This window comes from Quercus robur, chromosome 2 (assembly GCF_932294415.1).
Source record: "Quercus robur chromosome 2, dhQueRobu3.1, whole genome shotgun sequence".
Classification (NCBI taxonomy): domain Eukaryota; kingdom Viridiplantae; phylum Streptophyta; class Magnoliopsida; order Fagales; family Fagaceae; genus Quercus; species Quercus robur.
In genome coordinates this window covers 15690433-15832860 of record NC_065535.1, presented here as the reverse complement: position 1 = coordinate 15832860, position 142428 = coordinate 15690433, and the positions used below count along the sequence as shown (strand labels likewise).

At 36.0% G+C, this 142428-nt stretch overlaps 12 protein-coding genes and 1 non-coding gene across 27 annotated transcripts in view; 5 read left to right on the top strand and 8 right to left on the bottom strand.

The window, feature by feature from the left end:
* The window catches only part of LOC126712603 (glucan endo-1,3-beta-glucosidase 12-like), a 2046-nt gene extending 1658 nt beyond the window's left edge, over positions 1 to 388 (top strand). The window contains exon 2 of the mRNA XM_050411998.1: positions 184 to 388. Coding sequence (XP_050267955.1) covers positions 184 to 215 — 32 coding nt within the window. The 3' untranslated portion in view covers positions 216 to 388. The remainder of the gene's footprint in view (positions 1 to 183) is intronic.
* A 3355-nt stretch (positions 389 to 3743) lies between these two features.
* Positions 3744 to 10236, bottom strand: LOC126712602 (glutamate receptor 3.3). Of its 7 annotated transcripts, none has more exons than XM_050411991.1 (7): positions 10083 to 10236; positions 7971 to 8359; positions 6494 to 7836; positions 6123 to 6400; positions 5222 to 5253; positions 4713 to 5116; positions 3744 to 4442 (listed from the first exon to the last, which is right to left on the bottom strand). In XM_050411991.1, the coding sequence occupies exons 2-7, from the start codon at positions 8230 to 8232 to the stop codon at positions 3969 to 3971; spliced, it is 2793 nt and encodes a 930-aa protein (XP_050267948.1). In that variant the 5' UTR covers positions 8233 to 8359; positions 10083 to 10236; the 3' UTR covers positions 3744 to 3968. The 7 variants fall into 7 exon arrangements, with proteins under 7 accessions (XP_050267948.1, XP_050267950.1, XP_050267949.1 ...); XM_050411993.1 differs by having other exon boundaries at positions 10028 to 10184; XM_050411992.1 differs by lacking the exon at positions 10083 to 10236 and adding an exon at positions 8998 to 9146.
* Positions 10237 to 26929: 16693 nt separating this feature from the next.
* LOC126712601 (probable protein phosphatase 2C 27) lies at positions 26930 to 30774 on the top strand. Of its 2 annotated transcripts, none has more exons than XM_050411990.1 (4): positions 26930 to 27086; positions 28640 to 28834; positions 29222 to 29427; positions 29903 to 30774. In XM_050411990.1, the coding sequence occupies exons 2-4, from the start codon at positions 28748 to 28750 to the stop codon at positions 30504 to 30506; spliced, it is 897 nt and encodes a 298-aa protein (XP_050267947.1). In that variant the 5' UTR covers positions 26930 to 27086; positions 28640 to 28747; the 3' UTR covers positions 30507 to 30774. The 2 variants fall into 2 exon arrangements, with proteins under 2 accessions (XP_050267947.1, XP_050267946.1); XM_050411989.1 differs by having other exon boundaries at positions 26945 to 28072.
* Positions 30775 to 38770: 7996 nt separating this feature from the next.
* On the top strand, positions 38771 to 44521 carry LOC126712600 (G-box-binding factor 3-like). 3 transcript variants are annotated; one of them, XM_050411988.1, is made up of 13 exons: positions 38771 to 38938; positions 39583 to 39700; positions 39902 to 39964; positions 40101 to 40196; positions 40329 to 40409; positions 40887 to 40928; positions 41146 to 41303; positions 41482 to 41530; positions 41672 to 41720; positions 43090 to 43268; positions 43452 to 43529; positions 43652 to 43777; positions 43898 to 44521. In XM_050411988.1, the coding sequence occupies exons 2-13, from the start codon at positions 39638 to 39640 to the stop codon at positions 44153 to 44155; spliced, it is 1242 nt and encodes a 413-aa protein (XP_050267945.1). In that variant the 5' UTR covers positions 38771 to 38938; positions 39583 to 39637; the 3' UTR covers positions 44156 to 44521. The 3 variants fall into 3 exon arrangements, with proteins under 3 accessions (XP_050267945.1, XP_050267943.1, XP_050267944.1); XM_050411986.1 differs by having other exon boundaries at positions 41143 to 41303; XM_050411987.1 differs by having other exon boundaries at positions 38774 to 38938; positions 39578 to 39700; positions 41143 to 41303.
* A 1682-nt stretch (positions 44522 to 46203) lies between these two features.
* TRNAM-CAU (transfer RNA methionine (anticodon CAU)) lies at positions 46204 to 46275 on the bottom strand. Its single transcript has one exon. It is a non-coding gene; the product is annotated as a tRNA-Met (tRNA).
* A 3159-nt stretch (positions 46276 to 49434) lies between these two features.
* LOC126712599 (uncharacterized) lies at positions 49435 to 53231 on the bottom strand. The gene is made up of 9 exons (XM_050411985.1): positions 53035 to 53231; positions 52906 to 52932; positions 52729 to 52808; positions 52235 to 52307; positions 51768 to 51825; positions 51068 to 51119; positions 50640 to 50664; positions 50437 to 50528; positions 49435 to 49839 (listed from the first exon to the last, which is right to left on the bottom strand). The coding sequence occupies exons 1-9, from the start codon at positions 53131 to 53133 to the stop codon at positions 49788 to 49790; spliced, it is 558 nt and encodes a 185-aa protein (XP_050267942.1). The 5' UTR covers positions 53134 to 53231; the 3' UTR covers positions 49435 to 49787.
* An 11125-nt stretch (positions 53232 to 64356) lies between these two features.
* On the top strand, positions 64357 to 67724 carry LOC126712598 (F-box/kelch-repeat protein At5g42350-like). 2 transcript variants are annotated; one of them, XM_050411983.1, is made up of 2 exons: positions 64357 to 64687; positions 65492 to 67724. In XM_050411983.1, exon 2 carries the CDS (start codon positions 65592 to 65594, stop codon positions 67323 to 67325), a length of 1734 nt encoding a protein of 577 aa, XP_050267940.1. In that variant the 5' UTR covers positions 64357 to 64687; positions 65492 to 65591; the 3' UTR covers positions 67326 to 67724. The 2 variants fall into 2 exon arrangements, with proteins under 2 accessions (XP_050267940.1, XP_050267941.1); XM_050411984.1 differs by lacking the exon at positions 64357 to 64687 and adding an exon at positions 65171 to 65379.
* Positions 67725 to 70072: 2348 nt separating this feature from the next.
* On the bottom strand, positions 70073 to 76027 carry LOC126712597 (U-box domain-containing protein 44). Its single transcript, XM_050411982.1, has 4 exons — positions 75583 to 76027; positions 73899 to 74470; positions 73489 to 73798; positions 70073 to 71847 (listed from the first exon to the last, which is right to left on the bottom strand). The coding sequence occupies exons 2-4, from the start codon at positions 74451 to 74453 to the stop codon at positions 70271 to 70273; spliced, it is 2442 nt and encodes an 813-aa protein (XP_050267939.1). The 5' UTR covers positions 74454 to 74470; positions 75583 to 76027; the 3' UTR covers positions 70073 to 70270.
* Positions 76028 to 77583: 1556 nt separating this feature from the next.
* LOC126712596 (uncharacterized protein At5g43822) lies at positions 77584 to 80886 on the bottom strand. Of its 2 annotated transcripts, XM_050411980.1 has the most exons (7): positions 80836 to 80886; positions 80368 to 80501; positions 80066 to 80184; positions 79771 to 79950; positions 79347 to 79403; positions 78762 to 78826; positions 77584 to 78419 (listed from the first exon to the last, which is right to left on the bottom strand). In XM_050411980.1, exons 2-7 carry the CDS (start codon positions 80497 to 80499, stop codon positions 78376 to 78378), a joined length of 597 nt encoding a protein of 198 aa, XP_050267937.1. In that variant the 5' UTR covers positions 80500 to 80501; positions 80836 to 80886; the 3' UTR covers positions 77584 to 78375. The 2 variants fall into 2 exon arrangements, with proteins under 2 accessions (XP_050267937.1, XP_050267938.1); XM_050411981.1 differs by lacking the exons at positions 77584 to 78419; positions 80836 to 80886 and adding an exon at positions 78436 to 78666 and having other exon boundaries at positions 80368 to 80772.
* A 60-nt stretch (positions 80887 to 80946) lies between these two features.
* LOC126712595 (uncharacterized) lies at positions 80947 to 83999 on the top strand. Of its 2 annotated transcripts, XR_007651133.1 has the most exons (8): positions 80947 to 81237; positions 81566 to 81683; positions 82325 to 82477; positions 82629 to 82672; positions 82914 to 83001; positions 83209 to 83312; positions 83706 to 83786; positions 83823 to 83999. XR_007651133.1 is itself a non-coding variant. In XM_050411979.1 (7 exons), exons 1-6 carry the CDS (start codon positions 81085 to 81087, stop codon positions 83301 to 83303), a joined length of 651 nt encoding a protein of 216 aa, XP_050267936.1. In that variant the 5' UTR covers positions 80947 to 81084; the 3' UTR covers positions 83304 to 83312; positions 83706 to 83999. The 2 variants fall into 2 exon arrangements, 1 of the variants encoding a protein (XP_050267936.1); XM_050411979.1 differs by having other exon boundaries at positions 83706 to 83999.
* Positions 84000 to 86132: 2133 nt separating this feature from the next.
* On the bottom strand, positions 86133 to 100544 carry LOC126712593 (uncharacterized). 2 transcript variants are annotated; one of them, XM_050411976.1, is made up of 14 exons: positions 99979 to 100543; positions 97769 to 98867; positions 94566 to 94784; positions 94254 to 94471; positions 91726 to 91794; positions 90941 to 91012; positions 90755 to 90853; positions 90081 to 90152; positions 89884 to 89998; positions 88861 to 88929; positions 88357 to 88675; positions 88118 to 88202; positions 86917 to 87221; positions 86133 to 86880 (listed from the first exon to the last, which is right to left on the bottom strand). In XM_050411976.1, exons 1-14 carry the CDS (start codon positions 100114 to 100116, stop codon positions 86475 to 86477), a joined length of 3285 nt encoding a protein of 1094 aa, XP_050267933.1. In that variant the 5' UTR covers positions 100117 to 100543; the 3' UTR covers positions 86133 to 86474. The 2 variants fall into 2 exon arrangements, with proteins under 2 accessions (XP_050267933.1, XP_050267932.1); XM_050411975.1 differs by having other exon boundaries at positions 86133 to 87221; positions 99979 to 100544.
* A 399-nt stretch (positions 100545 to 100943) lies between these two features.
* On the bottom strand, positions 100944 to 106804 carry LOC126712594 (putative pentatricopeptide repeat-containing protein At5g43820). Of its 2 annotated transcripts, none has more exons than XM_050411977.1 (6): positions 104671 to 106804; positions 104210 to 104456; positions 102934 to 103018; positions 102064 to 102118; positions 101764 to 101902; positions 100944 to 101364 (listed from the first exon to the last, which is right to left on the bottom strand). In XM_050411977.1, exon 1 carries the CDS (start codon positions 106454 to 106456, stop codon positions 104771 to 104773), a length of 1686 nt encoding a protein of 561 aa, XP_050267934.1. In that variant the 5' UTR covers positions 106457 to 106804; the 3' UTR covers positions 100944 to 101364; positions 101764 to 101902; positions 102064 to 102118; positions 102934 to 103018; positions 104210 to 104456; positions 104671 to 104770. The 2 variants fall into 2 exon arrangements, with proteins under 2 accessions (XP_050267934.1, XP_050267935.1); XM_050411978.1 differs by having other exon boundaries at positions 106401 to 106782.
* A 9605-nt stretch (positions 106805 to 116409) lies between these two features.
* Positions 116410 to 117006, bottom strand: LOC126695439 (uncharacterized). Its single transcript, XM_050392200.1, has one exon. The coding sequence runs from the start codon at positions 117004 to 117006 to the stop codon at positions 116410 to 116412; it is 597 nt and encodes a 198-aa protein (XP_050248157.1).
* Between the last annotated feature and the right edge of the window lie 25422 nt (positions 117007 to 142428).

Here is a 142428-nt window from a genome sequence, read left to right as displayed (position 1 = left end):
TTAGTCAGTATATATGGTTCTTTCTGCTTCTATATGGTTTTGTTTTTCTTCTGTTATGCAACCATAGATGACTAGATGAGTGAAAAAGCATCTCCTTGAATTGAATTGAATTTTTTTCCCCAATATTTGCTTGTGGTTCTGAGTACTGACTGTGTTCCGGTTTGTTTTATTATGAATGATTAGGTTATGGAACATGCCGGTACCCTCAACAGTGATTCATGATCAAGAAATGCCAGAGGTCTTACTGTGGTTGACAGCTCTCTCGTGTTGTTTGTTAGTACTATCAGTTAAAAGTAAGATGTGAAATTTCGAATATGCTTATTACTAGGAACATTGGATTGATTGTGTCCCTACCATTTTATCAAAAGAAAGAAAAAATATTTGGTCACTACCATAAGTCAAAAAAATCTGATGCTACTGTGAGAGATTTTGAATATTTGGTTGCTTTGTCTGAGAAAAGATGGGCAAAAGGAGTCTTTTTCATTGGGAGAAGATAAAGATCGGTGCACATGGTTGAAGTAAAAAAAAATTCCGCGATCAAAGGCTTTTTGGTTGAAAAAAAAGTCACATTTTCTGGTCATGAATCATGATCTCTCTTTTCTTTCGAGGGGTAGCTAGTTTCCACTCTTTTTCCATTTTGACTCATCTGGGCCTGTTCTAAAACTAACAATGACGCATTAAGCCACACATCCACTAGCCATGGCTCAAATATTGTAGACCAATAGATTAGCATACTAATAGCATTTTTTTTTTTTTTTTGCTGGGTAAGTGTTTATGCAGGGGATAGAATCCCTGAGTTGTTAGGCCACTAGGAGACCGAGTATCAGCTGGGCCAGAAGGCCCAGTGGTGCATACTAATAGCATTTGCGTCCTATTATGAAAAATTCGTGTATATTTTAGTGTAAGAACGGACTTGTTCTATTTTACTTACTTTCTTTTTAAAAACTTTACGTCAGATTATTTATTTTTACACTAAGGCTGTGTTTGGTTCATGTAAAATATTTTTCGAAAAATAAATATTTTTCGGAAATGCTATTTTCGGGAAAGGAAAATATATTCAGGCTGTTTGACTGCCTCGGAATTTGTTTTACGGAAAATCAATTCCGGTGTTTAGTTCCTTCAAACATTTTACGAAAAATGCTTTTCGTTTTACAGAAAATCAAGCTTTGCAACCAAAATAGAAAAAACAAGAGAAGAGAAAATTTGATTAACCATTCCAATGCATCAAATGGGAAAGTAGAGTAATCCAATTCAACCCAATTCCACACTCACATTTTCCCACCAACCAAACAGACCCACAAAAGAAACAAAACCCAGAAAAACATTTTCCCACCAACCAAACAGACCCACAAAAGAAACAAAACCCAAAAAAAACATTCATCAAATCCGGTCAAATTGAGAGAAGAAGGAAGAGAGAGAGGCAACTGGGTTTGATCTAGAGGCGAGATCGCACGGCGGAGGCGAGATCGAGCGGCGTTGGAGTTGATTTTTGCTTGATCGACACGGTGCTGCGATCGACGAAACCGGTGGAGAAATCACACAAAAAATCAAAATCACACAGAGAGAGAGATCGGTTCGTGGGTTCGTGGCACGAAGGCTCTGGGTCGCCGGCGAAGTTGAAGGCTCGTGGGTCAAAGGCTCTGGGTCGAAGATCGGTTCGTGGGTTCGTAGATCGGCGAAGTCGAAGGCGTGATCTGGGCTCTCTCTCTTTCTTTGCGCGTGAGTCCGAAAATGTTTTGAAGTGAAAATTTTGACTAAAACCAATTTTCGGGTCAAAGCCATTAAAACATACAGTCAACTAAAAATATTTTCCGGAAAATTTATTTTCCATGTGCAACCAAACACCCGCATTTACGAAAAAATATTTCCGGAAGTGATTTGAAGCCAAAACAAACCCAGCCTAAATTTCAATAAAATATCAAATTTTTTTAGTTTTTTTATTATTTTTCTTTTTTCACTCACAACAATTATCATCAATTCTCTTTCTTCATCCTTGAGATACGTAAACAAAGAATAAAAAACTAAATACAAAATGAATAATGTCAATATGTATTTTTACATAACATTGCAAGACTTAACTTGAATGAATTTTGGGCTTGATTGGGTAAAATGTGATATATTTTCTATTATACAAGCATTGATGCGAGTGGTCTAATGCACTGTCTAGAAGCCACAAATAAAACATCTCCTAACTTAACTTAGGTGTACACCATGATTTCTAGTCAGGTTCTATGCTTATGCTCTCAAGGGCTCCAACTTATTCTCAAGTCCAAATATCATGAGAAGTTTAGTAGTTTCCAAATCTCATGGAACAGAAAACACAGAGTTATAAAGGTTCCTTGTTTTTAGACCAACAAATGAACTTTCGAGAAGATAATGCAACTCAAGAATTATGTTTTGAACATCACCCAGTAAGCGGCAACGGAACAAGTCGATCGTGTTTTACATATGATCTTCGGATGTTTAATTGAATTTTCAGTAGCAAGACTACCGAGGTTTTTAAGAAAGAAGAAAAATCAAATATGCCACCAAATACACACCATATGAATTTACAAATTGAGGATGAAAAATATACCCAAATAGCAAGCTCTAGTACTTCTAAAGTTTTCTTTGATACTAATTATCTCAACTAAATGCAATATTGTTTTCCATATTAACCTTCTAATCTATATATATATATATATATATATATATATATATAATCTCAAAAGGCTGAATATGCTGAGCAACGTCAGAGTAGTATTTTGGTCTACTTCAGTCTATTCGGTCCACTTTATCCATTTTGGTCGTATTCGGTCTAATTATGCCCACTTCAGTCCATTTGGTTCATTCTATCTAATCTGTACAATTAGGATCATTTTTGTCAATTTTGGACTAAATGGGCCATAAATTGATTTTTATTTTAGCTTATTGCTTTTTCAATTTTTGGCTCAAAATTTCTTTTCTTTTTTTCTTAATTTTTGGGTTGAAAAATATGAAATTTTATTTTATTTGGGTCAAACACTTTAGTTTTGGGTTAAAAAATACAAAAAAAATAGGCATTAGAAATTAAAATATGAGCCCTAAAAAAGTAATAAAAATGATAAATATTAAAAAAAAATTACATTAAAATTCAAGTTTCAATAATATAAGCATAATACTTTTTTTTTTAAATGCTACAATTATAAACTTATATAATAATTAAAATTTAATGTAACATGTGTTCCATGGAATATAGGTGTACTTTTTTCTTTTTTTAATATTCTTAGATATTCAAATTAGTCAACTGGGCATGGTTTATTTGAAAAGAAAAAAAAAATCTTTTGGTAACATCTTCTCTATATAAAACAATATTATAATTACATAATTTAAATCTTTTTATTAAATTACGTTTCAACCACACACACATGTGAAACGTAAATAATTACATTACATTTTTCCACTTATTGCATGGGTTTGTAAGTAGTTCTAGCTTCAGTTTGGGCCAGATTTTCAATTGTGGAAGGTAGAATTGATGCCAAACCCAATGATTAGGAGTTAGACCATACAGACGCAACACCTGAGAGGAAAGGCATAAATAAAGGAATTTGCAATGTCCTCAGCATTTGAACATTTACTGCAACATATACATGTATGCGTGATATATATATATATATATATATATACAAGTATAATGTTGGGAGATCTAAGACCAAATTGACAAAGTCAGTAAAATATGGTATATTTCAACATTAGCATTGTAGAAAAAAAGGAAGGCATTCAAATTTCAAATCCTTTGACATGTATAAAACAAGATCTTTGAAAGCAAAATGCTTCCATATACACATATTCCTATAATAAAGTACCTATTTTTTTCATGGGTTCCAGACAAAAATAAATTATACAAGCACATATGAACATTAATAATGATTTAGAGTAGGATTTAGATTCGATTTAGTTAATCACCAGCTTGTAATGATACAATTAGGACTGTAAAATGAATGAGTGAGTTAACTGCTCGAGTTAATGTTGCTCCCAACAGTAATCTCTGTTTGTTTCCCAGTAATACTCCCCAACTCACTCTCCTTAGAATTGTCAGATAATGATCTTTCCACTTTCCTTCTTTTACTTCCCTGATTTGAGAGGTCTTCCTTCTCATCTAGTAATGATATCAATCTCCGGACACCCACCGAAAGTGAGCCATTTGAACCCTCTGAAACAGAGTCAGGGGGGGTACGGCATAACCGTAGCATAATCTGCACGAAATATATGAAGAGAGCAGAGAAGCAAGCTACTCCACAAATAAGAAAGAGTCCCCAGAAGCTTTTAAGTTGAAGCTGATCTGATTCAATTTCAGTGGTGTCTGAACTGCAAGCACTATGCAACAGCCACTTATCATGAATCCGCTGGAGATCACCATTTTCAGACAGTTGTAGAATGGCAGTTGACAAGTCTACTGCTAAAGGGGAGTCCCGTGGAAAAGCCTATCATGCGAAAGACAAGAAAAAAAGGGGTCAAACACTTGCATTTCTCATTTACAATAGGCTAAAATCTAAATAGAAATCAGATAAAGTAGGTTAATTACTAAAGTACTTCCAACCTCAATGGAGTAATTAACATTACTGTATCAGTGACCATGCAAAGGAGAATTTCATTGTTCTTTCTTTTTTTTCAATAGATCCATTTATACCTAATAAAAATATGCATTTTATCTAAATTCTTGTTAAGAATGCTCCTGGAAAACAGATACTCACAAAACCCCAGCCACTTTTGGTGAACTCTTGACCTACAACCCTGTATTTGCACTGGCTTGAGAGGAAGAGTTCTACATATGGGAGTTCATCAACAATAGCTGCAACACCTCCTTTCTGAGGACCATCCTGGAGCGCCTTAGCATATGCTTCAGGTGATCCAAGTTCAACAAGCCTAGATTTGGATATGCCAAGTTCTTCTAAATAAGGTTCAGCAAAAGAACCCACTTGGTACCCAATTGGCTCGTTGCCTTCCTTCAAGCTTTCAATCCCTTTAATAGGAGAAGACAGCTGCTGCACTGTGAGAATTGATGTCAGGCTCGCAGTGTAGCTTGAGTTAATTATCAAAACCACAAAGAGCCATATGATTAGCACCATACGACCAAGGGTGCTCACAGTGTTCTCTCCTGCAAAAGAGAGAGAGAGAGAGATCAACTCAATAAAATTAAAAATGCTGCATTCAGCCCTGCCATTTGCATAATGTGTATGAAAAGGGCCTGAATTTTACTTACTATGGGCAAAAAACATGGTTGAGAGGCTAAACCTGCAAGGTTAGCAGACAGAAGATGGATCAGAAACCAATTATTTAGATACTTGGAAGATGATCTGCAGCCTTCGAAGGTGACTAATCTAAATAATCTATTAAAATATGCAACATGGTTTAGAGGCCGCATAATAGACTTCTGAATGATACTAAGAGATAAATGACTAGCAATTTAGCAGTACAGCAGAAGGCAGGGAAAAGAAAAGAAAAACCAGAAACCACCTTGATGATACTGGAACCTTTCTATGTATTGGACCCCTCCTCCTCCTTGTAATTTCTATGAAAAATAAAAATTATATATTAATTTTTACACATTGGCCCCTTACCTTACCCCCCCCCCCCCCCCCCCCCTCCAAAAAAAAAAAGAAAATAGTCTGGCTTCACCATTGATTGGACCCACTGTAACTTGAAAGTTTTCAATTTAATGAGCAATTCGGACTCCTGTTTGTCTATGTTTTCAGAAAACAGTATGCTGGATGATCTTAACTGAGGTTGCAGTGAGAAAATGTTTTCACAATAGAAACTTGAATGCATAGTCAAACAAGCTTTTAACATAGAGTAAGGTGAAAGCTCAGTAGGCATCTACATTCTACAAGAATGCGTCCACCCAGGATCATCCACCCAATTGACGTCTGTATCTTATTATATATTACTCACTACTCCCAAAAATTTTACTACTAAAAAAAATCTTATCCAGCAGATACATTACATATAGACTTCCTTATGCCCTATGCGCAACAGTCAAAATATTCTGCCACCATCAATCCCCTCTATACCACTATCAACAACCATAATTATCCTAATTTGTTGTAGCTTTCGTGTGCATGTGTGTGAGGACATTAAGTAAAAGTGGCAACTGAATAACTCACCATAAAATGGTTATAAGCTGTCGTTTAGGAGGGCCCCTGAATTCATCATTTATCCTGTGCTCCAGAATCCACACAACTATTCCAATAACAAGGAAGAAACAAGCAGTGATAGTCCACATACGTGCGCTAAATGGCCGCAGGAAAGCCCAAGCACCAGAGTTCAATTTTTTAAATGGAGCCACAACAACAAGTCCTGATGCAGCAAATGGTTGTGTAAAATCCACAATCTTTGTCCGATTTGTGACAATTGTAATATCACCAACAGCAGCATCAAATTGCTGTAACAAGGAAATGTGAGAATTAGCCAGAAGTAAAAAAATAACTTCATATAATTTTGAATTTGAAAATAAAATTTATAATGTAGTACTCACACCCGTTGTGATCGAATGCACAAGCTCTGTATAGCTTGGGTTTTTATGACCATCTCCAAAGGGTATGAATTGGTATGGAACAGCATAATGTAATAAGCTTACGGCAGCTGTGAATACATCTATGCAGAAACCCTTAAAATTCTCAGTCCCTTGTATTTTAGATACAAATTCCCGGTAACTGGCCCTGTTAGGAACACCAATTTTTAATAGTTTCCCATTGTTTGGGAAAACCCATCCACGGGGCTTTGTTAATGTCTCTCCTGGCCAGATTACACTGTATAGTTTCTGGTTTGTGCTTGACCGATTAGGTGGCCTTTCATACAGCGTTTCAGGAGGCACAACTGATAAACCAGAATAGTTTGACCAGTAACCAATCCGTCGAGACCCAGTTCCAATCACATTAATAATATCATATGCAGGAAGAATAAGAGACCTATCTGAGTTAAATTTAATAGGACCTGTCAAACCAACAAGGTTACTCTGCAAGATGTTCCGCAACAGGAGGTTTCCGTCATCAAAAATGCTCATTGCTTCAAGGTGAAGATTACTGCCTCCTGAAGAATGTAGCCTGGAATCATTGGAAAATGAAATAACCCCACCTTGTTCAAAAAATGCCTCAAGAGCATGAGCAAGTAGCCAAACAGAATCATAAGCATAAAGCCCATACGAATGCAACCCCAAAGAGCCACCAGTTAATTTTTTCCACCTAGAGAAAAAGGCTTTTTTTCTATCTGATTCTGGTGTATGTTGGCGCAAAACAAGAACTCCTTGCATTGGATCTGTGTCCTCTAAAGGAAGAGGGGCTTTAGAATCTAAAAAATATGAGAGCCAGTCTGTTGCTATCCACACATAGCCATTGCCCATCATTCCAAGATATTGTGCCACAGATAAAACCAAGAATCCAGAATCGGGATTTACATGCAGAACAATAATCCGAGATTCCATTAATGCAACCTTAATCAGAAGATCCATAATATCACCCCGATTAACTCCGGACCCTGGGCTAATTCCTGCCTTGTAGGAAATTCTACAGCGCCTCTCAGCAAGCTTATCCTCTAATGCTAACATGCCATTCCGCCCATAGTCATCGTCAATGAATATGGCAATCACAGCCTTCCAACCATAAAAATCAACAATATCAGCCACTGCTGTCATTTCGTACAAATCACTCTGTGTTGTTCTAACAAAAAAGGGAAACTGAAGGGAAGAAAGAGTGGGATCAGTCGCTCCAAATGATAATAGAGGGACTTTGAGTTCATTCGCAACATGGGATATAATATGGGCAACTACAGAAGATTGAGGGCCTATGATAGCAACTGTATCAGTCTCCATAAATTCCAAAGCTGTAATTCCACACAATAGTCAGTGCACCTGATTGGGGCTATTAGATTCTTTTTAAAACAGAATTCTTGCCTAATAATAAAAATAAGTAAATCAAGCTAGAAACTTAACACTAAATTGAGGAAAAATAAAGTACCTTCAACCATTCCAAAAAATCCACTGCAATTGGAATCTTGCATATTGAGATGAAGTTTTGTTCCAGGGAGAATGCTGGAATTGGAATTGACATCTTTCACAGCTTCCTCCATAGCTATCTTGGCAACTCTTCCAATGGTAGAGTTAAATGTAAAAATAGCTCCAATTCTCACAGTAGCAGGTCTTGAAACATTCTTACTAAAACCATATGGGAACACCCCCACATAGAGTAGTAGTGACAAAATAAACCAAGTATGATTCATTTTGAACAAGCAGAACAATTTCTTCCCCTGCCTCAAGATTAAACTGATCCAAGGTTTCCGCAATATAATTAGCTCAGAATTGAGAACAAAGACTTCCCCATCAGAGTTCAGGATAAAGAATTTTCATCTGGAAAAAAAAAAAAAAAAAAAAGTTGCTAAATCCATTTTCCAAAGAAAGAAAGACCTAAGGTCAGTCCTGACAAGAGATGGTAAAACAATCAGAACTAACGTAAAGCAAACTAAATTCAAACTAATATTAACTGATTTCTAAAAGGCATTAAAGAGAAAAAGAAGTTCGAATTAAAAAATAAAAATAAAAAGCAAACAATCAAAAATCAAAGTTTTTATCTCTAGGGACCCAACAAAAATACCTTAACACTTGGATTAAGGTTGCATAGGACAAAATGACCCGTATGCTTCAATCATTTCATTTATTTCCCTCAGTTTTATCATCAATACCTTTATAATTAACAACAAACAAAAAGTAACAATCGCTTAAAATAAGAGCTACCATGTTTGCATAGACCAGAATCAGATTCTATCTTCAAAATCAAAGCCCCCCTATTAAAAAATACATTTTTAATGCCACTCAATTAAATATTATAAAATGTCATCCATGATGGCTGGAGCTAAGTATTGTTCTATAAAACCCAGGTTGTCTTCTGATTCTATACACACTTACATGTCCTCAGAAAACAAATTTAGATCAAAACAAGTAGAGGTGGTGTAAATGAAAAAGTTGAAGAACCCAGATGAGAAACTTACCCTGAAAAGGCAAATTTTCTTTCTTTCTTTCTTTCTTTTCTTTATTAGTTTCTTGTTTTTGTGGAGTTGGTAGAGAGGACCAACCAACCACTAAAATAGAGAAATAAGGAATGTGGATTTTTACATTTAAATAACAACAACAAAAACAGGGGATTTTTCAGAAAATAACTACAAAACCCAAACAATATCATTAGTTAGGAAACGTTTGAAACTAATTTGGAATATAACAACTCGAGTTCAGTAGGGACGATTTCCTGGGTTTTTATTTTATTATTGCGAGAAATCGAGTTGAAAGAACTCGACTTCTAAGCCTGGAAAACGAGTACACTGTACTCGTTTTCCAGGCTTAGAAGTCGAGTTCTTTCAACTCGATTTCTTTGTATGCAAAACCAGTCCAATTCTCACTCCCATCCCACAGGCGAAGCAGAATGACGGCGACGGAGCTCATATAATGCATCCCCTTCTGAGAGTGAGAGAGAGAATGACGGCGACGGTGCCGGCGAAGGAGCGACAGGCTCACTCAGGCAGTCACTGGAATCGTCTCTCAATGCGGCGGCGTCATCTTCAACTCCTCGCCTCAGCCACTACCATGTCTTCTCGCCATCCCCTTCCAGTTTTGCTTCATTTTTCTCAAATTCCCTTTTTTGGTTGCAGTACCGTGGTTGCAGAACTTAGTTTTTTTTTTTTGTGTGTTTGGGTTCCTGCGATGGCTGTGGGTGCTTTTTTTGAAAACAAACCGAGTTCAATGAACTCGGTTTGCAAGAATGGAAACCGAGTTCATTGAACTCGTTTTCCAGTCATACAAAACGAGTTAATTGAACTCGTTTTCTAGTCTTACAAATCGCGGATTCTGAACTCGAGTTGTTATATTCCAAATTAGTTTCGAACGTTTCCTAACTAATGATATTGTTTGAATTTTATTGTTATTTTCTAAAAAAATCCCAAAAACAGTATGAAACACCTACTAAAGATTAAAAGGACTAGCAGATAAATGGAGAAGCATAAATGGACAAACAGAATTGAGGCTCACGTGGGAAAGAAGTTAAATGTGGGAATCTAGTTTTAGAGAAGACACAAGACGCTACCTTCGTTGACCGGACCAGAAAACTTTCAGGCCCGTCAAGAGTCTCAGACATACTGTTTAATGTTTGCAAAGACATTCCAGATTACACTAGAGTTCCGTGACTCTTTCAGTATTCTGCCCTGCACGTGCGAATTTAGGCTAGCTCGAATGCACCAAATTTTTTTTTTTAAGTATACTATAGAGGTATTTTTTTAGAAGAAAGACATCGAAATTTATTAGGACAAAACCACCAAATCAACTTGAATAACAGAGTGAACTTGTAGAGAAATATCTTTCATCCACACCACACCGTCAAGATAATTAACTGCTAATTTAGCCAATCTATTAGCTACTTTGTTAATAATTTTTTAGGTAAAGAGGTATTAGATTAAAAGAAAATTAATTCATATGACAACGTCTAGGTACATAATGCCCCAAGTGCTTTTTTTATATATATTTTTTTCGATAACAAACATTTTTTTTTTATAGATGATACATAATGCCCCAAGTACATTATTTTTATAGATATTATATTTTTCTAATAAAAAAAATACCAATTAAAGTGTACACAAGTTTTTGACAAAAATAAATAATTGAATACACAATAAGTCTACCGTCGGACACATTTTCACAACATAATTCATAACCATTGAAATGATAAGTTGTCAATGATAGATTTTTAAGTGATTTTTATTTATAGATCTATATGAGAATTAATAATAATTGGTAAATTTATAGTTGTGAAATTTACTATAAAAAATATTGTATATAACATTACTCATTTGTACATGGCAAAATGAATTAACAATTTTTTTTAAAAAGTATATATTACACCTTAATTATTTATTACTTCTTAAGTTATGTTCTTAAAACACTTGTTAATGTACCTTTATTTTCCATATCATCTAATGTATGTATATATATATTTATATTTATTGATAATGATGTGTATTATTCTCAGCAAAAAAAAAAAAAAGAAGAAAAAAGATAATGATATATATTATTATATGTTGTTATTTCAACGATCACATTATAATGTCTTAAATTTGGAGTCATGTTTTAAATTTTAAATCCTATTTTTTCCTTACCTTGACTCTTTCTAAAATACTATAGTATTTAGTTCCTTTGAGCATGCGAAGGATCACATGGACCCATCTATTATATCTAGATCTAGATCTAGATCTATACAATAACATCACATTAAAACTTTTGAAATTTGTTGACAACACTATTATATTGTTACACAAATTCCTAAAAATCCACATTTTTTTCATGTTATTATTTTATTATATATTTTTAAATGTAGTTTTTGGAAATGCCAATAATGCTAAATTATATTAGTATTGTACGGCACCGAGATCCCAAGACCCATATAGGCCCTTGGGTCCAGGTCCAACGGGAACAGCCCCATTGCTCTAAGCCCTTCTTGGATCTGCCTTAGCGTAAAAACTAATTTTGGGCCTTGAATTCTGATATGTGCTCAGCATAAGCTTTCCCGAACAAGCGTATTAACCGTGTCTGGGTAAATCATGATATGCTCGGTAAACTGCATTACCGAGCACTATCAACTAAGCTGGAACCAAGTTCCAAGGCCATAATTGTTGCACCCCACTCTCACCTAAAAATCCACTTAAATCAGATAAGACTGGACCTTCAATAGCACTAACAGAGGCTGAAATCGTAATCTCACCACTAACCTTGACTATAAATAGCAGAAGTTTGGGAGGAAGAAGGGGTTCAGAAAAAGAGAGAGAGAAAACAGTCAAGTGAGAAGAAGAAACTGAGTGTTGCTTTGAGTATCTCCGCCGAGAACGACCTAGAGTAGGAAATCCTCAAGCCCACTACAAATAAATTGTGAGCCCAAATGAGTTAAGGCCCAACAGCCTCATTCCTGGTTCCCACAAGTATAATTAATTAAAATTCATAATTGTTTTTGGTCAAACAATCCAACACTAAACAAATTCGAACAAAATTAGATTTAAGAGTAAAACTCTTTTTTTGTTTTTTTATTTTCTAGTGTTTGTTTACTTTGGAATGATAAAAATGAAAGCGAATAATAGAAAAAAATTTCCACAATCAAGACCAATAAAGTGGAAAATATTTTAAAGAACGTTGCGTATACTAAGTACTAACAAACCATCACAAATAAAACTTTACACTTTATACCCAAAAACTATCCAAATCTGATTGTGGGGGCCGGTCGGTCACTAAAATTATTAAAGTCAAGTTAATTGGGCCTGTGGCCCATCCGAGGATGCAAACTTGTCTGAGGAGGCCCATATCAGATTGAAGGGGTAACCGAACGAAAGGAAGAGTGAATATTACGAAAGGTGAGTTTAGTATTCGTCCGATGACAAAATCCTTCTAGGCAATATGAGTCCGAGGACGATCAAGGCGCCATCTTGTTATAAACATACTTCGGAGCTACGTTACCACTAAAGGTGGGATAAGGGGCCAAAAGTAAGAGAGAGAAGGCAAACAAATATCTATGGCAACAGCTGCCTCCGCATTAATTACCTCTCAACCAACTCTCTGGCCGTATTAATGTGGAAGTGATGCTTGAACAGTGATGAAGCAGCCTTACAGCTGCTAGAAGGAGGTTCCAGAAGGTATTAGATGGGACAGAAAGAGATCCCCTGAACCCAACCTACACGTGTGTGGTGAAGATGGTATGAAGAGGACGGTATATAACATGAAAGAAAAGCATGCAGAAGAAGATCGGAAGATAGAGAAAAACACAAAGAACACTCAGAAAAAAAAGCTTGCAAACCAAAGAACTATATTTGTTTCAAAGGAAAATAGATTGTCATATCGGTTCTAATTCATCTATAAACGTGAGGTTGAATCTTTTTACTTTTAAAGAAGCTAATCTAGTTCTTGAACACCCACGCTCTACAAATTTTATTGTTTGGACCTTTTAACGTACGAACCCAAGATCGGTTTGGGATCGTTACAAATTGAGTCCTTACGCTGATATCACAATAATACTATTTCATACCTTAAGGTGGACAAGTGAGTGGAACTTCTTAAGATGTTGACATCACTTTAGATAATGGGTTTTAATTTATTAATTAAAGTTTCACAATGTGGGACATAGGTTTTGTCGTGGGTCAAATGACTCTCTCTTTCTTTTTCTTTTTCTTTTTTCTTCTTTCTTTCTTTCCTCCTTTCTTTTTATGAGTCCGGTTAATGTATGTTTCATATTAATCATCAACTTTTAAAAATAATTTATGAAAAATTGAAAAAAATTGTCAAAGAATTAGTCACTTTTTTCTTTTCTTTTTTCATAAAAAGTTTCTTAAAATAGTTTAGTAATACATGTTCTAAGAACATACATTAGTAAAACATTTTTTATTATTATTATATTTTATTTTTATATCCTTAGGTCAACTAAAGTAAAGTCTTGAAATAGACTTCGGTATTAAAGTTTACCTTCAAAACTTTTATGTTTCTCTCCAAAAAAAAATAATAATAATAATAATTATATATAATAAAAATAAATTTTCCTAGCATCTCATGCTTAAGTTCTCACCTATATGATAGGGGTGGCTTGCCTATGGTCTCCTATATCGGAGGCAAGGCTTGAGCCAGCACCCCCAATTTTTATTCTTTGATTTTTTTTCTTCTCGTTTATTTATTTTTATATATCTCTTTTAAATGCAAGGCTTCATTGAAAAAAATAGAAAAAAAAATATCTTTTATACTCTATCAAAGTTTTTAAGGTTCAAAAGTTATAAAAGAAAAATAGAGCAACAATTTTATCAAAGAGAAAAAATTTTCCAAAAAAAATTCAAAAAAAAACCCATTACCTTTCAAAAGTGTTAAAAATTGAAATTCTTGATGTAATAATTTATTATATATATAATAATAATAAATATATAATTAATAAAATTTGGGAATAATTGTATAATAAACTCCATAATAATTTGATTTTCTAAAGGTTTAGATTCACAAATGGTTACTGTGGGGCCCGAGAATTTGTGGGCCCAGCCCACTTCATAATAGGGCCCAAGATCCAAGCCAAGGAGAATAATTTCCGAGGACGCAAAGTAAAAATCCGGACAAGGCCCAAATATATGGCCGTGGACGATCTTATGCTCGGCACCTCATAAAACACCTGAAGAAAAAGACAAACTCAGTACAGGGGCAGGACAAGGGAGAAAGCTGCCAACATCGTGGTACAGAATCCTGCATCTGACAGGCCCATGCTCCAAACCATGCTATTTAACTTTTCCAACCACCCCCAACCACTCTATGTATGGATTGATAGGACAGGTCTATACCCCAGAAAGTGAAACTTACACGTGGACACTGAAAGAGAAGTAAACACTAATATAAAAGGGAAAGAGAGCCAAGGGGAAGGGGGAGCCCCAGGAGGGAGAAATCCTACAAAAAGGGAGAAATGGAAGGATACTACGCTCCTCGGATGCGGTCCGAGGACTTAAACCCTACAAGCCGCATCGATGTAAGGCCTAGCTAGTCAAGCCAAGTCCATCCTCGTATAAGCTTCCATAAAAATCATGACTAGACCGCTGTCCGGTGACCAAGGTCAAGCCTTTCAATCCCACACTCTACAAATTATATTGTTCGGGCCCTTTACATACGAGCCCTACAATTGTGTCCCTACAATTGTAGCCGTCTGTGGGAAGGCTTGCGCGTTGGCACAGGTAGCGGTGGAGTCAAGCCTCTATCAAGCAAGGGTCGGTAAAAGCTCCTTCATTTCCAGCAGCACGTTGTTGTTGTTCCGACATAAATTTCCGCTAGGGGCTACGCCTCACAGTGTCAATGGCACGAGCAGCTCTAGGGGCTTCCAACATCAAGCTAACGCCCCCCACCTTGGCCGAGGGACTAATCTTCGAAAATAAGAAAAAATACAAGTTTTGGACAGAACCAAGGCCTTGTATGGTCCTCGGACTCAAGCCTATGGGAAAACCAACTACTTAACAGAAAAAATACAAGTTTTGGACAGAACCAAGGCCTTGTATGGTCCTCGGACTCAAGCCTATGGGGAAACCAACTACTTAACAGAAAAAATACAAGTTTTGGACAGAACCAAGGTCTTGTATGGTCCTCGGACTCAAGCCTATGGGGAAACCAACTACTTAAGAAAAAAAAAATACAAGTTTTGGACAGAACCAAGGCCTTGTATGGTCCTCGGACTCAAGCCTATGAGGAAACCAACTACTTAACAGAAAAAATACAAGTTTTGGATAGAACCAAGGCCTTGTATGGTCCTCGGACTCAAACTCAAGCCTATGGGGGAACCAACTACTTAACAAAAAAAATACAAGTTTTGGACAGAACCAAGGCCTTGTATGGTCCTCAGACTCAAGCCTATGGGGAAACCAACTACTTAAGAGAAAAAATACAAGTTTTAGACAGAACCAATGCCTTGTATGGTCCTCGGACTCAAGCCTATGGGAAAACCAACTACTTAAGAGAAAAAATACAAGTTTTGGACAGAACCAAGGCCTTGTATGGTCCTCGGACTCAAGCCTATGGGAAAACCAACTACTTAACAGAAAAAGTACAAGTTTTGGACAGAACCAAGGCCTTGTATGGTCCTCGGACTCAAGCCTATGGGGAAACCAACTACTTAACAGAAAAAATACAAGTTTTGGACAGAACCAAGGTCTTGTATGGTCCTCGGACTCAAGCCTATGGGGAAGCCAACTACTTAAGAAAAAAAAATACAAGTTTTGGACAGAACCAAGGCCTTGTATGGTCCTCGGACTCAAGCCTATGGGGAAACCAACTACTTAACAGAAAAAATACAAGTTTTGGACAGAACCAAGGTCTTGTATGGTCCTCGGACTCAAGCCTATGGGGAAGCCAACTACTTAAGAAAAAAAAATACAAGTTTTGGACAGAACCAAGGCCTTGTATGGTCCTCGGACTCAAGCCTATGGGGAAACCAACTACTTAATAGAAAAAATACAAGTTTTGGACAGAACCAAGGCCTTGTATGGTCCTCAGACTCAAGCCTATGGGGAAACCAACTACTTAACAGAAAAAATACAAGTTTTGGACAGAACCAAGGCCTTGTATGGTCCTCGGACTCAAGCCTATGGGGAAACCAACTACTTAAGAGAAAAAATACAAGTTTTAGACAGAACCAAGGCCTTGTATGGTCCTCGGATTCAAGCCGATGGGGAAACCAACTATTTAAGAGAAAAAAATACAAGTTTTGGACAGAACCAAGGCCTTGTATGATCCTCGGACTCAAGCCTATGGGGAAACTAACTACTTAAGAGAAAAAATACAAGTTTTGGACAGAACCAAGGCCTTGTATAGTCCTCGGACTCAAGCCTATGGAGAAACCAATTTCTTAACAGAAAAAATACAAGTTTTAGACAGAACCAAGACCTTGTATAGTCTTCGGACTCAAACCTATGGGGAAACCAACTACTTAAGAGAAAAATACAAGTTTTGGACACAACCTGGACGTTGTATGGCCCTCAGACTCTACCCCGGAGAGGGGTTACCCATTAATAGTTGAGTTAATCCCTAGACCGAATGAAATCCCCAATCTATCCTCGAATCCTCAATATAAAGGGAACTGATGCGATTGTGATAGGGCCAGGTGTTACCAAAAACATGGCCAAAGTCCCTCACTACTCGGCAACCCTCTCGAATGGTTTATTTTGAGTTTCTCATTCTCGGACGGCTGCCTTACACGCATTACGGAGCACTCAACTGTTATCTCGGTTAGTCTCATAAGTTTAATCTACTGTGGGTTAGCATTATTATATTTGATAATGTCAATAAGTTCAAATTAATAGCTTTTTGTTTCAAGGTTTCCTGCTCTAAGTATCATTAAAGGAAAATACACATGTAGTACACCCATTCACAAAGTAATTGCTGCAGAAAAGAAAAGTATTTAGAAGGAAACAGATTCATCTTTTATTAAGACAAAGAAATAGTACAACGTACAATGAAAGAGCTTGAATAAGCTTATACTAAAAACTAACTACGTAAGCAAAAAGAAAAGATACAAGGAAATGAGGAAAAAACAAAAGAAGAGGCGCAGAGAAGAGAGATGCAGCAGTTCCAGAACGTTGTCTACGGAAACCATTCCTCAATACTTTTACATGCCTATAACTCAGGCAGCAAAAGAGCCTAACATGGGGCTAGCACCTTTGAAGCAAAGGTGTAGGGAGCGGGGTGTTCGCCGATGGCCACACAGGAAGTTGATGAGCCTCCATGTTAGCCACGCTCGCGATAGAGCAGATGGCGCTAACGACGGAAAACCTTCTGTTGACGCACCAAGAATCTGATGCGACCAGTACCTGCTTCGGATTTTGACTGAAAGAGGTAGGGATATCATCCCCACCTGGTCAAAACGGAGGATTATCTTGAATCTGTGTCTCCCCTGTCCAGACCGCACCACCTTGAGTCTCGGAAGGATCCGGTGCCTCTGGGGCGGGTGTGGTTCCTTCACCCCCACCCGTGCCTCAAACATATTGCTCTAAGGGTGGATTGCACTGGATATGAAGACTGTGAGTATGGTTGAAGGATTACGAATTTGAAGGGGGCGAAGGGTTTATATGTAAGGGGAGTAACCTCCTATCCTACTTATATAAAGGACAAATTGGTGGCATTTAATTTATGCAAGTTTCCAAGGAATGCTACAGACAAGACGGTTTTGGCTCAATTTCCAACACCATCTGCAACCATAAGATTTGAATATCCTCGTGAAGGCGCGCCTCGAGCACTGAAACGTCGAGGACGCTGCGCGAGTGAATCTAGAGGGATGCCTCATAACTCGGCACACCTCCCATGCAAATGGAAAAACACCAACATCAATAAAGTACAGAATTTGAGCAAGCCATGGTTTGAGCCCGACATCACCAAAACCCCCCTCCCCAACCAGGAGGTTGGGCAGCAAGATTTTGAGGGGCTATTGTGGGGCCCGAGAATTTGTGGGCTCGGCCCACTTCATAATAGAGCCCAAGATCCAAGCCAAGGAGAATAATTTCCGAGGACGCAAAGTAAAAATCCAGACAAGGCCCAAATATATGGCCGAGGACGATCTTATGCTCGGCACCTCACAAAACGCCTGAAGAAAAGGACAAACTCAGTACAGGGGCAAGACAAGGGAGAAAGCTGCCAACATCGTGGTACAGAACCCTGCATCTGATAGGCCCATCCAAACCATGCTATTTAACTTTTCCAACCACCCCCAACCACTCTATGTATGGATTGATAGGACAGGTCTATACCCCAGAAAGTAAAACTTACACGTGGACATTGAAAGAGAAGTAAACACTAGTATAAAAGGGAAAGAGAGCCAAAGGGAAGGGAGAGCCCCAAGAGGGAGAAATCCTACAAAAAGGGAGAAAGGGAAGGATACTACGCTCCTCGGACGCGGTCCGAGGACTTAAACCCTACAAGCCGCATCGATGTAAGGCCCAGCTAGTCAAGCCAAGTCCATCCTCGTATAAGCTTCCATAAAAATCACGACTAGACCGCTGTCCGGTGACTAAGGTCAAGTCTTTCAAGCCCATACTCTACAAATTATATTGTTCGGGCCCTTTACATACGAGCCCAATGTCATTCTTGGGTTGTTAAAAATCGTGTCCCTACAGTTACTATATGGTTTTAAATTATTATAATTTAACCATTTTATGAGTTTAACAAGACTAGCATAAGTTATACTTAAAGTTTTTTTAATTACTAAAAAATCATTACATGAGAGTATGAGACCTATAAGTCAAATTAAAAAAAAAAATAGAATATGGATTATTCGTTTTATAAATGGAATTTTAAATATAACAAATATGTACAGTGTAATGGATGATTCATTTTCTTTAATGGGTTTTATAGCATTAAAACACTATCTAGTATTTACATGTGTTACATTTAATTGTCTAGATTGAGTTAAATGTGTGTATGTTTATATATAACTACATGAAAGTTGTAGATGCTTTTATTTCTAAGTATCTTTGCCTCCAAGTCGAATATTTTATTCCGGTTTGAGGTCTACCTTAATATGTAGGGTTAGGAATTGAACATCATTTTTTTTTTTTTTTTTTTTTTTGAGAAGAAAAGGAAAAGGAAGGAAAACATGAAGGGTAAAGGATCTAGATTTTAATATCAAATACATGTGGCCAGCTAGCTTTACGTTTTGCAATTGCATGCAGCAGCCATATATAGGCATAGGTAGGCAAAGAGTAAACCATATACAGTAAAATCCAGAACAAAGAGTAAACCATATCCATAAAAAAAAGGCTTCTCTTATGGCAAAGGAAAAAGGTTAAACGTGAATCAAGTTGGGAGGACGGAGAGATGAGGAGAATCAAAAATGACATTGTCACGTGAAAGAGATAAGAACCACATAGACGTAGCTAGGCGATTGCATGTTTAAAAGGGGCCACCGTGTTTATTGATTTATTGAAGGAAGGAATAAAGCGGACAATGTGTGACATTCACTTGATTTGTTTTTTATGTGACAAAACAGCCCAGCACAGCAAGCAGCCGCGCAAGTAATTATCATAACAAAAGCCTCTTTTCTTTCTTTTTCTTCTTTTTTATGGTAGGAAAAGAAAATTGAAAAACAGCCACAACTCATTCACAGTAAAATTTATAAATTTGCGAAGGGGTAATAAATTTTGAACATGGTTTTATTCTGTATGAGATAAAAATAAGTTAATCAAGTGGCTCATAGAACTCGTTCAATAAGAAAATGAATCAAATTTGAATATATAATCTTATTTAGTAATCTATATATATAATAATAGGTGAAGCAGAGAGAAAATCCAATTAGATTTCAATTGGATTCTCAATTTTGCGCCACTTGTCCTAACCAAAACTCAAAAAAAAAATTAATTAGATTATAAATTTGACTTTAATTTTGTGTCATGTATCTTATCTAAATTTTCTAATTTTTGTGCCCAAATAAATGATGCATTAACATTTAACACGGAAGCCAATAAAACCACAATTATAATGCTCATTGGCCTAAGCAAAAACATCTTACCTGCACACTTTCATGGAGATTATAAATTGGACTCCAATTTTGTGTCATGTATCTTATCTAAATTTTCTAATTTTTGTGCCCAAATCAATGATGCATTAACATTTAACACGGAAGCCAAGAAAACCACAATAATAATACTCATTGGCCTAAGCAAGAACATCTCACCTGCACACTTTTATGGGTGATCTCAATAGAGTCTGGAGCTCTTCTAATCCCACAACCAGAACTAAGGAGTCCAACGAGAAAGACTATAAAAGTAAAACATCATCTCCTCCTAATTCCATATCTTCATCCCATGTCTCCTCCTCTCTCAACCTCTACCAACTAGATCCACACACTGCCCTCTCCTCCTCCTTACGGATTTTTTAGAGCAAGGTCGGGTTCAAACACAATGTTCAATCCCACTCTTCCTTGCTTCACACTCTCATACATTAGAGCTTCATTGGCGCCTCCAAGAAGATTCCAAGCTCAATGATTAGTTCTTATTTTTTAATAGTTTTTAGTGTGTCTGGATTAAGATTTTGTTAATTTGTTAAAAGTGACAAAAATATAATCATATATATTATATTAAGTTGAAGTTCAATTTTAGAATTCAAATTGAATCAAATTAATTTCTAATTGTAGTTTAATTTTGTGCTATGTGTCCAATTTGATTTTTAAATGTTGGTGTTAAGTTACTTCCATTCATAATGCTCAATGTGGAAATTGAATCTACTAAGATAAACATCTTATCATCACAATTGTTAATATTTCTGTGCGTAAGCACGGACTACATGCTAGTGAGTTTAAATTCAACTCTGTTTTTAAAATAAAATTAAATGAACAACTATAAACTTTTTATACTCAACTCAGTATATAACCTTATAGGTAACTATAGACTCATATATGACCTAATTTGTATTAATGGAAACTCTGAGAGTGGGAGAATCTTTTTTTTATTTGGCCAACACTCTTTACTATGTTCCAATTCTTTTGCTTGAAAGGAATAAAGGAGTTTGATAGGTATTGAGAAAGTATGTGGACAACTTGATAACCATGACATATTAATGGGTCCATATAAAATAATGCACTACAAAATACATGGGTTATAGTTGCGGTTTTTTTAGACATGTTTACAAAAAATGCGGCTATAACTACTGTTGAAGTACAAATTTTCAGGCTCTAATTTCATTAACCCAAAGACTACAAAATACCCACACAAGCCCATCTAATTTCATTAACCCAAAGACTAAAAAATACCCACACAAGCCCATAAGCTATTTTGAGCCCACATAAATATTTCCTACATTATTACCCAACTTGGGCTCCCACAAACACTCTCTATAGTCTATACAAGTCCCATAAATTGCCTTGGACCCTCTTACAAATATTACCCATTATACCCAATTTGGATCTTCCACAAAAAATACTTACCACGTCACTACCAAAATTTGGCCACAAAATTACACCATCTCTACAAAAAAAAAAACCCAAAATCATTTAACTTGTGAGCAAAACCCGAAAAACCTATTGCTACACGACACCTCTAAAAGCTCGTTGCTACATGGCACCTCTAAAATCCGTTGCTACACGACACCTCTAAGGCTCGTTGCTACACGGAAATATTTTTACAAAGCCCAAATATTATTTTGGCACCTATTTTACAAAGCCCAAATATTATTGTGGCACATTTTACACAAAACCCAAATATTATTTTGGCACCTATTTTACAAAGCCCAAATGTTATTTTGGCACCTATTTCACAAAGCTCAAATATTATTTTGGCACCTATCTTACAAAGCCCTATATTATTTTGGCACTTATTTTACAAAAACTAAAGTCCCTAACTCATGGGAAATATAATTACTCATCCCTCAAAAAATACTTCACTTACAAAATTTATAAAAGCCCATGTATATCACCTATGGCAAAACTATTCATTTTTGTAGGAATGACCAAGCCCAAAGAAACTCAACTACAAAGCCCAGTTGAGCCAGCCCAGCTCACATACAAATCCCAGCAGCTAAAGCTCACGTGAGCTGTCCAGTCAAGTTTCAGTACAACCTGACAACTGGGGCCCATTGCCATCAATTCCAACTTGTCCAATCAGATCAGAAGAGGACATGTGCCCAACAGGAGTTAAACCCTTCCTTGCTAAGCTAAATTTCATCACTTCTCATGTGACATAAAGTTAGGATGACATGACATAAGACTGGGAAGCTTCAGCCAGCTGTTTTTCCTTTTTTCTCCAACCCATTTGGTCAAGGACTAAGAGCAGCCATAACCAGGCCGTGAGAGCTTCTGGAACAACTGGAAATCAATTCATTTTCATGCAAAAAACATGTACTCTCTGGTTTATGGACCAAGCACATGAATCCCAAATGGGGAAACTTAGGGAAATGTGGTTTGGAAGGCACCAAAGGAATCTCCAGGAGAGTTCCCAGCAAAAGGCTCCAAGATTGACACTTGGCTTGGAGTGATGCAATTTGCCCTAGGAATCTCTGATTTTAGCAGCAGCATAACCAAAATCATTAGCATAATGCATACTTTAATCCCATTAACTAAAGCCAATCAACATTCAATGCTAGGTCAAAACTCCAGCTGCCATTACCCAAAATAGCAAAGAATATCCTAAAGCTAAGCTTACTACTCTTGGCCAAATCCTAGGAATGATTCTCTAAGGATTTTATGAAAATTAAGGATGATTTAGCAGAGATTATTTGCTAATTACCCCATCAAACTCAACTATAAATGGAACTCTCCATTAACACTTCAAGACAGACAAAAAAAAAAAAAAAAAACACTAAGAGACACACTAATAGAAAAGTGTTCTTCCTTAACTTCTCTGTTTAGCATTCTTTAAGCTTTGGCAAAGTTCTGAGTCACTGAGTTCTTAGCTTCAAACTTAGAAACTAAGTTCTCCAGCTCCTAACTCATAAATACCCCTCATACCTCTACCTATAAACACTCATCTATCCCCAGCAGAATGCTCCAGCAGCTTTATTGAACACACTCTCTCTCTACTCATACTATCCACAAATGACCCTCACTACTCACTACATATACTATATCCATGAGCATGCCTGGCATCATAATGATCTTGCTGCACTAGCTAGAATCTCTCTCTCTCCCTTCATCTCACATTAAGTTTCCTCATTAGTTGCTATAATGGAACCTATGATATTTGTTTATTCATTTACTATTGAAGGTTATGACGTGACTGTTATGATAGAGTTTTTCCCTCATATTATTGTATTAGAAGACTCTTCTTCAGAGTCCATGAATGATGAGTTTAAAGATGTAAATACTTTCCTTAATCTGTGAATATCTAACGGCTGGAGGTTTATTCTGCTCTATTTCATTTTACCGTTGGAATACTTTACCGCTAGGATACTTTACTGTTGAAATATATTACTGTTGGGTTATTTCTTTATTGCAATTGGCTTTTTATTATGCTAATATGTTTGTTGTAGGAAGTGTTTTTGGGCCATTTCATACCCCTTGTCAATCCCATCCTAGGCCTAAGGTATAAAAAGAGGGCAAACTCTTCAAAAACTTCACCGATAGCCTTTGGGTCATGCTTCAAGCCCATCGTCGAGTTTCGGTTTAGGCCCCAACCCAACATAAATCTCATTTTTTTAGAAACGCAACTATAACTACTAATCTATAACTGCACATGTTATCAAGTTGTGGCAAATTTTGTGGTCCTAGATATTTTGTGACCTCTTGTATGATTCCCTTCTCAATTGCACTTGGCTTGATTTTTTTTTTTCCTTAATTTAATTTTCTGGAATCTCACCCCTTAGTGGATTAAACATTGAATCTCTAAGAAAAAAATTGAGGAAAAATTCCATTAGTTATAAAATAATTGATGACATTAACAAGTTTTTTTCTTTTCTTTTTTACATTGTCAAGTTAAATGACATGCACCTAACCTAATGACTTATTAAAGGGTAGGAGTTGGACTCTATTTAAAAATAAAAATAAAAGATTAGGAGTGGAACTTAAATGGTTAAAGCCAATGATTATTTGTTTTGAAGTCAAGACATCTATAAAAAGTATCATGTCAAATTTTGGATTTTAGCCGATTTGCTGGTCTTATCGACTTATCAACAATTACAGTTCGTGTAGAATGGAAGAATTTTAGGCTGTGTTTGGTTGCCGTAAAACGTTTTCCGGAAAATACATATTTTCCGGAAATGCTAATTTCTGGAAAAGGAAAATATTTCTGTGTGTTTGGTTGCATTTCAAAAAATTTTCCGGAAAATATTTTCTAGTGTTTGGAAAAGAAGAAAGGAAAACACAAATCAGAAAACACAACCCATAACACATCCAGAAAACCCGCCGGCGCGAAGGCGATCTCGCCGGCGCGATCGCGTTCGCGAGATCGCGATCTCGCCGGCATGAACGATCGCGAAGGCGAGATCAACGAACGATCGCGATCGTCGACGATCGCGATCGTCGACGATCGCGATCGACGAACGCGCTCGTCGATCGACGAGAGACGATCGCGCTCGTCGATCGACGAGAGACGAGCGCGCTCGTTGATCGACGAGAGACGATCGCGCTCGTCGATCGCGATCGTCGATCGCGCCGCTCGTCGGCGCGGTGCGATCGTCGGACGAGCGGCGCGATCGTCCCTCTCTCTCTCTGATCTGGGCTCTCTCTTCTCTCTCTCTCTCTCTCTCTCTCTTTTTCCGGAAGTGAAATGAAGTGAAAATGAAGGCAGAAATCATTTTCCGTGGTCAAACGGAAAATTCGTGGTCAACCGGAAATGATTTTCCGGAAAATAACGTTTTCCGTGACAGCCAAACACCAAATTTTCCGGAAAATCATTTCCGGAATTAGTTTGAAGTCAATTCAAACGCACCCTTAGTGAAAAACAGTAAAGTGTTTAGAGTTCAAAAAGTCATAAATTGATCAATAAAACGAGGAAAAATAAAAGGTAAAGAGAGAAAGAGTGAAGGGGCAAGCGTTTTGGATCTATTTTGGGCCTTGGGCATGTAGATTCTCTTGTTGGGTCTGGGCCGACTATGATCCAGTCTAACTATATCTGCTGTATGTCTGTGTCTTTGGTAGCTTGCTCTCATTTTTTATTTTTCCGCAAGCCCAAAGAACAATGATAATCCAAAGTACACACAATGACAACTTATTTTAGAACATGTAACATAAAAAATGAGGGCTTGAACTTTGATTCATTTTATAAAAGAAAACATGTAATGTCACTAAATTATAAGGTTATTGGCCAGAGGACACCAACTTTAATAAAAATAAAAATAAAGACTAAATATATATTGAGCTACTTGGCCTAAGGATGCTTTGTATTATGTTATGTGTAAATTTTATTATATTAAAATTAAAAATTATGATGGATGATCGAGATAATTAAAATAAAATTTTTGAAATGCAATTTTAGTTTTATTAGAGTTTTGAATTTCTTGAAATTCAATTAATAGAGTTATAGTTTGAGTAGAATTTTACTTAAAGAGAATTGTCCTAATTAATGAGAATTTATCTACTGATTTTATTGAGAAGATGGTCACTTGGCGCAATCACATCTCAACTTTTATTATATAGTATGGACATTCTCAAACTCTTTTTTATTAAACTTCTTTCTCATTCGCTTGTCCAGCCTGTAATTTGTAATGATTTTAGACAAATTTTTATTAAGGAATTAATGTAAAATTCAAGTTTATAGAAGTCAAATATAATTCGTTAAAACTGAAAAATTCTTTCGCATATGTGTGTTTTTGTTTGATGATAGGTTAACTACCACGGGTACAACAAAATCTCACTATATTTGTATACCACCCTTATTTCAAGTTGTAGTCAGTGAAAAATATGGATGTAAACTTTTAAGAAATATTACATCTACAACATTTTCACAGCAAATTTTAAGTGGTAAGTTGTTACTAATTCCAATTTAAAACCACCACCGAAATTACTTTTTTACCCACCATTAACAACTAATGACAACCAATAATTTACTACGTATAATTTGTTGCGCAATAGTGAAAATATTCTAAAAATGTTGTTGGTTTCTCAAAAAAAAAAAAAAAAACAACTAATGACAACCTGTTATTTATGATTTTTTGTGAAAATATTATAAACATAGCATTATTTTATTTTGATCTATAATAATAACTTTAAACCTCAGTTTGTTATGAAAATATTGTTGGATTTGTTACGTCCTTGCATTGGATGCCCTTGGCCAGTTTTTTCGTTTGATCTATTTTTTGTTAAAGGAGATATGTTACGTCTATAATATTTTTATAACAAATCATAAGTGACGAGTTGTTTTTTTTTTTTTTAAAAAGTGACGAGTTGTTACGAGATGTTATCAGTAAACAAAAAAGTAATTTTAGTTGTAAATTTAAATTAAATCCAATAATAATTTACTACATATAATTTGTTGCGCAATAGTGAAAATATTCTAAAAATGTTGTTTACGTGGTACTTTCCTTTTTCGTCAAAATCTAAATTAATCTTCATCCAACTTAACGGTATCTTAGGCGGATTCACGGAGCGCAAATGTAGTCATACACGCTCCCAATCATTTCCCAATTTCCAATCAGACGAGAAGTGGCGAACTGGTAAAGTGAAAAAAAGGCGGAGCGAAACGTCCCATCTTAGCCGAGAAAACAACTCGAATCCAATCAAAAACCGCCACGTATACCCTGAGAATCCGAGGCAAACTCGCTTTTAACGAACCTAACCTCTCAGACTCCCGAAAGGTCATCCCCTGACCGTCAATTATTACCGCCTTCGAAGATCCAACGGTTGGGACTGAATCCGGTCTGTCAGACCATCCTCCAACCAAATTTCGCCACGTGCCGGTTCCCAACCCCTTCCCAGACACCAAAGAGATCTACTTGATTACCTGTATTACCCGGTTGCCAACCTCATTCAAACTCTCTCTCTCTCTATATCGTCGCCCATTTTCTCTTACAAAAGGCTTCCGATTCTCTCTCTCTCTCTTCTGAGAGATATCTTCTTCTTTGGGTTTCTTGGATTATCAAAAAAGCGAAGAGAAAAGGCAAAGCATCATCGTCATCGTCATCGTCATATGTGAGAATTTTTTACTACTTTTCCTCGGATTCTGTGTTCAATTATTGTTCAAGATTTATATACTTTCTGTTTTTGTCCAACTAAGTTTTACTCTGAATTTTTCCAAGACAATCTTGGTAAATTATTGGGGTTAGTTTAGTTTAGTTCGTATACCTTGTGACCGTGAATTATTATTGCTTAAAAGGGCACTCTTTTTTTCTTTTCTTTTTTGGTTGATTTATTTGTTGGTGAAGTTTGTGACATTGATGATTGATCTGGGTGTTTCCGGAGTTTTTGATGTTTGATATTTATGAAGGTTGAGTTGCTTCGAAAGTGGTTAGTCTGATCTGCTCGTTGGTTTTGGGGTTCTGGGTGTGTTGGAGATTTGGGAATTTTAGTGGGACTTGAAGATTGAATTTTTATAATTTGATGGTTGCTTTTGTGGATTTGTTTTTTATTTATTTGATACCTTAAGGAGCTCTAAACTGATAAGGTAGAATTACCCATTTCGTGAAGCGAAGCCTTTGCTTTGCTTGCTAGGTTTGCGTCTTTAGACAGTTGATTGATACTTGGAAATTTTGGATTGTTTGTTAAGCTTCCATTTTGGATAGATTTAACTGATTTTAAGCTGATTGATTTGGAATTTGGATCCCGCAACAATTTTGAAGTATATTAGAGGATTCTTGAAAAGGGGTTGATCGATGGGGTTGTGTTGAGGTAATTTATTGTTAGAGGATTCTTGAAAGGGGATTGTTTGAGTTAAGGGAGTTGTGTTGAGGTAATTGATTTATGAATTGGAGGGGATTATGGCTGCGGGTATGGATTTATCGCCTCCATTTACCATCTTAGAAGGTGGTTATAATAAGGATAATGTCTCAACCACGGAAGATCAGAGCTCAGAGAATTTGAATAAGTTGAAGCAAATGACAAATGGGAAACCTCCACGGCACCTATCTATTGCCCGCCATAGCATTAGCTCTATGAGGCTGCTGGGCTCACCTGATTTGGTAAGTTTATTTCGACTTTTCATTTATGACCTTTCTTTAGGAAGGTGTATGCTAAAATCTTTACTTAATGATTTTTAGTCCTTGACTTAGCTTCACAAATCAATATGGTCCTGAAGCATATAAATGTCAAATTAAAGTTTAATACCAATTTAAACCTATCATTGATGTTAGTTTTCTTATAAATATAAAAATAGCTTTATATTTTGCTAGTGAATGAGTTTTGTTTTTGGGGTGAACTGTGAGATATCTATCAAGGCCCACTAATTTCACCTACTTCTTTAAGATCAGCTTAATCCAAGTTCAAAGTTGGAAACCTCATGTTATTTTTTGTTCTTCAACAGGAAGTCCTGGCTTTGATGAAATTGCTGTGATGTATCATTTTGCTGAAGATTGCAATGCTCATCTTATTTGCATTATTATATTGTATTGATTTTTGGCTATGTGTTGTTGAACCTAATGAGAGGAAAATCAAATTTGGATCTTTCATGCAACTGCAATATATATTTTCTTTGTCACAGCATTTGGCAAATACACTTTAATTAACTCTTCCTTTTTATGCTTCTCCAGGATTTGGACGTCAGTATTGTTGCCAGTAAATCACCTTCTGATGAAAAGTCAGATTTTTTACCTGTGTTTCGCTCAGGAAGCTGTGCAGAAAGAGGACCGAAACAGTACATGGAGGATGAACACATATGTTTAGATAATCTTATAGAACATCTAGGTGCCACAGCAGGCTTCCCTCATCCTGGGGCTTTCTATGGGGTAAGCATGTTGCATATCTACCTTACCTTGTTACACCTGTTCATTGATTAGAGGAATAGCTTATCAATGGATCTCCTCTTCCATGAAAGGCTAGCCAATGGGAGACGTGTTAACAATTGGGCATATATCTATGCAATTTCCTTAGACCGTATGGCAAAATTGTTAGTCGATATGCAAAAGCATGTGATCCACTTGATAGGCATTTCACTTTTATTATGCAGTTAAAAGTTAACATTTAGGACGATAATGGATTATTAAAATAAAGTGGCTGACTGAAGGGAGGTATATATTATATTTACACTGGGTTGGAACTTGGGAGCTTGTATATTACCACCTTAAAAGCTGGCCATGTTCAGTGAATTGATTGTTATTACTTTATGTGAACAGGTATTTGATGGCCATGGAGGTACAGATGCTGCATCATTCATTAGAAATAACATCCTTAGATTCATAGTTGAGGATTCCCATTTTCCAATTTGTGTGGAGAAGGCAATTACAAGTGCTTTTGTGAAAGCTGATTATGCATTTGCTGATGCTAGTTGTCTTGATATTTCCTCTGGCACCACAGCTCTAACTGCCCTGATATTTGGCAGGTAAGTGACCTCTAGAGCTGCTTCTATTTTAATTTTGCCTTGTGTTAGGTTTGAGCATTGCTCAATAGCATCATTAACCCAACCTATTTTTTGGGAAGAATACTAAAGCTACTACCAATTTTCTACAAAACGCTTAAAAATTGATGTGGTTGGTGTCACTTCAACAACATAATAAATGATTTTTTTTTTTTTTTTTTTTTTTTTTTTTTTTTTTTTTTTTGGGGAGGGTGATTCATAACACATCATTTTGTAAAGTTATTTTGTAATATCCTTAACATCACTCTCCCCCCCAAAGTTTGTGAGAAAAAAGTTTAGAGTTGCTTGAAAATTCCAATTTGCTATGAATTAGTTGGAGGTTTTATTGTGTTAAAAGGAAACAGAATATTTCATCTAAGTTTCCTAGTATCAAATTGTAAACATTATCAATGCTTGTGAGTCAGCAGCATTATCTCTGACAATGTTTTGATCTTCATAGGACGATGATAATTGCCAATGCTGGGGATTGTCGAGCAGTGCTAGGGAGGAGAGGTAGAGCAATTGAGATGTCAAAAGACCATAAACCCAATTGCATATCTGAAAGAATAAGAATTGAGAAACTTGGTGGTGTCATTTATGATGGCTACCTCAATGGCCAATTATCTGTGGCTCGTGCATTAGGAGACTGGCACATGAAGGGCCCCAAAGGTTCTGCCTGCCCTTTAAGTGCAGAGCCAGAGTTGCAGGAGACACTTCTGACTGAGGATGATGAGTTCCTGATAATAGGCTGTGATGGCTTGTGGGATGTAATGAGCAGTCAGGGTGCTGTGTCCATGGCAAGGAAAGAACTTATGCTCCACAATGATCCTGAAAGATGTTCAAGAGAGCTGGTGAGAGAGGCACTCAAGCGCAACACTTGTGATAATTTAACAGTTATTGTGGTTTGTTTTTCTCCAGACCCTCCTCCTCGAATAGAGATACCTCAATCTCGAGTTAGGAGGAGTATATCAGCGGAAGGGCTGAATTTACTCAAGGGTGTATTGGACTGTAATTCAGGAAAAGAAGGGGAATGGCTGAAAGATGGATGTACATACATTGGGTGACAATTGGTTGGCTGCATTTTACCCCCTAAGCTGCCGCTACTTGCACTTTCTTCTGTCACCTTTTCCACGGCTGACACTGGGCTTCATTCATGGACTTAAGATATTGTAGGATTTGATTTTCATTTCTTCTTTGAGTTTTATATCCTGTACATCTCAGAATAGTTATGAATTCATTGTTTTTTGTTGTACCAATAAGTAGAATTCATTGTTTGATTTGGCCCATTCTCCATTTCCTAGTACAAAAACCTGAAATTCTTTGAGCGCTCCACCAAGCTTTTTAAAGGGGCCAGTTTTAAATTGAAAACATAAATCAGTGCATATCGCACGTTGGTGAAGGTCGGCTTGTATATTATTGATTAGGAAGTGCAAAGTGCCTTTTTTTATTTTTGGCAAAGAGTTCTTGGACACACTTTGAATGCTAATACCATAACATCACTCACAACTTGCCACATGAGCAAGCTATAAGTTCACACCATAAAGTTTTATTCAAATTTTATGTCTTGTGACTATACCAAGTCATACTCTATTTCAACACACAAAGCAACATTTGAAAACTTTTTGTGAATACCTACATAATAATGCTATCACAACATCACTCACAACTTGCCACATGGGCAAGCTGTTGGTTCACACCATAAAGTTTTACTCAAATTTTATGTCTTGTGATTGTACCAAGTCATACTCTATTTCAACACACAAAGCAACTAAGCAACAATTTGTGTAAAATAATCAAAGCATAATCAACAATTTGTGTAAAATAATAAAAGCATAATCAATATATACAAAATTTACAAGAGAATGCTCCCAACTTTTATTACCCATCCCAAAAGTATAATTGATACCAAGACCCAAGACCTTCCTTGCACGAAACATTTGTTTGAGATATGTCTTAGTCAAATTCAGCCACTAAAACTTAAAAAATAAATACTCCATAAAATACAGTGTTTTCCATCTTTTGACGTGTTTGACACAACCACACACACCCCCCCCCCCCCCCAAAAAAAAGGAAAAAAAAAGACCCTTTATCCCATCCAAAAAGGAAAAGTTTCCCCTCTTTAAGATGTCGTTTCAGAATATATTGAATATGCTTTGAATAAAAAGTTTCCCCTCACACCTAAAACAACATCTAACTGCGTATTTTTCACCCTAAATTAATACCTTAATTGGTTATCATTCATGCACCCTAGACCAATACCTTAAATGGTTATCATTTAAAATAAATCAATACCTTAATAGGTTCAAGCTCACATGATACATCTTTCTAAAGTGAGGCAATGAACATTTTTTGTCACAAATGTGATGTCCTCCTGTAGCATTGATGTTAACTTACTTTGTAAGTTTCATAAAAATTCACTTTTTAAAGCATTTTTTGTACTCACAGGCACGATGGTAATTTCATATGGATAGAAAATTTCATTATTGGACCCAACATTAAAATTTACATCATATAAGGTCACTATTGTAATAAATGTGAAATGATCTTTTTAAACCAAAAAGAAAAAAATCAGTGGTTTGACCAAGTTATTATAAAGAACACTTTTTGTTGGTCAAGAAACAACCTTAGGTGATTCATGTTGGTAGGTATTATTTGTATGGTGTCAAAGAAAGGGTCTACTACACGACGTCATAACTCTACTCTAACTCCACTCAATTAATAATCGTGTCAAAATCTCTCAACCCTAACATTATCCATTATTAAGTGGGTTGACACAACAAAACCCATATAACATGCTTAATAAACAATTTGTGTTGGGCTGACACAAAAATGACATGTTTCAACAATTTAATAAACATGTTTGTATTAGGTTGACATGGATACAACCTATTTTAATCCATTTGTAAAAATATAACCCAAAATTATCAATATATTTTTATATTTTATACACATAAATTATAATTATATCCAAGTGAATTCTACAACAATTAATACCTTAATTGGTTATCGTTCATGCACCCTAGACCAATACCTTAAATGGTTATTATTTAAAATGAATCAATACCTTAATAGGCTCAAGCTCACATGATATATCTTTTCTAAAGTGAGGTGATGAACGTTTTTTGTCACAAATGTGATGTCCTCTTGTAGTATTGATGTTCACTTACTTTGCAAGTTTCATAAAAATTCACTTTTGAAAGCACATTTTGTACTCACAAGCAAAATGGTAATTTCATATGGATAGAAAATTTTATTATTGGACCCAACATTAAAATTTACATCATATAAGTTCATTATTGTAATAAATGTGAAATGATTTTTTTTAAACAAAAAAAAAAAAAACCAAATCAGTGGTTTGACCAAGTTATTATGAAAGAACACTTTTTGTTGGTCAAGAAACAGCCTTAGGTGATTCATGTTGGTAGGTCATATTTGTGTGGGGTCAAAGAAAGGGTCTACTACACGACATCAGGACTCTACCCTAACTCCACTCATTAATAATTGTGTCAAAATCTCTCAGCCTTAACATTATCCATTATTAAGTACGTTGACACAACAAAACCCATATAACATGCTTAATAAACAATTCGTGTTGGGTTGAACAAAAACGACATATTTCAACAATTTAATAAACATATTATATTAGGTTGACATGGATACAACCTATTTTGTACTATTTGTAAAAATATAACCCAAAATTATCAATATATTTTTATATTTTATACACATAAATTATAATTATATCCAAGTGAATTCTACAACAATTATATTTCATGACCATATCAATTAAAGTCTTAATAGTATACCTTTTAAAAGTTCTTATTTCCAATACAATGAAGTTCCACCCAAATTTATAAATACACAATCTTGAGAGAGAGAATGAAATGAGGGTATTTATTTTCTTTATTTAGGGTAAAAGGGTTAGGAACTAAAAGAATTTCAATGATGAATTTATAATATAACCTTTAAAATTATTTAAATTAGTTGTATGGACCTGAATTGAGATCCTAGCCCAATCTATGAATAGACTTAGGCCCAAAAAGCCCAAAACAATGAATTTGTAGAAAAATGGGTTGGAAAACTGGGTTCTAATGAATTACACTAACTAGAAAATAGGTTTAAAGGAGAAGAAGATGTGAATGAGCAGGTTTATAAGGAAGAAAATCGTCCTCGGCAAAGTCCGAGGAGATCTGTTCTTATGTATTTCTTTCAAGTTTGATTACAAAGTCAGTTATAGATACTACAGTAATTTTTTCCATTTTTTCTCCGATCTCTTTTTTCATTGCCTCCTCCTTCTTTTATACTGTCTCTCCTTTTCATCTCCACCTTCCACGAGCATGCCAGACGGTCAGTGTTGATACTTGTCCCATTAGCACTCCCCATAAGTCCACATGTAGTAGCTGTAAGGCTGAAATCCACTGTTCAGGCATCACCTCCATATTAATGCGGTCAAAGAGTTAATTGTAGCGCATTTAATGCAGAGGTAGCAGCTTTCACCTCAGATATTTTTAGGACTTCTACCAATCTAATCTCACTGCAAAACACATTTTCACCAACGAAACTTCCTGGAATGTTACATGGGATGACAAATAACCCCTTCAGACCTCGGCATAGGTTAGTCGAGGATGTGCTTATCCTCAGCCCACCCTCTTGAACTGTTGTGACCGAGACTGATCTCTCTACTTACTATTGCAAACTCTTTTGACAAAGATATCACTTCCTCAGAGGGTTTGTCCTCGGATTGGGCCACAGGCCCAATATATAAACAGATAAAGAACTTTTTGGCCCAATATCCTTACATTGGTCATTTATCTCTTTAAAATTCAAATTATGTTGAATAAAACCAAAATTTATTATATGAGTTAAATACGTTCCTGTCAAAACATGTTAACTCATCTTGAGATGAATAATGAACCAAGTTATTTCGGGTTGATTGTGAGTTAAGTAGGTTTACACAAAATTAACCCAACAAACTCATTTACATTGAACATTACTTGTAAAAGATTATAGTGTTCATGAGTTGTGTCAACCTTCACCCTGACAATTTTAATAGGTCCTTCAAAAGATATAATAATATTAGTATTATTTTTTTAAGCAATTTATTTATGAGGTATTGAAATTAAATCTTGAAATTGTGATTTCTATAAAATTTGAGGGATTTTTTTTGTGTGGATAAGTTGATAGTGGGGGAGGTGGCAATGGAATCACTGATTTTCATTACAGCTAGACTATTATACTAGAACCCCTAAAACTTGAGTTATGGTATGGAAATTTATTAAAAGAAATGGTGCAAAAAGTGTGTTCTAGTGGTTAAAGGGTCATGCGATCAACTTAATTTGGTAGCTTAATTTGGTAGGAGTTTTATTCGGTTAACCAATTAATAAAGATAAAAGAAACAAAATAAAAGCTTGGTTTTCATGGGGAAGCTGCAAAGACGGCAATAATCTCTGGGTATAGGGCTCATTTTCTTGCCAACGTCACAATAAGTTTTTGCCAGCATATGGTTGAATCCACGTAGAACAATGTTCGGCCAAAACAAAAAAGAAGAAAAAAAAATCAAATTTTGACAAGTGACAGTGCAGCAATTGATAAATGGAAAATGTCAAAGATAATACGAGTTTTATTACATAAAAGTATATATAAAACTTACAAATTTATGTGACAAATCTCAAAATACATAGTGCTTAATTTGTAGCACTTCTCTAAAAAATTTATAGTTGAATCAATTACTCCATCACATTAGACATCAACAAGAATATAAATTAAATCTCAGTTGCCATTTTCATTACAATATTTACCAATAATTAGATTTCCCATTTCATAATAATGTGACGAAGAATATAAGTTAATTATTGGTTATCATATCACAGACAATAGATTAAAAATTAAGTGTTTGTCTTCAAATTTAAAAATAAAAGAATGAAGTTTTTTTTTTTTTTTTTTTTGAGGGAAATAAAAGAATGAAGTTTGAAAAATAATTCAACCTCTTTTTTTATTTTTTGGGAAACAAAAATAATTCAACCTAAATAGAGGTAAAATATTGGAAAATACTTATAACTACTAAACATGGGAAAATCACTATAAAAAATTAAAAATTAAAAAAAAAAAAAAAAAAAAAACTACCACCCAACATAAGAAGATCCCAAGTCTAAACAATTTAAAAGATTTCAAATGACCCAATTATTTGGCACATTACAAACAAATTATTAATTTTTAATAGAAACAATAGATTTTCAACCTATAACATTTGCTCAATTGTTTTTTATCATCAAATGAAGGCAATAGTTGATTTATAGTGTAGACGAGTTTTAATCTAAAATCTCTAATTTAACAATAATTTTTTTTACTAAATAAGCTAACTGAAACCAACTACAAACTTCCAATCATATTATGATTTAAGTGATGGTGAAATCAAATAATGACAAATAATGCCATTGTATTTTTATTTTTTTATGGGAAAAAAAAGTTAACAAGCTCTTGGTCTGCCTTCTTAATTTAGGCACTTGCATTAGTATTTGTATAATAATAAAAAAAATATCGCATTTTAACCAAGTAAGTTTAAAATTCACCCACATCATGCATGTCATGCAAAATTATGTAAAAATACATTGTTGTTATAGTAATTGTGTAAATTTACAATAAAACTATTCATTTTAGATATAGTTTTTATTAATTTTTTATGTATTTTGATGATAAAGGAAGAGAGCTGATGATAGTTTTTATATGAGAAGAAAAATAAATAATTAAAAAAATTTAAAAAATAATATTTTAATAAAATATAGCGGATAATAAATAATTTAGTGTAGACCGTTTTAAAAGGTAAGCACGTAAAATAGAATTTTTTTTTAAAAAAAGTAAATTTTTATCCTGAGATAGACCCAAAAAAAAAAAAAGAAAAAAAAGCATGATATCATGGGAATGCGATCTTTTTTGTTAAAAAATAGTCAGCAGTGTGATGGCAAAAGTTACAGTGGCTAATCAAGGTGTTTCAATACCTGGCCAGTCGTGGATTCGAAAGGACCATTTAAATCTATTTAATTTTAAATTTCCAAATCACAAGCATTAAAAAATAAAAATAAAAAAAGAGGCTGACCACGTGGCCACATGACGGGTAGGGCTGGTTGGAGCCAAACACCTAAGGACGCGTAGCTCGAGTGATCAATGAACACGTGTACGGTGGAGGTGGCATTGGAATATAATAAATGGCCAGCGCGATTCTCCACGCCCCACCTCAACAACCACCATTCCGTATATACGCTCTACCTAATACGTATACTATACAACTCCTCATTATTTCGACACGTGTATGTTGACGTGGGTGTTGGCTTTGCTCACCCATTTCTATTTTTTATTTTTGGATGGAACACCCGGCTCTTTCTAGAATAATGAACTCTTTTTTTTTTTTTTTGAAACATGATTAACTTCAATATAATATTTGTACAACAAATTTTATATGGTAAATTGTTATTAGAATAATATAGAGCTATTATGGATATTATTTTATTAGGTTACACTAGTTTCTCATCACAGGTGTTTTACATGTGTGATGAGGTGTATTTTTTTTTTTTTTTTTTATGTCTAGTCATAATTTTTCTTTTAAAATATTTTTTTGGATAAATTTGTTTTGAAGATATGGATTAGTTGAAGAGTGTCCTATTTTGTAGGCATTTTAAATATAGTTAGATGTATATTTTTATTGAGTTATTCTCAAATTTTTTTTTCTTGTTAAGGTTAAATTTGAGAGTTTTTTTGAATTATATAAAAGTCTAGTCTAATTTTTCCTCCTATAAATAGTAAAATAAAATGTTATAGACGTAACATCATTTTTTCTTTTTATATGGGATAAAAACCCAAACTATTTAATTTAGGGGAAGAAAAACAATACAAATTAAATTTTCCATGGTAACCATTCATCTTTAGTATACTTAATCTTTGAATTATTGAAACGCACGATTGATTTTCATATTTATATAATGTACACTTACTATTTGTTTTAGTGTTAAATCCAATAGAATTTAACATTAAAATAACAATTTATCCATCTTGCCATAAGATCTTTCATTGTTAAATTTTGTCATGCATAACAACAGAAATCAAAATAAACAACATTTGAAACAATCTTATAATTTCGGAGGTCAATTTTATATTTTGATAATTTGAAGATTAAGTATAATCACAATCAAAGATTATAGTACAAAAGTATAATTTGCTCAAATAATAAATCTAGAAAACACTATATTCACAATATATTCACAAAAATTTCTAAATATAAGATTATTATTGGCTATTTGTGGAAAAAATAAATTATTACTAAAATTTGTCGTGATAACCATGCATGCGGAGATATTATTTCTCAATTTCATTTAAAAAGAGAAATGAAATGGTCTTATTAGGTGTGTATGATTCTCAATAGGTGACTGTAGGTAGTATAATTAAGTGGGTGTGATTCTCTAGCGCACGAAGAATATGACGGATGCATCCAATAATGAAGTAGCACGTGGACAGTTCCCACGTGGAGATTCGACACGTGGGCCATTTTTAAGATCTCAAGAAAGACTTTGGGACATGATACGAAATACATATATCTATATATATATAATACATGAGCTGGCTACGCAACCGAATTTTTTTTTAAAATAACAATAAATATTAAACTATTTAGTTAATTGTCATATTTCAAAACAATTTTGAAAAATAACATCTCGAGTATCTAAAACTCGAGTTCCAGATGGAACTCGAGTTTTCAAGTCTCGATTTGGAGAAAAAAAATTGCGCTGAAAATCGAGTTTTAGAGACTCGATTCTCATAAATTGCAAAAAACGCCGCTATAGGTCTATAAAACGTCACTATAGGGCTTAAAAACGCCACTATAGGACTCCTTAAACCTGTACTTATAAAAAAAAATTTTTGCAGGAAAACGTCGCTATAGGGTTTTAAAACGTCACTGTAAGTCTTAAAAACGCCACTATAGGTTAAATTTTTTTTGCATAAAACTCGAGTTTTAAAGACTCGAGATCTAAAGCGAGTCTTTAAGACTCGAGTTCTAATATGGATCTCGAGTTTCAAAAACTCGAGATGTTAGTTTTCTAAATTGTTTGAAAACGTGCCTAACTAACTAATTTGAATGGTTGAAGGAAGCTGATTTGCACAATACCTCCTACGCAACCATGTTGTTTGTTTCTGAGTCCACCTACGTGGGACACGTCAGTCTCCGGACCACACGTCCACACCGACATAGCTAAAGCTGGTGGGGACCACCCCCCAAAGTACTACGTGTATCGTGTATGTGGTGACGTGGCCGTTGCCTCTTCTTTCTCCTCCTCCTTCTTCTTCTTCTTCCTCAACGCCATTTCTTTCTGTGACTCTTTTTTTGTCTCCGTTTTTAGAGAGAGAAATGCAGTGAGAAACTAAGGGTCAATACAAAAAGCTTTCCTTGTGTTCACGTCTTTGCCATTGAAGATAGTAGGACGCAACCTCTTATATTTTAGAGTTTAAGGTATATATGTTTGCTTACTTTTTTTTTTTTTTTTTTTTTTTAAGTTTGATTCGTTCAATTTTGAAGTTGCAGAATGAGAAAATTGAGAATTTTATTCTGAATTATTTTAATTTAAGGCTTTGTTTGGTTGCTGAGAAAATGGACCAAATTGTAGTAGGAAAGACTAAAGAGCCTATTAGAAATGGAAACAAAAATATGAACTTTTTTGTGGTTTGGTTTCTACAGTGTGTATGTGAGAGAAAACCTGAAACTCCTGGCAACTTGAAAATATATATATTGAAATATCTGTTTGTAGTTTAGTTGAGGATTTTCGTAGGAACTCAATTTTCCTTTAGTTGGTTTCAGACTTTCAGTTTCGGTCTTTCATGGGTTCAATCCCTCTGGGTCCACCTCACCTCCCATTTAAATTTTCACGTGTTGGGTCCCACTCTATTGTATTAGTATATTGCAGTTCTAATTTTCAATGACAATATTATTGTGTTAAATTGTTAATGGAACATAATTCTGTTGTATCTCGCAAGGCTTGATAGAATTGGTTTTGATCTATCTAAAATTGTGAGACCTAATGTTGTTTAGAATGTTCATTGGGTGCTTTGGAGATTTTTCCTCTGTATCCTAGATTGACATGATTACCATTAGTGCAGAAACGCAAAGGATTTTGTTACATAATTCAAATCAAGAGTTTTTAAGTGCTTATCCATGGCAAACAATGAAGAGGGGAAGCCTTCTAAGTCTGAAAAATCACCTTCACCTGCACAACTGGTAAGCTGAGAAGTGTCAACATTTATGTTGTCGAAACTGGGATATATATATATATATATAAGTAGATGTATCTCAATCTTCTTGATATTGGAAAGAAAATCAGGCTAGATGTATATGTAGATATATCTAATCTTTATATTCTTTTACATCTAACTTTTGAAAGATTGCACATGAGTAATTATCAATCCTTTGTACTACCAGGATCAGACTAATCAGGCCAGTCAGACCAATATTCAAGCCTATCCTGATTGGGCAGCCATGCAGGTTATCTACTTTATGCCTGCACTGAATCTTCTGTATTGCAGAAAAAAACTGTTATATATTAAATAGAAGGTTTGCTTTATAATTTGTTTCAAGAAATGTTAAAGTGTACTTCAAACTAATCCATACATATATACAGGCATATTATGGTCCCAGAGTCGCTATTCCACCATATTACAATTCCCCCATGGCTTCAGGTCATCCTCCTCACCCATATATGTGGGGCCCAACACAGGTATAGACCAGTATCAAGGCAGTAGAAGTTTCTATATGATTTGCAATAATTGTTTTACTGGCTTTGTGCATTGAGGAACAAAGTTATAAAACATCATCCTAGGATGGTTTGTTAATTTATTAATTCTTACAGCCAATGATGCCACCTTATGGGGCGCCTTATGCGGCAATCTACCCACATGGAGGGGTTTATGCACATCCTGGAGTTCCTCTTGTAAGTATACATTCTTTTTTTTTTTTGCTTAGATTCTGTTTATTCATAATTATTATGGAGTCTTTCTACATTTGCATCTCGAGGGAGTCTCTACATTTGCATTTTGAAGGATGACTAGTTATTTTTTTCCGTGTCCAAGACTTGATCTTTGTAAACCGTTATAGCTGTCTTTGATGGCTTGCAACCTGAAACTTGTATTTGGATTTAAGGCCTAGTTCGGTAGCTTTATGCCCCAAGTTATCTTAGTATGATCAAAATATTTACTTATATTTGGCTGACATCCTATTGGTGCTGACTGCCCTGTCTAGGTAGCTTGAATTAAGCACAGTTCCCTTTTCTTTATGGTAGTTGTAGTTCTCAATCAAATAGTTCTAAATGCCCCTTCCCCTCTCTTCCTGTCTGATAGAATTTGAAAATAGAAAAAATACATGATAATAATTTTCTTATGTACTTCTGTTTTGTTTTTTTGTAAACTAGGGGTCACATGCACTTGGTCAAGGGGTTCCATTGTCACCTGCCGTAAGTGAAGCTTTGCTGCTATGATTTCTTTTGAATTTTTGCAATTCTTTTGTTTTCACTGTTGATGAAGCAATATGCCAATATAGACTTCTTTAGCCCCCCACCCCCAAAAAAACAAAAAAGCAGAGTTAGAAATATATCAGTGAGGATAGACAAAAAATTGTCTGTGTTAGGTGCCCCTTAATAATTTGGGTTTAATTATGGTGCAATGAAGCAGGCTGTAACTCCTTTGAGCATTGAAACACCCACGAAGTTGGGAAATACAGATCAAGGTTTTATGAAGAAGTTGAAAGAGTTTGATGGGCTAGCAATGTCAATAGGCAATGGTAGTGCTGAGAGCACTGAGGGTGGGGCTGAACATAGGATGTCACAGAGGTTTGCTGATCCTTTTTCTAATTCCTCCAATTCTCTAACCTCTTGTCTTCTTTAAATCTGGTACTCTTTGCTAGGCTAGAACACTCCACCTATTCCCATGTAAATACGTCCGCTTGTATGAATTCTTCCTAGTAGACCTCTTGTTAGGCTAACTTAGTTTCTTTGGCCATGTGAACAGTGTGGAGACTGAAGATTCCAATGATGGAAGTGACGGGAATACTGCTAAGGTGAGGACTACATGCTTGGCTTATAGGCATTTTCTTGCAATACCTTTGCACTTAGTTTTTGTTGATTTGACTCTTATATATACGTACATATTATGGACAAAATTGTTAATTTGATTGTAATCTCCCCCATCTTATGTTCAGGGAAATCAATCCCGAAGGAAAAGAAGCCGTGAGGGAACACCAACCACTGGTATGACTCTGTTCTTCACCAAGTATTAAATCTTGATGAACAATAGAGTTGGCCTGGTATTCAATAGTGTAGGATCACCTCTCACTGTATACATGGCATGGCCCAATGTATCTTATTTTTTAGTCACTTTGCCCCCTTTCTTTTTCAAGCATTAGAAGAATCTCTCAATCCCAAAAATCCAGCACCCACAAGACCATCCCACTAGGAAGGAGAAGTACCATTAAGCTAAAAGGCCATTGGTGGCTAGTGTATCAATTAATGGGATGACTGGATTTACTGTGTTGGAATTGCATTGTGCCTTCTTGGTTGTGTTGAGAACCTGCTCCTCTTAATGACATCTGGTAGGTAAGTATGCAGTGACATGTTGGATTTGATTCTGGCATGCAAAAGAAGTTGGCAGTGACAGAGGGCTAGGGAGGGACTGAGACTTGGGGTGTTTATTAAGGGGAAGGCCACTGGATGTTGGTGGTGATTTTAGGAAAAATTATCAAGGGAACCAATTACAAAGATGTCAGTTAGTTGTGGAATTATGGAGTACAATCTTGCTAGTAGTATTAGCTAACCAGTCTATTTCCTTTTGGTTACTGTGATTATTACATAATCCCTTTCAATGTTCAAAAGACTAGGCCTGACCGGTGACACCACTCATTCATATAAGGGGTTCTCACACCAGAATGGTTTAGAATGATGACATATGATCATTTTGAGATATTCTTCTTTACATTTTCTTATGCTTTCATGTTGTATTTAGGCTCTAGTTTCTTTCATATCTGAATGCTGATACTAATCACATGGGGTGCTTATTGACTTAATTGGGGAAGAGCACTGAACGTTGGTGGTGATTAGGGAACATATTATCAAGGGAACCAATTAAAGACGTATCAGTTCTGCAGTTAGTTTTGGCTAATTAGTTTGTTTCCTTCTGGTTATCATGTAATAATCCCTTTTCAACATCATAAGATTAATAGGCCTGAGTGATCACTCCTGTATGAGGTTCTCATGTCACTCCTGAGTGATCACTCCTGTATGTAACTCTCATTTTGATAAGTTCCTCTTTGCAATATCTTACGGTGTTGTCTTTAGGCTGTATTTTCTTTCATATCTGATTGGTCTCTCTAAATGGTAGATGCCTAAATTGCTCATGCTTCAAACATAGAAGAAATGGCTTTTAAACTATTTCAAGACGTTTTTTCCACTTAATACTACTCCATGAAAATATCAATGAAATAGAGATGTTCCAACTTCCAAGTGATCCATTGTAATGAAACATATTGCTTGCAGAAAAATTGCCTGTGGTAAAGAAGAAACTGAGATATTGAGTTGAATTCTTGTTTTAATTTTTCTGTTTACTCAATCTGTATTTGGACAGTCATTGGTGGCAAGACAGAGACACATGCCAGTACAGTTTCTGCCAAGGAGGTAAATGCCACTACCGATAAGGTATTGGGTGCATTTGAGCTCAGGAACACTCATAACGTGAACACCATGACAACACCTACTAGTGTCCCTCAATCTTGTACAGTACTGCCTTCTGAAGGGTGGACACAGGTATAATCTGCAAATTAAGCTCTTTAGTTCTTCAGATTCCTTCCATCCCATATTCGTCCAGTATATGCTTTATTTTGTCAAAAGTTTGAATTATTTTTCTGTTCAAAGTCTACTGATTCATTGTCTAAAGCCTTCTCTGACCAAGTAGTACATTCTGGTGATGGTTTGTTTTATATTGCTCAGAATGAAAGGGAGCTGAAACGAGAGCGGAGGAAACAGTCTAATCGAGAATCTGCTAGGAGGTCAAGGCTGAGGAAGCAGGTATAGGAATCTGTGTATTTTAGTACTTAGAAATTCTTGACTCTTGTGTTGTTGGTCTGAACGACCAATTTGCATTCATCAAGGTCTGGCTAATGATCATTGATTTGCAATCCTCCACACAGGCTGAAACTGAAGAACTTGCACATAAAGTTGAATCAATGATTGTTGAGAATGAGGCAATAAAGTCTGAAATAAATGGATTGACTGGTAACTCGGAGAAACTAAGGCTAGAGAATGCTACATTAATGGTACATCCATATGCCATCTCTATAATTCCTTCTTGCATGGGGAATCAATTAGTTTTTTGCTTCTTTTGAGCCTGTTACTCTTGCTTCAACTTATAAATTGGATTTTATATAATTATACAGGAGAAACTGAAAAATTCACAACTAGGACTACAACAGAGAGAGGAGATAATTTTGAACAGTATTGATGACAAAAGAACCCTACCCGTTAGTACAGAAAACCTGCTGTCGAGAGTTAATAATTTGGGTTCGGGTTCAATTGGTAAGAGCATTGAGGAAAAGAGTGGCATGTATGAAAAGAACTCAAGTTCTGGTGCCAAGCTGCATCAACTCTTAGATGCAAGTCCCAGGGCTGATGCTGTGGCTGCTGGCTGTTCATGATCATCATGGAAACAGCAATACCGCAGTTTTTTTAGTTATGTGGTTTTGGCAATATTAAAAGCCCAGAATTACTGCTAACAATAAGCGGAAGAATGAATCAAACAACTGAATAGGATTGGTATCCCTGAAAATGCAGACTCTAATTTTTACTTGTTTATAAGTTAGCTTATTCATGTTTGAACTAATGTAACTTTATTAGTATTCAGAGTGCATGGACAACCACAGAAAAGTAATGTACATTGAGGAGATTTAGTTAGGGTTCGCCTGTGCTGTGACGCGTGTCTGCTTGTGAAATTTTATGAACTGGTGATTTGGTCCTTTTGTGGTACGTGAATGAGAAGAATTGGGTGTCTTTAACCTTCTTAATTCCCCACAGGTTGGGCCTAAAACGCACTGAATAATGATTGCAAATTTTTAACGGAAGTTCAAATTCAAGTTTTTTTTTTTTTTTTTCCACAATTTTTTGTCTCTACTCTGACTTGGTAGACTATGAGTGATTGTCTCACTTACAAATGAATCCATTATTTTTTCTTTACCACTCACACTTTGACATGGTTGTGACAAAGAAGTTGTGTAGCGGTACTAGATTTTTTTCTTTGTTCCCCCTCAAAGACAACCCAAGATCAAAATGCCACTGGTACTTACGTACCACAATAAAAAAACACCACCTATGAATAAATCAAATCACAACCACCTGTAAATAATAAATTAATAATTCATCAATCAAACAAACCACCCACAGAAAACACAATGTATTACAAAGTCCAAATTAAATGCATAACAGGATTTTAGTAATGTGTGCCCTTAGGACACACATTAATTTCCATTTTTGAAAAACAATTTCTCTAGAATTGAAAAAGTAATGACAGTTTTTTCAATTCCCGAGAAAATGTTTCAAAAAATAGAAAACTTAATGTGTGTCCTTAACCGAACCCTGCATAAAATATAGCAGGTAGCATTGAGCTCAATTTTTTCATTTTTAGAGAAATTGCTTTCCAGATTCAAACTTAGGACATGTTGTTTGCGGGAGGCTACTTGTCATCTAAAGGCTTGACTTCTACCACTCGGTCTTATTTTCAAATTTTAGATAGCTTAAATCAAGCTTTATTTTATTTAGGTAGTTAAAATAAAAAATTCAACAATGGTAGGATTTAATTAAATAAGTGACAAGTGGCAAGTTTTTATTTGTGGTCCTATGGAGTATAAAATGGAGCAAGAAAATTGAGACATAAGATTTGAACTTGTCACTAAGACTCTTGTAAGCTATGACTTTGAATCTTCTATTTAATTACTAAAAGTTTTTCTAGGCATAAATCATAATCATAATCAAAGTTTTATGATAAGTGGACCAACTAGGTTGTGATCATAAATCATAATCATGGGTTTATGTTCATCGGTTCACGTGAATGAACATATACTAGTAAATGGCTTATTTTTATGTTGTTTGTTCTACCATTTTCTTTTCCTGTTATACACTGGTCTGAAATCCATGTGAGAAGTAAACAAAATCAATGGTAGAATTCGGCTAGTACAAATAGATAGATGCTTTGTGTTGATACAGCAGCAACTCAATCTTCATGAGCGGTCTCTGAGTAATAATACAAAATCTCAATTAGCACAATGGCGATATGTGGTTCTTTTGTTCTTTGTAACCTTTGTTAATGTAATATAATACTCCTAGCTTAAGTTGTAGAAAGAGTGCAATACTACTCGATTGATGAATGGCTGCCCAACAAAGGTGGGTACCAATTGTTCCATTTATAGTCTTGCTATCTTAATTCATTTTTCTCTTTTGTACCTCCAATCAAAACCATAATTGTGAAGGATTAAATTCAATTTACCACCAAAAAAAAGAAAAAAAAAAAGATTAAATTCTTGGTTCAATCCTCCAATTTTGTGCAAAAATAGGCTCAAATTTCAAGAGCATGACGGCCTTTAGTTTATGTGGTTCTTTTGTTCTTGTTCAGCCCAAATCTAGCCCAAAGCCCAAAGACCCAAAACCTTGGTTTGGCACACACAAAAAAATATTCATTCGGAAGCCACTCTTTTATCAGAGCCAGGTTTCGATCCTGGGACCTGTGGGTTATGGGCCCACCACGCTTCCGCTGCGCCACTCTGATTGTTGGTTATACAGTGGAAAATATAATATTTATTTAATATCAAATGGGGCTTGGCCTGCTTGGAGATTCTCTCTTTGAAGAATTATGATGTCTTCTAAGCTAGCATTGTTGGATTCAAACCGTACAAAAGAGATTTCAGATTTGGGATGTGGCAGTGACTCCATTGCATGGCTTTACTAGCCATGTTAAAACAATTGTTTTCAAATTTAGACCTTTTATAGTTATTCAGATAACTCAATTATAGAATTCTTAAAAACTATGCATGTTTGGTTTGATGAGTTTTGAGTTATATAACTCAATTTTCATTACCCAAAACTCAAAAAATGTGGGCCCCACTAAAATGTAAGTTGTTTGGTTTAGTTTTTGAGTTGTGTTTCTATAACTCAAAACCCAAAATTTTGAGTTAGAATAATGGAAACTAAGTTTAGCATTTACAATGTTTCCAAAATTTTGAGTTATGAGTGTGTGGGCTCCATCAATTTGAGTTAAAGAGTGAGACATGCAGCTGAGATTTGGAACCAAACAAAAAGTAGAGAGAGTTTTGAGTTATAGTAAAGATAGAAATATGAGATATGGGATATGAGTTTGAGTGATGAGAAATAAGTGATAAGTTTTGAGTTAGGAGCAAAAGAAACACCTTTAAAATAGGGGGGGGGGGTTCAATTTTGTTATATCATCAATAATTTAAATAAATATAAAAAATAGTGATAATTAGCACCCTTTTTTTTTAGAAACAAGAAAAGCATATGCTAGTATCATGGTTTTAAAAATTGAATCGGACTGGCCAGTTCAACTAAGAACCAAACCCTAAACCAGTCAAATAAAAACAGCCAAAATCTGTGGTTCAACTAGGAAAAATCAAGAACTAGACATTTTTTTGGTTCTTTGACCATTCTGGTTTTTAAAACCATGGTAAGGATAGCTATAACCATATTAATTCAAATATCATAATGTTTATCTTCTCTTTTTTCCCCCCTTACAATCACATAAGTACTTTTTTTTTTTTTGTTGCTTAAACACATAAATACTATATTAAATGGTCCTATCTACATCACAAGCCTCTTAAATGTTGTGAGGAATGAAGGAGATGGATATTGTTCCCAAAGCTATACAACTAGATGCCTAAGAGGCAATAAGAGTCTTGTACCTCAATAACAGCTTGGTATTTCCAATGAAAATATCTAGAGTTCAATTCTCCTTTTCCTAAAAATGTATATTTTTTTAGAAGTACATTGCATAGACTCAATGATAGCAAGTGAATCAGTCTCCAATACAAGATGAAAGAGCCTAAAGTTTGAAAGCACAACCAACCTTGTTGCTTGAGCCTCAACCCAAATGAGGTCACCTCACTCTAAAATATTAATCCAAATTGCAATAATCTCAGCCCTATGGTTTCTACAAACAACTAATTTACAAACATGACTGTCTCAAATCGTTTGCGTCAAAGTTACATATATATGACATAATTGGAGGTAGGGGGGAGACCAAGGTGCTGAGACTTTTTACACCATGTTTGGAACAAGGGAAAGACAAGGGAAGGGAAGGGAGGTTTTTCCTCTATTTGTAGGAGAGATGAGAAAAAGAACAAAAGTGGAGGAAAATAAATCAATCCGGCTTAATTTGGGGGAAAATGGAGAGAAAACTCCACTAAAAAAAGTGTAGCCACAAATATTGACTTAAAAATTTTTAATGGCTCCAAACTTACTTTTTTGCCCAAATTTTCATTTCTCTCTCTAATAAACATATTTTTCTCTTTTCTTTTCTCCTTTTCTCCTCAGTCCTTATTTCCAAACATGTACGAAAGACTTTTCCCTTTCTTTTTCTTTTCATTTCCCTCACTTTTTTCTTTTCTTTTCTTTTCCCTTTCTCCAGCTGCAGCTGAACACAATGTAATACAACTATAGAAGGGTTGATATTGTCCCAAGCTGTTTTGTGTGTAGCAATATGTTGCTTATCTATCCTAATGCTTATTTACCCTCATCAAAGATTCCATCACTCCCATTTAGACGTGGATTTCATATCTCAAAAAAGAATGGGGGCAACGAAACGATTAGGAATGGTAAGCTCACAAAAAATGAAAAAGGAAGAATAAAAATCAAGACAAAAGCATAAACAAATGCCACATATAATGAATATAATAGTCAATTTTTTTTTTTTTTTTTTAGAGAGTTTCAACTTATGGCGTCCGCTCCTGATGATAGCTCTTTATCATCAGACCAAGACACCAATCAGTTTTTGGTGTAGGCGGGGATTGAACCCCAGATCTCTTATACAACCATCAGAGACTTTACCAGTCGAGCTAACTGGAACCCACATAGTCAATTAATTATGACACAAACTAAATAAATACATAAAGAAAGTCCAAAGTGAAAAATAATTATAAGTTAAATAGGGTATATTTAAGTGGCCTCAATTGTGTTTTATTTTATATATTTAATTGGATGTGGGTTAACATTGGTTTGGTGATTGAGATACCCCAACTTCTTTGTCAAAAACGATTAGCAATTATGTTTGCCAGTACCTATATTAAAGTACAAGAAATTCTATTAAAGTGTTTTGTCTAAATTAGTGTCAGGGATTTTATCAGGAGAGAATCTTAATATATCGTCATTAGTGTTCTTACACTACTTTCTCAAAGAAGAAATTTTCGAGTTGTGCAATCTCAACCCTTATATTGTCACATTCAATCTTTGCTCCCTAAAAACAACATAATCATGGTATTCTCTCTAGGGTTGTAAAAATCAATTAAGCTGTTTGAACATCTTGACTGAGCTCAACTTGGGAAAAATATTTGTGAAGCTGTCAAATGACCATTTTGATGTTAATAAGAAGTTAAGGTATATAAATATTAATATTGATGAACTTTATACGCCCATCAATATCTTAAATAAAGTTTATAAGATATTAATTATTTGTAATCTATTAATAATCTAAATAGTCTATTTAGTCGTAAAAATCATGTATTATTATTATTATGACAAAAAATATAGTAAAAACATGTATAATTTTTAACAATACAAAAGTTGGTGAATCTAATTTTAAAAGTCATAAAAAAAAAAAATTCGGTAGGTCTAATTAACTTTAATAGTATAATTTCAATTGTAATTTAGTTATTAATTATTAGCATGGAAATGAGTAAAAATTATAACACTAAATAGGTTACCCATCAGGGGTGAATGCCCCTAGATTATATAGCAACTAATTCTGATGGGTTGGGTCCATTAGTCATAGGCCTTACTGACTTATTGACCCAAAAATAAAGTCTCTCACACACAGTGACACAAGCTATTGTATGTTCTTCAAAGTTCAAACATGATTTTTTTTTTTGGGGGGGGAGGGGGGGGATAGATAATAAGGTAAGTTCGACTTGTATGAAGTGAAACACATTGGTTCATCCTGCCAGCAGAACAATTGGAAGCAAAATTTGGGGGGTTACAAGCATAACTTAATAATTTGACTAATGATACCTATCTAAAGTTTTAGACTGCCGGAACTTTTATTTTGCGAGTGAATCAGAGCTCTCCATCTAATTCATGATCATTGTCATCCACCTGCTGGGAACCACTGCAATAAACATGAAATTCAATCATTTATGTCTCTCTGGAAGTCTCGCTGCCACACATTTGATTTCTAATAATAGGTTTGGCAGTTATAAAGAACAATAGAATGGGTAAAACATCAAAAGTTGGAATGAATGGAAAATTCTCTAATGTGCGTGGAAGTTTATAAGAGAAGAAATGGAAAAAATAGAAATATATAATTATTATACCCTTCACTTTTTAGTTTTTATTTTTCTTTTCTTGGAATAGGGATATAATCAATATTTCAGCTCCATTCCATTAATGGAATGTGTATTTTCACCTAAGCATTCCCTTCCTTCCTACTAAAGTCACCATTTCATTCCTTCCTACTAAATTCCTAAAAATGAGAATGGATTGAACGTTCCCTAAAAAATCCATCTTGTTCCATTTTCCCCCCTCCCAAACAAGTTATAGTTGGTAATAGGAACAAACTACAGGTGGCTTTGGAATACGGCTCAAAGCTCTTGCAACTTCTTTTATTGGTTGCTTTTCTCTCCACCCAAACCCCCCCCCCCCCCCCCCCCCCTCCCCCAAAAAAAAAAAAAGTAGGTTAAATTACAGGTTTGAGGTTTAAAACTACCTTGTCTGACTGCAGTGCTTGCTTAAATCTTGACAAAGAACCTTGCTTACATCTCCTACTTTAACAGATCCTTTCTTTATCAATTCTGCCAACTGCAAGAGTAATTGGCATCATCAGTAAAACTGAAATATCCATACGCAGAGCATAAACAAAAATGACTTTGAATTAAGGTTGAAATTGATAAGCAGAACATCTAAACTTACATCATCTTCTGTTTCCTCAATTAACCTGTCCCATTTTAAACACAAATGATCAGACTCAGTGAATCAACATACTAAAAGTTAATAGTTCATTTGGAATAAGTTATTTTCATTAGTAATTTACTTTCTTTTTTTTTTCTTTTTCTTTTTTTTAAGCTGAGCAAAAGTACAGTTGTGCATTAAAAACAAAAAACAAAAAATGAAGCTTTAAAAAGCTATAAATAACCCCCCCACTCCCCACACCAAAAAATAGGCTAAACTTTACAGAAGAAGGTGTATAATGCCCTCATTTGTAATGGGAGCAAAAAGGCAACAGGCATTTTTTGATAGGCAAAAGTGAGATACAAATAACAAAAAGGCAACAGGCATAGAAGTTCAAGATTGAATTCTGGCCGCAAGGGGAGGTATACCAGAACTGTTTGATATCTCACCTTCCACAATAAGATGATATAGCTTTTGAATATGCTCGAGCTTCTTGTTTATCTACCACAAAAGAAAACAAACAATTCTTAAAAGGCATCACAGTTTTTCAAAACGCAAATAAATTTTGGACACTACAAAAAGGCAGATTTTCTGGAGTGTTTGTAAGTGCTCTTCCAGTAAAAAATACAAAAATAAAAGCATCACAGAAAAATTCCATATTCTCCCTTCTCCAACTTAATTATTTTCTAAGACCTTTGCATTGTAAAAAGGATTAATAAAATATCAAGTCATTTAAGCACATCAAGATTCAAATGTCAATATGTCAAGTGAAGATGTTAGCATTAATTAACATTTTGTCATCTTGTATAATTGAGGTCATAAAGTTTGTCTTAGATTGAAGAGTAATAATCATCACAAATTTCTCAAGAAGACAGAATAATGTCAGAATCTAAAAGGTCTCGTGTCCCCCATTTTGCTACATGAACTATAAAGACAATAAGCTATGTTCTATTTTTACTAAAGGAGAACAGGACAAGACAATTAGCCTACTCTTTATAAACTAGCTGGCAAATAACTTATTTAATTCAAATATCAATCTTGATTAAAAGAAAATCACCATGACAACCTAAGCACAAACTATGGCTAGCATTATTTGCAAGAGCGAAATTTGAGCTTAGCTAATCCAAGTCATTGTAAAATAATACTTACTTGTAGTAAGGTTATTCCAATCATCCACTCTGACCCACTCTTGCGTGGTTGAATCTATCTGCAAAATGAAGAGATGAAATTGAATAACCCACCGCAGCATATCTAAACATGTCATAATGCCACAAGATATTGACTGGCCATAGAATGGCTGCCACAGAAGTTGAACATTGTGATGCAGCCATCACATCACAATGCCAATGCATTTGACAAAAGTCCTAATACAGGGTTGGTCCCCAAACGATAGCTCATGACTGATAGGGACAAAAATCAATCATTTTAAGGTTTTTAGGGACTAAAAGCGATCACTTTAAGTTTGTTAGGGACTAAAAGCAACCACTTTAAATTTCAAGGACTAAAATTGCTCATGAGCTAAAAGTTTAGGGACCAACAGCACAGTATTATTTAAGCCCCCCAAAAAACATGGAGACAGTGACACAACAAAGAGAACAAATCAAAGTAGAAACTACCTGCTCAAGAGTGTAATCTTGCATCTTGTCGCAAAGCCCATCAAGAAGTTCAACTACTCTGAGCTCACTGACTCTATTGGAAAGAATTGCACAACCATGAAATCAGCCACTCGTAAACCAAACTACAAAACAACAATCACTTTCGAAAATGATCATATACGCCGGAGACCGTATGTACAGCACTTACACTTACACTTAATAGCCATAGATAAATCACCCATTACATCAGAATATATATTAAAACCTCTGAAAACCCCCCAAATGATTAGCTTGAACATCTTAATCTAGATCTAATAGTACATTGCTTTCCATTACCCCCCCAATTCTGATATAACGTACATTATAATCTAACTCACACTAAAACCCTAAAAAGGTATAATTTCTTGTTTTTTGAGTTATACGAAATCCAAATGACTAAATATGAATATACCCTATAACCTATATGATACTAACAATTCAACCAACAAAAAGAGAGGAGATAATTGAGGCCATACCTGTAATCAATTACCTTTCCTTTACGTTGACCTTTAGAGTCAAGTCGGTGTCTCATATCTAAATGATTCCTTGGTTTTTCCTGTCAAATTTAACATTTTAAGCTTAGCAGAGATGATTATAATTAATAATCCCCAATTTTTTGTTTAATTAATTTAAAAAAAAAAAATCATTCTTACATTGGAAAGGCCATACTCTAGCTCCTCCTGTAAAATAATTTAGCTATTAAATCAGATCGCAAAAAGAGAGGGAGAGAGATCAAATTGGTGTATTGGAAAAAAGGGACGGTGAAGAAGAAGAAAGAATACCGCGACGGCATTGCAGGCTGCGCATTTGTCATCGATGCAGTAAGCAACGGAGATAACGGCGAAAATCGTCAGAACCAGCCACGCCGCCGACCTTCCCATCTTCCGATCTCGCCTCTCTCTCTCTCTCTCTCTCTCTCTCTCTCTCTCTCTCAAGTCTCAAGTCAAAACTCAGAACAACTCCGTCAGTATTGGCAACCATTTTTTCTCACTTGCCTGTATTTTTCTCTTTTTTTCCTGTACTGGGCCTTGGACTCGACGCCGGCCCATTTCCAAATTAAAACCCCACAACTTTCTTTTTTTTTTTTTCTTTTTTTTTTCTTTTGTTTTTGGAATTTGGATCCGACACTGTGCAATTACCCCCTAATTAATATGAGAGAGGATTTTAAAAAGTGAAAAAGGTAAAAGGTAAAAAGTAAAAACATACAAAGTTGAATTTTTTTTTTATCCAACGGCTAGATTAAAATCGAAAATTTGAATTTCAATCTCAACTATTTAAAAAACTATTGTGAAATGCAATATCTAATGACTTTTTTTTTTTTTGGGTGTAATATCTATACGATTATTACGCTATGAGCTGAGACTGTTGTTGTAGAGGTTATAAAGTGGATGGTGAGTTTATTAGTATGCAGTATAACATAAATTCAAAAGTTATAAAATTGTTATCCTCAATGTGAACTCTCTCTTAGTTCAATACTTCAACATTATTTATGTAATGAGCTCACAACTCCACTATGAGTATATATACTTATTGCATTGTAAACATAAAATTTTCCAATTGAAAAGAAATATGGTTTACAAATATAAATTTGTATTAATGAATAATGAGTATAATCTCTATTTCAATTCTTTTACAAAAGAATACCATCTAATTCTATCTTCTTTAAACTTGACTCGAGCAAAAGATCTTCTTAACTTTAGTTGAAAGATGGATTGAACGGTTGTTGAGGTCTAAAAAGTCACAGTACCCAGGCCCAAAGAAATAAGCGCAGGGAGGCACGGAAAAGAGAAGAAATGGTAAGTCCAAGAGGCTTGAAGCCCAAAAAACATCAAGAAGAAAAAGGGCAAGCCCAGAAACTTATGAGAAAAGAAGAAAAAAGAAAAAGAAAAGAAGCCCATGTTAGAGGATTGAAGAAGAAAGCTAAGCTGGGATCCTCAGAGACTGCTAAAAGGTTCGGGATCCCCCAGGCGTGTAAATACAGTCAAGAAAAGATTAAGACAGTTCAAAAGAAAAAGACAAAAAGGAACACAAAAAACAGAGGAGAAGGGCATGTCCCTCTCAAGTGTCAAGTGACCCAGCAAGAAAAAGAAGAGAAAAACTCAGCGACTTCTCATAGCGCAAGTGGGTAGCACCTCGGGGAGCCAGAATGAAGAAGTATAAAAAAGGGAGTAGCAGCGAAAGACTTTCAAACTGGCATAGTGGAATTCCGCCTATTTGAGAAAAAAAATAAAGAAGAAGGACGGCCAAAAGCTGGACCGTGAAGAACGTGACCTCAGCATACTCTGAAATAGGTAGTCAGCCATGAACTTTCAAAGAAACAAAACTAAAAGGAAGGAAAGAATGAAGAACAGGGAAACTGAACCTTCTGGGCGATAGGCATAACACATACTCCGGTACCCAGGGGGCAAAACAGGGGAATCAATAGTTCCCCTAGGACTCCAGAATAACACTATAAAAAGGGGGGAAGGATTGCGAAGTGGGGAGAGGAATTTTCGGAGGAGATAATCATTGAGAAAGTTCTGCTGAGAAGAAAACTTAGAGAAAAACTAGTAAAATTACTTCCTGGTATCCTAAAAAAAGCCACTATAGCACATACTCAGATTAAAAAAGAATCAAACTTTGCAAGTCTTAGAGGTTTGAATAACCATCTAAGACTGTAATTTTTGAACTTGCTTGAACCTTGTATCACGTCTTAGTGAACACACTGTAATCATAATAAAGAAAAATCCAATGAAATATTCTTTATTGATTTGAGGATCCCTAACCATTATTTTGCGTTTCTTACTGTTTTGTTTTCTGCATTATTTTTCTGTTTTGATTGCTGTTTGTGAGAGTGTCTTTTTCGGGATACTCAGGCCCAAGGATCCCGAGCCTGAATGAAAAAGAAAAAGGGGATTTGGTGGACTGGGCCTTGACTCACCGCAGCTAAATGGCTGTTTAAGAATCAAGTGAATGCAGAGAATGTTCCTGACATCATACAAAAGGATGACAAACAAGGATATCGAGGAGTGCCAAAATTAACAACGCAAGTTCAGAAGGAAAGATTAAGCAGGATTAGCAAGACAATAAAAAAAAATACTGTGGGGATCCTGGGAACAATATTTCATTAAAGCATTATCTATTTGATCACAGCAAGCTTACTAGGACGTGATACAAGGTCCAATCAAGCTCAAAAATTGCAGCCTTGAATGGCTATTTCAGCCTTCAAAACTTGCGAAGTTTGATTCTCGTTGGATCCGAGTATGTGCCATAGTTGCTTTTACAGGATATCGGGAAGCAATATTTGTTTTCCCTTGGTATTTTCTTTCTGCCTAAACTTTCTGATGATTTTTCCTAGAGAATCTCTCCTTTCTATTGTGTTTCTTTCCCTCTTTTTCTCGCTGCCTTCTTCACAACCCATCCTCTCCTTTTATAGTGGAGTTTTCTGGGCGTCTTGGGGAACCGTTGGTTCCCCTGTTTTGGTCTTTTGCAAACAGAGTATGTTCTGTCCTCATCATCTCGGTAAGTCCCCTTTTCCGTTTTCTCTCATTCTTTCCTTCTCTTGGTTCTGATTCCTTCGAAAGCTTCTGGTTGGCCATCCTCTTTGGGATGTGCTGAGGTATGCCCTTCTCGGCATCCTCACTTCTGGTGTCTTTTACTTCTCCGTTTCTTTCCTATTTGGGCGGAATCCTGTTCTGCTCTTTTGAAATCGTTTTGTTAACATTCTTCTTCCTTGTTTTGGTTCCCCGACGCCTTTTCTGTCTGTGCCATGAAGGGTCGCTTGCGTCCTTTTGTTTTTTCCTTGTTTTTCTTTCTATCGATCTGTCCTGGTCTTCTTTTTTCTTCGCGCTCATTGATGGTGCCCGAGGATCCTTGCGTCTTATACTTTGCTATGATGTTCTCTCTTTTTCTTCTTTGGTTGCTTTTCCTTTTCTGGGCTTCGGGATCCTCAGGGCCTTTTGTATAATCCCTTTGGACTTGGTCTTTTTTCTTCTGGGCTTAACTCACTCTTTCTTGGGCTTAGCTTATTCTTTCTTGGGCTTATTTTACTGTGATTTTTAGACCTCAACACTGTTCAATACAAATATATTTGTTTGTCAGTTTATATGTATTGTAGGAAGTATGTCCTGTGCACCATTTGATTCTTAAACAGCCCTTTAGCTACGGTGAATCAAAACCCAGTCCACCAAACTACAACTATTCAGCCCAAGATCCTTGGGCCTGAGTGCTAGAGAAAAAGCACCCTCACAACGGTCTTCACAACAAATCTCTAGTTTTGAGCTTGTTAGAGATTTATTGCTCTTCAAGTCTTCAAATATGAAGGCTCTTAGGTTAAAGTTCTTTGGGGCTTTAGAGACTTGATCCGTTGAGCTTCAAAGATTTGGGTTTGTTGCGGTTTATGGAGGCTTTTTAGCTTAATTCCAATAAAACTTCAAAGAACTCAAACAAGAGATCTTCTTGACTTTGGTTGGAAAATGGATTGAACGGTCTTCACAACGAATCTCTAGCCTTGAGCTTGTTAGATATTTGTTGTCTTTCAAGTTCTTCAAGCCCTTTGAATGTTCTTCAAGTTCTTCAAAGATTCTTGAGAAAAAATTTCTCTAGAGCTCAGGCCTCTTGAAAACTTGGTCCTCCAAATGAGAGGAGATGTCCTCTATTTATAGTGATTTTAGAGGATAAACTCCACTTTGAATTGATATACTTGAAAGTATGTAGTAGACTTTTGATTGGCCCAAATTCTTCTTAGAGATAATTGTAAGGACAAAGTTTGGAGCCCAAGCCCGAACTATATGGAATCCTGGTCCAAAAAGTCCAATACAATGAATTTTGTAGAGTATGGGTCAAAGAACTAGACTTAGATGAGTTGAGCAACGGCTTGATTGGGGTTAAGAAGCAATCAGACACGAATAAAAGCTATTATGATCAAAGGACCTTCCGTTCGAGGAGACTAGAATTTTACTTATAAATACAGATCACCACATTAGGGTTCTTTAATATGCTACAGTATTCTCTTCTTCTTTTTTTCTGCCCTCTCTTCATAGAGCCTTTTCCACATTATATAGGCTCTTCCTGATTATCTGGACCTTACACTTGTTGATCACCTGGACCCCCACTTGAGCACCCATCCCATCAGACACCTCTTTCAGTCCTTTGTGAGTTGCGGCAGCCAAGGCAGCATTGTTCAGGGGTCTTCTCCACATTAATGCGGCCAGAAAAGTAGCTGCAGTGCATTTAATGTGGTAGTGGCAGCTTTTCCTTAGATATTTTGAGTTTTCTTCCCTTTCACATGTTCAGGAGGCGTACTTCAACTGATTGAATATACACTTGGTCTAGGTTTGCCGTGTCCAAGGAGGAGTTCCTCCTCGGACCTTCTTCCCTTTGTCTCCCACTGATGAGGCTTGTAACGTAGATCATCTAAATCGTGTTTCTCTCCTCGGACTTGTTAGTGTCCTCGGATAAGGCCTAAGGCCCAATACATTATTTTGGGTCATAGTCCCCACATTAATTATCTCTATTTATCTATTTTGATAAAGATAATAATCAACAAAGATAAATAATTATCTCTATTTAATTTATTTTAATAAAGATAATTATTTATCAATTTTGAATAGAAATTTTATTTTTATTTATTTATTTATTTTAATAAAGATAATTATCCATATATTTTGAATAGGAAATATATCTTTATGTTGTGGGCCAAATGACACGTGGCAAATTTCAATATGCCAATGTGATATCAATTTGGATGGCACATGTCATCATCTAATTTAATTAATTTAATGACATTAATTTAGAATTTGCCATTAAATTTTAATGTGGCATTTTATAATTGGCTTAAAATTTTGCCTCCTACATGCATATATAATTATATATTTATCTCTAATTGTAGGAAGTTACTTGTATAGTCTTATAAACTGGAAAGTCGAGAGTAATCATTTTTTTCAAGATGCCAACTTTTGTGCAAACCAACTAGCGACACACAAAGTGGACTACGAAGAATTATACTTTTATAAAAAGCCTACCAATTTTGTTGTATAATATCTTTTTGTGAGATGTTATGCACATGGTATCCTCAAGACCCACAAGCTAGTACTTGAAAATAATGTTTTGCCTTCTTGTTTTAGAGAAAAAAAAAATGCAAATCTTTGGTACGTGCTATCATACACAGTATGGGTATTATATAAAGAGTCTTGTAACTCAGTAGTATCACATGACCATATTTGCATAAAGAACATGAGATTGATCCCCCCCGGGCCCCCCCCCACCAAGTGATAATTGAATTATATATATGTATATAAAATACAAGAGAAGAAAATAATAGATGAATAATAATTGAGAAAGATCTAGGTTTTTCTCGTAAGAAGAATTAGATAACATCATTGAATTATATAACTGTTGGCAAAACAATATATAGTTACAATATCATTACTATCTCTTAAAACATTATGGACTAAATTCTATGAATTAGAAGAAAATAAAATTATTTCTTAAACAATCAAACTATATCAACATAGTTATATTTGAAGGTTTATTATATCATTTCACATATATTGAAAAAAAGGTAAATACAGTAAAAAAAAAAAAAATCACTTGTATCCATCCTATACATAATGGTGTATGAATATTTTTTACAATTGGAAGAATTCGCTATTAAGAAGGATACACTATTTACACAAAATAAAAAATAAAAAGAAAAGGCAAACAATTAGACTATAGTATATGATAGTTTTGGACCAAACCATACTCAAATCCATAATTAAAGAGTAGCAAAAAAAAAAATCTATAATTAAAGATCATGTGGTCTCTTTCTCAAAAAAAAAAAAAAAAAAGATCATGTGGTCCGAACCAAAGTAGTCCATCATTCTCTTAATTAAGCTAAGATTCTTTGCTCCTAATTTCATAATGTATTCACATGCGACCTTTTTCTCATACGCTAATCTCTTTTGGAATTTCATGATGATTGTCTGGTTATTCTTCTCTCCATCCTCTACTTGAAAAGTCAAATATATGTTAGACATGGTTTATTTATTTATTTATTTTATTATAGGCCTATGAAGGTCATCAATGGATCAGCAATTCATCACTGTTAAGGTAGGTTCCAGCGAGACTTCCTCAAGGTTGGTGAAGTAATAAATCCACCAATAAATTCCCCTTGCATTATTCAACCCTCTAAATTTAAATCCTTACATTATTGTAAGTTAAAAGCAAGAAAAATCAATGCCACTGGTTATGATGATGGGGATAAACAAAGGTCTCGTTGGAAAGAAAAGTCTATGCAAAATAGCTCATTGTGCGGTATTTGTCCCATAAAGTGATAGCTTTAATTGTACTGTGTATTTAAGAGTTAGACATTCTTGAATATACATTACTGTCAGTTTCTTTAAAACATTTTCCCCTTTTCCCTGTATGTGTTAAAAATACTTAATATTAAAAAAAAAAAAAAAATGATAGCCTTAAGCCTTTAACGATTCTAAAAATTAAAATGATGGCCTTAATCTTGGAAAATGCATATATTAATTGACGCCTATATTATTTTTATTTGTGACGTAATGGAGTGTAAAATTGTCAAGAGTCTTATGGTTTATTAATTAATTTGCTTTTTTGATAAGTAAATGAATAAAAGAATTAAGCAATCTTTTCTTTCATTCACTTATTTAATATTTTGTTTGAAAACACATCCCAAAATTAAGAAAATGTACTAAATATATCCAATACTTAATTATTTGGTTTCTATTTTATGACTTAATGAGATTATACTAAGATTACTTAAATATGTTACTAAATTGAAATATAATAAAACCAGTCAATTTGTTTTTTCTTCTCAAACATTATACCAAATTAAATGTATACATATTTGATATTCCGTATTGCCTAAATTCCATTTCGTATATTACTAACATTGATTTAGATATTCTTTAAAGCTATTGGTGATTTGGTGTGATGGTGACCAATACTTATTTTTATACCTGAACATCCTTGGTTTTTGTTTTATTATTATTATTATTATTCATTTTTGTTGCTGTTATTGGGTTTAACATCCCAAATTGATATGTTACACAATTTCATCCCGAAAAACACTCTTTTCAGCAAATTCGTCACAAAGAAAATTTAAAATTCAACATCATCTTTTTGATATTTGTTCATTTCAATTATAATTAGCATAAGGTGAAAAAACAACTGTAGTTTTTTTATTAAAAAAAAATTATTTATCATACCACACAATGACACAATTTTTTATTTATTTATTATATTACAATAATTAGAACTAGACTTATTACATGCGCTCTGCACGTGCGATGCGGCTCTTTTTTTATTTTGAGTTTAATATATTTTTTCAATTTGAATTTATCTGCTTTTAGTGAGGTTACACAGGAAGAGATTTTTAAGAAACTAAAATTTAGAATTTGAAATGGAGAAACTACTGGGTTTAGTGTGTGCTAGCTTTTAGGAAAAAAAAATGTATTAAACGTGCATAAGATATGTAGGGTTAAAGGCCTAAATTGTATATTGGGTCTTGGGCCTTGGCCTAGAAAATGAATGGTTCAAGGAGGAATAAATAGTTATTGGTGATTCCAGTGAAGGAATGGAAGGTGGTTCGAGGAGGGATTCCTCATCGGATATGATAAATATAGCTCAAATATGTATTCCTACAATCAGGGTAACCTTCCAAGAAGTTCCAGTGATAGGGACGTGCATCATGAACATACGAGAATGAGGGAAACCCAAAAATATTTAAAGGAAAGCTGCTACCACTGCATTGAATGCACTGCAGCTATTTTTCTGGCTGCATTTATGTGGAAAAGACCCCTGAACAATGCTGTCTTGGCTATTACAATTCACAGAAAGCCTAAGAAGGTGTCTGATGGGACAGGTACTCAAGTAAGGGCTCAAATGATAAACAAATGTAGGATCAAGATGGTCCAAAGGGAGCTATATAATGTGAGAGACCATCCATGAGGAAGGGATTGGGAAAATAGAGAAAGAATACTGTAGCAATCAAAATTTTACTTGTACTCAACCGTTATTGATCTATATGGAAAACTGACCTTCTCGGACAAGGAATTCATTCAGTTTTATATTCCTTGTTCTTGCTTGATCATCCTCTAAACCCATACTAGCCGTTGTTAAATTCATTAGGGACTAGTTCTTTGACCCGCTCTTTACAAATTTATTATATTGAGCTCACTGGACCAATATCTCATACATCTTGGGCTTGGACTGCAAAACGTGTTCTTACAAGATATATTTAAATAAAGAGTGTGCTAATTTTTAGGAAAAAAATATCTCTAGTATTTTTTTTTTTGAATTTTGTTGAATTACAATTTTAACCATATTTTTTTATTTTTTAAGAATAAAAATCATTTAATGATATTAGGGGTATTTTTGACATTTTTTGAAGCTATAACTAACCTTTTAAAAAAAAAAAAAAAACGAACGATAGATATAACTAATTTTTTGAATTTTCTTAACATATAGAGATTAATAGCTTAGAGCCTTATAGCTCAATAGAATTGTCTCCTCTCTTTTACTAGAAGAACCATATACAGTTCAAATTATTCTTTCTTCATTATTATATATATGGAATCATTAAAAAAAAAATGAAACTAATAAAAGTATATTAGTGGTATGTTATAAAAACATATGTATATGCGGCGGTCAGAGGCTTCTCATTGGTTTTGGCTCCTCAAATAGGAGCCAAGAGCAAGTAAAATACGTTCACGCATGCGCTACTCCATCATCATCATCATCTCCTCATCCTTGTATATGAGTTTTAAATGATTTATTTGGAAATGAAATACATTGGCTCTTGTTTATCAGTTTATGATTTAAATGAACAGCCGCAATGGAGATCAAGTTTTGGTGAAATCTCAATGCATAATGATTACGAAAATTGTAATGTCAAACTTAATCATCATGATTTTTGCTAGGGGGAAAAAAATTCTATGCAACTCCAAACTCCAAACTATTACATAGTACATATATAGTACTAAACTAGAAGAATTTGAACCCCTCCAATATCTACGTCTCTTGGATAATGATTTGTGTACAATTTCCAAGGTGTTGAAGTTGAAGGTCTATTTCCAAATTTTCTAAGAAGATTTATGAATTCTTTGGAATAGATAGAGTCAAACAAAAACGAGTAAGATTTAGTTGTTGAAGTTGAAAGAAATTCGGCACAAAAAGCTAGTTATATCTATTATCTAGTCTAGCATGCATTAATTGGTTTTAGGACCACGACCATCCCATATAGGCCCATAATTAAAGGTGATGTGGTCCATTCCTTAACCTAAGGGAAACATTTATTGCTCTTGTTTGATATATGTGTGTCCGAAATTAATCATGTATTCACATGTCTTATTAGTTATTAATTTCCATCATGTACTTCAAAGGCTACAGGTATATAGAGTGTTATTCGGGTGTTCCAACACTCCCATGAATTGCGGTTGACCTCTTTTTGGGGTTTTAGATTTAGTTTAAATTTTTTATTATTTTGATTCATTATAATATTTTGAGATTTAGTTTTGATAAAATTAAAATATTAGACCAAATTATGTAAATTGCAATATTCATTAAATAATGAGTTTAGACGGTTGAATCAAAACTCAATTTTTTAATTAGGCTTGATAAAACCCAACAATCCAAAAATACCTCAAACTTAATCGAAATCAATTTATACAATTTCAGGTGAAATGTATTTAGTACTAGTTAGGAATATCTATTTTTATTTTCTATTTATCATTGTTATTATCAACTCTTCTGAAGGCACATTTGATACATGAAATGAAGATTACATTAGAAAAATTATTCTTTATTACTGAAAATAAAACATGTTGTAATGGAATTATTATTACTATTCAACAAATTTGGTTGTTACATATGAAAAGCTTGTAGTAGATTATGCACAAGAATTTCTTTTTGTTAGAAATATATTAATTTAAAAAAAAATTACATGCATCAAAGAATATCTATTACAACAATTTTAAAGAGGTATATTAATCCTTCAATTTAATGAATAGTTATTTCTATATAATAACTATTTCTTGTTATGTAATGTATTATAAGTTTGTTTAAAAAACTCTATATATTACTTTCGTGTTTATGTGTTCTTATAAGTATTACCGTTTCTTCAAAAAAATAAAAATCAAATTGAATAACTTAAACTATTACACATAAAATAATTTTTCCATTACAAGAGTTGTTACAATGTATCAATCATATCCTAAATATTTTTTACTTAAACCCAAATGAAAGAAAGATAAGGAAGGGTCAAAGAACTTATCTATAATATTAATAATATATATATATAAAACCAAAAATGTTTGGCCTATTGTTGTCCATCCATACTTTTAACACATCAACTTGTAACTTTCACAATAGGTTATAAATTTGAAAATCATTGTTAATGAGATTCTTTATGTTATTAGTCTAATTTAAAAAAAAAAAAAACATATACCCATAAAAAATATACAAATAAAAATAACACTTATAAAAAAAAAAAAGCAATAATTCTAAGTCTACATTATTTTATATGGAAGTAATAAATAATCAATTTCAATCTCATCCACATGTAATATCTATTGTAAAGTTTTGTCACGGTCTTAAAACAAACACGGGCGACAAGTACTTCACCGCAAAAGACTGTGGAAACAGTTAGCCAATCTGAAATAAAGTGGTTGGATTGCATAGTCGTACCCCTGGACTCGTACACAGTTGATGGCCCCCACCCCCCACCATTCCTAACTACCCCCAAAGAAAATTTCACCGCCACTGTTGCCATTTGCCAACCATTTCGGATTCATTTCTCATCCTATCACTCACTGCCCTCGCTCCTCCGGCAATCTTCACACGTGTACCCCACTCGTGCCAAGTAAAGCACTAAATTTATGCAAAAAAGAAACAAAAAGTTCGTCGAGACCTGGCCCCACCATTTGAAAAACGTGACCGCACCCTCGAGATCATCAAAACAAAATCCAACGGCTGCAAAACAAAGATACCAAAATTAAGCTTTAAGATCACGCTCGCATCAAATAAAAACCCAGTGGAAAAAAAGAAAAAACAAAGTGAGAAAAAACAAACAATAATGCCCAAATGTTTTTTTAAAAATGGAAAAAAGAAAAGTAAGTGAAGCTGATGGGTCGCTTTTTAATCAGTGCTTCAATCGCTTTACTAAAAATTCCAGCCTCGAGATACAAGCTGAGTGAGAGACCAAACCAAACCCACAAAATTTTTGTATTTATTTTATTTATAAAATAAATTTAAAAAGAACTTTCAGGTCTTTATGTTCGATCTAATGTTTGGCTTTCCATATTTAATTTAATCCCAGAAAAAAAAAAAAAAAAAAAAAAAAACACATTCACTCACCCATTCTTCTTTTCAGCTCAAAATGATCAAATCTCATCTCAGATTTGCACACATTATGGATTTTCTCAGCTCAGCTTCACATTTTCCTAACTTGTAAGCTCTTTTTACCTTTTTCCATTTTTTTCCTGTTAATTTTGTGTTTGTTTACTGAGGATTTCTAGTTGAAGCACGTTTTCCTTGAATCTTGATTTCTCAATAAACCAAACGGCGCGTTAGATTGATATATATAGGAGAAATGGATTTCTGAGCTTTATTTTCTATATTTATATTCTTGAATATTGCTTCTTCTTTCTTTTTCTTAAATTAAAAAAAAAAAAAAAAACTGTATTGAAAATTGAGTGATTTAGAATTACTAGTGTAATATAAACGGTCATGAGTGTCTCGTAAATAACGGATTTTGCGCTTTCACTATAACTTAATTTTTGTGGATCTGGTGAATGGTAAAAGTAATTAATTTGATAAAGCTTTCCGTTTTTTTTAATTAGCTTTGTAAATATATATATAAATCAATGGTCCATTCTGCTAGTAAATTGTTGTAACAGACTTTCGTTTTAGTAATTTTTTTTCTTTTTTTGGCTTGAGGTTTCTTGAAATTTGGTGAAATTGTTGACTCTATGTTTGCGTGGTTTCGGTGAAAGTTGTGAATAGAAAATGATGAATTTTGAATGAATTTCAATTCAATTTGGACTGGTTAGTTTCGCTTCGAAGACAAGGTTTTGACTTTACTTGCATTTTAGCATAAAGTAGAAATGTGGTTTGGTATGCGTGAAGATGTTCATTTTTAGGTAATGATTTCAGTTAGCAGCTTCATGTTTATATGTTTTTTTTTTTGGCCTATGTTTGTTTTATGTATGGTTGTTCGGGGTTTAATGTGTTTTAGTTGTTTTGTTTTTTTAGATGAATGATGGAAGAGGAGTTTTGGGGATGAGGATTAGTGTGATTTGCGCGATTGTGATTAGGTACGTGATTTTGCTGGTGAAAAAGTAGAGAACACAGAATGTTTTCTGAGAGACTGACTGGAGAACAATCACTTGGTCAAGATTTCGAGGCTTTGAGTGTGTCGAAACGTCTCGTCAGAAGTGTGAGCCAGAAGTTGAAGAAGAAGTACAAAGGTGGCAGGGGAGAGGAAGTGGATGATACACGAGGGGTTTCTCTGAGGTGTCTTACTTTGTATGGTAGAGGCGGAGGTTGCAAAGTGGGTGCTGATACTAGTGATGAATTTGGGGATACAAGTAGTAGAAGGAGGTCGAGTTCCAGCGAAGAAGGCAAAGGGTACAAAATGATTTGCGGCACTGAAGAAACTGCAGTGGATTGCTTCTCACACGGGGTGAAGGAAAGGTTTTGGAGGAAAAATAATAGGAAGGATTTTGAGCTTGAAGAATCAGTAAGAAACAGTAGAATGCACATATTTCTTCCGGATGACATTCTGGAAATGTGCTTGGTGAAACTCCCGATGACTAGTCTTATGACCGCCCGGCTTGTCTGCAAGAAATGGCTACACTTGACTACCACTCATCGGTTTCTACAGATGAGATGGGATGGTCCACATCAGAAACCATGGGCGTTTCTGTTTGGTGTTGTTAAAGGTGGCTTTTGTTCTGGTGAGATACATGCATTAGATGTTTCTCAAGGCCAATGGCATAGGATAAATGCTGATATTCTCAAAGGAAGGTTCATGTTCTCTATTGCCAGTATCCAGGATGATATATATGTTGTTGGAGGTTGTTCTAGCTTGACCAGCTTCGGGAGGGTGGATAGGAGCTCATATAAGACGCACAAAGGGGTGTTAGTGTTTAGTCCATTGACTAAATCTTGGCGTAAAGTCTCATCTATGAAGCATGCAAGGTCGATGCCTATTTTAGGGGTTTCTGAGGTCAGTTCAGATTTTACATTGAATCAAAATCGTCTAGATAGACGCTTTTACAGATCTCGGGTTGGTGGGGTGTCGGATGTTTATGAGGATCCTCACAGGCTTTCACTAAGACGACAATACAGAAACGCATTTGATGAAAATGAGGCTTCATTGTTGCCCAATAGAAAGTCGTACAAATTTACGAGACAAAAAAGTGATCAGTCAAGCGCAAAAGGCTGTAGAAGGTTTGTGCTGATTTCTGTAGGAGGTCTTGGATCTTGGGACGAGCCTTTGGATTCTGGAGAAATCTATGACTCAGCGTCAAATAAATGGACAGAAATCCAGAAGATGCCTGTAGATTTTGGAATTGTTTGTTCTGGTGTTGTTTGTAATGGAATGTTTTATGTATATTCTGAGACCGACAGACTTGCAGGATATGACATAGAAAGGGGATACTGGATTGGAATCCAAACGACCCCATTCCCATCCCGTGTTCATGAGTATCACCCGAAACTTGTATGTTGTAATGGCCGGCTGTTCATGCTTTCTGTCTCCTGGTGTGAAGGAGATGGTCAAATAGGCCGGAGAAACAAGGCTGTTAGAAAGCTGTGGGAGCTAGATCTCATGTATCTTACGTGGTCTGAGGCTTCTGTACATCCTGATGCTCCAATGGACTGGAATGCCGCATTTGTTGGTGATAGAAACCTGATATTTGGGGTTGAAATGTTCAAAATATTTGGTCAGATACTGGATTTCTTGACTGTCTGTGATGTATCTGATCTGGGGGCTAGCTGGAGGCATATTTCTAGGAATCATGTAACTCATGAACTGGATGCTTCTTCGTGCATGACTAAAACACTGGCAGTGCTACATCTGTGAAGTACATTGCAGACCGACTCTCATGCAGAAAATCAAATACATTCATTTCTCCCTCATCATTTGGAGCAGATTTTCGCAACTGGCAAAATTCTGTTCTCTATTAGTTGGACAAAAAAACAAATTGTATCCTGGCGACTACCTCTGATTTCGGTTCTTATTCCCAGTGCTATTAAAGGTAAGGTTGGTTCATGTATCTTTTGATGTAATTTATTCACCACCATTCATAAAATTGATTCTGTACTACTTTCACATATTTTGCACCAATATCCTCTTTCTTGTTTAAACGTCCAATTTGTGGCTTTTGTTATTAGCTTGAGTTGTAACCCATCACACCCGTTCCTCATGTGGGTTCTTTTGAGCCGATATTGAATAAGGAACATAGTTGCATAAATTTTGGAATGTTTTACAGCCTCTCTTTTTGAATGTTTGACTTTAAACTTAGTCTTTCTTGAACATAAGACTTGGTCGCCTCGTTAGGCACATTTCAAGTCCCCACAAAATACGCTATACCTCTGATTGGTTCTTAATTTGACTCATTTGAGATCTCAAGAAGTTGATGTTTTGTTAAAATTTTAGAATTTATTATCTTCCTAAGCATTGAATTAGCTTTTTTTTTTTTTTTTTTTTTTTTCTTCGGTTGTGATTTGTAAAGAAATTAGAAAATGTATTAAATTGATATCTCATTCGGTCACAAACAATTGCTATAGGAGATATCTAGAATGTATCATGTATCATTTTTTGTGTTTGCGAATCAATCATGGTGTGAAGCAGTCATAAACTGTTTTTGGCTCATATAATCAGTTTCAACGACATTTAACTAACTTCATCCCCCAAAAAAAATCTTGTAGTTGACTAATTGTGAATGCATTTTATCTTGTTTTCTTCTTCTTCTCTCTCTCTCTCTCTCTCTCTTTTTAAACATGGGTTTGTTGATGCAAAGTGCAAACCCAATCCCCCTCCCCCTCCCTTTTTAAATGATTTCTAAACTTATTTACTTTCTTGATCCTAACTGTTAATCACAAAACAATATTATCTTTCTTGATCCTAATTCATACTCGCGACTTTTTTATTTTTTTTGAGCTCATGTTTAAGGAAAGTAGTAAATTAGTACAAAACTCAATTAGATCGGTCCTAAATTGCAAATGGGAATGATATGATGAAAATATGTATGTTCAACAATCTTTCATTAAAATTTATAAAAAAAAAAAAAAAAAAACTTAAATTATAAGTTCCACTTTTTAACTTTGATCAAAATTCAAATTAGTCGTACAATATTCGATTTAATCATTTTAGTCTTCAAACTTTAAATGCTATTTAATATAGTCCTTAAATAACGGACTTTACCGTTGTTTTGGGTATCTATGAGTTTCTCACGGTAAATAAAAAAAATTAATAAAAAACCCAAAAATTAATAATATATATTTTTTGAAAAAATATATATACTAACTGTTTTTTTTTTTTTTTTTTATGAAGGGAAAAATATTATATATATATATATATATATATATCCAGCAAGCTTTCTCGAACAATTACTTTCCCAAGTAATCAAAAAAAAAAAAAAAAAAACAAAAGAGCTTAGTAGGCTAGAATTTGTTTTCCCTTCAAAATTGAAGGAAGAGGAAAAAAACATAATATTTCCCTAAAAAATTTCCTAACGATCAAGAAATTGATCACATTACTGGTGAAATATGTAGTGTATTTAGTCAAGTACGGTTACAAACAACGTTATCTTTCATGATCCAAATTCATACTTGTCCCTTTATTATAAATCAACCTCTGCTCAACTTCAAAACCTCATATGAAACTCTCAAACCCAAAATTTTAAAGCTGTTAACTAGTTCTAGGGCACTGATCTTTATATAGTTATATCCAGTTATTTCATTGTGGCAAAACTACTATCATATGAAACTATCAAACCCAAATTTTTAAAGCTATAATTAGTTCTAGGGTACAACCACTAATCTTATATAGTTATATCCAGTTATTTCATTAGAGAATGATCATGGTTCATGGATATGCGTCATGACCAATTAATTTGTTTCCTCTCTTGGTAAATTGCACACACTTGGTGAGATCCGAACACATGATCTCACACTCCAGCAAATGGAATGTAATACTATTTGAATTAGAACTCATTCACTTTTTTCCTATTTGTTTAACTCTAAGGAGTATATTTATTTTCAAGATGTGATAGTGGGAAATATGAATGTGAGTTTTAAGGATATACATATACTACAGCACACTCCTAAATTATAAAATGATCACAATTTTCGGTTTACAACAAGAATGAAGGACAACAAAAGAATCTCATCAGGGAAAATTATAAAAGAAACTCTATACAACAAAATTATTGGTAAATTTCAGATTCAGCGGACAATTCTTTTAAAATGAAGTCTTCCTTCTCCATCAGCATGTTTTTTTTGCAACAAGGCAAGGTCTAGGAGTATTGAGTATGAAGATGGCATAATGAATCTTTTAATTAAATAATTCAGTATTTTGGGCCCAAGGTTACAATTGATATTTTTCAGCTGATGTCTTGTTGCTAATGTAACATGGTTGAATATGTACATACATCGTGCAGAGGCACAGGCTGCATCAGAATAAATTAACTGCATGCTAGATCATTAGGAAACCAAGCCTGAATAGAAAGAACCCAAGATCTTCTACCAGGATTGAGCAATAGAAAATCTAACAATTTCCCGCCCTTCAATGAATAAATACTGGATTTGCAGTTTAAGACTTTCAAGTAAAGAAATGAAAATCGATTGAAACAGAATTATTAAAAACAAATCAACAGCTCTCAAAACCCTCTACAAATGGAAAATCTGTATACAACAATATCTACTTTCAACTTGATGCTACAAACTGCTTGGGGACAAAAGAAAGATTACATACAGGTCCTTGCACTAGACAACTTAAGGAGCAAATAATCATTGAGAAGAGGCCTAGCCCATGTTTGGAAAGATTCCAGAAAAGTTTGGTATTTTATCAACATGCTTCAAGGCACGCTCAGCAATCTGCCTGGTTCGATAGTCACCATGCTGAAAAGCATCAACAAGTGCTGTACTCACGTTTGGATCTCCTGAAACTTCATAGGCTATATCATCTGTACGCAAAATTCTCTCAACAACCCAAACTGCCCTCCGCCTCAGATTGTCTGTCCGTTTCTCGAGTAAAACGTCAAGTATAGGTTTGATTCCCTCTGCCTCACACAGCACTGTTACCCCTTGTTCGATATCAACCCCATCATCCAACAAAGTAGATAGTGCAGCAAGTGCGGCCTCAACCACCCTCTCATTTGTGTGGTCCAAAAGTGCTACTAACTTCTCCACGGCCTGTCCTTCTAGAAGACAAAAGGATTCCCTCTGTGTACATGTACCCCGGTGAAGCTTACACAATCCAGATATAGTAGGCGGTTTGCTAAAACATGGAAAGATTGAGCCACAAAGGCCAGGTGATGGCAACTCAGGCAATCTTGTCAAATTTTTAGATTCTAGTGATAAGTTCTCCAATGCTGTGGCAGAGATCATCTGTACATTGTCTAGTCCATTCGCCTGAAGCATGTCAGTAAACAATTGAGCAAGATTGTTCTCACGGCACAGTGCAACGCAATCAGGTTCATCAGCTAAGACAAATGTAACCCTTGCAAGGACTCGTACGAGCCCTTCTAAAAATGGTGTGACAAAGCGAGTGCCCCTTGTCTCCCCTTGCCGGATCCTGGCCACTCTATTGATGATCATCTGAAAGGCAGACTCATCTAGCATCTGCCTGGTAAGGCCCAAGTCCCTCTCAGGGAGATCAGCTAAAAGGCCAACAGCTGCAGCCTGCTCTTCAGTGATTCCTATATTTTCTGATATGACTTTAATTAGGCTGCTGAGCTGGCCAACTGAGCCACGTAGGGCATCAGCCAGTTCCTGGCCCATGAGTGGGGAGAGGTTCTGGAGAAGTTTGATGGAAGCTACACGCAAATCTTTCTGTGGAGCCTCAATAAACTGAACCAAACTAATAGTAGCACCAGAGCTTTTGATGGCAGCAACAACATTAAGAACTGTTGTTTTAGAACTAGTGAGTCCAACAAGAACCTGGAGAAGCTTGCACTCAATTGCTGGACCTGTGTTGCTAATAAGATGTAGTAGGTTATGGACTATGTCTTCTGAGACCAGTGTCTGGTCGTCAGATCCAACTAGGATAGAATCGAAGTCATAACCTGAGTTCACAACATTAGCAAGAATTGTTGCAGAGACCTCTTTTAGTCTCATGGGAAGCTGATTGGAACCGACAGTGAAAAGGTCCTTCACAAGGGGGGGAAGTATTCCAGCCTCTATCAGCACTTTGGCACTTGCCTCATAAGAGGAGATCTGGTTTAGAGCTTTTAAAGCAGATTCTCTACACTCCATAGTACCACTTCTCATGATATTAATCAAAGATGAACCCACAGTTTTAGCCACAATGACTTTTACATCATTGTTCAAGACCAGCTCGCCAAGGTATGAAGCCATGGAAAGTTTGGTTTCTGGTCGGCCTGCAACCATCACATTGAGGGAACAGAGTTAATTGCATGACATTCATGAAAGGAATATAGCTTTTCTTCAAGGAGCGTGAACAACAATATCTACATTTAAATATGAAAGAAAACAAAATCAAAGAGAAGTACAGCTCAAACCTATATAACAAACCCAGTGACACATTCACATTTTACTTTGACCCTATGGGTCTTGAACCCAACTTCACTGTCCGCCCATTCTTATGAGGGTTCCATTAAAGTTAGAACTCATTGCAGAAGTAGCTAATGTTCTAACTTATTACATGACCAAAAATAGTTCTACTCTTTTCAAATCCTTACATTGTTAAGGAGGGCCCATGCCTCTACAAAATGCTTTCTTTCCCCAGCCCCCAATTCCCCTTCTATTCCCTAAGAAAACAGAAAATTATGTCTATAAAAACTCATCAATCAATGATGACCAATGATGATTATAGGAATAGGCATCATAGATCTCATACAAGAAAACCTTAAATTTTCTTTTAGAACATCATTTTTTCATTTGGAATGTGTGCCAAAGTTTTCAAACCATATATCAAAAATCTCTACATAAAAAATATTAAAAGAAAAGGACAGAAAGACAAAAGAAATTATGTTTTATAATGTGATACAACAAACCATCTCACCTAGGAGAGGGTATCTTATGAGACCACCCTCTCACCTCATGTGGGACCCACACATGTTGTGAGAGAGAGGTTTCATGAGATGCTTTTCCTCACCTGCAAAATGCAAGACCCTTTTGTATTGATAGAATCTTTTCTACAACAAAATTGAATGTGAAATCCAGCTTCTCTTCACTGTCACAAATTTTCAAAGTCTTACTTTTTATTGATACATCTGTACTTTTTTACCTAGAATTTTTTTTAAGTAAATAAAACCAATGAAATAAGTGCCCGTTTGGGAGGATGGTTTAAAACTGTATTTTTTCAAAGTATAGCTTTATAAATTCCCACATTTTTCTAAGTAGAGCCTTTTTTTGTACCTTTTTTTTTTTTTTTTTAATGTAAAAATAAGTGGTACCAAATAGGCACTAATCCATCTTGGATTGAAAATAGCAAATTGAGAAGTTAAAAACTTGAGCTTTCTAATTTAGCTATTGACTTGGCAATGCATACAAGTTTGACTTATATAAATCAAGTTATTATTAACTTACACTTCCAAAGCACAGTCTTAACAATTAACTTTAGCAAGCAAAACATCATGTCTTGTTGCACCCCTGCCAGAAGCAGTACACTTCAGAATGAAAGTGTGACCTACATAGTAGTAAGACCACAGGGAATACCAGCTTATGATGGCCAAGGAAAAGGCAGAACAAAAACTGTACTTCTCAATCTCTTAAAATTATGAAATCTCAGGACCAAAATATAGATATTGCACAAATCAAACTACCATAATTTGTAACAAAAGTTCCAGATATAACTAGATTTCAGAGAAATAAGGGAGCACAGTGATAAATACATTGGCAGTATGACTTTCAACATGGTTCAATATAACTTCAAATTCAAACAAACATAACGAGAATCATTTTTGCAACCATGTTTTGATGAGAAAGAAATTGGCCAAGGAGTTCAGTTATGTTTGCAACAAATTAAGCAAGGATAAAATAGTAGTGAGTGCAAGCACCTTCAAGGATTTGTGTCAGAAGAGGCTGCAATCTTCCATTTTCAGCCATCTGCCGCACATTGTTCTCACACTTCTCCAGATTCTCCAATGTTTTCTCAGCCTTCTCAACAGTAAGAAGATTTTCAGATTTACTGCTTGTCATCCCAACCAATATAAGAATTGCTCCATTGACTGAACCAATCTTCTCACACAATGTTTCAGATTTGGAGAGCTCATACAGCAAAGAGACAGCTTCCTCCCTCTCTTTGGAGAGCTCATGAGATAAGAACTTTACTATAGTGCGCACAATGTCCCCCTCAGCCAACATTTCCTGCAAAACAAAATGAAACCATTAAAAAGAGGTGCTAAGCCCAACCACGCTAGTGATTCCATAGAAGCTATGAGGAATCACAAAACCTGTGACATCCTACCTTATTCTCAGTATCTTCCTCCACCACAATTCGGAGAGTTTCCAAAGCTTTACATCGAACTCTACGGCTGCCGCTCTTCAACATGTCAACAATCAAGGGTATCAACCCTGCACTACGTGCAATATGCTTGTTTGATCGGCTCTTTTGGCAGATGTGCTCAACATACTTTAAAGCATAAAGAATTTCAGTTTCTGAGCTGCCCAGATTCAATGACCTACGAGCCATATCAAGCTGAACTGCTTCATTCCTAGCAGTCCACTCTTCAATGGTGTTCCGCAAAGCTAAGCTAGGGTTCATATCTGTGCTTTTTAATTCTTTAAGCGTTAAAGGACATACCATCTTTCTTCCACTCTCCTTGCATTCCCTGAACCACTTTTCAATTGCTTCACGTTCGAAAGTTTGCCCATTTTCTAAGGTAACAGGATCAGACATAACTTGCTTTGTCAATGGGCAGACAAATGCATCATATATAGGCTCAAGGTGCACTCTTTCAAAATGAAAGCTCTCATCTGACTGGCTGCCAATTTCAGAACTCCCATCCCAGCTATCAGCCATCTGATTTAAATTACTCCCTGCAACAAAGTAGTATTTCAGAAATGATAAACTATTGTGCTAATAGCTTTACAGTGGTCAGGGAAGTAATACAAAAAGATAAAAACTAAATCAATCTGAGATAAAAATAAATAAAAAAAAGATGAAGGTGCTTGACAATAATAAAAAGAGCATGCTTAATTGTTTAGTGTTTACCAAAGCATCAGTGCGTGTGAAAAAATAACAGTGTTCACACTCCCTCTCGTTGTTTAGGGGATTGAGGGGAGACACAGAATTTTTAGATATAATGACAAGTATTAGTTGTAGATTGTTCTAATGCTGCAACATGTCACAAAAAGAAAAACTTTGTAGACAAAGGCATATATGGAAGGGTCAATGTTCTTTTAGATGGGCACTAAAACCACTTTGAACCAAAAATTGGAAACATGCAATCAACCAATCCAAATCTGCACTGAATTATAAGAGACATAAGTGGCAAATGATTCAAACTGAAAACAAATCTTATAGTACCCTGAATTAATTTTAAGAATCAATTCAACTCTATGAACATTACTAAAAGTGAGCCAAACTCTGTCCAAGTTAATACACCAACTCAACCTTCATTAATCGTTTATCAAAATGACACCTTCAACCACACCCTTCCAAAGTTTTCAAAATTTAATTAACCCCCCTCAAAAAATTAATCATCCAAATGATGACCCAGTTTTAGTCCCTACAAAAAAAATTCAAAATTTTCCAAATTTAGTTAATCCCAAATAGCATCTTACTAATCTCAAGCAATCCCAAAAGCCCCAATGCTTTCAAAGTGATACTCAACCTTCATTAATCGTCCATCAAAATGACACATTCAACCACACCCTTAAAAACCCATTCTAAACTAAATCCAAAATTTTCAAAATTTAATTAACCCTCCCCTCAAAAAATTCATCATCAAAATAATGACCCAATTTTAGTCCTTAAAAAAAAAAATCAAAATTTTCCAAATTTAGTTAATCCCAAATAGCATCTTACTAATCTCGAACAATCCCAAAAGCCCCAATGCTTTCAGAGTGATCATGAACAACCTGAGCAAAATACAGAGAGTATTACAAAACAAAAACACCAATAAGAAGGGATCATCAAGAACCATTACCTATCTCTTAATTCTTGGAAGACCTTGAAGAAAACCCTAATTGTAGTTAATTTGACAGCTTGGCAATAAAATCAAGGTGGACTCTTGAGGAAGAGAAGATTGTAGTACAAAGCTGTTGTTCCATGGATAATGAATTAAACCCAATGAAGAATAAGAATTAGAGTTTATAATAGGCTTTTTCCTAGTATGAGGAAGTGGGAAACTTTTAGTTTTGAGATATAGATAGAAAAACATAAAAATAAAAAGAAGAAAAAAAGAAGAGGGCTTTATGTGGTTGAGAAAAGGAACCAGCAGAAAAAACAAAAGAAGAAAGTAGTAGTAATAGTAAGAGGTAAATATCGTGGAAGAAAGAAAATGTTGACTCAACGAGAATAGTCATCTATCCAACAAAGCCAAGCAAAACCCATCACAATTCACAAACCAAATATCTCAGAGAGAGAGAGAGAGAGAGTGAAGAAAGAGAGAGCAGCTTCACCATCCGTTGACCCCACAAAAGGCTTCAAAAAAAAAAACCAGGCTGGCTTGGTTGGCTCACTGGCTGGCTTTGGTTTGGTTTTGGCTATATTGCTTTTCAACAAAAGTATCATATGGAAACAGAGACATGGTGGGATTAAACATAGTTGATAGTTCCACGTAGCCGTGTACCAAAGTAGTCAAGTGCTACCAACCACCAGTTCTTCTCCCCGGTAAGAAAAGAGTGAGAAACAAAAACACTTGTTGTCTTTCTTGAGCTGGGTCACTCTGTCAGGGTAGTTGGATGTTTTTTTTTTTCCTTTCTTTTTCTTGTAGCCAATAGAATTTTATTGGAATAACTTTTTGATGTCTGATAGAGTTTTTATTAAAGTAGCTTTAGATATTTTTTTATTAGTGTGTCTTATATTATTGTGTATATACAATATTTTTTCTATTCTAATAAATTATACAAATCTATAATTGTGTGATCATCATTAAGCTTAAAGATGATGATGGGTTGCTTGGATAATTGATCTTCTACCAAAACTGTAATATTTTATAATATAGTAGTAGATGCTTGAAGTAAAGATTGAATTGACTGTATAAAAGATTCTAAAATACTGTAGTATATTTCAATGCTCATTATTAAACTAGGTTGAACTTGTATGCAAATGTCACAGGCATGATCTCATATGGAAATGAAACCTTAAAACATTATGTTTCTTTTTGTTAAGTGGACACTACTAATTAGGGATAGTAACGAAGTGGGATGAAGTAGGACCTATATATCAATGAATCGTAGGTACTTTATCCGTTTTAGCGATGGAAAGCATTTTTTTCATATGAGAGAGAGAGAGAGAGAGAGATAATTGTAAAAATGATAACAGGTAATTTTTTTTATATGTATTTTATTTTTTTATTAATAAAATGGTAATAGGAAATATATATCATTTGATCATAAATTTTTCATCAATCAAATATTTAAAATTATGTATATAAAATAAATTTATGATTAAATAATAAGTAACATCTGATTAACAAAAAATTTGATATGCATATTCAAAATAAAAAAAAAAAAATTCATTCCAATGGTTAAAATTTTCAAATTATGTAGTCATTTAATTTTTTTTTTTTTTTTTTTTTAGTGTCAATTATAGTAATGGGCTACAACCAACTACAACCAAAACTTTATCGGTTTAAAAAACTCTATATACTACTTTCGTATTTGTGTGTTTTAATAATTACAGTTTCTTAAAAAAAAAAATTTTGTCTTTTTTTTTTTTATTTTACCATCCTTATGACCAATTGATGCCTACTAAAATCCAGACCTTAGAGAGAGACAGAAGAGGATTCCAGAACTTTACCACATCTTGAAATTGTACAGGTGGATCACTACCTAGTCCTTTGGCAAATAGAAATTTTTTAAGAAGGTTCATTTTGAATAGCCAGATACATGGCGTTTTGAATTATGGTGTCTTGATCAGAAGCGTAAAGGAGAGTCCTTTTTGATAAAAGAGGTACAGAAAAGTCTTACAACAATAGATTAGATTGTATAGAAAAGTCTTTTTGAATTATGGTGTCTTGATCAGCATCCAAACTCCTTATAAAACTTACGAGTTGAGTTGGATGAAGATGAGGTAGAATCTATAAGATGCACAGGTGTATGCAACTTAACATTATAAAAATAAGAAAATAAAAACCCAATCTTGAAAGTCAGAAGTTTCTTTATTTCGGCTGGTCGTACATGCGGCTCTGAGTTCAAACCTGTCAAACACCACGTTAAACCTGCCACGGTTCTACCAGTTGGTCCAAGTTGATGCATATGATCGTTTGAAGGGTTAGTTTGCAACAAAGAAGGCGGCCATGACGCCGCGTTCAGCCCCAAAAGACAAAAAGGCAAAGAAAAGATGGTTTCCAAGTAGTCGAATTTAAGAAAACCAGAAAGCAAAAATAGACTAAAAGTCTAAGAACAGAGGCATAAAATATACAGTTACAGGACAGAGAACTTTGAAATTAGTCTCCTCTTGGATAGTTGTAAAATATTCTAGAAGTACAGTAAATGCGTATTTTATTCGCCAAACTTGGCACAAATCTTCTGCAGGTCAATGTATGTTTTGGCAGAAACAAATTTGCCCATCCATGGAAAGCACATTTTAAGGGCCTTAAGAGCTGTCGAACATCAAATTTTCAAACCCTCACTGTGCAGGTAGCTTATGGAGTCTCCTCACCAGCCAACAAGCAAGCTGGATGATGACTCTCATAAAAGCCACCACTGTTCCATTTGGCACACTGCTCCAAGTATCCAAAATACAAAGTTTTGTACTCAACCATATGGTGAAATCAACAGATTTCTTCTGCAAATATGATATCAAAGATGGATTGAACTGCAAGGGCAATGCCACAATCAGATGATAAATGTATATAATCAACAAATATTTATAATTAAATAAAAGCAAAGACAATATAAATAAACTACAAAATTTGGTGAAGTAAAAGCATAACTATACTTTTTACCCTGAGCAAATGTAGTCTTCAGCTATACGGAAAATTGTATAAATCAATGTCAACAACCCATCAAACACAGTTGCAGAACCCATCAATGGCCAAGAACCAGTATTTCTCTTTTCCCACCTATGCTGTCCATATGTTTCTTTGATTTATTTGAATTTTACCAAATTTGCATGTTATGTTGCACATTAAACTAGAAGAACATTGCTCTTGCCTACCTTCGTCTTTGGGGATGTTAGGCTGATCAATTAAGAGCTGCTGGAGAGCACATAGGTCACTGGCACTGCAATGTAGATAGTCCAAGATAAGCATGGAACAAAATAGGAGTCAAGTTACATGCTAACAGAAACACAAAGACAAAATTGCAATAAAGAAGAGTTGAGAAAATATGTGGCAGATCTAATTATTGAGATCAGGTGACATTTGAATGGGTATAACTCGGCAGAATACTCAAACAAGTAGGTTTTTTTTCCCCATAAATTAATTGAAATCATGAAAGACAAATAAACCACCCCCCCCGGGTGGCAGAGTTGTAAAAAAAACCAAAGTAAAGCAGAAAGAAAGAAAGGAAACATTCTGGCTTTGATTTCGAAATCCTATGCAAAAGCCTAATCAACTTCAAAGAATATGCAAAAAATCAGATTTTGTAGCATACAATACTTCAGAGATACATGAAGGAGATGTATGACCGCAAATAACAGCCCCACTTAGACTTGGATTGGGTTTGAACAACAGAGTTTCTATGCAAATGAAACAGATACAAAAAATTTATTTTTTTTATAAAAAAAAAAAATATCACACACCTGGGTTTTAAGGTAAGTGTTGATAGCGCTGAAACCACTGAGGCTTTAAGAAGGTACCTAACAAGCAAAAAGGTAGCAAAGTCATTAATAATCTAAACTAAATTGATTTTTGACTTAACTATAATTTGATCCATAAAATGAACCTTATCTACAGCAAGAAATTACCACTGACAAGCAATGTTCTCACTTCGTATAATTAGAACTGATATCATTATCAAATTCAATGACATATTTATATGACATAATATAGGGTATGCCCTTATTTGTGTGTATTAATTGGGGAGCATTTAAGCACCCAAAATGCCTCAGACATCAGACTCTGAAATAGCTTATAATCTATCTTCTCTGACGGTTATAGAAAACTACAAAAACACAAGCATAAGGAAATATCGTAGGTTTTCCAGACATAGAAAAAGCTCCATACTCTGAGTGGTGCATGTCATAAAGAACCATAAGCCCATCCAAGCAATCAGCAAGAGTGGGTTTTACACCAACTCGTAGCTGCAGTTGTTTCGCACTAGGCTGATTAGACCCACCTTTAACTTGTTGTCTACCATCTCGATGAATCTTCTCAATCGAAAAAACAATACCATGAAATTCTTCCCTGCAACAATCATTGAACACCCATAAGCCCATAACATATATAGTGATAACTTGAACTCAATTCCTACGCTCTCACAATACATTTATCAAACAACAAATATGCATCTTTTGCTTACATGGTTCTTTTCAAAGAAAGGAAAATAACCTCCAAAGACTCCAATTGCTTTCTCAGCAAACCATCTCCAATTCCAGCAACACAATTCAAAGAACCATAATTTTTGGAGTCTTGAAGTACCTGTACACAACCCACAATGCCAAATCCAATACAAACAAATAAATACAACAACAATCAAGCTCTAGTCCCAAAAATTTTAGGTTCGGCTACATGTACAATATAAACAAATAAATAAAAATATAAGAAGAAAACAAAATTGGGTTTTATATAATGTGAAAGAAATATGAGTTAGAAATGAGGTACCTGCAACCTCTGGATGATAGAGGAGGCACTGTTGAACTGTGAAATTAAGCGAGACTGAAGCTCGTCCCAACGGCTCATTTCGTCCCTAACTTTTCTGAACTTGTGCTGATATTTCTTCACCATTGCCTCCATTACTATAACACAAAGAATCAGAGTCACTCAGCCTCCTTTCTGATTACTAGTATACATGAACTAAACAACTGTGTTGTATTATTGGTGGTTCTTAAACGACTAGTCGTATAACCATGGGCAGTACGACAGTAATAACTGAAGCTTCCTTCCTTGAGCCACGACAAAATTCATGAAGTTGAAATTGACTAATTAATTAGCACAATGATTAATTTTAATTGTTTCTATTTTCTCTTAAACCCTCCTAATTGGTGGCCATAAAAACCCTGAAGATTCTTACAATTAAAAAAACAAACAAGCCCAAAAATCAAAACCCATGAGAAGAAAGAGAAACCGTACCTGAGACTGAGAGAATGGGTTGGGACTTGGGAGGCAGAGGCAATAAAAGCCTAGAAGTTCTGTAGAACCAGAAAAAAAAAAAAAAAGATTCGAATATGAAAGAAAAATGTGAGGGGTTGATATTTTCGTGAATAAGGAAAAAAGATGAGGGTATTTTAGGTATTTGGGGTGGTTAAAAAACGCAAATTTAATTTAATTTAGTGTTGTAGAGAAGAGAAGTGAATGATGAATGTGTAGCGTGAGTGCGTGATGGAAGAAGAAGAAGACCAAAGTTTAAGCTTCTCTGAAGTAGTTGAAGAACAAGAACAACGAGGATCCGAGGAAGAGAACGTTGTACAATTTCTCGATTCCTTGGATTCCTATTTAACCTTATTCGATTCTTTGTCTTCGACACTGCGCCAGGTCACCTCACTCTAGCTCACTTCCATTCCCAATTTTTTTTTTTTTTTTTTTAAAGTTTAAATAAAATAGTAGTTTAGAATGGTTGGAATTGATAAAAATTTATGAGATTGAAAAAATTCACTTCCATGATTGTTTGGGAATTTAATTGTCCAATGGAAAATTTTTGGATCATTTTTTTTTTAATTTTTTTTGGAAAGCACAGAATGTGTTTCTTAGATACTGTTATTTGTTTTATTCCTAATTAAGAAGCCTGTTGATTCACTTTGGTTCTATCAGGTATAGGGTGGTTGTTGTTGTGACATTTTTTTTTTTTCTTGAATATTGATAGGGATGGCTGGAATTGGCGAGTGCTCGACATTCCATGGGTGTGTCACGAATTAACGGTACTTTGCTGGACCTGAAACCCCATTCTGCTGCTACAACATTGCAAGTATCTGAACCTGATGGTAATTTTTTTGCTACCCTTTTGTCCATTAAGATCGTTTCTAATGATAAATTATCGATTGTCTCAAAAACTTAAGCTATTAAGAAATTGTGAATTTAATCATTTAACCATAATCCTAACATCTATAACCAAGTGAGAAATTCCTGCTATTCAAGTCGTCCATAAACTGAACTGAGACACATTTCTAGTTTTAGTTGAACTTCTACCAATATTTAGTATTTACTCATGGACGCCAAATTCTTAGCAAAGAATGAGAAAGGACATGGAATCTTAAAATTTTACACTAGTATTCAAAATGTCATGGAAGATATTCTTGCATGTAACAGTGTGCCTGCTTGCTACAACTTATTTTTCAGCTTTTTGAAAATGGGGTTGTTTCAAAGAGCTATACCTAGATAAAAAGGAAGCTTAAAAAAATCTGTACTTTGCTTGAAATCACATGGTGAGGCAACTGCATTTTACATCATCCAAATGTGTTTAAGATAGAATACCAACAGAAAATTCTAGGTTTACAACAGCCCCAACTTTTATGAGTTTTCATTTATACATGCACACACTCACACAGACATATGAATGATTGACTTATTTGCATTTCTTTGTAGTCGTGCCAAAGTAACTTTTGTGATATATGATCTGTTGTAGTTGACTACATGGTGGGACAGCCACATTTTAAATTGAGCAAATGGGCATCGTCTAATAATGAAAACTGCTGCTCTGGAGAAGAAAAAATTAGGGAGGACAAGTTGCAGACAAAATCTGATAGTCCACAGCTAAGACACCGCTCCCAGTTTTCTGGTATAGTTTTGTTGCCCCTGTACAAGGAAGATACAGCAATTATTTGACCTTAAAAACTTAAAAAATTTGCATTAGTCAACTACTTCTGTCTTGATTGATTATGAATGGAGTGTATGCTGTTTTAACTTTTGCCATTTGTATTTTTGTGAAGAAACTCCAGCAACAAGTGGAGCTCCTCTTATAGTTGATGATCAAGTAAGTGTATCACAAGCATTAATGTTTTCTTATAACAAAGAGATTTCTATTCTAGCATTTGTTTTCATGCAGTAGAAACCTTATTGTGAACCACATTGTATTAAGTTCAGTTGGTGAATAAATTTTAAGCAACTGAATTTAGAATGATTCTCAGTAAAATCTTCGAATGTACAATCTATGAAATTCTAATAAAGGAAGCATAAAATGGAGTAACTGTTTAAAACTTATCCGTGCCATCTAGGTTCAAAAGGAGCGATCTAAATCACTATCAATGTTTGGGACTTTAGTTTCCCCAAAGCTTCGATCTGCCCAACTTTCATTTGAGACAGGTACATAGCCCGACACAGTTTCTCATCAAGATAAACAAATCTCTCTCTCTCTCTCTCTCTCTCTCTCTCTCTCTTTGTGTGTTTGTACGTGCAATAACCATGTTTTAACCCCATTGTATTTATGCTACTTATATACCAGTTTGGGTTTTGATTTCAATTTGTCTAGAGGGAAAGAAATGACTCATTCCAAAAATTGCTATCATGCAGCCCTGGAGACACTCGTAGAAATGGCAAATATGCGTTCAACAATGTTTTCTACTTCTGATCAAATCCGAAAAGAAATGGCGGGCACCAAGGGATGACAACAAAAGGTATATATAACCCTATTGCTTCAAAGTCAGATGCCCAAAAAAAAAATCTTCAAAAAGACCTAGCTAGGCCATAATAGTGAATAACACATAAAATGGTAATATTTTACCCAATGAGCAGTGCATCAGAGTGGTTATAAGCGAACCCTATAACATGATGATTGTGCTTGCTTTAAATCTTTGGATCAAGCCTTGGAGCTCAAATACGAAGATTGAAAAGAAGAATAAATGGACTTTTTCAGCTGTGGGGAGGTTTTGCCTTATATTATATTGTTCTTTGTTTCTTTGGTTCATTACAGTCCATAGTATAAAATTAGATAAAAGATCAATTATAGTGCTTCTCCCAGTCAAGAGATTGGGCAATTTGTATAATTTTTATTTATTTGATGCTAACAGGTATTGTATTGCTGAAGAGGTTTGTGACTGAAGGTTTCATTCGATCAATTTGGTGCAGACTCAAGATTCCATATGAGTTTTCAATTTGGTGCAGACTCAAGATTCCTTATGAGTTTTTACTAAATAGCAGTGCAGGGTTCCTTATAGTGCTCTCTTCCTCCAATTGTGATGTAAAAATTATCTTTTTGCACTCCCATTTTTGGTGGTTAGTTATTTAATATTGTGTAGTCTCCATGTATTAAAACATAAGTTTTTACTAATAAAATTGAACCCGTCTTCTAAGTGAATGAAAAATATTATTTTGTCTTTTCCTCTGCCACTTGGGCTAGCTCGTTGAACTATCTATTTTATGCATAGTAACACTAGCTCATTTTTGGTTAATTACAATGCTTGATCTTGTTCTGACATCTCAGCTTAATTCTTCCCATATTGTCAACACTAAAGAGCATTCAGATAGTTTGGATAGAAAGGAATGTGTGCACTTCCGAGGAGTGAGTTATTAGTAGTAACTACTAACTAGTTGCTAACCTGCGCAACAAGTAGGAGTTTTGCATTAATGTAATAATACATATACACTATAATTAAATAACATTTTTTTCCTATCCAAAATATTAGAAATCCAAAAAGATGTTATGAATGAATGCAAAAAAGATCTATTATTACAAGGTAAAAATCCATTTAGAACATGACACCCAATTTGTTCTAGAGCAAATTTAAAATTTAAAAAAAAAAAAAAAAAAAAAAAAAAATCATACCATGGATCTCAAATCTATACATGCAGTAAACTTTATAATTAGCTCTCAATGTGAGCATATCCGATAATTGCTACAATTTTTTCTTAGAAATCTAAAACCACTACTTGTCTCTACTATATTTTTCATTACTTAAGAGTGTTAGTTTTCTTGTTTCACCATCCTTGGCAAAAGGCAATGTCTTAGACGGAGAATCCTTGATTAGGAAAGGCCCCAAAGTATTGTTCATTTGTGGATCAGAGTCTTTATTAGTGGTCTCCATCAGTGAATGCGACGACTTCATTGTTAGGTTCCTATGGTTATGTGAAAATGCATTAATTCTAATTGGAGGCAAAGATAAACCTTATAATAGTTTGATGGCTAGTCTTATAAAATACATTTCATAATCTATAATAGATGATGAGTTAATAGACTTAAAACTTTCTACTAATACAAATTTTGGAACCTAAAGGCTAGAAAATAAAATGGATAGAAGAGAATACATGATTGTCATTCTCTATGATGACATGGATGTCATTGCTCCTTATGCTACCAATGAACCTCTTAGTCATTGCTATGTTACCAATGGTTGGTGTTTAGCCCAAAATCATGCCTAAATTGAAAAAGTAATACATTCACGACAAACTCCAGAATCATATCTAAATTGAGAAGGTGATACATTCACAACAAACAACACTAAATTAATTCCATAATCAGTTTAGCTCAAAATAGTTTTAATCAAGTGATTTCATTCAATTGAATATAAAATATAATCAAAGTATACCCAACCCAAAACATATACCCAACTCTAAGACTATACTCAAATTGGGAAAAAAAAAGGGGATTACAAAAGAGACAAAAGAGTATCACAAAAAATCTTAACTGACAAGCTATTATTAATTCTAATATGGCTTTATCAATGTCACTTTTTTAGTCCCCACATATATATATATATATATATATATATTCACATATATCTATTAATCTGTGTAACAATATAAAAGGTTTGGACTGAACTGGACCAAAATAAACCAATTGGACTAAAATGAACTGAAGTGGACTTGCTCGTATTACCGGCAACCATACATTTACCCTATATGGCTATATGCATCTTGTCGATTGTCTTTATTTGGGTAAATAAGGATAATTGAAAAAGAGAAAGGGACATTAAGAAACCATTTCATCAATATTTACAAGAGTCCAAAAAGGGATAGAGTTGAAGCCTTTGAGTCTCCTCTATAAATAAATAAATAAATATATATATATATATATATATATATATGTATCCTTGCTACCATACAGATTCAATGTAGTGCTTTTTATTTTTATTTTTTCAAGCTGAGCAAATTTACAGCTTTATTTTGAGACGTTGGCCTTACAATTAGCCTTATATTGATTGAGGGAAGAAAAGTTTGAGAGGATTATCCCATTTAAGCGCTTTTATGGTCTACAAACAACGTTGTGGGGGGATGCTTTTTATGCTTATTACAGGTTCCTCGTAAGATAAGCTTGTTAAGCAAGAAATATCTCAATTACAATGGTAGACATCATAGAAACAACAAAAATCAATACATCTGAATATATTGGCCACCAAGATACCATTTCTAAGTCTACAGGTTGTGTGCCAAATTTTGGAAACAATCAAGTGCGAACTCCACTCACCAAAACTTGAAAGGAAGCATGTACATAGAAATAGTTGGACTGAAACAACTTAAATAACTGCCACAAACAAGCAAAGTTGACTGGCACAGCATAATAGTGCTGGTCAGAATAATACAAAAAATTCTTTATTTAAAGATCAAGCTTTTAAAAAAAAAAAAAAACCCCTTTTACTTGTGTTACTATTTCAGCCGCATGTTCCCAAAAGACAACAGCAGATTATCCTCAAAATAATACAAGGCCATACCATACAACAATACACTCGTCGAGATTTTGTTACAAGCTATACAGCACAATAAAAAATGGCTACCATTAACGACCCCGGAAGAAAATGGGGGAAAAGGAAGTGTGGAGTAGAAACACAATGTAAAATGCCAAGCTAGAAAGCACTCCAATTATCTGAACCTCTCTTTTGAGTTTGACTTTCTGATGAGACCTTAAATGGGCCAGAGGAGCCGAAGGGGTCTGCTTCATCAAAAGAAAATGCACTACTGTGGCCAAAGTCTTTCGTGCTGCTCATTGAATCAAACCTTGTATGCTTCTCACCACCGTAGCCAAAGTCTTGCGTGCTGCTCATGGAATCAAACCTTGTATGCTTACCACCGTAGCCAAAGTCTTTGGAGGTATTCATGGAATCAAACCTGCTAAAGTCTTTGGAGGTGTTCGTGGAATCAAACCTGCCAAAGTCCTTAGAGGAGTTCATGGAATCGAACCTGCCAAAGTCTTTAGAGGTGTTCGTGTAATCGAACCTGCCATAGTCTTTAGAGGTGTTCATGGAATCAAACCTGCCAAAGTCTTTGGAGGTGTTCATGGAATCGAACCTGCCAAAATCTTTGGTGCTGTTCATGGAATCAAACCTTGTAAGCTTATCCCGTGGGGAAAATCCTCCATCGTGCATGCTGAAGGAATCAAACCTTGAGGAGTTGTCAAAGAAGTGATCCCCTACGTCACTGTACCTTGGGGAATTGCTAAACTTGGACATTGGAGTGCCAGGTACAGAATCTTCAAAACTAAAAGGGCTCTTCGTCTGAAAGGTACTTTCTGTATGTGAAAATCCTGTTCTTACTGGGCTTACACCAAAGTCACTAGATCCAAAGATATCTTTGTGCTTCTCAGTATCTGAGTCCTGCAGATGACATCGTGGACACAAAATTAAACATAACGCATTAACAAGATGCCATGTGCAATGAAGCATTATATAAACAACAGGATCACAGAAACCTTAGCCCAGCATCATAAAGCTTTGGGAAAAAAAACATTCAATAAATATTTTCTTAATCTCTGATGGTCATGATAAAAGAAGAATCTTCTCTCCCTAATCAAAAGGAATCAAAAAAGTTGAAACAATTCTACAGGTTACACCAATAAAAAGGCTCAGTCAAATGCACATATCAAATGGTTAGTTTTCATCAAGTGCAAACAATTTCCCTCGGTGGAATCTTGATCTTAATCAGCCTATAAGTTGGGTCAAATCATGAACACAACCGAATTCAAATTCTAAGATTTCAGCCCAAAAAAAAAAAAAAAAATCTCTAATAAGTCAGGTTGAATCCCATGGTAACAATATACAGCAAGGTATAATTTTCTACCCATCTCAAATTGCATGTAAACATCCTGATATACCATTAGATACTTTGGATCTAAACGTGTTCAAAGTTCTTCAGATGTGTGATTAATTAGAGTGTAGCATATGTTATGTTGACTGTCCTGTGTGTCAAGTACAATCTAGGCATGAGATCCTGATCCATCTGAGCTCGAATATTAGGACATAGGGCATGGCTAATTCTGTTGTAGCTGTCCAAGTTCTTCAATATGCTAAGGTGGAACCAATCTTCTAATGGATGTTGCATGCCTTAATGGGAAATATTATGCTATTACATAAATTCAATGTAAATTTAGCAAAAATGAACACAAGTCCCAGGGAACTTATGTTCAATAAACATATTTTCAACTTTTGTTTCTATTACAATTATTGGTTAAATGTCCAACACATTCCATGTGCTTAAGGAAGCTTTGGCTCACCTTGGTATGGTTAGGGTTAAATCCCCACACTGAGTCCACATCATCATTATTGTCGAAGGCACCCCAAGTTGATTCATCAAAACTTCTGTTACCATAAATAAATAATTTCAGCGTCATCAGGAAGTAGAACACAATTAGTACGAGAGAGAGAGAGAGAGAGAGAGAGAGAGAAGGGGGGGGGGGGGGGGGGGGGGGAACTGCAAAGTAGGCAAAAAAACGACACAAATCAACCCCTGTACCTATGCGTTTCTGCATCTGCTTCAGAACCTTTTCCAAACGGAGTATCTGAAAATTCTTGAGATGGACTGTCCAAAGCAGTCCTTCCAGCAGGACTGTCATGAGGGCTTCTTGCCAATTCATCTTCACTGTGGGAATATGCAGATTCACTCTCAAAGCCATGTTCACTAATACCTGGAAGATTCCCTGCCTTTCCATTAGCATAGAAATTGGGGGTTGAACTACCATTTCCAGAAACTTTTTCTTTGTGAACAGATGCAGATTGTGGTTTTGAAGGGCCAGAAACATTTTTTGCATCAAGAGTGAGATCATTAGCAAAACCTGAAAGTTCAAAAAGCATATCCACATAAATAATTAACTAAAATTTTCAATGACTGTCAGATTACTCTATTTCTTTAGATGCATATTTTGACTGACAACAGTAAGTGGAGAAGATAACCAAAAGGAAGCATTAAGCATTCAAAAGCAGAGGGGGGAAAAGAAAGGCAAGGAACCATAGGGCATACCTTCATCTTCAAACTTATCCCACTCTTCATCCCAAACGGTCGCTCCCTCTTGAATTCCAGGTTCCCAACCTTTAAAATCAATCATGCAAAATGATCATATATATTTGATAGTTTATAAATAATAATAATAATAAGTCTTTCCAATATGATGATAAGGAAATCTGACTAGTACAAAAAAAAAAAAAAAAAAAAAAAGAAAAAAAAAGAAAGAGGTAAGTACTAATTTGGTCCCTAAACTTTATCAAATTTTTTTTTTTTGTCCCTAAACTTCAAAAAGTTATTTTTTCATCCTTAAACTTTGTAAAGAGTTTTTTTTTTTTCCCCCCCCTAATAATTTAGAGACAAAATTAAGGATCAAAAAAGAACTTCTTCAATAGTTTAGGGATGAAAAAAGAAACTTTTAAAGTTTAGGGACCAAAATAGTATTTTACCAAACAATAAAACAAATGTGAATTGAGACCTCTATTAATGAACTATCTCTCCAAGGATTGTGAAAGACGTTCTGCTAGAAATATTCTTGTTATTGCTTCAACTCATATTCCCTAAAAAGTAGATACCGCTCAACTAGGTCTGATTAAATTAAATGCATGCATTAAGATATGAAGGCTTCTTATTCCACAACAACAAAATCACATTTTCACTCTTTAAAAAAAAAAATGCTCCACCCCAGTCTACAGTTGCTGATTATTAATAACCACTTTTGATTGACATGGTCTCCTTCAAGGTCTGTCAAGTTTGACCATAAATGACAGTTGTAGCACGCCACAACCCATCCAATACTTCTATTTGGAAAATATTCAGCTTGAAAATGAAACATGAATGACATAATGGATTTGCAGAAACTTGATCACAATGCTTTTACATAAAAAAAGAATTGCACATCCCAACACAGCATGTGTGTGTTAGAAAATCATAAAGCAAGACAATGAAAAGGACATGGAAGTGTATATAATAGTAAGCCACATGGAAGTGTATATAATAGTAAGCCACATGGAAGAATTGAACAAAGGGTCAACAAGGTACCAATTGGAAGCTCAATTAATGCAGTTGACTTAACATCTATTCCATGTTTCTTGCAACGTTCAGTTAAAGCCTTCAGTAGCTCCTCAAGATCTGATTGAAGACGATCAGCTCGAACCTATAGAATTGGCAATGCAACAGTGTTAGAAATATTACATGGAATCTCCATTGACTCATCATCACAAATTAGTTAGATGTACCTGAAGAATACCATCTGAACTGCCTCCATGTTCCATGTTAACAATTGCTTGATGCAACTCCTTTTTCCTCTCCTAAAAATATAATCAAGTAAACTTAAAGAAATGTGCCCAAAAAGGAAAAAGAGCATAATAAATGATATGATGATGAGAAACACATCTCCCCCCCCCCCCCCCCACCAAAAAAAAAAAAAAAGGGAACGAGTAAGGAAAAAAAAGATGCTGTGATGAATCAGCAGCAAGAGGAAGAAGAAAGTCAAACAAAAAATCATCACATCAATGATTGATAATTAAGCAATGAGTTGACTTCCATTTTGGCAAGGTATTAATGTCTTGACTACCACTAGAAAAACACTCCAAAACAAAATTAGAGGAAATTAAAAGACAGTTGAAGAAACTATGATAACAAGTGGAGGGCCCAAAAGGCCATGGGTGGAGGAAAAACTACAAGAACCATTGATGTATAAGAAGCCATGGCTCCAATTGAGCAATGAGGAAAAAAAGAAGCAGTGTTGTGTCCCATAAGTTCGTAACTACACTTTACTGGGTTCAGTTGGATCAACCAAATCTCAAATGTAAGGAGTAAAATTTTGCTGGACGTTCTACAAGCTCACAGCCTCACCCTCTTGAAAGCAACTCCAGGCCATTATTACATGAAAATAAAGAACACCTAGTACCTGAATATCACGAAATCTAGCCTCTTCAATAGTTAATTTAGATGCAATTTCTGCCACTTGCTTGTGCTTCTCCTCATATTTCTTAATCAATGACTCTGCCTGAAATCCAAAATGTGAACGTAAATACAATGAAATTCTATTTCTTACAACCAACAGTAACACAATTCTTTACATCTTAGGAAATACCTCACGCTTATCAACAGATGCCCTTTCTGTGATCTCGTTGAGTTTATTATCACATCTTCTTTTATAGAGAACCTAATAACCAGAGAATAAAAATGAACAATGACAACTAAGGCAGTGAATAAAAATGAACAATGACCTGCATAAGATTCACTTTGAGCTTCAAGGTTACACTGGTTAAAAAGAAAACCTAACTGTAGTTAGTTATGATACAAGATCAAATTAGATGAACATATCGACGCACCCAATAATGCTTTCATGACAGAGTAGCCATTTCATGATTAACTGATTATTTTAGCAAATGGGTTATTGCGGCCAACTAGCCTGTTTAGCGAATATGCTACTGTGCAGACTCAAGTTTCTACAAAGGTTAGCAGCAGGTAGTCATAGTGCAATCATCAAAATCACTCTGTATTACATGCAGTCTTTGGAACTTGGAGCAACTCAAAGCCCTAAGCAAACTAGGCTGGTTGATTAATTCATTTATTTATTATCAGATCATTTTGTTTTCATTATCCCCATTGAATTCAAAATAAATCCTCCAATTCGGTACAGAACCCATGGGCTGTAAATTGGTTGAGTGATTATTAATGAACTTCTGTATTTACCCTACACCAACATTCTAGCATCACTAATCACCCCACAAAAAAAGAAAGCAACATGCCTTTCCAATACAATGCAGGCCTGACCTAAACCAGCTATGACCCCCCGTATAGTACAAAATCTTAACAAGGTTGAATATTATGAAAAAACTAGAAGCAAAAGAATAGGAGAAAGAAACTACTCACAAGTTCCTGCATTTTTGTGCGGTAGAACTCAAGCTTCTCTTTAGAATCCAGTATTTCAGTTTCTTGAACCTACCATGAAAAAAAAGAACATATATACTTCTATATCCCTCAGAAGAGTACAAGAACACTGAATATAAAAACTTGATATTAACAGCCCTCAGAAACATAAAAGACAAAAGAATGGCAATAAAAATCACATTTACTCCCTAAATGATTGTCTAGATCTCAACCATCTTGCTAGAAAGGATAATAGTAAAAAAAATTCTAATACGAAATGAACTGAACCTTCTCATTTTTGTTCTCTTTCAGCCAAAGAAATGTCACTCTTCAATTGGATAAATAAAAATTAATTGCTATACAAAAGCTAAATTAAGACTCTAAATTAGAGAATAAAATGTAAACACACACATATAGATATATGAGTTGGGTTCAAGTTACATTTGTTGTAATTTTTTGTCAATGTTACACCGCTTAATAAATTTTTATAGGATTAGTATTTTCAACTTTTCGCTTTTAGTATAAGGCACTTGCCCTCATACCAAGGCCCGGCCTCTTATAGTTAATCTTATAGCAGTCTTATAAAATTTATTCTACAAAATCACACAAACTCCAGATGCGCTCCTTCACTTTATCCATCCTACTCTTATCCTATAATTCACATCCTTGTCAATCTCTCCATCCTTATGAATTATTGACCCAAGATACCTAAAGCTCTTACTCTTTATGATCTCTTAACCATCAAGTCTTTTTATTTTTTATTTTTTGATAACATAGAAAACCTTTCCAAAGAAAAGTGTTTTGGGCTAGCCTCTAGCCAATAAAACCTACGGGCAACTAGCCACACCCTCCAAAACCAGATGCAGGGTCCAAAGGCTATCACCCCTAACCATAAAATCTTACAACCCATTCCTCTTTGTTTGTGATTTAACTAAACATACTTCCATGTAATCTGTTATATTTAGCCGAAAGCCTTTAGACCTTAAAGCATCTCTCCAAATTTCTTTTTTTGATTAGTAGGATACACACACACCCACTGGGTCTTGAACCCACGACCTCAACCTCCATCCCATTATTATAGAAAGAAAAAGTGCTAGTTGAGCTATGTCTCATTGGCACATCTCTCCAAAATTGACTCCAAGTCTAATTTCATCCACTAAAACTATATCATCCACAAAAATCATACACTAAGGAGATTCAAAACTATATCATCCGCAAAAAATTATACACTGAGGAACTTCATTTTGAATCGATCCAATAAACTCATCCATCCCTATGGCAAAGAGATATGGACTTGATGCAAACCTATAGCAATAGGAAACTCACATGTGCCTCCATTTTTTCTCCCACTTATCACATGTGCCTCCATCCTTAATCAACTTAACATAATTTATAAGAACTTATTTCTGTTCTAAAACCTACCACATAATCTCTATAGGTACCCTACCATATGCTCTAGGTCAATAAAAATCATACGGAGATCTTTACGGGCTTTGCTATATTTTTCCATTAGACATCTAAAAAAGAAAATAGCTTCCATGGTGAATCACCTTGACATGAAAGTGATGAAACCAAATTGATTCTCCAATATTGTTGTTTCGTTTCTTAATTCCAAAATGTGAAGCCTAATTCCTAGATATTTGAGGGCCAAATTTTGTACCAACCAAATTCTTTTTTACAATTTGATCCATAAACTCAAGTTTTGTATATAATTTTTTTTTTTTTTTTTTAAGAACTTGAAATTTGAAAATTTCATAGATGAAATAGTTATTAATCTCTAATCACCTTGATATTTTGCAAGCATGAAGGGTATAAAGAGACAATGTATCCAATGGTTGATTTGTCAAAAAAATTCTTCCAATAAAAAGTTATTAACTTGTGTATCGTTGAAAACACTTACACAAAGTGTGTGTATATATATACTTGGTGTAAGGTGTGAGTGTTTTCAATCTTATTTTATACATATATATATATATATATATATATAAAATAGGGTTGACATATTTATATTAAGAAACGAATAAAATAAAGATTAGTGATATACAACATTAGCTCTTAATAGGCCAGAATAGTGAGATATTGCAACTGTCTTAAAAACTTTAAAGAAAATCTATGGACATCTTTTTGACAAATTTTGTGTTAAAAATGGGGAACAAGGAAGAAAGTTAGAGAAAATTTTTTGGGATAAACTGATAAAACAGGGTGTATACCAAAATACAAATTAATCAATTATACACACATGCTTCCACATCATGTTTTTCCAACACTTAGAAGGTACAATCATTATTTATTTCAACAAAGGATATTCCTATAAGGTAAGGATTTTCATTTTTCATTTTTTAATTATTAAGTTACCCATGCACCTAGTGGGTTTTGAACCACAACCTCACCCTAGACCCTACTCTTACAAGGGGAGCAGAAGCCATTTGAGCTAAAGCTGATTTGCTAAGTTAGGAATAATCTTTTGTCAAAAATTTATTCACAGTTCAATCAATACTATGTTAAGTGAAACAAAAGGACAAAGAAAATGCCTTTTCCCCAGCAGTTGTTGCCTCTCGAGGCTTTGAATTTGCCGCATTCTGTCCTCCAGTATCATGTTGGTTTAGAAAGGAATCCTCCAATGCAGGCGCTCCTGGCTTTTGCTGATTCGGTTGGATTGCACGGGGGCCACTTACCTGCATTGGTGGCCTCAAATTAGTTCCAGGCGCCATTGGTCCAGCACCTGACATCGCTTGCGGCTGTCCAAAGCCTAATCATAAAGAGAGATCAAACGCTTCATCAGGAAACATCTAGGTGGAAAGAGGAAGGAAATTAAAGATATTAAAAGAAATTCAAATCAATACCAGGACCAGGGCCCCAAGCTGCATTTGCATAAGTCACTTTGGGTTGACCAGTCAAAGAGAGCAGCGTCTCATCATACATGATATTACTTGGTAACGCAGCTGGAAGTGGGCGACCTTCCCTATATCTTTCCATCATATAGAGAGCACAGCAAAATTCCCTCAAAGAAAGCATACTATCATTATCCTGGTCAGATAAGTCCCACACCTGCTTTAAAACCTCTGAAAAAAGGTCCAACAATGACATTATTTGGCATATGTAATCGTAGAACAAGACAAAAGCCCCCAGGAAGCTTGTCCAAAAAGGATGAAAAAAAAAATACTCCAGAAACACAGGAGCACACAGTACATCCATAACAACAACATAACACACAAAGCGCAGCAAAGAAGAATTCATCTAATTAAATCATAAAGATTAAAGAAAACAATTATTAAAAAAAAAAAAAAATCATAAAGAATACATTCTAGATACCATCATCCTAAACAAGTGACAGACCTCTTAGCAAAAAGATGGTATTTGGTCATTCCTAAATCTCCCTTCACAATAAAAAATTATAACTTCATAAAGGAAATGTTTCATTGCCAAGCTATATATTGATGAAACTGCAGTATTTAGTTGCTAAAAGATAATAGGGAAGTGAATTTTGCTAACCAAATCCCAGGAAAATGGAAACTAAATATCCATAGATATTCACAAATTCTCTCCACTTTCAAATGTAAGAATTCTAACAATACAATTTGATGCAATTATTACTTCAGGGATTACTCAAGAAAAAGTTATTATTTGTCTATTATAATTTCATCCAAATCACTTTTTTCAAAGATTCGTCACCTACATTTTAGTGCTTTAGATTCTCCTACACCATGACCTTAAGGTGGACTAAAGAAAGTTTGGAGTGACACAATTAGGTCTACGGAAACCTATGCTTATCCTGGAGCTGAATACTGGGAACACAGTGACAAAGCCCAATAACCTTCTGTTAAATAAAGAGATATTAACCACAAAGGCAGATCAATCAAATAAGATTATCCTACTGTAAAACTGGTACACAATATAACTCCACTATGCATACAAGGTGGGGAGTCCCTACTAGCAACGCGCTGCATTGAACCCTGGATGTAGTGAAAGTGGGCAACTGTTGCTAGGGCATTCCCTATAAGCAACACACTTCATTGGCACTCAGGTGTACTGAAAAATGAGCAAGATCTCTGGCACTTTGACGGATGGGTGTATGGGTAACAAAGTTAGTCCAAGAAAATAGGTTCGCATAGGCACTTGGAATATAGGGTCTTTAACAGGAAAACTAATAGAACTAGTAGATACAATGACTAGAAGGAAAATAAACATAATATGTCTTTAGAGGACTGAGTGAGTAGGTGAGAAATCTAGAGAAATTGAACATTCATAACATAAAATTTTATTTCTTGATAAGTACTTATAATTTATTAACATTCATACATAAGTAATGGTATACAGGATAAAATAAAAATAAAAATGGATAGAGATAATAACAGCTATTAGTCTTAGAAAAGAAGTTGTTGAAGTTAGGAATGGAGGATTGAAGTATGTTAATAAAACTTGTCTTGGGAGAAGAGACCATTAAATAGAATTGGAAGAATCTATTACGTAAAAATTTTGAGAGGAAATGGATGAATTTTTTTTTTTTTTGATAAGTAGGACATGGATGAATTAATTCAAGAGTTATCAAATGGAGAATGATTTTTATTGAAGGAAACCTGAATGGTCATGTTGGAAAAGATAGTAGGTGATTTGAAAGAGTTCATGGAGGCTAGGGATGAACATCAAATCCATATATCTTTGCACTACTGATGATGAACTCACTGGATTGATTCAAAATGAAGTCAGTTTATGCTTTTTGTAGAAAATATAGTTTTAGTGGATAAAAGTAGATATGGAGTTAATTTCAAGTAAGAAATTTAGAGAGATGCTTTAGGGTCTAAAGGCTTTTGGCTAAGTAGGACTAAAACAGACTATAAGGAATGTAAGTTTAGTTAAAGAAAAGTATAAACAAAGATGGAGAGGTTGTAAGACTAAATGGTCAAGAGATACCACACACTAAGAGATTTTGATATCTTGAATCAATAATTCATAAGGATAGAGAGATTGAATAAGATATGAATCATAGGATAAGAGCCGGGTAGTTAAAGTAGAGCAGCGCATCAAGAGTTAGATGATCATAGAATACCTATAAGGGGAAAGCTTAATCTTATAAGACTAGCTATGCTTTATGGTACTGAATGTTGAATTTTTAAGAAGCAATATATTCATAAAATGAGTATAGCTTAAATAAGAATGTTAAGATAGATAAGTATAAATACAAGGAAAAATTAGAAATGAGGAAAATCAATTAAAGGTAGAGGTGGCTCCTATTGGTGAAAAGATGAGGGAGTCGATTGAGATGGTTTGGTCATGTCCAAAGGAAAGCGATTAATGCACTGGTGAGAAATAGTGAGCTGATTCAAGTTGAAGACAAAAAAAGGTGGATGAAGACCAAAAATAACATTAATAGAAGTAAAAAAAAAAAAAAAAAAAGTCAATTGAGAAAGTAATAGAGAGTATGACTTCATATAGAAAAGAATACATATGGTATGGCTGACCTTGGGAGTAAGGTTTTGTGGTTGTTGTATTTATCACTTTGGATGCTATAATCCAAACAAGAACACCATTTTACTTCATTATTTAACTACCCAAAAAAATCACTATTTGTAAAAAAAAAGCATTATGACCAGGGTGATGGGGTGAAAAAAATATGGTTCAACGATTGAAGTATGTTTGGAACAGAATTTAAGGATTATAGACACTTAAGAGTAAAGAGCAGCTTGTTAGAGATGGAAGAATGTTCTTATAAAATCTACATATTTGTGGTTGTAGGCATGTTGTTTTTCAACTCGTTTATATTCTGGACTCCATGCATTAGGTGTCATCTTAATTAGATAGTGGGTCTTGTTAAAAAATTATATAGCTCTTTCGTGTTCAGGGTTCCCCCTTCCTTTTCTGATAAAAACAAATAGGCATAGAGTGCATCTGCAACATTGAATATGGTTGACTTCACCATGCATAATGACAATGCTTCAACAAAAAAAAAAAAAAAGAAAGCTTGAGAGTGCAGTTTCAGAATCAGCCAACCTAGTATACATAAAATGCATAAGATTACAGGTAAACACCCATACAGAAGAATCCTTACCTCTTGGTAATCTCCAACTCAAGAAGAGATTCCGTGCCTGCTCACCAGTGATTTTCCCATCTCTGTCAGTGTCTACTTCCATAAACACTTTCGTATACTTCTGAACATCAGATGGTTTCATCTTTGGCCAAGAAAGCTGTGAATTATCAGGAGTAGAATTTCCAGGTCCAACCGAAATCCCAGAAGATGCAAGTGATGAAGAACCTTGAGCTGAAACCTGTTGACTTGGGCTGAATGATGACTGGGTCCGCGGAATCTGACCGCCAGCAGGTTGCATTGAGAATGCACTTTGCAATGAATCAAGTGAGCTCTGTTTAGCCAAAGGTTGAGGCCCACTAGAAACAGGAGAGATGGCTGAAGAGGCAGGAGCACCACTAGAAGAGTAACTTGGCCCAGAAGGTTCTTTTTTTGTTCCAGATGAGATTGCAGAAAACATATCAACTCCAGAAATGGGGTCAGAAGCAAACCCATTTCCTGTAACAGCTAATGCTTTAGAGGCATTAGCTGTAGGCTGGGAACCCATGGAGACTGGGGAAGCCATAGAGACAGGAGCTTGCAGCTGTGAAGTAGGCAAGGGCATTGATGGGCTAACCCCTCTAGGCCCATTAGGAACTGCACTTGTTCTTCCACCAAGCCAATCATTCGAGATGTTTGAGTTGGGAACATTGGTAACTAACATATTACCTCCCCTATTTGGTTCCAGACCAGCAATACTCTGTGGTGGAAGGGAAGCGGTACCAGGAGGCATGACTTGAGGTGGTCTAACGGCCTGATTTTGCTGAGGAAAGTAATGCTGGTTCATACTTGGGTTTGGACCTCCTTGTGCTCTAAAGCCAAGATTTTGAGAGGATGTTGGTGCAACTGGACCCATCTGTGGAGCAGGCGCAGCAACCATTGAATTCATTTGGGGTGTAGGTGTGGCTGGAAGATTGATTTTAGGTGGAGGAATTTTCGCAGCAGCTGGACCATATAGGGCTGCCTTGACAATATCTGGGGTTAATTCTCGCTTACTTTGTGCCACAGTTACAAGTCTGAGAGCATTATAAAATTCTGCACGACCAAGGAAACCAGTTTTGCTCTGATCAGCATGCATCCAAATCTGCAAGTCATATAGAACATTTTGATCACCATGCAGCCAAATCAGTACATACCAGTCTTAAAATTTCTTCCAAAAAAATAAAAAACAGATAAATAGATAAAATTACTATAAAAGATACATTCACTAGAATACAACTTCTACACTGTGCAAAAACATATTAACAAAGTACATAATATAAATCCTTTTATGTTTTTATTTTTAATACATTACATTGCCAAACTTCCCAGTCAAATGGGGAATAAAGGTCATACCCAGTGCACAAGGCCCCCGCTAGACAGTTGAATAATCTTTGATTGATAATAATAATAGTCTAATAGTTTGAATACAAAAGATACCACCTGAAAACTTTATAGAGCTTCCAAGAAAATAAGAAATGAAGAAGATAAACATCCCTGAAACGAATCCTAATTTGAACTCAAATACTAATCCTAACTGATCCAAATAGGAAACGAATCCCTGTTTAAGAACATGAAATTTAATCCCTATCTCAACTCAAGCTAAACAAATAAAAACTTAAAATATGATATAATCCAATGAAATTCAAAATATTCCTGCATCAACAGGATTCTCATACTTGAACCTGCGACACATTGCTTCATACCAAGGTCCAACCTCTTCATGATTAAATTTAGGGTATATTGTTTAAACTTACACAAAAACCCAAATTTTGACTTAAGAATCCTATCAAAAAATCTCAAACTCAGAGGTCTGAGAGGCCCTACCCTCTGATCCCCTCTTCTATTTCCGAACATGTATTAGCCAGACCATTATAAATGGAGAGTACAAAACAGTAATCCATTGCACTCTCTCAGCAAGTAATAACCTTTATGAAATATCTCAGATCAAAAAGGTGACAACTTTTTTTTTTCAAATTTCTTTCTTTGCTTACCTTGACACAACAATAATTAACACTAACAAATCTCACCATGAAAGACCAGAATTCCTCAATTATATCATAAGAAATAGAGCATTGACCAAATTCAGAACCAAAATTTCATCAACAAGAGGCAGCTTGATTAAATTCATTATAATGAAACATATTGGGAATAAGAAACAAAGACGAATTGTAAAAATGGATAATTTGTGGTGAAAAAGCAAAAAAATTATGAACCTGAGCAAGGACTTGTTTGGTCAAATTGGATCCTTGAAAGAAAGAAACAGCCTCAGCTCCGCTGATCCTGCCATCGCCATCCAAATCGGCTCTCCTAAAGTACGTTTCGAACTGATCCATTGGATTTTGCCCCGCCATTCCCTTCTTATCTCATTACGATTCTTCTCCGACGCTTTTTCAATTCAAATCCCCCCACAGATCACAACCGCCGAATCAAAATCAAAATTTTCGAATTCAATCAAGATATCAGAAAATGGTGAAAAAAAAGGAATAAGTGTACGGAAAAAAATTGGGGGATTCGTGTTTGGGATCGAGGGATTGGTTAGGTATAGAAGAGAGAGAGAGAGAGAGAGAGGGAGAGAGAAAAACGAGTGTGTTAGTTAAATTAGATGAAATTTTTGGAGATTTGAAGCGTGAAAAAAAAAATGAAAAGTGAGAGACAGCCTTCTGGTTTTCTTGCAAAATGTGCTTAAAGGATATAGCGTATTGTCTCTCTGTCTATCTCTCCATCGACAGGAACGGAGGTTGTAACAGGAAATACAGCAATACTTTTTATTATTAACAACGAATAGTAGTACATTTTGGGTGTGGGTAACGCCGTAACACGGGCCTGGAACTTAGGAGTTTCCTAAGTACTTCTATTCTATGCTATGAGTTTATTATTTGAGTCAAATAATTTTTTTACTTTTTTAAAAAAAAAATGTTAATTGGTGTAGATTTTGATTTTTTTTTTTTTTTTTTAGGAGGTGGATTCGGTGAATTCAAAGATGTACAACACCGACAGGAAAAAGACCTTTTTGGGTCACAAATCAAATTAATAAACTCTTCAAGGTCCAAGGCTTGTTGTTGGTGAAACATAAGTACACTATAATAATCATCATGTCATGAAGCCTTAACATACACTCGGCTGTTCCATCAAAAAGGAAAAAAGTAATGCAAAGAAATTTGTGGCAAAGATAACAGCGTGAGATTCATGACATTACAGGTTGATTAAGATTAAATAGAAAAACCATAGATAAGACATCAGGGGCAAATTATACAGACCAAGAAGGAATCTCTATAGACATAGATAAGCACCTATTGTAAACCTATTTACTCCCACTAAGCTACAATGATTTGCAGATGATTCACATTTGACAAATTTTGCCACTAGGAAACCCTCAGTACTCGATTCACATTGTCTGACTAATTATGAGCTTTGCCATCATGACCTTGAAATTAAAACAGCAGTGAACAGCTTCCATTTACAGTGAGGTACAGATCAGAAAGCCAAAAACAGGTATGTTATGTATCTTCTGCAGGAGAATCTGTGGTTTCTCCACTATAAGTAGCAGCACACAAAGCCTTCCAGATGGGAACCAACAGTTTCACTGGCGGTTTTACTACCTGCAGAACAACTTTTCAAGATCCAGTAAGGTAATATTGTGACAAAATTTACCAAATTAAAACAAAAACAAATGAAGAATATGTAAGACTTTTAATCCTAATTATTCTATGTGATCTTTTGGATGGGCATGTAAGCCAAATATTTAACAAAACATTAGTGCCCAACAAATTCAAGACCAACAACCAAACACCCTACTACTTTTACCCATTATGTATTTCTCCTTCACAATTCTACCCAAATTTCTCATCGCAACTGGCTCCTTGTTGATTCAGCTGCCAGAGTGGCATCACAAGTTCTTCAATTTCTTAACATGAGATATCTTGCGCTCATTTTAGTTAAGTTCAACGATAATTATATCCAGTGGCAACATATAATGGACATGCACCAACATGTCTTACCTTGAATGCCAAAATTAGTTCTTTTTGGCCACGGACGAGCAAAACCAAGCTCCAGTAACAAGTAAATGGAGTCACATTCTCATTCAGGACTGGCTTCAGTATTTTGTCAATAGGAATAAAGCTACGAACAACTCTCCCACTGTATAAAAATGCAGAATGAAAATTTATCAATTAAGAAGGAATGAGCTATGCCACTATCTATTTATGTTTCTTTGATGATGTAATGGAAATCATGCATTGATAACATCAATGGATTATTGTTATAATGCCAATTGTAATCATGTGAGATGAAAGAATTACCTCCAATAGTGAGCTTCAAGTTGCACTCTGAGTGAAGGTATAATTACAACAGACTCTGCATTTGAACAAAAAATAAGCAATGAGTACATGGGGAAAAAAAAAATATATATATATATATATATATAAATATATATAATTAGTTTTATTGATCAACAAAAATAATGCATCAAGTACAATGATTCTTGACTCCTAAGAATTTAGAGAAAGGATACGTCCCTGAAGCTAGCATCTACCCAAACAACATTTTGAAAAATTGCATCTTCAAATCAAAAACACCCCTCAAAAGTTCACACCCCTCAAAAGTTCTAGCATTTCTTTCTCGCCAAAGACACCACATCAAACAATGTGGAACAGCCTTCCATATTGAAATGTTTCTATGTCTCCCAAATGGGCCAAATCATCCCTGCCAAGAAGCTAGCAATTCTAAACCCTTTAGGCATCACCCATTGTACTTCAAAGAGAGCAAAAACCATATCCCATATATCTCTAGCTACAAGACAATGCATAAGCAAGTGATTCACTGTCTCCCCGTCCTCCATGCATTGATTTCAAATGGTCATTGTACTCCAAAGAGAGCAAAAACCATATCCCATAAATCTCTAGCTACAAGACAATGCATAAGCAAGTGATTCACTGTCTCCCCGTCCTCCTTACATTAATTTCAAATGGTCATATGTCACCATAGAAAACTTAAACAAGTTCAAGAAATCAATCAGAGATATAAGTTAATATTCTCTAAAATAATTTATTCAAAGCAGGCAGCAATGCAGTAATTGTTATTCTAAAACTTGAGGTTCTACTCCTCTCTTTATATTATAGTCCTAAAAATAAGAACTAAGTATATATAAAGAGCAGTCTTTAGCTTTTCACCTTTCTCAATAAGTGTCCCATAATATGATTTGACAAGGCAAGCACTGGAAAGCATGCTCAGAAGGAAAATGGTACCTAATGTTCCCTGTCACCAGATATGCCATCAAGTTAAATTCGTATTTATCTATCTAAACTGTTACAACAAATTGTGTTTGTTATGAAAGCATTAAATTGTAACTGATCCCCCCAACATCAAACACACAAAAAAAAAAAAAAAAAATTCACGATTAAGTATAGGTGTTATTAAAATGTATATGCGTGTGTATTATATTCTTTGAGGCAGAAGATTCCCTCTAGAGTTGCTTTCTTTGTTTGGACTGCTGCCTTAGGGAAATGCTTGACGATTGATAATTTACGTAAAAGGAAGGTATGGATTTTGGATTGGTGCTACATGTGTAAGAGAAATGGTGAATCGATTGACCATCTATTCCTTCATTGTCCTTTTGCTTCGGATCTATGGTCTATGGTTTTGGGTCTTTTTGGAGTTTCTTGGGTTATGCCACACTCTGTTTTGGGGCTACTGCGTTGTTGGCAAGGCAGCTTTGGTCGTCATCGAAATGGTTTTATTTGGTCTATCATTCCTCATTGCTTATTGTGGTGCCTTTGGAGGGAGAGGAATAGTAGATGTTTTGAAGATTCTGAGAGATCTATTCCGGACCTCAAGCTTCTCTTTTTTAGAACTTTAAGGGATTGGTTGTTTGCTTTGCAAAATAAATCTTTCCCTTCTTTTATTGTTTTCCTAGACTCTTGTAATTTTTGTATTTGATTTCCTATCCCTTGTTCACTTCCGGTGCACTTGGGTGTTTCTTTTTTTCAATATATCTTATTACTTATCAAAAAAAAAAAAAATTATATTCTTTGAGAAATTCCTAGATATTAAAAAGTACAACACAAATCAAACATGCAGACCTGGGATAACAGAAGGTTGAAATTTGAAAGTATCACACACACATACACATCAAATACATGAGATACAAATTTGATTAGATCCTTTCTAACACAGGTAGCTGAAGGTAGATCATTCAAAGCCCACCTGTCAACAATTTACATACCAACCACTTGGAAGATCTACTGCTACTGTTTACATTAACCTGATAAATCATAATGCCAATAACTCATTGGCAGTTAATAGTTACTAATATACCATATGATGAACAACTGATATTCTGAAATCTAAAGTAAGCTGCAATTTTTCCTAGTTCTAGCCAAGCAGCAAAACCAAGGGAAAAGCGTAGAATGCTAAAGAATTAAAATGAAACAAAGTAAAAGATATTACATTTAATAAGCAGAGATAGATGGCATTTATGAACAGCAAAAGAGCAAAGAGGCGGACAAGGAAAATCCGTGCAGAATTCCGTTGGATGACAATATGGTGAGAGCCCAGTGGATGAGGCCCTTCCCAGTCAACATGCTTATACAAATATTGCGAATTAGCAAGTTGGATTTTAGTCATTTTGAGCTTCAAGCTGACAACTTATTAAGATGATCTGCATATGCTCATATGGTCCAACCAAAGGAAGCACCTGCACATAAAAAAACAGTATAAGCCAACCTCATATGATGAAAATAAACATAACACTACAACAGCTATTGTAGCAACACAAATATAAATGAACAAACAAAAAAAAGAATGATACTATACCAGAAAACATTTTCTCAAAATACCTAGAGTGATTGCATGAAAGATTTGTTTAAATTATGCACCAGGTGCTACTGTAGACAATTAAAAGAACTTACAAGAAGAATCATTTCATACTGCAAGCAAGTTTGAAACTTGCTGCAGGAATTGCAAAGCAAGGATGAAAAAACTGCAGTTGCTGCTGATAAGCTTGCCACTTCAGAAGTGCCACCCATTAGCACGCCAATATCTCCTAGCATTTTCATCACGACGAGCATCTTTGATCTTCAAATATAGCTTGTAAGCCCTTTCTACTTTATTCAAAGCCAATAATTTGTTATTTAGTTTGCTATATATAAGCCTGCTAGGGCAAAAACCCTTCCGCAAAGACTCTTCCATAACAAGTACTGCATTTTCCAGCTGCCCTATGTTGCAAAGTCCGTTGATGACATGCTCATAAACTTCCATATCTGAAGAATAACCGCATTCTTGCATCTCATCCCACATGTTTAACAACATTCCGCATTTACCAAACCTAGAAAGCCGCATAAGCAATAGCTTATAAGCACTCAACGATATTCTACATCCAACTTTTCTTGCTTTTTTGTAAATCATCATGGCAGCATGGGGCGGACCATAGCTACACAAGGGTTCAAGGAAGGAGGTTACAGTTCCAGTGCAGGGAATAAGACCACGACTCAACATCTCATCAAACAACTCAAGTGCATCAGCCACTTTACGGGCTTTAAGCAAGGCAGAAATTAATTTGGTATAAGTAATAACATCCGGGTCAGAGTTATTACTCAACATACTCTTATAATACTTCATACACCCCTCAAAATCTCCAACGGATATAGAGTTAAATATCATTGCATTGTAGGTTCCAGTATCTGGCACACAACCTTTATCCTTCATGTGCTCAAAAATCTCGACTGCATCATCAATCCGACCAGCCCTCCCTAAACCCTCAATAAGGTAACTGAAAGTCAAGCAATCAGGACTAAACCCATCCACTAACATTGCTTTCAAAACACTCTCAACTTCACTAACTCTACCCAATTTTGACCACCCACCAATAACAATATTATATGTCATAACATCAAACGGTATCTTCCCTTTAACTGAATTCAAAAACGAATTTGCAGCACTGACATGGGATCTATGACACATGCATTGTAAGAGCACATTCAAACACCCGGTATTACATTTCAACCCAAACTCTTCTACATTTCCAAACATTTGTATTGCTTTCGACACTCTATGAGCTCTAACAAAACTGTCCAATACAATTGATAGAGTCTCTAAATCAAGGCTCACGCCTTCCATCCTCATGTCACGCAATATTTCCGTCACAAACTTAAAAAAATTTCTTCTTCCTAACGCTTTGATAATCACACGGTAACTATTAATGTCCTTAGTTATAGCCGGGTTCTTAATCGCCCAATTGAAAAACATAACCATTGCTTCACCACCTAAAATCCCTGTGTTCACTACTCTAGCAACAATGTCAAGACTCAATTCAATACCAACATTCGTTAAAGCCTGCTCGATTGCAGTTTTACCCTTCAGTTTCTGAAGGAAAACCCCTCGTAATTTCTCTTCGGGCAATAAAAAACCATCGACTGCTCTAAATTCAGCTACTTGTTTTGTGGGATTTTCAGAATATCTAAATGGGTTCGGTGCTGAAGAGTTACGAGGGATTGGTAAAAGCTCAGAGAGCTGGTCAAGAACGAAACGTTCCTTGGGATTTATTTCGTTCTTGATGTGATTCGGTGATGGCTGGTCATCTAGAGTTGAAAATGGAAATGGAAAAAATGAAGTAGGTGAAGAGAGGTAGAGGGAATGGTACCTGGTTCTGTTGAAGCGCTCGAGAAACCCGATAAATCGTCGGGATTGAAACGCCATGAAAAGTCCGATATTTAACCGATATCTTTTGTTCGTTCGGAGGCGATTGCGACGGAGATTTGAGGTCAAAGGTCGATTCGTTGAGTCTCCGACCACCGTTGAGGAAGTTTTTTGTTGAAGAGCGAGATGGGTCTTCTTCGTCGGCGTTGGAATCGGGCGAGCTTGAAGGCTTCGCCGGAGCTTTGCAAGAAGGGTAACTCTACTGGGTTCTCGAAGCTATGGAGGTTTAGAGATTTGGTTCATCGAAGCAACAGTGATGGCTTGTTAACGTTAGGTTATCCTTTCACGTGTGTTTTTGAAAACTTGTTTTAGAACAAATTAATTTAGTTTCCACATAGAGCACACCTGTTCTGCCTTAATCTACCGGTTGCTTCTTATGAGGAGAGTAACCCTTACTTAGGGGTTCAATCCCCAGGGTTGCTCTTAGTTAAAAAATACACATCCATCCCATCGTAGGTTCAATTTTCGAGTCTTCATCAGAAGCGGACGCCATAAATTGAAGGTATGGAGGTTCAGAGATTTGGTTCATCAAAGCAACAGTGATGGCTTGTTAACGTTAGGTTATCCTTTCACGTGTGTTTTTGAAAACTTGTTTTAGAATAAATTAATTTAGTTTCCACATAGATCACACCTGTTCTGCCTTAATCTACCGGTTGCTTCTTATGAGGAGTAACCCTTACTTAGGGGTTCAATCCCCCGGGTTGCTCTTAGTTAAAAAATACACATCCATCCCATCGTGGGTTCAATTTTCGCCTACATCAAAAACTAATTAGTGTCTTAATCTGATAATAAAGAGTCTTCATCAGAAGCAGACGCCATAGATTGAAGCTATGGAGGTTTAGAGATTTGGTTCATCGAAGCAACAGTGATGGCTTGTTAACGTTAGGTTATCCTTTCACGTGTGTTTTTGAAAACTTGTTTTAGAATAAATTAATTTAGTTTCCGCATAGATCACACCTGTTCTGCCTTAATCTACTGGTTGCTTCTTATGAGGAGTAACCCTTACTCAGGGGTTCAATCCCCCAGGTTGCTCTTAGTTAAAAAATACACATCCATCCCACCATGGGTTCAATTTTTGCCTACATCAAAAACTAATTGGTGTCTTAGTCTGATAATAAAGAATTATCATCAGAAGCAGACACCATAGATTGAAAATTTCTCAAAAAAATCTATCATAAAAAATATTGTGACATTTTATTGCAACCATAAAATAACTCTAATGGCTAATGAGTAACATTTTTAGGGTAAATATATGAAATAAAAAATCAATTTATTTTGTATGATGTCAAATATCAACCTTATAGTTTGATAGTGTCAATTTGATACTTGCACTTTTGAATTGAAAATTTAACTCATTTGATTCCATTAAAGATTAGTGGATCTATCAAGTGATATGTACATGCATGGTTTTACTTTTACCATAATTACCCGAGCCATATTGATAAGGGATGAATGAGAGTTAGAGTATGTTTGGTAGACTGTAATAGACATTATAATGTAATAGTTATTCCTATGGTTTAACTATTCAATAATTTAGTTATATTTTATGTAAGGACCAGATTTGAAGCCCGGCCCAAGATGAATGGACGTAAGCCCAAAAAGCCTAAAACAATGAATTTGTAGAGAGTGGGTTGGAAAATTGGGTTAAAATGAGTTTGACAATAAGATAGAATCACAAGAATAGGAAGATAGATTAGTATATCTAGAGAAATTCGTCCTCGGCATAATCCGAGGAGATAAGTTCTTATGTATTTTTCACATAGGTTTGATTACAGATTTGGTTCTTGATTGCTACAGTGTTTCTCTCCTGATTTTCCTGATCCCTTTCTCTATGGTGGGTTTCTCCTATTATATAGTCCCCTTTAAACGATTTTGGCCTTCCATTTGTTAGTCATCCAAGCCTCTTCTTGAGTGCATGTCCCATTGGACACCCCCTCAGGCTTCTTTGTGTGTTGGGATAGCCAATATAGCCTTGTTCAAGGGTCTTCTCTACATTAATGCAGCCAAAAAGTTAGCTGTAGAGCCTTAAATACGGTGGTGGCAGCTTTCTTTTTAGATATTTTAGGACTTCCCTCTGTACTTTGTTTTGACAATGCTTATCCGTGCCCGTAGAATTTCCTGGAACATCCCTCTGGGCAGCAGACCACTTATTCGGACCTCGGCTTTGTTTATTCGAGGTGACGTTTGTCCTCAACCCACCCTCTTGTACCATTATGATCAAAACTGACCTCGTTATCCACTAACACGGGTTCCCTTGATAGCGTTTACCCCTTCTCGTGCGATCTTTGGTCCTCGGCTTGGGCCTAAGGCCCTAATACATATATAAACAATGAGTTCCGGGGCCCAATGCCCCTACAATAGCCCCTCGAGATTCTTCTTTCTGGCTCCTCGGGAAGAAAGGAGGATTTCGACGTCACTGTAGTTGCCCTGCGCTCTCTGCATCCCACCTCTGCTAATGAAAATGCATTTTTAACTACCCAAGGCACGCTCCTGGCCTTTTGGCATTCGAGATGCGCCTTCAATAAATTCTTGCAGCTTCCTGTCCCTCACGTTCTACGATGTGATGCCAATCTGACGGCTAATGTTTTTAGTGGGTACCAAGCGGGAATTTTCCCGCTTCTAGCTTCCTCCTTGATATAAATACCTCTCAAATCAACTTCTCCTCTCACTTTTAGTATTCATTCTGTTCTACGCACATACCTTGAACCTGCACACCTTTCCAACTCACCTAAACCCTTACAAATACCAAAGGCCCGTTCGAGGACACCTTTATTCTTCCTGTAAGTCTTCTTGAACTTTTACTCTTTGTTTTTCTATACGCTATTCTTCTCTTTGCGTTTCTTCCTCCTCGTGTCCACTTCCTTTTCTCAGTCTCCTTAGTTTTTTCCCACCCCTCCAAAAATGGGTAGATTTAAGAGTTTGGTAGAGTCCGAGGAGGGAATGGAGAACTTTAGGGCTCAGTATAGGATACCTCCTAGAGTAGGCATGAGGTACTGTAAGGAAGGGCAGTGGTTTGAAGATAGGAAAGAGGGAGAACTGGTAATCCCTATGATCGCGTTCATAGAAAGGGGGATGAGAATCCCAATGGGCACGGTCACTAGGGATTATCTTAGAGCCCATAGGTTAGCTCCCACCTAGTATGCCCCCAACATGTTTAGGATTTTGGGCTGTGTAGACGCCCTAAATGAGAGGATGGGCTTAGGCCTTACCCATCACAATGTAAATTGAATTTACAACCTCCACCACCTAACTGGGCAAGGGTACTACCTGAAATCTAGGTACCTTGAGGTTAGGTTCATCCAATGCCTTCCCGACTCCAACAAAGGCTTGAAAAAGGATTTTTTGATCCTATCAAGGAAGTGGCACGATGGCCTCCCTTGTCCGACGAGGGAGGGGCAACCAGGTGGGGTTCTAGGTCTAAATTCGCAACTCCAAAGTTATACCCTTCTCTTTTTCCTTAGCCCTCGTTTACCCAAAAACTACCTTTAATTTACACCTTGCTAATGATTTTATTTTTGTTGATGGTTTTGCAGAACCACACGCTACTATGCCTAACCTCAGTCTTGTAAACTAAGCAAGTTTGGACAAGATCTTGAAGGCTGAGGTCTTCGTCCATACAGACGGCCAGCTTAGAGCAGCTTATCTGATTCCAGACTACATTCTGATCTCGAAAAGCTTTTTGGCACCTAAGTGTGTCATCAAGGCTAGAGATCCTTGGCTGCAACAAATCAGCGTAACAACCCCAGGTTTTCTACTCTTCGGCCCTATTCCCAAAGGCACTCTTGCCACTGAACCCATACCTGAGGGCATACCAAAGATAGTCTCGCCGCCACCACAAGCCACCGAAGCAGCCACCTCTTCCCGTCTTGCCAGCACTGAAGAGGAAGAAATAGTTGACGTGCCTAACTCCAAGGACGAGTTTGAAGTCTTCAACCAAGCTTGGTCTCTAGAAACTTCAACCTTTGATCTCGGCCCTCCCTTCAGTCCATTAATAGACAAAATAGGGATCCAGCGCAAGCCGAGGTCCAGTCTCTAGGATTTGCTGGAGTCCCAACCGAGGAAGGATGCGCCGGGGAAGGCTGCACAAACTAAGCCCCTCGTTCTCCCACTTACTTTGCCCCTCCAGCTTGAACCTGTTGGGTTAAAGAGGAAGAGGGAGCTCAAAGGAAAGGAGGTGATGGAGACTAGAAAAGACCATCCCTTTCAGGAGGATGAGGCCCAAAGAGCGGCCAAATAAGTTAAGATAAGGCAAAAGGGGGCTAAAAAGAGGAGTGAATCTCAGGCTACGCCCCCAACCTGGCTCCCTGCCCCAATGTTGAATAGGGAGCCTCTGTTAGCCACTACCTCCATCAGAGATTTCTAAGGAGGAATAGCCGGCTACGTAGCCGATGCTATGGAGCAGGCTCTGCTGCTCCCCAATGACATGGCCGAGCTGCGGTCAATGAGGAGACATGAGGTCTTCCTCAGCCTTAAGAGATATCTTGTCATGGTATGTCTCCCACTTGATCCCTTCTTCTTCTCTTTCTCCCTTATTCCTTTTCTAAACCCCTTTTCTTTCTTTGGTAGGCTGTTTAAGCCTCTTTTCGCGCAGAGGAGATCACCAATTATTGCCATCGGCAGATGAAGGAGGAGGAGGGTAGGCGTAATACCGTCGTGGAGGCCTTCAATGTGGCCAAGAAGAGCAATCAAGAGCTGAAGAAGAAGTTGCTAGAAGAGGAGAGAGAAAGAAAAAGTGCATCGGCAGCTCTTGATAACGCTGAAAAGCAAGCTGAGAGCCAGAGGGTGCTCCTTCGCAATGTTAAGGATCAGCTGGCCGCCTCCAAAGCTCAAATCACTGTGCTTAAGAAGAAATTGGGGGAGGCTGAGAAGGCAAAGGAGCAGGTAGAGAAGGCTCGGGATCAGGCCGAGCAAGATGGATATAATGCCGGAGTGGCAGAAATCGAGGAAGCCTTCAGGGCCGAGGTCCTGGGGGTATGTAGGACCTATTGCTCCCAAAAGTGGTATGAAGCTCTCGATCAAGCTGGGGTTGAGGCTTCATCCTCGCTTAGGAAGGCGGAGAACGTATACTTCCCCCTTGCCATCCGGCAGTCTGTTCCCCCTGGTTTGAGGGTTGGTGCCGACCCCGAGGTGGTAAATGTGAACAAGGACAACATAATCGACATTACAACCTCCTCTGCTAACCTCTCTGAGGAGGTCGACCACCCCGGGGCTACCGACAAAGAAAATAATGCCAATCAAGGGGTCGCCCCCCGTGCTATGAAGCCCCCAACTACTGCCCAGGACCCTCCTGTAGAAAAAGAAGCATCTAAAACAATGGAGATTATCCTAACTTCTCTACCCCTGCCTGCTAAACCTGATCCTTCAAGCAAGGGCCCTGAGGTCTTGGAAGCTGCATCTACTCAGCCCATTGGAGGCCCTCCAAAAGAAAAACTTGTAATAAAAAAGAAGTATACTTTAGTGTAGTTCTTCTTTTTGTGTTATCTACTTCTTCTTCTTCTTCTTATATTTGCAACTTCTATTTTAATTCCCAAAGTTTGTGAGGAAGTTGCTCATTTTGTACTCTATTTGCCTTGCTTTAAGGCTTTGTTTAATGAAAATTAAGTATATTTTCTTTCTTCCTATGATTCCCAATCTGATGTTAATAGAGCTTTATCTTACCTAACACTTAATAAACGTAACAATGAGGTAAAGGCCTTCTTCATTAATCTACTTAAGTAACGGAGGAATCATCCCATCTCATATGGTTGGCAACACAGCAAAAGAAAATCCACCAAGCTCACCATCTCGGCAAAGCATAATTTTAACTTTAACTTTAAGGACACACACAATAACGTAGCCCGCCAATAGGTTTAAACTTATTAGTGAGTTTATAGGAGCAGAGGGATAATCGAATTCTAAACAACTACATGTAGGCTTGTAAACGCTTTAAGTGATGCTCTTGGGCCCCTATCTGATTCTTATCAATTTACCCAAGGTGTGTGGTCTGAGGATCCAGGCATAACCAAGATTCTGTTTGATACTTAGGAGAATACCATTAAGTATTAATTTACCTAAGCAAATGGTCCGAGGAACCAGACATAGCTAAGGTTATGTTTAACACTTAGTAAAATACCATTAAGTATTAATTTACCCAAAACAGATGGTCCAAGGAACCAGACATAGCTAAGGTTATGTTTAACACTTAGGAAGAAAATTGGAAGTTATCAATTTACCCAAGGTATGTGGTCCGAGGATCCAGACATGACTAAGGTTCTGTTTGATACTTAAGAGAATACCATTAAGTATTAATTTACCCAAAGCAGATGGTCCGAGGAACTAGACATAGTTAAGGTTCTATTTAACATTTAGGAAGAAAATTGGAAGTTATCAATTTACCCAAAGTATGTGGTCCGAGGATCCAGGCATGACCAAGATTCTGTTTGATACTTAAGAAAATACCATTAAATATTAATTTACCCAAAGCAGATGGTCCGAGGAACCAGACATAGCTAAGGTTCTGTTTAACATGTAGGAAAATACCATTAAGTATTAATTTACCCAAAGCAGATGGTCCGAGGAACCAGACATAGCTAAGGTTCTATTTAACACTTAGGAAAATAGTTATATGAAGCTCAACAAATAATGTAATACACGGAGAAGCGACAAAGAAGACTTTCATTAATAATAGTATCTTTTCAGGTTGTTTACATTCTAGGGGCATGGTACAGCCTTTTCTTCTAGGTCTTCAAGATAGTATGCATCTATTCCAGCCACCGAGGTGATGCGATATGGCCCTTCCCAGTTAGGCCCTAACTTCCCCCATGCTGGGTTCTTTACAGTACCCAGAACCTTTATTAATACCAAGTCTCCAGGTGCCAGTGGCCTTAGCTTCACGTTAGCATCATATCCCTGCTTAAGTATGTGTTGATAATAGGCCAATTGGACCATGGCATTTTCTCTCCGCTCTTTAATTAAGTCTAGGCTCTTCTCTAATAACCCATCGTTGCTGCTCGGAGTGAAAGAACTTGTCCTCAGTGTGGGGAATCTAGTTTCTAGGAGAATAACGGCCTCGGCCCCATAAGTCATTGAAAAAGGCGTCTCCCCAGTGGATCTACGGGGCGTAGTTCAGTATGTCTAAAGGACGTGTGGCAGCTCTTCCACCCATCTTCCCTTTGCATCGTCCAGCCTCTTTTTTTAGCCCGCTAACTATGACCTTGTTGACAGCTTCGGCTTGCCCGTTCCCCTGTGGATACGCCGGGGTGGAGTATCTATTGGTTATGCCCAGATAACAGTAATACCTCCTGAAGGCCTTGCCATCAAACTGCAATCTGTTGTCCAAGATGAGTGTATAAGGAATTCCAAACCGAGTGACAATATTCTTCCAAATAAATTTCTTAGCATCCGCATCTTTGATATTTGCCAAAGGTTCAGTTTCAACCCACTTTGTGAAGTAGTTCGTGCCGACCAACAGATATCTTTTATTCCCTGCCGCTTTGGGGAAAGGACCTACGAAGTCTAGTCCCCATTGAGCAAAAGGCCAAGGGCTGGACAGTGGGTTAAGGACTTCTCCTGATTGATGAATGTTTGGCATAAATCTTTGGCATTGGTCACACTTCTTCACATATGTTTGTGCTTCCCTCTGCATATTTGGCCACCAATAGCCTTGTGTGAGGGCCCCGTGAGACAAAGACCTGCCCCCCGTGTGGCTCCGACAAATCCCTTCATGTAACTCTTCTAGGAGTAACTCAATTGCTTTAGGGTGTATGCATAACAGGTATGGGCCAGAAAAGGATCTCTTGTACAACTTTTGGTCCTTGAACAACCAAAACCAAGGAGCTTTTCTCCACACCTTTTCAGCCTCGGACTTATCCTCAGGTAGGACCTCCTCCTTAAGGAATAATACTATGGAATCCATCCAGCTAGGTCCTACCCTAATTGATGAATGTGAACCACACTATTTCCTATTTCAGTAGGCTTATGCAAGTCTTCCACAAGAATCACCCAAGGTAAGCTTTTCGTTGAGGACGTTGCCAATGTGACAAAGGAGTCGGAATGTGTATTCCTACTTCTTGGGATAAGTTAAAGGATTCGAATTTTGACTAACTTGGCTCAAGTACCCCTGCATTCTAAGATCTCTGGCCTCTAACTCTCCTCGAACTTGCCCCACAACCGATCTTGAATCCGAGAATACTTCTACAGCCTTTCCACCCATTTTCTGAACCACAGTTATTCCGGCTAACAGAGCTTCATACTCGGCCTCATTGTTTGTGGCGGAGAAGCCCAATCTCAAGGATTTCTCAATTGTAATACTCTCAGGGGATATCAAAACTAGCCCCACTCCAGATCCCCTGTGGTTCACTGCACCATTAACATATACCTTCCAAGATGAAGGTTCTTGGTAGGAGATCTCACCAACTAATGTTTCATCCATGTTCTGGTTTCCCTTTTCCCCTTCTAACGAAGTTTCAGCAAACTCGGCCACCAGATCGGTGAGGACTTGACCCTTTACAGAGGTGCAAGGCATGTACTTGATATCAAAGGCCTTCAGGATTGTTCCCCATTTGGCAATTCTCCCAGTGTAATTAGCGCTCCGAAGTAGAGATCTAAGTGGGAGCTGGGTGAGGACAACAACCGTGTGTGATTGGAGGTAATGAGGGAACTTACGCATGCCATGCACCATTGCCAAAATAGCTTTCTCCAAAGTTAGGTAATGGACCTCGACCTCATATAGCGACTTGCTTACATAATAAACTGGCCTCTGCACGCCACAATCGACCTGTATTAGCACTAAGCTTACCGCACGGCTACTACAATGTAGGCAAATAAAACTTCATCCACCTCAAACCTGGACATGATGGAGGGACGAGATAGGTACTTCTTCAACTGTTGGAAGGCTAGAGCACACTCCTCGGTCCATTCAAATCTCTTCCACTTGTTCAACAATTGGAAGAAAGGTCTACACTTGTCTGCTGACTGAGAGATGAATTGGTTCAGAACAGCGATTATCCCTGTCAGCTTCTGGACCTCTTTGGGATTCTGAGGTGGCTATAAACCGTTGATCACCTTAATTTGGTCAAAATTGACTTCGATCCCACAGTGTGTAACCATGTACCCCAAGAACTTTCCTGACCCCACACCAAAAAAGCATTTGGAGGTGTTAAGGCATAGCTTGTGTCTCCTTAATATCTCAAAGATATCCCCGAGTTCATTAACGTGCTTAGATTCTGCCTTACTCTTTACTACCATATCATCTATATAAAATCTCGATATTTTTTTCCTAACAGTGGCTCAAACATCCTGGTCATCATCCTCTAATAAGTAACCCCTGCGTTCTTTAACCCAACGGGCATCACCTTGTAATGGTAGTTCCCAGTAGGAGTAACAAAGGTTGTCTTTTCTTGATCATCCAAGGCCAAAGGTATCTGGTGGTAGCCCTAAAAAGCATAAAAAAAACTCATCCGAGGATGGCCTACAGTGGCATCCATTAGCTGGTCTATTTGAGGCATGGGGAAAGGATCTTTCGAGCAAGCCTTGTTCAGATCTGTGAAGTCTACGCACACTTGCCACTTCCCACTATTCTTTTTCACTACTACAGTATTGGCCAACCACTCAGAGTAAAAAACCTCCTTAAAAGCCCCAGCTTGCTTGAGCTTCATTACCTTGTCTCTAACAGCATCAGAATAATCCTCGGATGAGTGCCAAAGAGGTTGCTTTTTGGGTGTGACAGATGGATTGACATTCAAATAATGGCAGATGAAGCTCAGATCCACCCCTTGAACTTCGTAAGCACTCCATGCGAACACATCGATGTTCCTCCTGAGAAAATCTATCAGCTCTTCTCTTTCCTGGGGAGGCAACTGAGTTTCGACTTGGAAAAATTTCTCCAAATCATCTCCCATAATAATCTTCTCTAGATCCTCACATTTTACCTCCTCGGCTGGCCCACTAGCAGGTGATGTCGGGGTCTTTGATTGCTATGAGCCCATCTCGGCAGGGGCCGAGGGCCCAGCCCTAGGTTGATGCAAAATGGCAACCACCAGGCACTGCCTAGCCATAGACTGACTCCTAGATTGACTCCCAATGAGTTCTTCGATCCCGTCCCCGACTGGGTATTTCACTTTTAGGTGCAGAGTTAAGGAAACAGCCCTCAGGGCATGAAGCCAAGGTCTTCCCACGATGGCAGTGTAAGGAGAATAGGCGTCCACCAAAATAAAGTTCACCTTGACCACCTCTGTTCCTGCTTGTATGGGTAATCTAATCTGACCCTTTGGGATGACAACTTTCCCATCAAAACTAATCAAAGGTGAATCGTATGCTGTCAAATCTTCTGGTCTCAAGTTCAGTCCTTCGTAGAGGTCAGGATACATAACCTCTACGCCACTGCCTTGGTCTACCATCACTCTCCTTACGCCATACCCTCTTACCTTGAGCATGACCACTAAAGCATCATCATGTGGTTGTATGGTTCCCACCTTATCCTCATCCGTAAAACTCAACACCAATCGAGCTTCCACTCTAGCCCTCTTTGGCACAGGGTTAATGTCCTCGGCTAGCGACTGAGCCACAGACATCACCTTGGACGATTGCGAACATGTTCTCTTGAAAGCAGCAAAGATGACGTTAATAGTGCCCAAAGGGGGCCTTGAAGAAACGTTCCCCTGAGCCCCTGACCGCAATTGGTCTACCCACCCGTTAGGTCGATATAGAAACTGCTGCAACCTCCCTTCCTTGACTAGCTACTCAAGATGACTCCATAGAGTTCTGTAGTCCTCGATGGTATGCCCCCGCTCCTGGTGATATTGGCAATGGAGGCTCTGGTTGCGCCTCAAGGGGTCTCCTCCCATTTTGTTTGGTCATTTGAAATACGACTCGTTCTTGATTTTCTCCAAGATTTGATGCATTAGCTCTCGGAACACAGTGTTAACCACCTGAGGAGCCGTGGGTCCAGATTGTCCTGCAAAATCCCTTCGGGGTCTGACCTGAAATCCCTCATCTTCTGAGGGATAACCTTGCTTTTTCCTTTGTCTTGCAGTTGGTCTTCCTCGACCCTCTTATACTCATCAATGCGATCCATAAGCCTACAAACACTTTTGACCAGCTTCTTGGTCAAGGACTTTCTCAAATCATGCTCGGTGGGCAGTCCGACTTTGAAGGTTCTTATGGCTACGTCATCAAAATTCCCGTCAATCTTATTGAACATCTCCCAGTACCTGTCTGAGTATGTTTTCAGGGTCTCTCCTTCTCGCCTAGACATGGAAAATAGAGAATCTAGGGGCCGAGGAACCCTACTACACGTGATAAAGTGAGACCCAAACGCTCGGGTGAGCTCCTAAAAGGAGCCAATAGAACCCACACCTAGACCATTAAACCACCACATCGTCATAGGTCTCAAGCTGGATGGAAATACCTTGCACATCAAGGCCTCATTCCTTGAGTGTACAACCATTCTCTGGTTGAAGTGGCTTACGTGCTCCACAGGGTTTATACGTCTGTTGTACATGGTGAATGTGGGCTAAGTGAATTGCCAAGGAAGTCTCCTTTCTTTAATCCTACGTGTGAAAGGCGATTTGAAAATTTGTTTGAGTGCTCTGCTCAATGTGTCATTCCCCAGGCCTTTGGAAGATGAGTTTCTATTTCTGTGCCCATGGCGATGTTCCTCATCATACAAGAAAGACTCACTGGGTGGAGTCCTTGATCTCTGTCTATAACTACCATCATTTTCATCGCTAGAAGAGAAATCAGAAATGGAGGGGGATCGCCTTCTCCGCTCGTGGTGCAACTCCCTCTTCAAATGGTCAATCTCCTGCTGTAGGGCCTTGGTATTTTTCTCATGAGAGAGGTGGCTACCACCCCGAGAATGGCTTCTTCTAGTATAGGTAGTATCCACACTCCCCTCACGGTCCCTTTTTCGTTCGAAGGTCCTCATGTTGGGAACCCCTAGATTCTGCATGGTGTGGACCTGAACCTACCATGGTTGGAAATCAAACTCACTATCACTCCAAAATACCCCACGGTAAGCGCCAATTGTAAGGACCAGATTTGAAGCCCGGCCCAAGATGAATGGACGTAAGCCCAAAAAGCCCAAAATAATGAATTTGTAGAGAGTGAGTTGGAAAATTGGGTTAAAATGAGTTTGACAATAAGATAGAATCACAAGAATGGGAAGATAGATTAGCATATCTAGAGAAATTCGTCCTCGGCACAATCTGAGGAGATGAGTTCTTCTGTATTTCACACAAGTTTGATTACAGATTTAGTTCTTGATTGCTACAATGTTTCTCTTCTGATTTTCCTGATCCCTTTCTCCATGGTGGGTTTCTCCTATTATATAATCTCCTTTAAACGATCTTGGCCTTCCACTTGTTGGTCATCCAAGCCTCTACTTGAGTACCTGTCCCATCGGACACCCCCTCAAACTTCTTTGTGCGTTGGGACGGCCAATATAACTTTGTTCAGGCGTCTTCTCCACATTAATGTAACCAGAAAGTTAGCTGCAGAGTTTTAAATGCGATGGTGGCAGCTTTCTTTTTAGATATTTTAGGACTTCCCTCTGTACTTTGTTCTGGCAATGTCTATCCGTGCCCGCAGAATTTCCTGGAATATCCCTCTGGGCGGCAGACCACTTATTCGAACCTCAGCTTTGTTTATTAGAGGTGATGTTTGTCCTCGGCCCACCCTCTTGTGCCATTATGACCAAAACTGACCTTGTCATCCATTAACACGAGTTCCCTTGATAGCGTTTACCCCTTCTCACGCGATCTCTGGTCCTCAGCTTGAGCCTTAGGCCCAATACATATATAAAAAATGGGTTCCAAGGACCAATGCCCCTACATTTTTATTACAGGAAATAATCATTTCTTATGAATAGTTATTCTTTAAAATGAGGAATAACTAGTCCTCTCTAAAAGAGTTGTAGTAGCTATTCCTTTGTTGGTATATTAATTTCTAAAATTAATATATTTTCAAATAAACAAGCTTTCTATATACACATTACAATTATGAAAATAAAAAGTCCTACAAAAATAAATAGTCTTTCTTTCAAATTTTTTTTATAAAAAAAAAAAAAATATATATATATATATTATTTTTTAAGAAATAATTATATGAGTAAGATATTTCCTAAAATATATCTTAAGTTTTATTCTAATGTTACAATTTAGACAATTTGATTTAAACATTCCATTGTCTTCAAGGCTCTATTCTTGTGTTGTCACCAAACAAATGAATAGTAATGAGTATTACATTACAACATTTTGTATCCCTTATAATACATATCTCTATTCCTATGTAATCACCATAACATTCTACCAAACGTGCCCTTAATGAGTTTATAACTACCTTTTCAGTTTTGCTTAATAGTTTTGTTTTTCCTTTAGCATTTACGTCTGCTTTCTTGGAACTATTCTATTTTACCATCTTAAAAACTATTTTATCAATTATATCATACCATTTTATAACACATCCAACATCCCAACTTTTATTTTTCTCATCTATTCATTAAAATATTAATTTCACCAACTCTTTCTCTCTCTTTCTCTTCATAAAAAATTATTAAAAATACCCACCCACCACCATAAAATACAATATAAACCTTTTACAAGTTGCTATAGTGCCATCACAAAAATAGGATGGCATTATAGCACAATTGCAAAATTTTTTGCAATTGCAAGACTTTTCAAGACCATGTAATTGGGGGTTTTGGGGTTCTGATGCTAAATATTACTAACATATGGCATTTACAAGACCCAATGTGAATGCTCTTAAGTGTCCGACTTATTTAGTTGAAATTGAAAACTTTTTGTTGAGAGTACAGTAGATAAAGGTAAAAGTTAATTGAAATAGTACGGTGAAACTCATGAATAGTACTAAAAAGTACAATGAGACCCATGAATAATAGCAAAAATAAGCTGAATAGTAAAATAAACTATCAAAAATCACATTTTAGTATTATTCATGGGTCTCATTGTACTATTTCAGCTACCTTTTAGCTTTATCTACAGTACTTTCAGCAAAAAAAATTTCAGTTTTAGCTAAATAAACTGTTTCCAAACAGACACTAAGGTTGCAATTGACATTGGCTGAAGCCATTTTTTTTACTATTAAGCTTATTTTTACTACTATTCATGGGTCCCATTGTACTTTTTGATACTATTCATGAGTCTCACTATACTATTTCAACTACTTTTTAGTTTTATCTACAGTATTTTTAACAAAAAATTTTGTGTTTCAACTAAATAAGCTGTTACTAAACGGACACTAAATATAGAAAATTTTGATTGAGCAGTTGACACTAAAAAGAAAGGAACAAATATTATTAATTCTAGTTGTTGGATGGTTCTGTACGAACAAATATAACAAACTTAATTCTTTTGAATTCTTCTATTATCAATAAAAGGGATATAACAAATATTGATTTAGTGGTTCTTATTTAATGAGTAGTTCGATGGCTATATACGAATTAGCAATTTTTTATTCTTCCGGGTTTTGACCATCTTTAAGTTTGTGCCTCAGATGCACAAAGTTTGTGCACAAAGTAGGATTGATGTGATTATCCTTCCACAAATGTTATTTTTATCCCAAAAAATGTTAAATTATTAGGATATGATAAATTTAATTATTTAACCACATACTTTTAACAATGTCAAATATGTAATGCTTTGTGCACTTGATGTCACTATCATTCTTTTGTAAATTGATTTTTAAAAATGAGTTCTACCCATAAATTTGTTCATTTGCAAATGTCTCACCTACAGAATTGAGGTTACTTTCAATCATTTTCGACAAACTACTAGGCAATAGCGACTCTAGGAATTTTTTTTAGGGTAGTCACTAAGAAACTTAAATTACACAAAAAAAAATTGATACAAAATTACACAAAATTTAATAAAGAGACAACTTGAATATATCAACGTCACCCAAAAAAAAAAAAAAAAACACGCAAATACATGAAATATTATAATTTTTTGTACTAGCAAAGAGAGAAAAAAAAAGACTAACAAAAGATAAAGTGGAAATTGAAAATGCTGATATGAGAATAATAAAGTGACCCCAACAATTTCATAACAAATGTTATGCAACAAGCTGTTATTGGTGGGTAAAACATGTCAATATTAAGCCCAAATTAGAATTAATAATAGCTTATATCACATAAAATTTATTGTGAAAATATTCTAGATATAGCATTACTATTATTTTTGTTGAATTCAAATTCTTATAATTCTCAGATCATGTTGTTTAGCATTTTTATTGGAGTGGTCAAAATAACTTAATATAATATATATAATTTTTTTTGTAAGTGTATATATATACACACACGTTTTTTTCAAGTGAGATTGGTCAATGAACATATTAATTTAAACTAATTATATATATATATATATATATATATTTTGCTAAGTATAAAAAAAAAATAAAAAAATTTGGCAAGTGAGAAGGGTCCTGACCACATACATGGAGCCGCCATTGCTACTAGGAAAATGCTTAGTGCATAGTGGCGATGTCATGTTCATGTTAGGGTGTTCCCAGGAACACCCTGACCTGGGAAAAAAAAATTATATATAATAATTAAAAAAATTTTATTTGTTCACCCTCTAAAAAAAAATTAGGAACACCCTCGATCAAAATTAGGAACACCCTCAAATAAATAAATAAAATTTATTTGTTCCATTTTCAAGCAAAAATGAAAAAGAAAAAGAAGAGGGTTGAAAAGAAGTAGAGTAAGAAGAAGAGGGTTTTGTAAAACTAGATTTAGCAGACATTGTTGCTGCAGAACACCATTGCTACTACTTTTGCTTCTTCTTCTTCTCAGTCTCGCTCTCACCAACACATCTGTCAAGCCTCTTCTCTTTTTTCCATTTCACCTTTTGGTTTTCACCCCACGTGAATTTTTGATGAAAATTTAAATTAAGATGGGAAGTGAGAGGGCTTTGTCTTTATCTTCACTCTTTACCCCCACATGGTCATGTGACCAAGTGAAAAGACATATGTGTTAAAGATTTGGACAGATGGCCATGAGGCAAGCTTTCAGCCTTTCACTCAAGTGATTCAAGTCCTTGTAAATGGTTCCCTTTATACCATTCTCACATCAATGTACTTATATTTACCTATTGTAATAAAGGTTCCATATTTTCATATATATATATATATATATATTCTTGGTTTTTAAGTTTTGAAATCATAGATTACCATTATTATTATTATTGATTGATTCAATAGGTTACATATGTATTCTAAAAATAAAAATATATAAAATGTAAATTTATCATTTTAAATAATTTTATATATATATATATATAATTAGCAGTAATTTCGAAATGGTACACCAGTATTAACCGGTATCGAAATATTTCACTTCTTTGACTAAACCGAAACGGCTTTCGGTACGGTATTGATTCCCTTGATATACATATATACACTCTGTCAGGGACGTTTTTGCAACAAGGACCGAAAATGCGAGAATGACCCAAATCTCTCCTTGGGTTCTTTAAAAGTGTTTATTTGTGGAGAATCAAACCCAAAATTACAAATGTATAATAAACAAAAGGCTAATGGTGATTTGACAAGAGAAAATCAAAATGCTAATAATGAAAGTGTAGAAAAAGCATAAAAACATAACAGGTTTGAAACTTCGACCCACAGTCACACAGAAAAAGAAAATGAGGAAGGTCGTGAGGAAGAGAGGGAAGGTTCCCCTATACCCATATTTCCACCCCTAAGGTTTAGAATTGTGAAAATATCTTTTGGCTCAATGGGTTTTTGCTCTCAAGTTTCAGCTCTATAAGGAAAACATGGTTTAACAGGTCTGAAACTTCGACCCACAGTCACACAGAAGAGGAAATTGAGGGAGGTCGTGAGGAAGAGAGGGAAGGTTCCCCTATATCCATATTTCCACCCCCAAGCTTCGGAATTGTAAGATTGTTGAATAACTGAATGAGTTTTTTGCTCTGAAATTTCAGCGCTCTAGGTAGAACGTGGCCCCTCTATTTTAAATCTGATTGGGGCCTTTTGTATTGAACTTGGGGTGCTCTAAGTGACTGGTTTTTGAGTAGTGGAAGAGGCTTTTATCCCCTATGATACTATTTTGGTGTTTTGACTTAGGTTGCTTTTGTTTAGGGAAGAGTTTGGTCTGCTTTTAGCATGATTTTGGAAATAAAGTGGATTTTCTTTAATTGGTTGCCTTTGGTCAGAAATTTCAGACCACTGGGAGGGTCACCTAAGTGAGGGCTAGCAGATGGAATTGGCCAATGGGAGCAAACTATGTTTAAAGGAAAAAAATTGGTTTGGGCAGAAACTTTGGGCCACAGTCACACAAAGCATAAAAGCTATTTTGGGGTGGAAATTTTGGATACAAGACCTCCTCCATGAGCCTGAGGTGCTACCAGTATCCCTTACCCACTTGGTAGCACGCATGAGCTGGGCTCATGCAAAAGGTCTGAAAGGAACCAACCCATACCCTCCAAACCACACTTCCTCAATTTCCCCAATAAGTTGCATGGGCTTGGGTCATGCTTAAAAGAATAAAATATAATATAATACATGAATTGAGCCCACAAGGAAGTCGGGCTTATTTGGATCGGGCTTGTACGAAATGTGTCGTGAAAATGGGTATCAACATTAGTCCCTCGAGCACGCGTGGCGCTTATGGCATGCGGTATGAGTAGTTGATGTTTCCCATTGCTTGTAGAAGTTGCGGGTTTGAGAATTAGTTTACCCAAATGCGCCATTTTTTTGTTGAAATGTCATGGATCGCAAAGAAGCCCATATGTTGAAGTATCATGGGTCCTAGAGCCCACTTGAAGAAAAATATTAGGGACAGGTCGATGAAGTCCACTTGTAAAAATTTCTTGTTTGCTTGGCAGATCACTTGCCCAGCAACGTCATTGTTTTGCTTATTCGCTTAAGTCCATACTTGGTTGTATAGATTTTGGCGGCGGGACCCCATAAGCCAATTGGAAGATGGAATTGGAATACCTGGCATGACATGTATGCAGCGCCCTTTAATATTTTTCCATATGAGTAAGAATGGTTGCCTCCACTTGGGCCAACACTGTGGGCCCTAGGTTGTCTAACTTGGTCCATTAGATAGTCGTTTAATTTCACGCCACATGCTTCAGAAGAATCACATAACTTGGTTCATTAGATGGTCTGCATCCACTTATTCCATTGTATACTTCTTTCTTCAATCAGAGCATTTCAAAAGGCACTCAGCTTTGCCTTCCATGTACACCTTGGTAACTTAATCATTCTTTCCTTCACATTGCTTTATATATATTGGTGTTTGACTTTTCAAAGTTGTCTCTTTAGCCCACTGTTTTAAAAACCGGACTAGACCGGCCGGTCCGACCGGTTCAACCGGGAACCAGAAGCCAATCCGGTCCGGTTAAAAGCTCCAAAACCGGTCAATAACCGGTCAACAATCGGAAAACCGGTCAAAAACCGGGGTTGAACCGGAAATTAAAAAAAAACGGTTCTTTGACCGGTTCGGTTTTTAAAACCATGCTTTAGCCTTTAGTTTTGCTTCAGTCAACTTTTCATCTCATGCCACCTTGATTTGTTTCTCTTTTTTTTTTTCTTTTTTTTTTTCTTGTGGAAAATACCAAATAACATGCCTCATTGCTTTGCTCCCTCCCAGTTGCTTTTTACTTCTCTCTTTCTTCGTTTGCTTTCCCTTCAAACTTCATTGTTTCTGTAGCCTTCCCTTAGGTGTGTCAAGGAAACATTTTGGACTTAATTTCTTAAGACCCCACCAAATCTTCATCTGCTTTTCTAGATAGGCCAAAGCTCCAATTTTTTTTTTTTAATTGCAAGCTTCATCAGATCTTCTCGTTCTTTCCCCAAAATTTCACCTTTAATCCTTCACCACCCATGTTGCCAAATTTCAAGAAGGGTAGTGTTGGTGAGATGGTGATGTCGGCAAAAGAGAAGAGTTTTTCATTGTCTGCCATCCATGGGGTTGAGATTTAGGCAGGACAAAGTCTCATGGCTGAAGAAGAGAAAGAACCAATCGGTCCCTAGTAGGGCGGTCTCATAGGAAATGTCATAGTAGGTTTGTGGTAGCCTGGCGCTTATGGCTGTGGGATTTGTCGGTATTGATGTTGGTGGAGCGGTGTTCATGACAAAGAGAAGCAATGCCTCGTTGAAGGAAATTGATGCCGAATGCGACGATAAGGTGTTCTTTGCACAAGCTTGATAAATTCAGATGCGACGCTTACCTTGGTGAGTTAATATATATATATATATATATATTTTTTTTTTTTTTTTTTGCCGATCTCTCGAATGTACTTGGCGACATGTTGAATGAATAGTGTCATTGATCATGTAGGTCAACTCTTCCTTAGGAGATTGCAGATACCGCGAGGTACCGACCCATAAGGTTGAGTCATTGTAATTGAATCTGAATTTAATATCAAAGTAGACTCCTTATTGATTTCGATAGTCGTAAGGCATGGAAATCAGTTCATAGCGTGGCCATGCCTGATATTGAGTTGGCATTGGTGTTGGAAGTAGAAGGAGTAGCATACTTGATTGTAAATTTGACTTGGGTCCATAGGCGAAGATGACGATGAATGAGAGGTTATCTTGAAGCTCTATGCAAATTGTACCACATTGAGGATGCTTCATTTTTCTTGAGTTGCTTGATTGTTGGTTAATTCGGTGAGATTGTGTTTGCCAAGATTAATTTTGATGAAGTCGTTGCCATGAGCAATGAGCGATACTATTGGATGTCTTAGGACAGCTTATTTGAGATAGAATGGAGCCAAGATATCACTTGGCGATGTGGTATAGGGGTGTGACATAGCTTTTACATTGGTTGGCAGCCCCCTGTATCGTATTCTTGCGATGAATGCAAGTGAAAGTGATAGCCACCGAGTGGTAGTTGCTTCTTGATTCAACAAGCTTGAAATGAAAGTGTAGGAATGAAACTTGAATTTCTAGTGCAGGGGCGCATAGCGGTTGAGTAAGCCTTTAGCTCCCAGCAATGCCAATGTATGAGTTATTGGGTTATTTGCATAACCGCTTAATCATTGTGAAATAATAAGTGTTGATGCCATTGAAAGTAAGCCATGTGTTGCAAAACTTGATTATTAGCATGAATTGGTGGATCCGAAGTTGGTGATTCCATGTTGCAGCCACTATTCCTTCTATGTAATTGTCGACAGCCTCGACACTTTGCATAGACAACAGCTCCGTCTACTTGAGAATGAAGCAGCAATTTCTCTGACTACTTAAAATTTGTTGTGGCAAGACAAAATTCGCTATCAACCCCTTTTCATGCCAATAGGGATTGTTGAGCGTGTTGTAGCATAATTTCTTGTAAGATGGCTTTGGCATGGCCAATCATGATGCCGTTGTTGGCACTTTCATTCCCGAGGCCAATCTCATTGCCAATGTATCATTTTCTGAGGTGGAAGCCGCTGCAAACAGCAACGTAGAGCTACAATAGATAGTACCATGGCAGCCGTTAGTAAGTTTAAACCATTTTGGTTCGTCTCTCACTTGAGGCTTCGAAGTAAAAAAGAGAGTGACTACAAGCCAAGGTCCCAAAGATGGCGACGTTGGATGGTGACCATGACTTTGCTTCAAATTTTTCCTTCGCCTATTTTCTTGCTTTCCCCCCTTTTTTTTTTATCTGATTGTCTTGTATTGAGCTCCAAGCTTTGAAATTTTGAACTAGTTAAAGTGTGTATATTGGTGCCACTTTGAGTTTGTACTGTCATGGTTAGTAAGCACAATTTGTATTTTGTACAAAGAAACACATATACAATGTCTCAACATGTAATTTGCATTTTGGAATGAAAAGAATGATTTGTACCTAAAAAATGTGAATAGTTTGTATTTTGTACCTTGATAAATGAGTTTCTACCTTTCTTCAATAGGCTGTGAGCCTGTTTTTGTTGCGAAAACAACTCTTGTATGGCTGTGACCATTTGAATATGTTGAGAAAAGCTTGCTTGGAAGGGTCGAGTGCACCTTGCGATGAAGTAGCATAATTTTGATAGATTATATGCACTTAGTCTCTTGAGAATGACTTGTGGTTGATTGAATAATTCGTGAATATGGCTTTGCCTTTGCAATGGCAAGTCAAGAGACATGTTGCTTGCTTGCCATGTCTTTGCAAACAGGCTTTGGCTAAGTGCACGTCTTGCTGTCTGTGCACCATTTTTCAGTGTTCTATTGACAGGCAGATTTGGTTTCACATATAGCAGCTCATATATGTTGAAGCTTGGCTCGCCGCTTGGTAGTCGACTTATTCTCGACATGTATTAGGTTGATATTTCATTAGTTTCAAGAAGCCCCAAATATGGGTTGCATTTGCACATGCTGCGGCTCATGGTGCACTTGTTTGTCACCATTTCATAGAGGTTGATTGCGTTCTCACAGGCAGTGGCTTGAATAAAGCTTATATTGCTATCAATTTTTGAAGATATCACATTCTTGGATATAACGCCTTATAGAATGCACAATTTTGCCATTCTCTTGAGGAGTTTTATCCTTGCACATAGCGAATTACCATTTGGCAATGAGGTAATAGTTTATTAACTTCCTTGCCACTTTATAAGGTTTATGCATCGGCTTTCTCATCCTTTTGAGGGCTGGCTACGTCCCCGCATGTAGTGGATCACCGTGCTTGAATTTTAAGATATTATGTTGGCTTCCCTACCGCTTTGTAAAGCTTACCGTTAAGAAATTTTTGCTTTCCCTACTTTGTCGAGGGCATTGCATCCTCACAAGTAGGGGTCTTGCCACATATAAATGCTATGACATCTCGCCGGCTTCCTAATTATTCGGTAGGGATTTCCTTTGAGGATGCATTGGCTTCCCTACCTTGTTGAGGGCTAGTCGTGCCCTCACAAGTAGGTGTATCGCCATAATAAAACGTCCCATTGGCTTCCTAGCCAATTGATAGGGCTTACCATTAAGAGAGTATGCGTTTGGCTTTCCCTACCTTATTGAGAGTACTTTTTTTACCCTCACATGTAGAGGCTTTGCCGTAAGAATAATTTGTTGGTTTTCTTGCCGTTTCGCAAGGTTTCTCATTAGAAGAAAGCGTTGGCTTTCCCTACCTTATTGAAGGCATTGCACCTTCACATGCAGGGATCTCACCATGCTTGGATAACATGATAGTTCGTCGACTTCCTAGTATTTCATAGGGCTTGCCTTCAAAAATTGGTATAAGCGAGACGTATTGTTGTCGCTTATAAACGAGACATCAAAGCAACAAATGATATGCTTCTCGATGAGTTTGGCTACAACCATTCCCATCACCTATCTTGAGTCAAATTGCTTCCGCCCACTTAGTGAACTATTTAGTGGTGGCAAAGACCCGAATGTACTCATTCAAGGGTGAATGGATAGGTCCGATGAGTTCAAGCCCCCGAGTATAAAAGGCTATGGAGCGCTCACGTCTTGAAGGCTTATATGGTGTGTGCGTATAAGCTTGGAGTGCACTTGGAAGTGTGGCGAATTTAGCGAATTTGGTTATGCCAAACCAATGGTATCTCATCGCCAAGAGTTGTTGGTAGGATTTATTTCTCCCTTAGTACTCACCATATTTCTTCAAGATGAATCCCAAAAATGGGGTTCCTTATTTGCTATATAGAGAGCAGAATATAATTCCTCTTTGTCAAAGATTTGTTATGCCGCAGACAGAGTCTCCATACTCAGCTAACTTGGCTTCTAATTTTGGGACAATGATAGGCTAAGCGTCAAAGATGTCGGTATAGGGTTGTTTCATTCCTAGCACCACAGTTTTTTTTTTTTTTTGGCCTCTATGCCACTTATTCCGAGCTTTCACATCAATACTAAGATTCCACTCGAAAATCTTTGGAATGGATTTCCAGCAATTAGCTTGTGATTTTTGAGTTGTTTGACATCAATGTTTAGAGCGAGCTTTAGTGAAACATTCTTCAAAGGTGTGCACGAACTTTCCTTATTAGTTGGCTTGGTCGCAGATTTCAATTGTAAGAATTGAGTGACAAGAACAATTTTCTTGATGATGGCAACGTTCAAACTTCCCTCTTCAAGTATAATCTCAAATTCAAGAAGGATTAAGGTGTTGTCATGGCTTAAAATATATGCGCTTGTCATGACTTGAGATATATGAACATGCCATGGCTTGACGTGCGCGGATCAACCAAGATTTTGGATGCATGAGCTCGTCATAGCTTAGCGTTCATGAGCATGTCACAGCTTCGGTGAGAGGGAATTGAGTTCAGATTTTCTTTGTCATTGGGTGCTCTGAGAAGGTTTCCATTTCACCGTAAGTGCAAATGTGATTTATATTAGTAAGCGATAGTCATGGCCAAGCGAAATAGCATAAACGACTTATAAAAAATATTTTGATTAAAAATTTGAAAGATTAAAATGGTTTAAACGATATGTATAAAAAAAATGAATTAACAAAGAGAGTGCTCGAGAGTCTTAGCTTAAGCGCGCTTTAAACAATAGTATGTCGCTCGTATGACTTCAAAACTTGGCTTATGAAATGTCGCTTCTTAAAGACTTGATGTATGGTGTGTCGCAACCTCAAGGCTTGGTGCATGGAACTTCTAGCGCTTTACGGTGGGCCATTTAGCTATGGCCTTTAGCTCTTTGGTGAAGACTTCATTTAGCGATGACACCAAAAATGTTTAGCTGCGAAGGGTCGTACACAGCAGCGATTATTGTTGTGCCAAAATAATTCAATCACCCGCGGCTCCCATATGCTCAGCGCGTGAGGAGTTCTTGGTTTTGAAATTGATGTTTAGAGCTTTGCATTGTTGATTATTGGTTAGAACCATCATTCCCTTCGTGGTTGGATTTGTGGCTCGCCATTTTTGCATTTTCAAGCTACAACAAATTTTTTTTCACAAATATCATGTAAAGCAAGAGATAAATGATTATTCATCCATAAGAATGATAGCTAAATATATATATATATATATATATAGATGAGTGGAAGAAAATTTTTTTTTCCTTGAATAAGAAAGCTGATTCTCCCTCCATCCTTCACTTCTTGGGTGGTTTCCGAAGGTTGAAGCGATTTCGTCACATGATTTGGAGCATCTCCAGCAGCTCACTGAGCTAAGGATAGAACTTATTTCAGCTTAACTTCACCATGCTCTTCTTGCGCGGCAAAGTATCATGTGATTTCTCTTAGAACGACAAGTTGGTGTGAGAAACATCATCTTTTTGCTGGTTTTGCATCTTCGAATACATGACTTCTCTAATTTCAGCTGCTTGACTCCCCAGTGGAGTCACCAAAATGTCGAGGACTTTTTTGCAACAACGGCCGAAAATGCGAGAATGACCCAAATCTCCCCTTGGGTTCTTTAGAAGTGTTTATTTGTGGAGAATCAAACCCAAAATTACAAATGTATAATAAACAAAAGGCTAATGGTGCTTTGACAAGAGAAAATCAAAATGCTAATAATGAAAGTGCAGAAAAAGCATAAAAACATAACAGGTCTGAAACTTCGACCCACAGTCACACAGAAAAAGAAAATGAGGAAGGTCATGAGGAAGAGAGGGAAGGTTCCCCTATACCCATATTTCCACCCCTAAAGTTCAGAATTGTGAGAATATCTCTTGGCTTAGTGGGTTTTTGCTCTCAAGTTTTAGCTCTATAGAGAAAATGTGGTTTAACAGGTCTGAAACTTCGACCCACACTCACACAAAAGAGGAAATTGAGGGAGGTCGTGAGGAAGAGAAGGAAGATTCCCCTATACCCATATTTCCACCCCCAAGCTTCGGAATTGTAAGATTGTTGAATAACTAAATGAGTTTTTTGCCCTGAAGTTTCAGCGCTCTAGGTAGAACGTGGCCCCTCTATTTTGAATCTGATTGGGGCCTTTTGTATTGAACTTGGGGTGCTCTAAGTGACTGGTTTTTGAGTAGTGGAAGAGGCTTTTATCCCCTATGATACTATTTTGGTGTTTTGGCTTAGGTTGCTTTTGTTTAGAGAAGAGTTTGATATGCTTTTAGCATGATTTTGGAAATAAAGTGGGTTTTCTTTAATTGGTTACCTTTGGTCAGAAATTTCAGACCATTGGGAGGGTCACCTAAGTGAGGGCTAGCAGATGGAGTTGGCCAATGGGAGCAAACTATGTTTAAAGGAAAAAAATGGTTTGGGCAGAAACTTTGGGCCACAGTCACACAGAGCATAAAAGCTGTTTTGGGGTGGAAATTTTGGATAAAAGACCTCCTCCATGAGCCTGAGGTGTTACCAGTGTCCCTTGCCCACTTGGTAGCACGCATGGGCTGGGCCCATGCAAAAGGTCCGAAAGGAACCGACCCATACCCTCTAAACCACACTTCCTCAATTTTTCCAATAAGTTGCATGGGCTTGGGCCATGCTTAAAAGAATAAAATATAATATAATACATGAATTGAGCCCACAAGGAAGTCGGGCTTATTTGAATCGAGCTTGTACGAAATGTGTCGCGAAAATGGGTATCAACACACTCTTATTGTGCTATGTTTGGTTGTTGTTTTTCATTATTTAATTACATATTTATGTTTTAATATTCTAAAACAGTAATTGTTATGTAATAACTAAATGATTTGAGTGTCAAGAAAGAAAAACTAAACGATTTGTTTTATTTGAAGTTTACTTATTTGGATCAATAATTTTATGTTGTATAAAAAAATATAAATATATATTATTTTTAATTTTTTTTAGAAACCTCGAAACACCCTAAAACGGTATGTCGAAATAGATCAGTACCGAAATATTTTGTTTCACTAAACAAACCGAAACAAAGTCCAAAACAGTATTCATAACATTGCTTTCAAGTAAAAAGAAAAAGCTAAAAAAAAAAAAAATTGAACTAAAATCTAAAAAAGAAAAAATTGTAACAGAGAATCTGAAGAAAAAAAATTTGTAACAAAGCAAATCTACCCAGGAACACTCTAAAAAAATTCCTGAAGTCGTCATTGTTAGTGCACCTGCACGATTGACGTATCCATTATTTTTGACAAACTCTAGTGAATTGACGTATATTCATTATTTTTTACCAACTCTAAGGATTTTTGACAAACTACTAGGGAAAAAGTATACACAAACTACTAGTCAATTGACGTATCCATTATTTTCCGACGTGTCCACTATTTTCGACAAACTTTTTGATAAACTACAGGAAAGGCTCTCTTAACACTATTTCTAACAGACTTTTTGACATACTACAAGGAAAAGCTCCCTTAAAAAAACACTATTCTTGACAAACTTTTTGATAAACTACTAGGTAAAGCTCTTATTTTATTTTTTATTTTTCAAACTAATAGGATAATGCAAATATATATATATATATACACACACATAAGGAAATGAACATGCCTGGTGCATTTTAGTCCTCTTTGTCTGTGGAGGTCCTAATAGAAGTGCTTGGTGCAGTTTAGTTCCAGCTTCTCTCTCTCTCTTTCTGTCTGAGGACGTCCTGATAGAAAATGTCGTCCGAAATAGAGTTTGTTAATAGTGAAGAAGCACTTGAGGTTCTTTCTCTCTCTTTCTTTCTCCCACTCACACACACTTCTCTGGATGAAACATGCAAGCGTCTATTGTTGAGTGCATTTGAATTTGATATTTAAGGTCTCGTTTGGGAGAAGAGAATGAAATAGAATGAAATGGAAATGAATGAAAAGAATAATTTTAGAATATTCTTTCCTTCCCTTGTTTGAGAGTTTTAGTAGAGGGAATGGAAAACTCATTCCTTTGTTTGGGAGTTTAAGTATGAGAGAATGGAATGGGTAGGAGGGAGCACTCATTCCTCTCTAATCCCTTAAAATCTCAAATTTTCATTCCCCCCGAAATTGGGAGGAATGGGAGAAAATGAAATTAAATTTGATGATTTTTTTACTAAAACTCTCAAAATACTCCTATATATTTAACCTTTTATTTTAAAATAGAGGTCTAATAGTAATATTGTCATAAAATGATTCTATTCCATTCCCTCCATGTTGCTCCCAAACAAGATTACTTACATTCTATTCATTTTCATTCCTTTCCATTCCTTCCTTTAAAAACATCCAATCAAGGTTACTTAATTCTATTCCATTCCATTCTTTTCCATTCATTTCCCTTACTTAAATACATTCCATTTCATTCTCTTATAATCATTCTATTCCATTCCATTCAATTCCCTTATGAACTCCCAAACGGAGCCTAGACAATGAGATTTTCTAGGTTTTTGACAAAAGGCCTTTTCTTTTTCTTTTTGTGATTTTTTTTTTTTTTTTAGTTTTACAGTTTACTTTCTTGAATCTTGAATGGTTGATATGTATATTGTAAGGTTGAATTTAATCAACCATGTGTTAGCTTTATTCCATGACAAATTTGCTTGTAATATAGCACTTAGAAACCTTGTATTTAGGTGGGAATCATGTAAGGGTAGTGTGTGAGAGAGTGTGAAGAAATGCTCAAGACAGTGCAGTGAAGCAGAGACTCGCGGCTAGGACTTGCGGGTGGCTCGCGACTTGCAAGCCGCCAAAAGTTGCTCACGTGCAGAGCATGCAGGGGAGCTGAACAGTCACGCCACCTGGAGCACTACACGACAAAAATCCAGACTGGCCATTAAGTTAGCTCGCGACTTAAACTCGCGACTCAGTCAAGTCGCGAGGTCAAGTCGCCAGCCAGCCCTGTTTTTGGAAAAACTGACTCTTCGTATTCCATTCTCACACCAGTATAAATACCCCTTATTCCCACAAGATATGTGTGGCTATTTAGAAAGAAAAACCCTAAGAGAGGTTTCTTCAAAACACCCACCCAATTAGAGAGAGCTACTCATTCTTAGAGAGAAATCTTTGTAGTCTCTTCTCATTCCCTCTCTCATTGTCATACCTATTGAGAGGAGATTTCTATCCAAACACTACCCACACCCATTTAGAGTGTTGAGTGTTTTTGGAGTTTTGGGAAGCATTGGAAGATGCCAAGGATGGCGGATGCTATGGTCTAGTAGCGGAATCCGGTAAGTTAGAAAAGAAAAAGGTTCGGCGCAACCTCGTTGGAGCAAGAAGTTTGGAGGGCTTAGGTACATCGGGTAGATTAGGCTTGGAGGGTCTATTGCTGTTCATGTATCCCAACTACATTTTCTAGTGGATTATTGACCGCTTGGAGGGCGGCGGAGAGATTTTACGCCGAGGGCTTCGGTTTCCTCTTCGATAACACATCGTGTGTTGTCCTTGTGTTTGCATCTCTCTTCCCTTTATCTTTGCCTTTTATTTTCTGCTATGGATGTGATTTATAATTGGCTTAGATTGATTTCCAATTTTGTTTATAGCTTATGTTAAGTTTCTGCACACTAGTTGTTTGACATAAAGCTTGAATTGGTTAAGTTGTAATTTGGGGGTCTAAACGTTCAAAGGTGTTTATACACGTTTTTGAACTTTCATATATAAATTGCTATAATTTTTTTTTTTTTTAAATTCAGCTTTAAATACCTTTGGAGAGTGAGGTGCAAGGCACCAATTAGATCCAGCCCACAAAGTTAAAGCCCATATGTGGCTTGTATTTGCGTGTGACTAGGGGTTTATAGCTAGGGTTATTTAAATAAGGTTTAAATGTGGTTTTGTGGGGACTGTATAATGTGAGCAGAAAAGAGTGCCGCATATAGAAGAAACAGAAAAAAGAGGAAGCCACACAAGAGAAAAGAGAGAGCAACTAAGAGAGAGTCGCTTAGAGAAAGAAGATAGCCAAGAGAAAGAGCCTTTTGTGAAGAAAAAAATATAAAGGAGAGAGTAAAGAGTTGCCGCATTTGAGAGAGATAATTAGTGTGTATGAAAGTAAAGAAAAATAAGAGATTTTTTTTTTTTTTTTTTTTTAACTGTGAGACATACACAAGAATTATTGTAATTGATTTGATAATAGTGAATTGATTCGGAGTTTTTCTCATGGTTTTTCCCTTCAAAGAGAAAGGGTTTTTCACGTAAATTTTGTGTTCTTATGTGTGATTGTTATTTAGGATTGCTAATAATATTATTTAGGACCCAACATGGAGTATAAAAACTAGGGGTTTATGGCTAAGGTTTAAATGTGGTTTTGTGGGGGCTGTATAATGTGAGTAGAATTCAAGTGCACTACAATTGGTTGTCTGCCCTGCTCCCATCGATGCACAACCAAGGATTCCTTCTCTTCACTGGTTTTTACTTTCAGTAGTGTTCAACGTTGCTTTCTTGGCTTGTTTGATTATCCTACTGGACAAGAAAGTTTTCAACAATATTGCACCTGCATTCATAGCCTATAAGAAGAAATGGAATTTCTTTCACTTTGGCTTCATCATTACAGGAAGTGCAATATTCTATTCGTTGTATGCAATCTTAATATCAGTACTGAACAAAGCAACGGGGCTGTGGGTTGGTTTCTTGGTCAATATGGCATATGTGCTTGCTCATGATGTTGTGCTTTGTGGGACTAAGGATATAATTTTGGCACACTTGGTGTTTACTGTTTAGTTTCCATGGTTGTTCCTTTATCTGTTTCATGAAATTTATAACTCCACAAGATAATAAGGTACAGTTGATTCAGGTGTGCACTATGGATCGAGTTTGCTCGCTCTGCACTACGCTTCTCTTTTCATAGCAAATGGATGAGCGCTGGCTTCTTCCTTTTCACAGCTTTTATTGGATTCCTTGCCATGGTGAGTGGCTTCAATTCTATCTCTCTTTTTCTTCTTTTTATTTATGTTGCGTGGCTTATGGTTTTGTGTGTGTGTTTTTTATTTTATTTTTTTACTTCTTTGTGAAATTAAAGTACAAAATCATTATTTTTTCTCAAGGTGAATTTTGATCTGATGAAGAACCTACCCAATGCTGCGGGTGAAGTGGCTGACTGTAAAATCAGATATGCAAAATATTTCCAAGCCTTACCTTTACACGGTTTTGGCTGTTTCCTTTATATGAGAGTTTGTTACAAACACAAATTGTGAGTACAGTTCAGCTATACAATCCGGATATACCTCTAGCTTATCACTAAGATACAAAATTCAAATATGATTCTATCTTATCCTACTCTTTATCTCATCACAAGCCTAAACCTATCTGATCATATTTTATTCAAATATGATTCAAATATACACAATCACCTACGGATCAGTTGCTATCCTTGGCAACTACAGCTGTATCCTTAACACGCCCCCGCAAGCTCAACGGTACCGAAGATACATTGAGCTTGGTCCGAAGAAGAGCAAATCTGGAGGAAGACAAGGGCTTTGTAAAAATGTCAGCAAGCTGATCTCGGGTAGACAGAAAACGAATGAGAAGTGAACCATCAGAAACCATGTCCTGAACAAAGTAAAAATCAATTTCAACATGTTTAGTGCGGGCATGAAAAACAGGATTTGAGGATAGATAGGTCGCACCAATTTTATCACACCACAAAACAGGGGAGCTAGAGATAGGAATCCCAAGTTCAAACAAAAGGGTATGCAGCCATTTAACCTCAGCAGAAGCATTGGCAAGGGCCTTGTATTCTGCCTCTGTGCTAGATCGAGCCACTGTCTGTTGCTTTTTACAGCCCCATGAGATAAGATTGTTGCCCAAAAAGACACAGAAACCGCCAGTAGACATAAACTCCACTCGGACTTTTAGTCCTAGTTTTGGCGTTATGTATCTACAACATTTGTTATTATCCATTATGGGCTCTGAATACATTAATAGAATAGACTTGCCCTAACAACTGCTATAGATCCAATAAGTCAATGGTGGGATGACATAATGGGCCTCCTGAGCTTGCGCCCTTTTGAAGAAGGAGGAAATGGAGACCGGGACCCTATTAATCTTACCCACACATAGACAACCCTAAAACCTCAACCCATTTAAAATAAAATAAAACCTTTGATTTAATGTATTTGACATTTGACCATTTTTTGTACTAAAATAGGATAGGAGTAAATAGATCGAAAATGGGGGAAAAAAGCCACAAAGTCATGGTTTCCTCTAAGTCCTAACCTATTTAAAACCCCTTCTTTTAAGCAATAGGCCTGATCAAGGGTATGCCATAGGTCTTATAAAATATCGTTGGACTTGTCCATACCATTGGAATTTAGAAATTTTGGAACTCTAAAACCCAAAGGTATGGATAGGCCCATTAAAAACCCAAAATGAATAAAAAGAATGACAATGCGAATAAGTGAAAGACAATGAACAAAATTAGCCATTAATGAACAAATGGTGAAAATCCATGAACTATTGACATAAACCCATCACAAGAGAATGAGATGAGTGAAATGTAAACGGACAGGACCTTAAAAGAAGTGAAAAACAAGGGGTAAGGCTCATATGAGGAAGGGAAAGAGCTTTGTAAATAGGCTATACCTTAGGAAAGTAGATCATGAATAACCAAGAGAAAAATTAAAAGACTTTTAACAAATAAATTGGCATATTTACATTTGGTTTGTCGTGTGTTTCATGCACAATAGCTGAATAGCATACTCCACCCAGAGAAAGCACGTCATTAACTTCATTTGAGTTCGATCCTTGACTTTTAGTAGTTCAAAGAAAGTCGAAGCACTTGGACAAGTAGAAATGTCTGAGAATTATAGTGATGGACTAGCTGAAATGATAGCCCATGTGATGGCTAATAAAGAGATGTCAAAGCAAATAGGAGCCAATATTGCAAGTTTGAAAGATGTGAGAGACAACAACATTTACCCATTTGATTTATTGGGTCAAACTCATGTGATTTGGTGATATCATGTTAGTCCTTAAAATTGTGATTCAATCGATTACATCTTCTCCCTAAACCAAGGGTTATACAATGAGTCACCACTAGGGGCGGAGCTATGTTGAATTAGTGCAACGATGCTTTTACAAAAAAATAATTAGTCTAATAGTTATCTATTTTTTATTGTAAAATGTATTCTTATATCTGTTAAATAGTTGATAAAATTTGGTATCAAACATGTTTGAATCTATCTTTTTTAAGAGTTTAGCTTACCTCCAATACTTTTTTTACTGGACATGTCATTTTATTTTAAATATACAATGGCAAGTAGCAGTGAGTTTTAATCTCTACCTTTATTTAGTTAGTATGTGATATGACAGTCTCTCATTAAAACAAAAGGATATTCCTTTTAAAAAAGTATTGGAGGTAAGCCATACTCATTTTTTAACCCGTTATGTGGCGATTAACAAGTCATTAACTCATTAAAAAAATCTTCAGCCCATTTGGTAATGTTGTTCTAGTAACATTATTTGTATTTTTTTAAAATACATGTAAGTGAAAAAATGTATGAAAATACATATAATATTATTTAAACATTGAAAACTGTTATTCAAAATACATTACCAAACAGCCCCCTTGTCACTAAAACTACACATAAAATGTGTCTTTAGTTGCCACATAATAGGTTAGAGCAATATAGTTTCAAATATGTTTGGAGTTTAACTTATTCCTCCAAGTTTCGGATTATTTATGTTTTTAAAAATTTTATTAGTTCAATTGAAAGATTTTTTACTTACTTTAGTATAAAAGTTGATAATTTGTATTTAATATGAAACGTTTTAAGAATTTCACTATGAAAATGGATAAAATGAATTTTATTTTATGAAAGATCACCATCAAACATAATTTTTATAGGGGCTTGGACCCCTGAGATCGAGAATGGCCTGCGTCACCAAAAGCCCAACATAGAGAGGGGCCCATGCGTCCAAGGCCCATTACACCAAGGTTGGCCCATATAGTTAAAATCAAACACAAATGAGATGAGATTAGCTCACTGATAAAATGGGCAAGAGTCCTTGGTGAAATAGAGTTACACTTAAGCCAAATTGGGCCCAATACTGACAGGCCAGCCAAAGGAAAGGCCATGAGAAGACAATCAAATCGAGGTCAATACCAAGTACTATCAATGACTTTGGGGAATTCACTGCTGAACACTAATTGACGTCGGGAACAAGTTCCAAGAGAATCCTCTAAAGTCGTAAGGATCCATGGGGATTCAGAGGGATATGGGAGTATGTGTCAAGTGGGTAAGTAATGATAACAACCTCACTAAGGAGAGACTATAAAATGAGGAGGAGGTGAACATTGTAGAGGTTGGTTGGAAAAAATATGAAGGGAGAAAGAGATATCAAGGGAAAAACACTGGGAAACACAAGAGTGCAAAGAGGGAAATGAGAGGGGAACACTTGAAAGTAAGGTCTTGTTGAGACATGAACCAAGTGAAGCTTGGGGCCAAACCGGAAGGATCAAGATATAGCCTACATACAAATTAATTGGGTCCCAAATACTACTGTTTGAAGGGTACCTGGCCGCCACAATTTTGATTGAAGATACCAAGCTCTTTTTTTTGTTGTTGGGTGTGTGTATACATATAACTTATATAAAAAAAAAAAGTGTGTATATGTATATGTGTGTGTATATAATAAAAACGTGTGTATACATATATGTATGAATGTATGTGTGTAGAGGTTATCTTAATAAATATATTAGTGCCGCAACTTGACCCCCTCCAAACAAAAATTTCTGTCTCCACCCCTAGTTGCCACTATTTTATTTTAGAGATATCAACACTTAACTCACTTGTGATTTTGGTTGTTTTAACGTTGTTTACTTGTTATTTAAAAAATGTCATTTTACCTACACAAGGTCTTCTATTAGACTTTAGTAATCCACCTCACCATTTTCCGTTAGAAAAACACTTTTAGTTTATAAAACATAATAGAAAACAAATCAAAATCACTCTCTATGACTCAAAGTAAAATAGTGCAATTAACCTTCTGTAAATTCATCTCGAATAAAACCACCTCTCTTTTTTTTTTTTTTTTGAGAAACAAAACCTAACCTCTTATCTATACATGAAAGGTGTGTGCTAGTGTCTTTACCATGCAAAGCATACTTAGGCTCAACATCTCAACTGCATGGTGGGATTTACATCTTCGAGCTTTATGACTCAATTATCTTTGGTTTTATGACCTATAGTCCTTGTTTGGAAATGATAACCAATGAACTTCTTTTTTTTTTTTTTTGGGGGGGGGGGGGGGGGGGGTGCGCTTTATGACCTATAATCGGCTCAATTTCATTAATTTCAATTTAACTTCCAAACGGCTTGATGATGATAAGCCCTAACGAAATTGTCCAACACAATTGATAGAATCTCTAATTCAAGGCTAATGCCTTCCATCCTCATGTCAAGCAACATTTCCATCACAAACTTTGAAGAATTTTCTTCTTCTAATGCTTTAATAATCACACAGTAACTATTAATGTCCTTAGTTATAACCAGGTTCTATACGAACTCAATAGAACAAACTTAATTCAATCAAATTCTTCTATTATCACTAAAAGGAATATACCAAATATTGATTAAGAAGTTCTTATCAAACGAGTTTGATAGCTACATACAAATTAGTAGTTTTGATTCTTCTAGCCGTCTTCAAACTTTGTGCTTCTAATGTCCAATGCTTTGTGCTGTTGATGTCATTCTTATTCATTGTTACAATTTAAGTGTCCCACATATTTTCAAAAAAACAAAAAAGTGTCCCACATGGATTAAATGCAATTTTAATGATGTATATATAAAATTTTATGCACCTTCTCATTGTACGCCGGTTTTCAAGGTTAGTTGAAAAACGAAGTTGTCTCAGCTCCAAAAGGGTTAACGATGAGGGTTACGGATGAAACTAACAACACTATTCACTGATATTCGAAACTCACACTATTCACATAGTCGCAACTATGTTCAGAAAGGCCAGCAAAATTCAGAAAGGAGTGGGCAAAATATACAAACGGATGAAACTAACACACACTTATCAACAAAGAAAATGTCATCCGAGTCTGTTTACAATGAAGAAGCAGCTGAGGTTCGATCTCTCTTTCTTTCTCCCACTCACACACACTTTTCTTGATGAGGCATGTAAGCATCTGTTGCTGGGTGCTTTTGAATTTGATATTTTAAGAAATAGTGAGGTTGGGTTTTGGGAATTAGATAAAAGGCTTTTTCTTTTAATTTTTGTGATTTTTTTAGTTTTACTAATAATATTTTAATGTAATTATATTTTTTTTAAAAAACCTTCATAAAAAGAAAGTGCATTTATTATGTTTTTTTTTTTTTTATAAACATTTTTATTATGTTATTTATCTATTTAGATTTTGCTCACATGAATCATCAGTTTTTCAATTTTTTTTTAAAGTCAAAATTCGAGTTATGAATGAATAAAATGCTTAAATTATAATATGTGAAACAATAATATAATATTTATTATATAGTTAGCTATATATATAGAGAGAGATGGGTGCAATGAGCCATATCCTAATATCACATCCAGATCCCTTCGTAGCAGCACGTATGTAGCGTGTCAAGCCAATACTTTTATTTAAGTCTCCATAGTCCAAATTTTGTTGAAGTCTCTTCTCAAAAAATAAAGTTTCGATGAAGTCGCTGATAATTGGATGATAAACTTAATCTTTTGGTGATGGCTTACCGAGTAGCTCTCTCTTGCTAGAAGCTACCCAGGTAGCTTTTGTGCAAGCATGCTAGTGGAGGACTTAAGGTTGCTCCTTGGATTGTTTAAAAATTAGAAGTTGTGCTCTGTTTTGAGAACAAGAAACAGAGTGGAATTTATGTAAACTAAATTTTCATAAAGTGTGAGTGAGGAGAGTTTTTGGTTAGGTGAAATTCCTCACCCGTTAAGGATATAGTTTTTTGTTAAAGTTTTGATTAATGTTTAATCATCTAATTGGAATATTGGATAAACACTGCCATTTTTACCCAAAAATAAAATAGGTAGGTGTTGTAGTAAAGTATAAGTCTGTTCTTGATGTGATTATTTGTCTATTCTAATAGTCGTTATTATTTTAACCCCCCACAAAGAACATCTTCGACGAGGATGATGCTTTGAAGGAGTTTTTTTGTGGGGAACTTTTCTTGATTAGTAACCGAAATTATTATGTTGTTCCACTAAACCTATTTTGGTAATCAGCTTTTAGATTTATTTACTGATTTAGAAAGGTTTTATTCTTTATATCATTAGGGTACACCTACGGTTGAAGTTATGGTAGCCAGAGACGGACTGACTGAGGA

Coding starts and splice junctions, on each gene's coding strand:
- LOC126712596 (XM_050411980.1), bottom strand. CDS start 80,499: ATGGAGGCAATGGTGAAGAAATATCAGCACAAGTTCAGAAAAGTTAGG. Junction 80,185..80,367: donor CTATCATCCAGAGGTTGCAG/GTACCTCATTTC, acceptor GGTTGTGTACAG/GTACTTCAAGACTCCAAAAA. Junction 78,827..79,346: donor ACACTTACCTTAAAACCCAG/GTGTGTGATATT, acceptor TCTACATTGCAG/TGCCAGTGACCTATGTGCTC.
- LOC126712594 (XM_050411977.1), bottom strand. CDS start 106,456: ATGGCGTTTCAATCCCGACGATTTATCGGGTTTCTCGAGCGCTTCAAC.
- LOC126712599 (XM_050411985.1), bottom strand. CDS start 53,133: ATGGGAAGGTCGGCGGCGTGGCTGGTTCTGACGATTTTCGCCGTTATC. Junction 50,665..51,067: donor ATATCATCTTATTGTGGAAG/GTGAGATATCAA, acceptor AAAATGGGACAG/GTTAATTGAGGAAACAGAAG. Junction 50,529..50,639: donor TTGAGGAAACAGAAGATGAT/GTAAGTTTAGAT, acceptor TTACTCTTGCAG/TTGGCAGAATTGATAAAGAA.
- LOC126712595 (XM_050411979.1), top strand. CDS start 81,085: ATGGAAGAAGAAGAAGACCAAAGTTTAAGCTTCTCTGAAGTAGTTGAA. Junction 82,478..82,628: donor ACACCGCTCCCAGTTTTCTG/GTATAGTTTTGT, acceptor ATTTTTGTGAAG/AAACTCCAGCAACAAGTGGA. Junction 82,673..82,913: donor CTCTTATAGTTGATGATCAA/GTAAGTGTATCA, acceptor CGTGCCATCTAG/GTTCAAAAGGAGCGATCTAA.
- LOC126712597 (XM_050411982.1), bottom strand. CDS start 74,453: ATGGCTGATAGCTGGGATGGGAGTTCTGAAATTGGCAGCCAGTCAGAT. Junction 73,799..73,898: donor AGGAAGATACTGAGAATAAG/GTAGGATGTCAC, acceptor TTTGTTTTGCAG/GAAATGTTGGCTGAGGGGGA. Junction 71,848..73,488: donor TCTGACACAAATCCTTGAAG/GTGCTTGCACTC, acceptor TGATGGTTGCAG/GCCGACCAGAAACCAAACTT.
- LOC126695439 (XM_050392200.1), bottom strand. CDS start 117,006: ATGTCTGTGGCTCAGTCGCTAGCCGAGGACATTAACCCTGTGCCAAAG.
- LOC126712600 (XM_050411986.1), top strand. CDS start 39,638: ATGGCAAACAATGAAGAGGGGAAGCCTTCTAAGTCTGAAAAATCACCT. Junction 39,701..39,901: donor CACCTTCACCTGCACAACTG/GTAAGCTGAGAA, acceptor TTGTACTACCAG/GATCAGACTAATCAGGCCAG. Junction 40,197..40,328: donor ATATGTGGGGCCCAACACAG/GTATAGACCAGT, acceptor TAATTCTTACAG/CCAATGATGCCACCTTATGG.
- LOC126712593 (XM_050411975.1), bottom strand. CDS start 100,116: ATGGCGGGGCAAAATCCAATGGATCAGTTCGAAACGTACTTTAGGAGA. Junction 90,854..90,940: donor CATCTGTTGATAAGCGTGAG/GTATTTCCTAAG, acceptor TTTGGATTTCAG/GCAGAGTCATTGATTAAGAA. Junction 88,676..88,860: donor GGATAAGTTTGAAGATGAAG/GTATGCCCTATG, acceptor TTGAACTTTCAG/GTTTTGCTAATGATCTCACT.
- LOC126712601 (XM_050411989.1), top strand. CDS start 27,872: ATGGCTGCGGGTATGGATTTATCGCCTCCATTTACCATCTTAGAAGGT. Junction 28,835..29,221: donor ATCCTGGGGCTTTCTATGGG/GTAAGCATGTTG, acceptor TTATGTGAACAG/GTATTTGATGGCCATGGAGG. Junction 29,428..29,902: donor ACTGCCCTGATATTTGGCAG/GTAAGTGACCTC, acceptor TGATCTTCATAG/GACGATGATAATTGCCAATG.
- LOC126712602 (XM_050411991.1), bottom strand. CDS start 8,232: ATGAATCATACTTGGTTTATTTTGTCACTACTACTCTATGTGGGGGTG. Junction 7,837..7,970: donor ATTTTTTGGAATGGTTGAAG/GTACTTTATTTT, acceptor GTGGAATTACAG/CTTTGGAATTTATGGAGACT. Junction 6,401..6,493: donor TGCATTCGATCACAACGGGT/GTGAGTACTACA, acceptor TCCTTGTTACAG/CAATTTGATGCTGCTGTTGG.
- LOC126712598 (XM_050411983.1), top strand. CDS start 65,592: ATGTTTTCTGAGAGACTGACTGGAGAACAATCACTTGGTCAAGATTTC.